Here is a 138,292-nt window from a genome sequence, read left to right on the forward strand (position 1 = left end):
GTGGCATTTCATTTGTGTGCTTCAACAAAATAACAGAATCAATAAACTGCCAGTGATAAATTCTCAACCTCAGTGGTCTCAATTCCCCAATAAAAAGACACAGACTAACAGATTGGATTAAAAACAGGGCCCATCCTTCTGCTACATACAAGAAACTCTAATTTCCATTAAAGAGACATGGGGGGGGGAAAGGATGGAGAAAGATAGTCCAAGCAAATGGACCTAACAAGCAGGTGTAGCTACTTTAATATCTAGCAAAATAGGCTTCAAACCAAAACTAATCAGAAGAAGATAGGGAAAGACACTACATACTCATCAAAGGGAAAATTGACCACATTGTAATTCTGAACATATGCACCAAACACAAAGGTACACAAGTCATAAAGCAAACACATTGACTATCATGCAGTGATAATGGGAAATTTCAATGCCCCGTTCTCTACAATAGACAGGTCATCCAGTAAAATCGAAACAGAGAAATGCTGTAGTTAAATGATACAAATCAAGTGGACCTAGCAGATATTTACAGAACATTCACCCAAACTTAAAAGAACATTTCTTCTCAGTGGTTTGTGGAACTTTTTCCAAAATTGACAACATATTTGGACACAGTCTCAACATAGAAGAAAATTCAAATGCATCCTATCTGACTCACAGATTAAAGCTGGATGTCAACAACAGGAAGCTTGCAAACTCATGGAAACTGAACAACACACTACTGAATGAAAAATCAGTCTAAACAGAAATAAAGAAATTAAAAACTTTTAGAATTGAAAGAAAATGAGAACAACATACCAAAATCTATGGGACACAATGAAATCAGTTCTAAAAGGCAAGTTACTATAGCACCAAGTTCTTACAGAAAAGAAACTGGAGCTGGGCGGTGGTGGCACATTCCTTTAATCCCAGGCAGAGGTAGGCAGATCTCTGAGTTCAAAACCAGCCTGGGCTACAGAGCAAGTTCCAGGATAGCTTATAAGGATGTACTTCAAAAATCTGTAGTTCACCAAATTGGAAAACCTGAAAGAAGTGGATAAATTTCTTAAGGCATATACTGGTATGGGAAGTCCTTCTCTATATGCGTTGCTTTTATTGGTTAATGAATAAAGAAGCTCTCTTGGGCCTTTGCATGGCAGAATAAAGATAGCCAGGGAAAACTAAACTGAATGTTGGGAGAAAGACGAAGGAGTCAGGGAGATGCCATGTAGCCACCACCACAGTAAGCCACAGCCATGTGGCGATACACAGATTAATAGAAATGGGTTAAATTAGATGCAAGAGCTAGCCAATAAGAAGCCAGAGCTAATAGGCCAAGTAGTGATTTAATTAATCCAGTTTCTGTGTGGTTATTTTGGGGCTGAGCAGCCAGGAACAAACAAGCAGCCTCTTACAACAATATACCACCTACCAATGTTAAATCAATATCAGGTAAACAATAAGTAGACCAATAACCTCTAGAGAAGTAGAAGCAGTAGTTAAGTCTCCCAACCAAAAAAGGTCCAGGTACAGATAAATTTAGCAAAGAATTATACCAGACATTTAAAGAAGTATTAATGCCAATAATACACAAATAATTCTGCAAAATAGAAACAGAAGCCAGGCATGGTAGCTCAAACCTTTAATCCCAGCACTTGGGAGGAAGAAGCAGGTGGACCTCTGAATTCAAAGCCAACCCGGTGTAGTCAGACTTTTTTGTCAGGACCATTGGCTCCCCAATAATGACATGGAGACTTGCTAATTATGAAAACTTGACCAATAGCTTAGGCTTGTTTCTTACTAGCTCTTATAAATTAACCCATATCTTTTAATCTGGTTCTTTTGTGTGGCCTGGTTACCTTTACTCATGCTGCCTCTTCCACATCTCCTGGTGTCTCCACCTTCTTTTCCGTGTCCTGTAGGCCTGAAAATTCTGCCTAGCTATTGGCAGTTCAGCTTTTTATTAAACCAATCCGAGTGACACATCTTCACAGTTTACAAAAAGATTGCTGCACAACAGCCTTGTCTACAGAGTGAGTTCCAGGACAGCCAGGGCTACATAGAGAAACCATGCCTCGAAAAGTAAAAACTACAAAAAAGAAGCAGAAGGAACATTGGCTAACTCATTTTATAAGGCCACAGTTACCCTGATACGTACCATACAAAGACCCAACCCCAACCCCCCAAAATACCTACTGGTTTTCTTTGTAAACATCCATGCAAAATTTCTCAATAAAATACTTTAAAGCTGAATACAAGAACACATCAAAAGCCGGATGGTGGCGGCACACACCTTTAATCTCAGCACTTGGGAGGCAGAGACAAACACATCTCTGAGTTCGAGACTGGCCTGGTCTACAAAGCTTGTTCCAGAATAGTCAGGGCTACACAAAGAAACCTTGTTGTGGGGTGGGGGGAATGATCCACCGTGATCAAATAGGCTTCATTCCAGAGTTGCAAGCTTGGTTCAGAATACATAAAATGGTAATTGTAATCTACCATGTAAATAGATTAAATGACAAAATCCACCTGATTATCCACTAGATTATTAGATGCAGAAGAGACTTTTGACAAAAATCCAACACCACTTCATGATAAAAGTTCTGGAGAGTCTGGGGATACAAGGGACATACCTCAACATAATAAAAGCAGTTTACAGCAAGCCCACAGGTAACATCAATCTGAATGATTAGAAAGTTAAAAATATATCCACTAAGGAATGTATTCTTTCCCCATGCATATTCAATATAATACTTGAAGTCTTAGCTAGAGCAATAAGATCAAAGGGGTAAGAAACTAGAAAGGAAGAAGTCAAAATATCCTTATTTGTGGATAATACAATTTTATACATAAATAACCCTAAAAACTCTACCAGTAAACTTCTACAGGAGATAAACACTTTCAGCAAGGATACAAAATCAACATAGAAAACCAGTAGTCTTCCTATATACAATGACAAATAGACTGAGAAATCAGAGAAATAATACCCTTTACAATCTCCTCAATATTGTACACACACACACACACACACACACACACACACACACATGGATAACTCTAACCAAGCAAAAGACTTGTATAATAAATCTTTAAGACACTGAAGAAAGAAATTTAAGAAGATATCAGAAGATAGAAAGATCTTCCATGCTCATGGATAGTAAAAATGACCATCCTGCCAAAAGCAATCTACAGATTCAGTGCAATTCCCATCAAAATTCCAACATGATTCACAAAAATTCAAAGGGCAATTTTCACCTTCATAAGGAAACACACACACACAGTGGATAGCTAAACTATCTTCAATAATAAAATTACTGCTGGAGGCATTGCCATCCTCAATCTCAAGTTGTACTATGGTTCTATAGTAATAAAAACAGCATAGTATTGATATAAAAACATACACATTGATCAGTGATATCTAATCAAAGCCACAGATAAAAATCCACACATCCATAGATACTTAAGTTTTGACAAAGAAGCCAGAAATACACACTAGGAAAAAGACAGTATCTTCAACAAATTGTGCTGGTCAAACTTGATGGCTACACGTAGAAGACAAATAGACCCATGATTATCATCCTACGTAAAACTCCACTTTGGATAGATGAAGGACTTCGACATAAGGGTAGATACCCAGACTCCGATAGAAGAGAAGTCGAGTTGATGCCTACCTAGATTCTTCACCCTTGCTGACTAGTGTTCATGGTACTGGAAGACACTTGGTATGTTATCAGAGAACAAAGGTAAATACCAACCCAGCTACAAACTCTTTGACCTACAGTGGTGACCTACCTGAATGATAAACTGGTGACATATTGGCACAAACATTGTGCAGTCAACTATCCACTGTCTGATTGGATTTGAGGCCCACTCCCTGAGATGGAACCTATGCCTGGCATGTTTGGCTGACGAAGAATCTGAGAACAGACAGCCTAGGGACCCAGGGGAAAGCCAAATATTACTGTTTTGCTAAAAGAACATAGCATGAAGTGACTTCTAATGATAGTCTGCTATACTCATAGATTTGTGTCTTACTCAGCCATCATCAGAGAAGCTTCTGCAGTAGAAGGGAGGAAATACAGAGACCAACAACTGGTTAGTGCACAGAGTGAGAGACCTTGGAACACTCTATTCTAACTGGGATGTCTCCATCAAATCTCTCTCTTCCCAGGGAATTCTATGGAAGAGGAAGCAGAAGAGCCAGTGGGGATGAAAGAAACGAAGGAAACAGGATAGATGCACATATAAACTCACAGAGAAGCTGGCATTGTGCACAGGGCCTGTACAGGTGTAACCCAGATGGGGTCCCAGTGCAGAGAGAGGAATTGGGCACAAACCCCCATCACTAACCCAGAGGCTATTTCCAGCTGACATCTGCTCACAAAGCAATCTTTAGTTTTCTCCAGCAGGATACCGCTGGGTACACAAACCACACTTTAAGGCAGTCCCCATGCTCAGCAGTAGGTGGCCAACACAAAATGAAGTCTGGTGCTTTGGGAGGGTGTTTATCTGTACAGTACTATAGGACAAAGGTGAACATAGTGCTTTGTCTGGACTTTCCTTTTTAATATTTTGCATATATATTATGATTTCTGATTTTGTGTTATGGGATTTCTGTGTGTGAGAGTGTGTGTCTCTATGTGTTTCTTGTGATTTTTTTTCTTTGGCTCTTTTTTTCTGTTTATTTTGTCTTATTCTGGGTTTGTTGTTGTTATCTGTTGTTTCCTGTTTTCAACTGAGAAAAACAAAAGGGTGTGGAGTTGGTGGGTGGGGAAGTGGGGGAGGAACTTGGAGGAGTTGGGGGAGGGGACTCTATGAGCAGAATACTTTGTCTAAAAAACTATTTTTAATAAAAATTAAAAGTATAAAAAATAAATATATAAAAATAATCACTGTCTTGAAACTTTGAGAACTTGCTGCTATGGCTCAAGTTAAAAATGCAGTGCTTGAGGGCTCTGTTTGACCCCCTGGGCGCCAGACGCCGCGCTCCTGCAGGCACAGCCGCAGCGGCGCGGACCTCCCAAGCTGACACTCCCCCTGCGCGCCCCTCCCCCGCCGCGGCGCAATCCCGCCGCTCCCGAGGCCGCTTTCCCCACCCCCAGTACCGGTGACTGCTTGGCCCTGGGAGCGCCGTGGTGCCTTAGGGTCCGAGCGAAGCCTGCGACGCTTCTGAGCCCGGCTCCCCATCGATTCACCAACGAGAGCCTCCTCCGCGAGCCGCGGCGGCGGGATGAGCGGTAGCAGCACGGCGCCAGCCCGGGCTGGGGGTCCTTCCCGGCCGCCTGTCGCTTCGCGCATGACTTTGTGCTGTGCGGGATCGATGCGGACAGCGGACTGGAACCTGATGAGCTGACGGTTTTGTACCAATGGCTAGAAGCAGATCGGCATGGCTAGAGCCAAGATACTACAAGTACGACTTCAGGTGAAAATTTTGACCAGAGTCCTTTGAGAAGAACGTTCAAATCGAAAGTTCTGGCCCACTATCCTCAGGGCATAGAATGGAACCCTTTTGATCAAGATGCAGTGAACATGTAGACAGGATTTCCCTGTAGCCCAGACAGCCTTGTGATTTTGGCCGTCTTTCTGCCTCAGCCTCTCAGGCGCTGTGACCGCCACACCTGGGCTGGAAAGGAGCTTAAATGCATCATTTAAACAGATTCAACGCAATGCCCATCAAAATCCCAGCAAAATTCTTCAAAGACCTCGAAAGAATGGTACTCAACTTCATATGGAAAAGCAAAAAACCCAGGATAGCCAAAACAATTCTGTAAAATAAAACCCTGACTTCAAACTCTACTACAGAGCTACAGTACTGAAAACAGCCTGGTATTGGCATAAGAACAGACAGGAGGACCAATGGAACCGAATAGAAGACCCGGATATTAATCCACACATCTTTGAGCACCTGATTTTTGATAAAGAAGCCAAAAATATCAAATGGGAAAAAAAAGCATATTTAACAAGTGGTGTTGGCATTACTGAATATCAACATGTAGAAGAATGAAATTAGACCCATATCTATCACCATACACAAAACTCAAGTCCAAATGGATCAAAGACCTCAACATAAAGCCAGCCACACTGAACCTTATAGAAGAGAAAGTGGGAAGTACACTTGAACGCATTGGCACAGGGAACCACTTCCTAAATATAACCCCAGCAGCACAGACATTGAGAGAAACAATTAATAAATGGCACTTCCTGAAACTGAAAAGCTTCTGTTAAAGCAAAGGGCATGGTCAACAAGACAAAACGACAGCATACAGAATGGGAAAAGATCTTCACTAACCCCACATCAGACAGAGGTCTGATCTCCAAAATATACAAACAACTCAAGAAATTGGACACCAAAAGAACACATAATCCAATATAAAAAAAAAAATGGAGTAAAGACCTAAACAGAGAACTCTCAACAGAGGAATCTCAAATGACTGAAAGATAATTAAGGAAATGTTCAGCATCCTTAGTCATCAGAGAAATGCAAATCAAAACAACTCTGAGATTCCATCTTACACCTGTAAGAATGGCCAAGAACAAAAACACTGATGGCAACTTATGCTGGAGATGATGTGGGGTAAAGGGAATGCTTCTGCATTGCTGGTGGGAATGCAAGCTGGTACAACCCCTTTGGATTTCAGTGTGGCTATTTCTCAGTAAATTAGGAAACAACCTTCCTCCCATGCTCAATCGTGCCACAAGGACATATGCTCAACTATATCCATAGCAGCTTTGTTTGTCATAGCCAGAACCTGGAAACAACCTAAATGCTCCTAGATCGAAGAATGGATAAGAAAAACGTGGTACATTTATACAATGGAGTACTACACAGCAGAAAAAATAACAACATCTTGAATTTTGTAGGAAAATAGATGGGGCTAGAAATCATTATTTTGAGTGAGGTAACCGAGACACAGACAGACAATTATCACATGTACTCACTCATAGGTGTTTTTTAAACATAAAGCAAAGAAATCCAGCCTACAAACCACAATCCCAGAGAATTTAGACAACAATGAGGACACTAAGAGAGACTTACATAGATATAATCTATATAGAAAGTAGAAAGTAGAAAAAGGCAAGATCTCCTGAGTAAATTGGGAACATGGGGACCTTGCAGGAGGTTTGAAAGGGGGAGGGGAGAGGCAGGGAGGGGAGCAGAGAAAAATGTAGAGCTTAATAAAATATCAATAAAAAAATTCAGTGCTTGATCTATCATGAGATCTGCTGCCCTCTTCTGGCATGCAGGCATGTATGCAGACAGAACACTGTATTTAAAAAAATAAATAAAATCTTTAAAAAAAAAAAATGCCGGGTGGTGGTGGCGCATGCCTTTAATCCCAACACTCGGGAGGCAGAGGCAGGTGAATCTCTGTGAGTTCGAGGCCAGCCTGGTCTACAAGAGCTAGTTCCAGGACAGGCTCCAAAGCCACAGAGAAACGATGTCTCTAAAAAAAAACAAAACAACCCAAACAATAACAACAACACAAATTCAGTGCTTGGGTAGATGTGGCAGTACCCTCTCCAGTCCCAGCTCTTGGGAGTCCAAGGCAAGGGTATCTCAAGTTACAGGTCAGCTTGGCTACTTAGGAGACCCCATTTCAAGGGACGAAAATCAAAATTGTACCATTTGTTTTTGCTGTGTACTGTTTTTACCCTTCGGGCCTTTTACTATTCTGGCTTGGGGCCACCCGGCTCTCAAACAAATCACACTTGGAGGCTTGTTCTTAGTTACAAATGCCCAGCCTCAGTTTAGCTTGTTTCTTGCCAGCTTTTCTTAAATTAAATTATCTCATCTTTGGCCTTGGGGCTTTTATCTTTCTCTATTCCTGTATACCTTTTCTTTCCTTCTTCGTGTCTGGTTGTGTAGCTGGGTGGCTTGGGTGGTGGCTGGCCCCCCGAAGTCCTCCTTTTGTTCCCCGTAGCTCTTTCTCTTCCTCCTTTCTCCTGTTTATTCTCTGTGCCTGCCAGCCCCGCCTGTCCTTGCTCCTGCCTTGCGATTGGCCAGCCAGCTCTTATCAGGACCATCAGGTGTTTTAGACAGGCAGTAACACAGCTTCACAGAGTTAAACAAATGCAGCATAAACAAAAATCACACCTTAAAATATTATTCCCCAACAGTTTTTCTTGGGGGGGGCGGGGAGTTTTGTTTGTTTGTTTTGGTTAGGTTTGGTTTTTCAAGACAGGGTTTCTCTGTGTAACCCTTGCTGTCCTGGAACTCATTGTGTAGATCAGGTTCGCCTTGAACTCACAGAAATATGGCTGTCTCTGCCTTTGCCTCCCGAGTGCCACCACGGCCGGGCTAATTTGTCACATTTCAAGCGCTCATTTTACAGATGGCCTGCGACTGCTGTGTTACATGGTGCAGATGTGGAACCTCTCTGTCACTACAAAGGCGCTGCTCACAGCACTGGTCTAGACCGAATCCACTGTTGCTAGGCACTGCGTTCATCCTCCAGCGGCAGAGGGTGCCGCTTCAAATGCCACTTGTTGCTACAGTTTATACCCACTTTCTTCTGAGTCGTTCTCTCCTCTCTTGGTTCGCCTCCTACCTCGCTCCTGCTTCATTCTATGGAAGAAAGTACTTCCCTGGCTCCTATATCTGTATCCTTCCCTTGCCAGTACAGGGGCAAACTTTTAGATGTGAGTGTGGCTTCTCCTAGTACTGCCCCTCACTAGCTGCTGAGGGACCCATTGGGCGTGTCCCACGTACCAGGCACCTCAGCAATACTCGTTGCCACTGACCTAGGTTTCCTGACTGGCAGCCCTCAGCTCACCTCCAACTCCCTGAACCCTTTCAGAAGGGCATATCACTAGGTATCACACACGCCAGGAACATGTACCGCTGAGCTAACCCATAATACTCTGCTCCATACACAGCCACTTCCAGGCACTGTATGTCATCACTATTATCACTGTTACCCTTTCCCTCTCTCCTCCCTGACTAAGGTCCCCTCTCTTCCTTTCTCATAGTACAGTCACAGCCTCTGAACGGTCTCAAGAGTCCTGAACCATCAGATAAGCTGTAAGGGGGGTGGGGGGGAATGCTGGTTGGTCAGGTATTTTACCCTTACAAAAATGTTGTTTATTTATTTTAGTTTTTTGAGTCAGAGTTTCTCTGTGTAACAGCTTTGACTGTCCTGGAACTCACTCTAGACCAGGCTGTCCTCGAACTCACAGGAATCCACCTGCCTCTGCTTCCCAAGTTCTGAGATTAAAGGTGTGCGCCATTACCGTCCGGCCCCCCTTTCAAAATAGAAGCCAAGAAGGAAAACTAAAGCAGAGAAGAGCGTTGGGTTCTAGAAAGCAAAATCCTAGACTGGGCAGGAGATACTTGTTGACAAAACAGCTACTGAGTGCTCTTTGTAAGCCCAGTCCAGTTTTTGTTGGTTAATAAAGTGGTTTCAGCTTCCCCCTCCCCCTTTTTTGGCATGCTTTTACATTTGAGTTGTTTGTTTTGTTTGCATGTTTGTTTTGATACAGTGTCCACTGTGTAGCCTTGGCTGGCTCAGAGCCAGGCTGGCCTTGAACTCATAGAGGTCGGCCCATCTCAACCCCTGAGTACTGGGATTAAAGGCATACAGCTCCATTCCTGGCTGAATTTGCTGTTTCCAAGGCAGTTCCTACCCTGTTTCTGAGTACAGTAGGCTGTCAGTGTACTGAAGACCCAGGCTCTCTCTGTCACCCATGATCTGTGATCTCTGCTCCTGTAGGTGTAGGTGAACCGAGGCCACTTTCCCAACCTCTAAACTTGAAGTTCTCGGTGGATCCTCTATACTGGGTTTGTAGATCCGGGAAAGGGGTGAAATGTTGAACAGAACATGTCTGGGCCAGACCCGGAGATCGTACGCAGCAACCTGTCGGGGTTCGGCTGACAACTCTGTGTAAACCCTGTGTGGTAAACCCTGTCCTGAGCACTTGGGGGCTGACCAATTGAAGTTTCTCAACTATTTTACAAGTGTGACTTAAGTGGCATAAAACTTGGTGAAGACGCCGTGTCAGGCTGCCCGTCCAGCAGATGGCAAAGCCTATGGAAGTCGTGCCTGAACAGCCTGACCCTGAAGTCCAACCTGCTCTTTATCTTGTGATGTCTGTCAGCCAGGGCTTGACTAGGTGTTATCTACAGTGTTGTCTGCTTCTACATACGACTGATGTTAGCATATATAACCTGCAAAGCCTGGGTTTTGCTGAGGTTGTGTAAGGTCAGATCTGTGCTGAAGTTACTTTCAGGTCCCAGGAAGGAGAATAGGAGCCCCCTTTTTCCATGGATTGTTTTCTGTACCCAGACTCTTCATCTGGCCTGGGCACAGCATCACCCTTGGTTCAGGTGATATCCCTTCCTCCCTCTCAGGTAGGTGACTCACCTTGGCAGAGCTTAGTCAGCTGCTGCCCAGATTGAGAACAGGGTCCCCACGGCTCTGTGACAGCATCTTCCTGAAGGGGAGCCCCACCACCCAGTCGAGACAGGCCTAGCTTCATCTAGGTAGACCTTTGGACACAAAATACTTGGGGTGAATGGTGTAGGAGGGTCTTCTTTCTATGTGTTGCTTTCATTGGTCAAATAAAGAAACTACCTTGGCCTTTTGATAGGGCAGAACTTAGATAGGCGGGGAAGACAGGACTGGATGCTGGGAAGAAGAAGGCAGTGTGGCAGACACCATGGCTCTCCTCTCCGAGATGGATGCTGGTTAGACTGATGCCAGTAAGCCACAGTCAAGTGGTGATATATATTAATGGAGATGGGTTAAACGAATATGTAAGAGTTAGCCAATAAGAGGTTAGAACTAATGGATCAGGCAGTGTTTAAATGAATACAATTTGTGTGTTGTTATTTCGGAGTGTAAGCTAGCCAGGTGGGATGGAACAAGGAGCCCCACGCTCAGTAATACAGTTGAATATACTGACTTTGTGTAGAACAGTTGGTTTCAAGGTTTGGGAACATGGATCTGGCCCATTTTTATGCCCTTGACAGAATCTAGCAAGCCACTCTCCCGGAGCCATTCGACCTCTGCTGAGAACTGTGTGCTTTGGACCCTCTCCCCTGCTCCCACTGGGCTTCCCTCCAGTCCTCAGGACCTTTAGCTGCCTAGCTTCTCGTTCTGCCACTTTCTTCTCTCCTAGTTTCCCAGTACTTGAACCCCCTAGTATGTCCCCTCCCTGAAAAATATTTATTGAAAAAAATTATTGAACATCTAATAAATGCCAGGCAACTGTTTGACACTGGAGACAAAACACCTCTGTGGCCATCCCTCCCAGCACGAGTGGAGAATGCAGGGCTGGGCCAGCCACGTACCATTTATACTGGCATTTGTATTTAGGCAAAGCAATGTTTGCCAGGCGGTGGCGTGCACTCCTTTAATCACAGCACTCGGGAGGGAGAGCAGGTGAATCAGAGTTTGAGGCCGGCCTAGTCTATAGAGCGAGTTCCAGGACAGCCAGGGCTATACAGAGAAACACTGTCCTGAGAGAGAGAGAACCAGTGATACCTTGGGAAGATATACACTATCCCCCTTCCTACATTCACATCCTACCCCGAGACCACCGCTCCTGAACTATGCTGTCCAAACAGGAAGTCACCATTGCTTTGCCCCTGAACTTGCCATAGGCTCCGTTGATCCTGTGTCTAGCACGTGGTAGTTCAGTCCATTTTCAGAATCTGATTCTAGACCAGAGGAGGGTTTCAGATATCCTGAAGCCAGAGTTAGGGGCAGTTGTGAGCTACTTAATATGGGTGCTGGGATTTGAACTCGGATCCTCTGGGTAAGTACTCGTAACTGCTGAGCCATCTCTCTGGCCCACAAGCCCCGGAATTCTCCAACAACAGAAGCACTGTGGGTAGGACTGACTGTGGTTGGGGAGGAAATTTTATTTTGAGCCCCGAGCTCATACAACTTGGTGCATAGCATGATGGAAAAGTCTTTTGTGTTTCTGGCTCCCTTTTCTCCAGAGAGAGTTTGGTATTCCAGTGAGACACCCTGAAGATTCTCACCACTGAGTCAGCGCACGCTGGCCGGCTTCACGGCATGTCCCCAAACTACACAACTGGACACTGAGTGTTGGTGTTGTCGTGGCAATGAGTGTGTGTGAGAGGGAAAGAGAGCACTGTCAATAAAGTTCACAAACCAAATACGGTCTGAGTTTATCCTTTCTTCAGTTAGGACTCCTCAGGTCTCCAACCCTTCTCCAGAAATGGCGTCTCTCCTCTGGAGACTTCACAATCAGAGGGGTCAGTCCCTTTTATTTGTTCTTGGAACCCATAAGAAGCACTGGGGCATGTTATACAAATGAAACTCAAACAGGAAATAGCTCCTCTTTGCGTGGGTGAGGATCAATTCAGGGGTCTCTGTCTACTTCTCTGCCTTTGTGGCCCCTCTATTGATCCTCTTCCTGCTTGGTGGGGGACATGGATTGGGGGCCTCTACAGTGAGAGACAGACTCCGCTGCCACCCTTGGTTGAGGCTGTATTCTTCCATATCTACTCTTATCTAATGTCATGGAAATGGGTCTTGGTTGACCAAGTCTGTAGGCAGAGAGGAAGGAGCGATCATCCCCAGGACGCTGTACCTTCGGGCACTGGAAGAGAGAGTCCGGACACAGCTACTCACAGGAGGAATTGTCTAATGGTGGCAGCCTGGGAGAGTCTGCTCTTCTGTGACTGAATTAGAACCTCACAAGCATGGCAGGCTCTGGGCTCCTCTATGTCTCCTCCTCACCGTTAGGAGTTCTATTTACTAGTGCTGGTTCTGGGCATCCTCTGCCCCAGCTGGAAGCAGCCATGAAGAGAGAACACTGAATTGGAGACAGAGGACCTGGATTTGAATCACAAAATTCCCACCTCGTGCAAGTGACTTCCCCTTGCTGAGTTAAATAGAAGTGCAACGCCCTTCCCCGTCCTCCAGGTAGAAGTAGCTTAGAAGTACATGTGGATGCCTCAGAGAGGGCATCTTGGTTTATTACAAGATTTTTGAGGAACGGCATGGGAGGTAGTCTGAGTTTTGTCCATTCTCGTTGCAGAATTCTAAAAAGAAAATAGTCCCATGGCTTGGGTAGCAATGATAGCTAAGAGTCCACCAAGGACCTGGTACAACTTGCTGGCAGCCACATGCTATGTGGAGATCCCTTTAAATGAGAACTTGTGGCCGCTACTTAGTCACTGAAGATGAGTAATAAAGACTTTTGTTTCTGGGGGCCTCCACGTCCCTGTTGCCTGCCGTCTCTGAAATATGGTGGCCCAGTGTACTAGGTGTGTCTCAGAGACTGAGTCCTGTGCTCAGCAGCCAGAACACTGTAACCCTTGGGCAAGGGAGGGAGGAAGCCTGCCACAGGTCAACACACTAGGGAGGGTTGTGCAGACATGTTTCCCATCAGCCATAACACTGTAACCCTGGGCAAAGGAGGGAGGAAGCCTGCCACAGGTCAACACACTAAGGAGGGTTGGGTTGCCATGTTTCCCATCAACCATAACACTGTAACCTTTGGGCAAAGGAGGGAGAAAGCCTGCCACAGGTCAACACACTAGGGAGGGTTGGGTCACCATGTTTCCCACCAGCCAGAACACTGTAACCCTGGGCAAAGGAGGGAGGAAGCCTGCCACAGATCAACCCACTAGGGAGGGTTGGGCGGACATGTTTCCCATTAGGGTGATAGGTTTACTACCTTAAAGAGTAGCCTTTAAATGTTGTATCTGATTTGAGAAGGTGCTGAGGAACATGTCTGTTCCATACAACTGGATAGAGGGTGCCCAGGTAGAACATGCAGGTTTATGACAGAGCCATCTTCGTATGTCACTTCTGTCCTTGGAGCCCAGTCATTGCCTTGGCCGCTGCATGAACATCTTCATTATACCAAAGCGTCTGACGAAACTCCGATGTCCTTTAGGAGTCCCCCATGACACCCCAGACTGCAAAAGATTCAGTTGAATGCTGGCACTATGTACTGGGCCACGACAAGATTGAGAACAGATCTTGGGCTCAAGGAGTTCTCATTGTAGTAGTGACAGGAGGAGGTTGTCACATGAAAGGATTGTCATGTACTCATGTAGAGCAGTACAGCGAGGGACAGGGATTCATGGACTACCAAGTCCTTCCACAGTAAAAAACCAAGCAACTTCTGACAAAGAAATCCAAAGAAAGGGAAACTTGATGCTATCCATCCTTTGAGCTGGCCACATTGTAAAAACCGGGGTGGACAGGCAAGGTTGACAGAGCCACGAGATCAGCCCTGAATGAGACCAGGGGTACTGTGGGAGACATGCAGTGTGGGGAGGTGGTGCTAAACATTGATGAATGCTCTACTTTCTTTCAGAAGTCTCTTCCTTGTTTTGTTTTTAGAAAGGGGGTTCAGTGTGTAGCTCATGGTAGTCTCCAGCTCACAGTCCTGCCTTGGTGAAATTGCCTGGCCCAAGTGCGAAGGAAGCATGAAACACACAACAAATCCACTTAGAAGTTTATTAGAGGAGACGTGTAAAGGCCTGGTGAAGTCAGTGTGCAGAAAGAGAGGGCTGAAGATGGCGCATTCAGCTTTTAAAGGCTGCCTAGCGCGTGTTCACAGGGGGATGACGTAGCTACATCATACACAGGTGACGGAGCTCACGCCAGGACTTACGTAGCTGCGTCATATGTAGGCGATGCAACCATGCTGCCTTTTAAGGTCCCCTGGGTGGTTAGGTGTTTTTGCCTGAGGGTCCGTACATGTGTGGCCCTGGAGCCCAGAAGTGCCAGCCGTGCTGGTTGGCTAAAATCATAACACTCAGTCTCCCAAGTGTGCCAGTTCAGCCGCTGAAGAGCTGTAGTCGTTTGAGAAACATTTCCGGGAAGGGAAGCAGGACTTGTTAGAGGGAAGGCAACTCAGTCCCTGAATCACAGTGTTAACTGTTTGTACAGTGTTTCCACCCCTCACTGCCTCAGCTCAGCTCCCAGTACACCAGCAAGCTGAACACTGTTTGACATCCAGGCAAGAACCTGGGGCCAGAACCCCCAGAAGTGGAGATGCCAGGGAAGTCCTGGGCGCCGGAAGCAATTGGGTTTGTCTTCAAGTCTACCCATCTAAAGAACTCCAGTTCCCTTCCACTTTGGCCTCTTGACCTTTTGAAAATTGTAGTAAAAAGCCTGCCATGGCAGCCCTGCCTGTAAACCCAGCACTTGGGAGGTAGAAGCAAACAGACAGGAGTTCAAGGCCAGCTTCAACTGTTTAGAGTTTGAGACCAGTCTAGACTACATACACTGTCTCGGGGTAGGGAAGGGGTGTTGGGGGGAGGGGGATGTAGCACAAACTGGACAGTGTGGCACACACGCTTGTAATTCCAGCACTTGTGTGGTGGAAATAGGGTTATCTTCCACTGTGCAGCAAATCTGAGGGCAGCCTGGGTTACCTGAGAGTCCTTCCCAAACAAAACAAAACAAAAAGACATTAATCAGAGAAGCTCCTCCTCCCAATCCCCCCTGCATGGGCAGCAGCTGAAGCGAAGGCTCCTGACTGGCCAGAGTGCTAAGAATAAGTGACTGGTGAGTGCCCAGCCCTAAATGTGACGTCTGTACCAGACCCTTACCCAGCAAGGCCCAGGGAACATCTTAGAAGAGAGGCTGGAAACGTTCCAGAAGCCAGAGTGCTGTGAACCGCTGTCTTCTAGACGTGCAAGGCTGTTGCAACCATGAACTCACTGCTGCTGTGGTTTCCTGGGCACAATCAAGCTGTTCCATCAGTGGCAGCTGATGGCTGCTGGGAAGGAGAATCATTTCGTTGGGGGTGTGATCACCGACAGGTTGCCTATGTTCCAGAGTCTGTCCCACACCCACACACATAGGAGCACCACTAGTTGGACCCAGTAGGTCAATCAAAACATCATCTTTAAAAGGACATGACATCGTTTGGGGGATGTGTTTGGGGATACCAGGAGGAGTTGGAAAGTGAGAACAGGGGTAGGTATGCTTTTAAAAAAAGGTATGCATGTATGACATCCTCAAGAAGAACGTAACAGTAACAATAGAAATAAAGCAAAACACTAGGCTTACCACAACATTTAGCATGCATAAATGTGTGATTCAGAGGCAGTGAGTGCATTTGTGTCATTGTGCGGCCACCCACCACTGCTCATCCCCAGAACTGTCCGTCTTCTCGGACTGAAGCCTGGAGTAAGAGGAACTCCCACTGTGCTAACCTTTTATCTGTGGATGCCCTGTCCTGTCCATGCGCCACTGCCAATAGTCTCTGGGCTAACAGAGCCTCCGTTTTTGCCAATTGGAGGGTGGCACTGTTCTGTTGCTGGGCTCTGGTGTGACAGCTCTGAGAGGGAGTCAGCTAACGCAAGTGGACATCTCCACCCCACGTGAAAAACTGAGGCAAGGGGACCCTGGAAGTCTACTTACAGCACAGTCAAAAACTAAACAAAGGCTCTGGAACTTTTGACATGAGCTCCTGGACAGTGAAGGACCCGTGCTGAGCAGAGAGCAGTGCTGATGGAGACAGGCAGGGGAGAGAACCCCTGTGCACCTGGGTGAAGAGCAAGCATAAAGGCCCAGCTTTAATTACATCCTGATGGAGCAGTTTGTCCCCAGAGGAGATGCTGCCATTCATAGTTACTGCTTCCGTCCTTCCGGCTAACACAGTCTGTTAACAGATCGTTTGGCCAGAGGCTGAGTGGAGCCTCCCCAAGATGGAGCTATATGGGACAGCAGCAGGGCTGGTGGCAACTTGTCCCCTCCTGGAGCCCTGCGGCCCTGCCAAGCGACACGGCTCCTGTGTGGGTAGTGTGACTGAGTGGATTGACTCTGCTGGTTTGCCTCCCATTACCAAGCGGCCTGAGAGCATAAAAGCCAGAGAGGACGGCAGTAAAGTGGCCTGATTCATGACTGGGGAGCAAAGGGAAGAGGAGGAGGCGTAGGACTGTAGACATGTTCTCCCTGTTCAGCGGCTTAGCTTTCCTGGCTGGTTCCTTCCTGGTCCTGAAGCTCGCCACCTTCTGCTGGAAAAGGAGCCACCTTCCTCCTGGCCCTTTCCCTCTCCCCCTCCTGGGGAATTTATGGCAGCTTCACTTTCAGCTGCATCCAGAGACGCTCTTCCAGGTATGGAGCAGGACCTCAAGCGTGAGGCCCTAAAGGGATAGACAGGAGACTTCTGTCTTCTCAGCCTAGGGACACAGGAGGTAGAAGCAAGAGTTAGGGCCAAATGTGAGAAAGAAGAGATCCTGGTCTTGTCACAGTCAGTGCTGAAGCCTTGAGCCTCTGTGTCCTCACCTGCCAAATGCAGGGGCATACCGAGCTCGTAAAAATAAAGACCATGCAGGAAGTGGGCTGGGAGAATGGGGAGCTCAGGCCCAGGAGAAGCCTATCCAAGATACTCTGGCTGTTTACGGCATGTACAATACTGGAACACACCCGTTCCCAGGACTGATGGGGTGTGAGTGCTGACCCCCGACTCCAGGGAGTCTGTCAGCCTGGGCTGGTTCCTGAGGAGTGGGTAAGTGCTCTGAGGAGGTATCCTGGAAGTTGAGTGCTGGGTGCAGGAAGGCAGGGATTGCTGCCAAGAGGGCGATCCCAGCAAGTGAGGCCTATGCTGCCTGGTCTCTCCACAGCTGGCTCAGACTCATGGCAGTGTGTTCACCGTGTGGTTGGGCTCCACACCCGTTGTGGTGCTGAGCGGCTTCCAGGCGGTGAAGGAAGCACTGGTCTCCAACTCAGAACAGTTCTCGGGGAGGCCTCTCACCCCATTCTTCCGAGACCTGTTTGGAGAAAAAGGTGAGTCTCCCTTCCGGGGAGGGAGAGAGGGGCACGGTGTATGGAAGGGCGCGTGACTGAAGCTGTACATCACTGCATTCAAGAAGGCAAGGATTGTTGAGAACTGTGAACAGACAGGGCTGTTACCAGGGAGACATACTCAAACCCTCCGTGTGAGGGGCGATGTTAAAAAGACCTGCATCCGCTCCCAGCTTAGCCCCTCCCTGGCTTCATGGCCTTGAGTACGTCAGCTCCGTGCTCTGCCCCTCGGTGTGCTTGATCATCATAGCTAGGAAACTGTTCTCCCTTCCCCGGGTATTGGAGAATACGCCATCCAGAATACCCGAGAGAGCCCATGACTGTGCTATCTCAGAGAGGGCCTTGTCCCTCCTGTCCTCCCCTTACACCTCTATGTCTCTTTCCTCCTTTATTTCCTTCTTCACTTCTGTGAGGACTTGGGCAGAACAGACTGGAGAGCTGGGGACAGGCATAGCGGAGCCCACCCTCAGAGTCCTAGACTCCCTCACTGGCCACCACCCCACAACCCCCCTCTTCTCTTGGTCAGAGCAGCAGCCCTGTGCAGTTTGAGAAGGTCATTTGAGGGTCTGCTCTCAAGGCCTGGTGGAGCTGCCTGAGGGTTGGGAGTGGGGCTGGTGACTGTTCTCTCTCCCTCCTGGTGCCCAGGAGTTATCTGCAGCAATGGGCAGACGTGGCGGCAACAGAGGCGCTTTTGTCTGAAGACTCTTCGAGAGCTGGGCCTCGGCAAGCAGGTGCTGGAGGTGCAGCTGCAGCGTGAGGCAGCAGAACTGGCTAAGGTGTTCGACCAGGAGCAGGGTATGAGGAAGTGGGCCTATCCCTGTGCGCCCCCACACTCATGCACACCCTTGCAGAGGCTTGTGTGTGTGTATGTGTGTGCATGGTGTATGTGCGGTGTGTGTGTATGCAAGCGTGTGGTGTGTGTGTGTGCCTGTTTGTATATGTGTATGTTGTATCCCTGAAGCCTAAGAACATTACTAGTGAATTTGACTGCGAGTTTCCCCAAAGTGAGTGGACACAGACCTAAGAATACTTAAGAAAGCCAGCGCTCAGGAGGCAGAGTCAGGTGGATCTCTGTGAATTCAAGGTCAGCCTGGTCCACAAAGCGAGTTTAAGGACAGCCAGGGTTGTAACACAGAGAAACCCTGTCTCGAAGAATGCTTAAGCAAGTGGAAAGGCAGGTGTGTTCTCCATCAACACCCAGGGCCATTCATCCTGGCAGCCTTGTGCACACGTTGATTTTCATAAGCCATAACCCTTTCTTGCCTGTGTGGAACCAATACTCACCCCGTCAGGCCTCAAAAGATTTAAGTTCTCCCTGAAATCTGGGTGGTGGTGCGTGCCTTTATCCCAGCACCCAGGAGGCAGAGGCAGGCGGACCTCTTGAGTTTGAGGCCAGTCTGGTCTACAGAGTGAGTTCCAGGACAGCCAGAGCAGCACAGAGAAACCCTGTCTTGGGGGGAGAAAAACTGTCCCTGAGTCCTAAGCACAGCTAGTTCCTAGCCCTCCTTCTTCCCAGCAGCGACAGGCCTGCCCCTTATGAAGTGTTTAATTAGCCTCTCACAGTGTCTTTCATAGAGCATGGCCCATAGAAGGTATTGGGGAGCACCTGACAGGCGCTTGAATGAGGAATGAGAATGAATTAAGTAAAGAAACAGAAGTGTTTGAGGCTGGATGAATGCTGAGGCGGAGCCCTCTGTGCCTCTCCCTCTCCTCACAGGTAGACCCTTTGACCCTCAGGTCCCTATTGTCCGATCTACAACGAGAGTCATTGGGGCCCTGGTGTTTGGCCATCACTTCCTCTCGGAGGAGCCCATCTTCCTGGAACTAATTCAAGCCATCAACCGTGGCCTAGCCTTCGCCAGCACTATTTGGCGCCGGGTATTTGGCTTTGGGGGAGGCTGGTATGCAGGCCATGGGAATGTCTGGATCCAAGTCAGGCAGGAGCCTCAGCCAGGGTCTGACTGGGAGGGTAAACATAGGCAGGAGGCGTGGCAGGCTCTCATTTCTGTCTAGACAATTTGGGGCTCTCCACATAAAAGGCAGCCCTGAGTTTTTAAGTCAGAAGCCTAGTCCACTTTGGAGTAGTCAGTACAGTGCTCAGCTGTCCTGACACGAGACTGGTGCCTGAGTAGGCCCTGAGTGGACTGTTCTCTCTGTAGCTATACGACATGTTTCCCTGGGCCCTCTGCTACCTCTCGGGGCCCCACCAGAAGATATTTCAGTACCGTGAGGCTGTGAGGGGCTTCATCCGCCATGAAATCATCAGGCACAAGCTCAGGGCCCCAGAGGCCCCCACGGACTTCCTCGGTTGCTACCTGTCACAGATCACCAAGGTTAGCCTGAAGACCAGGGCCTGAGGGGCTGGGCTCCTGGCTTGTCCCTCCTTTCTCAGCCATGAGCTCTGTTTCTCATGTTTGACTTGTGCAAACTTTTGGGGACCTTGAAACTTGGGTTAAGAAAGGGTCTTTCTAGACCAGAGCTGGCTTCTCTACAGATGAGATGCCATGAAGCAGAGGGTGTAGCTGGAGGGGGCAGAACTCCACAGCCGTCCTCTACTGATGCCAATCTAGTCCCAGGACTCAGGCCGTCCAAGTGGGGGTCATACCCTCAAGAAGCTCTGGTCCTATAAGTATTGGGACATGTTAGACCTTAGAAAGACGCCAGGGCTGCTCCTTCTCCAACCCCACCAGACCATGGATAACCCCGTCTCCACATTCAACGAGGAGAACCTGATCCAAGTGGTGATTGACCTGTTTCTGGGAGGCACCGACACCACGGCCACCACGCTGCACTGGGCACTCATATACCTGGTCCATCACAGAGCCATCCAGGGTAGGGTGCCCTCAGTTATGTCCTACCTAGCTTCCCTAGGCTATTAGTTCCAATGGGGACTTTTGACTTCAGGCACCATGCCCCCATCACTCTGTTCTGTGGCCATGGGGGAGGGTCCTGTTCTCATCCCCGTGGCACAGGGATCATTGACAGCTTTGAGTCAGACGTGAGGGATTTCAGTCGCCAGCCTGTGACTTGCTGCATGACTGAGGGGAGCTCATTCTGTCTCTCAGAACTGTTGTAACTGGGGAAGCATTGCTCCACTCATTCAGTAATGATTCAGCGCCCACTAAGTTCCAGGCTCTGGGTTAACGTTAAGATTACAGTTGTGAGGAAGGAACGTAGCTGGAGCTCTCCAAGGAACAAACCAAGCTGTAATCAGCTATGAGGGCAAAAGTACCCGCCCTGTGGAGCCTTGGTTTTGTCACATGTCAAACGAGGACAACGGTTCCTGGGCTGTGGGACTTACATCTGGGGCCTCTCCCACAGAACAGCTGGTGGTGGGGTGGGCGCATGACCTAGGGCTGTGGACTTGAGCAGCTCTCTCTGGGTGGAAAACCGGATCGAGGTGTGCAGTGGGATGGGGAGGGAGGCTGGGCTTCAGGCGTCTTCCCAAGGCCCTCACTGAGCCATCCACAGAGAGAGCGCAGCAGGAGCTGGACGAGGTGCTGGGCGCTTCGCAGGCCATCTGCTATGAGGATCGAGAGCGACTGCCCTACACCCGCGCTGTCCTCCACGAGGTGCAGCGACTTAGCAGCGTTGTGGCTGTGGGCGCTGTGCGCCAGTGTGTGACTTCCACCTGGATACAAGGCTACTATGTGCCCAAGGTAAGCATGGCTACTATGTGCCCAAGGTAAGTAGTCTGCAATGGGCCCATGCCAGACCCAGCACCTGCAGAAAGCACGCCTGCCCAGCACAGCCACTTGCTACAGCTCTGTCACCCTGACAACTGGCAGTCACTCAGTCACCGGTGGCATTTGGGATATAGCTATGATAGGATGCCGTCATTGATAATCTTGAAGGTCCCCGTGGTTCAGGGGTAATTTTTCTTTTCAGTGCTTGTGGTCCACACATATTTTATGTAGTTCTACCCTGTGCAGGGGCCTAGGTTTAATAACCAACCATGTCAAATAAACCAACTGATAAAAGTTAGTAGTACATACCTTTAATCCAGAATTCAAGAAACAGAGGCAGGAACATCAGGAGTTCAAGGTCATTTTCAGCTACATAGTCAAGGCCAGGCTAGATTACATGATATCCCGTATCAAAAACCAAAACTAGGGACTGGAGTGATGGCTCCGTGCATCTTGATCTTGCAGAGGACCCTGGCCTTCAGTGAGGGAAAGTCAAGGCATTGGGAACCTGAGAGAACTGGTACATTCTATCCAGTCAGGAGCAGAGGGTAATGAGCCAATGCAAGTTAGTGCCCAGGTTGCTTTTTCTACCCTTACACAGGCCTGGGTCCCTTGCCTAGGAAATGGTGCTACCTCACCCATGGTGAGTCGGTCTATAGCCACCTCAGTTAGCATAACCAGAATAATCCCCCACAGCCAAGCTTGAGGCCCAGCTACCAGACGATTCTAGATTTTGGTGAGTTGAGAGTTGCCACTACCAACACGCTGATTCAATAACTGAGGGACAGTAACAGCAACAGATCCACCACAGTGGACCTTTGAGGTGTCTCTGCTCAGACAGTCTGAGTGATGGTAAACTTCAAACTACCATTTACCGAGGACAGGCTAGAACAGTCCTCAGGAGGCAGATGGGTCTGTAACCTGGGGAAAAGCATGCTGGTCTTTTATGTGTGGATATGGGGTGTTCTGACCCAGCTCCACCAACCAAGATCAGTCCGTGCTTTGCGTGGCCCCACATGCAATTTGGGATGGGATCCATGAGAGACCATAGCCTCTTTGCAAATGTCTCCTTCACCCGAAGGTGGATCTTAGGAACCGTTGAGCTGGGCTAGAGAGATGACTCAGCTGTTAAAGGCTTAGGCTCACAACCCAAAGGACAAGGACTGATGACTTGGCTGGAGTGTGGCTTGGAGGTAGAGTACATGTGAATGAAACCTTAGGTGTATTTCCTGGCACCACAGGGGAGGGAGCGGGGGTCATAATGCATCTGGCTATTTAATTTCAGGCAGAGACCCGGGGACATTCCCAGCACTGTAATGGGGGAATGTGCAGCTCACCCCGGTACTGGTGGAAGCACGTGCCTCCCCAACACCGCCATGGAGAGCCACGGGGTGACCAGATCTGGGTGTCCTATTGGTCCAGATGCCCTCAGCCCAGGTAGTGCAGCCATCTCAGCAACAGCGCACACCTACTGGAAGTCTTCGGATCGCCCCCATTCTGTGTTCTGCATCAGTTTTTGCTTGGGATGCAGAGTTCAAATTCTTCAGAAGTTTTTGTTTTGCTTTGGTTTTAAACTTAGAGCTCTCTTTGTCAAAACCAAGAATCCTGATGTCAGTCTCTTGACGCCCATTGGATATTTGGCCTAGTTCTATGGAATTGATAAAGAACTCACAGGGTAGGAAGCCTTCACCTGAATCCTGAAGCTGAGTATCCGAAGACTTAGCGCCATAACTAACCCTCACTCTTCTTTGCTTGGACCTTTTCATGGCCTTCTTTCTCACTCCTCCCACCCTCCTTCCTTGCTGTGCCAGGACTCCAGGGTTAAACTCAGGCCCTTGTGCTAGGCAAGCGCTGGACCACTGAGCTATATCGCTAGCTGCTAATGGTGTTTCTCTTTAGCCCAGGGCCCGCCTGGAAAGGACTGGAGGTTCCTGGGGCTGAGGCCTTTGGCCCTTTCTGCTCCCACTTGCTTAGTGTGATTCTCTTTTCAGTCACACATTTATTTCACTCATGAGACAGAGTGGGCACTGGGGTTAGGGCTGCAGGGTAGGTAAGGCTTAGAAGTAGGGCTACGGCGAGTGTCAAGGTGAGGACATATTCGTGGTCTCCCCAGTCCCGTTTCCATCTCTGGCTCAATATTTTCTCTTTCCAACACTTGATCTTTCTCCCCCTCTCCCCCTACCTTTTCATTCTCTCCACTCTTCCCTTCCCCCATTGTGGGCTGCCATGAATCCAGAGGAGTGAGACTCAGCTCTGTATTGGCTGTGTGCCTGGAGAGAGGGCCACTGAGGGTCTGCCTGCTAGATCTCCCTGGGTCCTCGGCACCCTGGCCACCCCTACCCATACACTGGAGTTACCTTAGCCCCAGGCCAAAACTGGGACGTGGTCAGTCTGAGCGTCCATGAGCTACACCAATTCTTCTCTTCAGGGTACCATCATCTTGCCTAATTTGGCCTCTGTGCTGTGTGACCCCGAGTGCTGGGAGACCCCTCAGCAATTCAACCCTGGCCACTTCCTCGACAAGGATGGAAACTTTGTGACCAATGAGGCCTTCCTGCCCTTCTCTGCAGGTATTAAGCACAGAGCTGGGGCTTGGAGTGTTAGGTGGGAGCATAATTGGGCCAGAAACAGTCCCCTGCTGCCCTTTGACCTTTCCCTCTGCTTTCAGGGCATCGGGTGTGTCCCGGAGAGCAGCTTGCTCGAATGGAGCTCTTCCTGATGTTTGCCACCCTCCTCAGGACCTTCCAGTTTCAGCTACCAGAAGGGAGCCAGGGCCTCAGACTGGACTATGTCTTTGGGGGGACACTGCAGCCTCATCCCCAGAAGATTTGTGCAGTGCTTCGCCTGAGCAGCATCTCTAGGGAGGAGGGCCCTAATCACTAGGAGTAAGCAGACCTGCCACTCCACCCCCCAACAACGCTCTCAGCCCTGCAGAGTCAGACAACAGGAAGAAGTAGGTTTTCACCTAGCTCAGCTGCCCATAGTTCTCATACAAGCTCTAATCTGATGGTAATCCCAGAAAATGGATTTAGCAGGGATCTAGCACCAGTAACTAACTGGGTGTGGGGGGTTCAGTTCTTAGAGTAAGATAATTATGCTTTGGCAGAGGAGGATTTTGTAGCATTTGGTAAGGCTTGACACTGAATCAGTTCACGTAGATCATTTGGAGGAAGTCAAATGGCACAATGTAGCCAAGTAGATTCAAAAATATAAATAGTAGTGCAGGAAAATGCTGGGGAGTGGTAACTGGTGGGGGTGGGATGGGGCAGGGTGTGGGGGCACACAGTGTTTTTTTTTTTTATCTTCTTTCTGCTCTCTTTGGACTAGAGGGAAGAAGTACCTTCATTTGTTGTCTACATAACTGTTCCCATCAAATTGTCCATCAAGGACCCTGGATCTGCTTTCCTTGAAACAACCCCAGTGCTTTGAAATATTGTGTCTCCTAACAAATCTTATTAAAAGGAGAATTACTTGCATTAAATGAATATTAAAATAAAAATGAGAAACCCCACAACACACCTGCTAGAACTGCTAAAAACAAAACTCTGACAATCCTAGGAACTAGAATGCAAAGAACTAAAAGTATTGCTGGCAACTGCTGCAGCGCCCACACACACTGCTGGGGACTGCTGCAGCACCCACACACACTGCTGGGGACTGCTGCAGCGCCCACACACACTGCTGGCGACTGTTGCAGCGCCCACACACACTGCTGGGGACTGCTGCAGCGCCCACACACACTGCTGGGGACTGCTGCAGCGCCCACACACACTGCTGGGGACTGCTGCAGCGCCCACACACTGCTGGGGACTGCTGCAGCGCCCACACACACTGCTGGCGACTGCTGCAGCGCCCACACACTGCTGGCGACTGCTGCAGCGCCCACACACACTGCTGGCGACTGCTGCAGCGCCCACACACACTGCTGGCGACTGCTGCAGCGCCCACACACTGCTGGGGACTGCTGCAGCGCTCACACACTGCTGGCGACTGCTGCAGTGCTCACACACTGCTGGGGACTGCTGCAGTGCTCACACACTGCTGGTAAACTGTCAAAGGGCAAAATTGTGGAACAGAATTTGGCTGTTCTTTGAGGAAAAAAAAAAGCCTTACTCCACAATGCTAGCCACCCCAGGCCTTAGCATTTTTATCGAATGACACTAAAAATATGTTTGAATAAATGTGAGTTGTTTGACTCCTTTTTTAAAAAGTAAAACAGATAAATAATTTTAAAAAGGATAAGAGGTTGCCAAAGTGGTTTAGGAGTAGGGTTGACTATTAAACAATACATAAGTGGAAGCTGGAGAGATAGATTAGTGGTTAAGAGTACTGTATGACAGAGAAAGACAGTACTGAGGTTCCTTCGTCTTGTAATCTTGCTGAGACCATTTCAGGCTTAGCTCTAATTTGATCTCCTTGATAGAGAATGCCCTGGAAAATTATCAAACTCTATTCTGAGAACCTGAGTTAACTCGTTTGATAAACTGCCTGCTTCAGCAGAACCCCTTCCAGCTAACTGCTTATCTTAGCTTCTGTCAAACTACTTGCTTCTGCAAACTCCCCCTGAGGAGGTTTTTGCTTTCAACAACCAGTGCTCTGGACACTCAGAGCTACACCTGCGTCCCTGAATACCTGAGTGTAGTCCCAGCCAGCTGGATTAAAGACTTTCAGTTGTCTATAAACTGTGTCTGAGTGGTCTTCTCTGATGAACTCCTCATGTCAACTGATCTTCCCAGGGGACCCAGGCTTGATTCCCAGCACTCATTTGGTGGCTCACAAACACCTGTAACTCCAGTTCCAGGGACTTTGATATTCTTTTCTGACCTCCAGTATCAAGCATGCACATGGTGCACAGACATGCATGCAGGCAAACTTATACATAAAATAAATAAACATAAAATAGTTTTTTTAATGAGGGAATTTTCAGGATGATGGGAATGTACTGGCAAGACTCAGAAAACTGCACACTGGGGGTGTGGGAGGAACACACTGTTCTCTATTCTTTCCTGACCCCTTCTGACCAGAGGGCATATATCTTTTTATTTTTCTTTTTGTTTTTTTTCTTTTTCTTTCTTTTTTCCCTTCCTTCCTTCTTTCCTTCCTTCCTTCCTTCCTTCTTTCCTTCCTTCCTTCCTTCCTTCCTTCCTTCCTTCCTTCCTTCCTTCCTTCCTTCCTTTCTGAGAAAGAGATTTATTTGGGAGGGAGGAATCTAGGAGAGTGGCTGCCTTTGCCAGGGAGGGATTAAGGGCAGCTCCCTTTTTGGATTTTCAAGACAGGGTTTCCCAGTGTAGCCCTGGCTGTCCTGGAACTCTCTGGAGATCCGGCTGGCCTCAAACTCAGAGATCAGCTTACCTCTGCCTGCCAAGTGCTGGGATTAAAGATGTGTACCACAACATTCTATCCAGAGGGCATATATCTTAAAACAAACAAACAAACAAAAACCCCAAAAAACTTTGTGTGGGGCAGTATTTTACCTCTCTTTTCACATTCTTTAGAAGATGTGAGGGTCAGGGTGTAGCTCAGTGGTAGAATACTTGTCTGGCATGTGCTAGATTCTCATTTCTATTCTTAGCACTGCAATAAATAAAATATAAAAGATGCCGCTGTTGTAAGGTGCAACAGGTCAGAGGTCAGAACTAAATCTCTAGTATCTGTATGAGATCACCTGTGCCTACTTTCCAGAGTCCATCTGAGCACATGATTGACCAGAACTCAACTTTACATTGTAAACAACAGAGTAGTTAAAAAAAAAAAATCACGCCATGGTGGTGGTGGGGTTCATTGTGAGTAAGAGAAATAACACCCAGAGGCATCTGAAAGAATTCCGAGCAGGGAAAAAAACTACCAAAAAACAGCAGACTGGACATGGTAAGGACTGCTTGCAAAAGAACTGAAAACAGTGGGATGGGGGAAACCTTACTGTTACATGGAGAACAAACGGATGTTTAGGAGGAGGGAAGCCTGTGAACTGCCTTTACTTCTGACCCTTGGGAGGCAGAGGCAGGCAGATCTATGTAAGGAGGCTAGCCTGGTTTAAACAGTACCAGGCCAGCCAGGGCCACACAGTGAGACCCTGACTACAAAATAAGAACAACAAATTAATAAAATTGTAATGTCTTCTTGAAGAACTGCTCACTTCAACAGCATGGTTAACTTCTTATCTCTTCTGACCAATTTTGAAGTCTGGTTTTCAGCTCTTGGGGAAGGTGACACTTGCTTGTCTCCTACATCCATTAACTTGGACCCTTCCCATCTTTGACCTGAAGGCTGTGTCTATCTTTGATGGTGAAGTACATTTCCTGGAGGCAACACATGGATGGATCCTGGTTTGGTTTCACAATCTCAAAGGGTCTTTTGTTTGGGAATCTCAACCATTAATATTCAGTTGTGCACAGGGCAACAGCAGGATAGCCAAGAAGACTTCCTGGGAGGGCCCAGCATCGAGAGTGTGGACTAGACCAGAGGCCTCGAGCCAGACTAATGACTCATGGCAATGGACACTGGTAAGTACAGCTAGATGAACCAAAGCGTTTACTATGTGTCTCACCGTGTCACACTCCAGCTTCTGTGACTAGATTGATTTTTGCCTTCTTTTTTTTTTCTCTTAAATTTTATTTTATTTTATTTTATTGGGGGGAAGGTTGCAAGAGCAGAGGGGTGGGTGGACATGAAGGGATGGGGAAATGAATGGGATGGAGATACATGATGTGAAAGACACAAAGATAGTTAAAAAGAAGGAAAAAACATTCAGTTGTGATTGGCAGGTGCTGTCGTTTTGCTGCATTGATGTTTCCTCGGTCCTTCCACCCCCTATGGTTCTAACATGCTTTTCATCCTGCAGTCTCTGGGGTGTGTTTTTTTTTTTCTTGTTGGAGTTGGCTTCGTCATCATGAATTCCTTCAGCCTGTTTTTATGAGAAGTTTCTCCTTCCTTCCATCACAACAGACAGTTTTGGGTGTGGTTGTCTGAAATGGCAGATTTTCTTTAGGGAATGAAAACCATCATTCTGTGCCTTCTTGGCTAGTAAAGATTCTGCTGAGAAACCTGTGATTGTGAAGGGCCTGCCCTCGTGTGTGATGTGATGCTTCTTTTTCGCAGTTTTAAATATGCGCCCTCTGTTTTATACATTTAGAGTTTTAGCTAAAATGCGAGACGGGGAGAGTTTTTACGGTTTCGTGTTTCCTGTAAATGCCTCCTCCACACGGATGGTCATAACCTCCTGTAGATTCGGAAAGCTTTCTGCTATGATTTTAAAATGTTTTCTATTCGTTTTAGTATGAAGTTCTCCTGCTTCTGTATCCAGAGTTTGTAGGTTTTGCCCCTTTACAGAATCTCATATATCTCTGATCTTGTGTTCACATTCTTATCCACTTGTGACTGACTGCTCCCACCCCTTCCCTTGCCTTCAAACTCGGATACTCTGCCCTCCTCTTGGTACAGTCTATTGCTGGGGCTTTGTGCAGAGCTTTGTAACTTGACTTATTGAATTTTTCATTTCCAATATTTCAGTGAGGGTTTCTGTGGTATTCCCTCTCTTTAAAAATCCTTTATTCATTGACAATTTCATGTAGTGTATCTTCATTCTATCCAGTAGGCCCCTCCTCCCCTGCATAAGTTTTACCACTGATGCAGTAAGCCAGATAAAGCCAAATTGAAGAAGTATAACAACAGGTATAGTGAACAAAGCGACTCTTCGTCGGGTTCTCGAGTCCCAGAGATGGAGGCCAGAGAAGTAATGCGCACCTAGGCCAGGGTAGGGAAGTTTTATAGACTATAGGTGAGGGGTGATGGTGTGCCCACTGTCAGGAGTCTTTGCACCGCCAGCTCCCAAATGATATGGAGACATACAGATTATAAAAGTTCAGCCTTAGTTTAGGCTTCTCCCGCTAGCTGTTATAACTTTTTTTTTTTTTTTTTGGTTTTTCGAGACAGGGTTTCTCTGTAGCTTTGGTGCCTGTCCTGGAACTAAGCTCTTGTAGACCAGGCTGGCCTCGAACTCACAAAGATCCGCCCGCCTCTGCCTCCCGAGTGCTGGGATTAAAGGCGTGCGCCACCACCGCCCGGCTAGCTGTTATAACTTTAATTAACCCATTTATTTTAGTCTACATTCTGTTGTGTGGCTCGTTACCTCATCTCTCCATATGGTTCCTGCTGCTTCCTCCGAGTCTGGCTGGTGACTCCGCCTTCTTCTTCCCAGAGTTCTTTCTCTCTCTGCCCAGAAGTCCCACCTATACCTTCTGTCTAGCCGCTGGCCATTCAACTTTTATCATACCAATCATTTTCACACCGTGTACAAATATACAACAGCAGTTCACCACAAACTGATTTGTGCCCAAGTATAGTCTAAAGCTGAGCGATTAGGTGGGTACTTCGAAGCTGCAACAGCCACCAAGAGTGCGGAACTGGGCTTTTAGGCCATTTTCCCTTGGAGACTTTGAGTGATTGGGGTTTGGAGGGGGAGATAGGGCTTCCAGGTCCAGGGGCAAGCTGGAGTCTCCAACTGAACATTACCCATCCACAACTCCTCCCTCCCAGTCTCCCCAGAAGCTTCTAAGAACATCCCCTTACCTACCCATCTTTTTTTTTTTTTTTCTGGTAACCCAGTCTGGTAACTGAGTCTAGTTATTGCGCTTGCTGGAATATTGGCTGAGCTTGAGCTTGTTCATATGATCTGTGACAGTGGTCACAGCTGAGGTGAGTCTGAAAGACCCCCGATTTGGGGAGACTCTCACTCGAGCCTCGGGAAGACGCGAACCCCCCCCCCCCCCCCCAGTAACTCAGGAGAGACCGTCCTTGCTGCAATCACACGAGGTTTAATGACAAGACGACAAGACGGGGACCAGTGCACTGGGGCCGAGACTCATAACCCACGCAGGGGAAGAGTTCGACCCTGAGTGACCGGGAGAAGTAGTTTTTATAGGAAGAAACCACACAGCCCAGTAATCCGAAAGGGGGGGGGCAGGGAGGATGTCACAGAAGATTCCGAAAATTCCAGTGATGATTACAAGGGGGCAATTCCCTGCCTCTCAAGATCATTCTCAAAGGTTGTAATCAGCTAGTTCCTATTCTGGTGATAATTACTAGGGGGTGACAATTACTAGGGGAAATCTCTTTGTCTCTCAAGATTACTCTCAAGATTACAATCTATCTTTATCTTCAGCTAGTTCCTGGAACCCTGGAACTGGTTAACCTTAGATTTCTGATTCTTCTCTTCCTGCTAGATTTTTGGCTCTATTTTCCTGTTAGGGGGATCTGGATTTATCCAGGTCTTTCAAGTCCATGACCATCAGAGCTATGACATGTCCAATAGGTAGCATTTATGAGCACCCTTCTGCATCTTCCGGCTCTGCCATGCTCTGCCCCCCCCCCCACAGCAGTCACTAACCCTGGGGGCGTTGCTTGGCAGTGAGTCTCCATTAGCTGCTCCCACAAAGCTTCCCGGCCAAGCTGAGAATGGCTATCAACCTCATATTTGGAAGGCAGTTTGACAACATGTCTATTTAGCAAAATGGCAGAAGTAAGTTTCTATTAGGGCCTATGACAGCCATGGACATTTGATCATGTTTACGGTACAAGGCATGAATTTCCTCCAGTGGAGCAGGCTTCAAATCCAATCAGAAAGTCATTGGCTTCCCTCATAAACTTCATATCATAATTGCCCCAGTGGGTAGGTCAGCATTACATCACTCAACATTCATCCACCATTAATGGCTTTTCTCCCAAAGTGGCCTGCACAGCATTTTCTGGCTCGATGAAAGCTAGCCAGCAGGAAGGAAGTTTCCAGGTCACTTCCAGCTTGCTTTCTCTGTCGTTCAATCAGATCTGGCTGCGGCAATAGAATCTCATCATATAGTTACGGTGGGAAACTGAGAACAATGGTAATAGACTGTACTGTCTTCTTCTGGGGTTGGGGTAGGACTTTCTGAATAATAGCTTGAAGAGACCAGTTTTGGTAGGGGTTCGGGTCCCAAAGAGGATGCGTGGAGTTGGCAGAGAGAGAAGGCACTATTGGAGGGTGAATCAGAATGGCTGCCAGCACTGTTCATTGAAAAAAGGCTATACCTTTTAACTCAGTGATTCAGGGACTGAAAGTGACCATTAACTTGATTCTAATGTTTTTTCCAATACAAAAGCAGTGGTGGCACACACCTTTAATCCCAGCACTCAGGAGGCAGAGGCAGATGAATCTCTGTGAATTCGAGGCCAGCCTGGTCTAAAAGCAAGTTCCATGACTGGCTCCATAGCTACTGAGAAACCCTGTCTCAAAAAATAAAAAAGAAAAGAAAAACAGAAAAAAAGGAAAGAACAATATGGTCAACAAATATTTAAATGCTGTTTGTTCTCAAAGGTTCAGTAACTCTATCAGGAGCCCTCTTACATCAAGGGAAGGGCCACAGGATCACCTGCAGGAACTTTCCTCAAGGGGCGTGATGCAGCGTTTGTACTGAGCTGTTCCCTAACTGTGCTCTGTTGTGTCTTAGTGCTACTAGAATCCCTCATACACCCCCAAAAGGGGAGGTCCTGATGTCTTACTCTTTTTCATTATACCATACCATTTTGATTTCTATACTCATTAAGCCAACTCTTGTCCTTAATGGCCTCAGGTTCTGGATTTGAATTGGAAGCTTTTCGTCCTTGGGATCAGGTGTGTCTAGAGCATCTCTGACATTCCTGTTCTTGGTATAATCAAGAGAGGTCAACAGGGTGTCCTGTGTGTAGAGTCATCACAGTATATGGTTCTGAGGGGGCGGGGATTTTTTCCCCTCAAAATAATTATTTTGTTTAAAGAGGCTGCCATTTTATATAGTCTCATTCTTCAAAGTCCACACAAAACTTCTGAAAGGAAAAGGCATAAGGGAACTCTGATAACACATAGCGACAGCATTCAGGCGTTATGCTAGGCTGCCCCTTGGGGACCAGGCAGGACCTGACCTGCTCCGAGTCCTCACAACACTACTGCTGTACGCTATGACCCCTTATGAGAGGTGTCCTCACCCACCTCTGGTCTCTCCCTTCCCCAACCCACTTCTGCTCTTTTCTTCTCCTTTGCTGTTCCTATTCCAGAGACCTGGCTCTCTGTTTCCTCCTCCCTTTCCATTTCGTTCCCCCAATAAAAAAAACCCTCCATGTGACCATGATGATGCCTGTCTCTGGTACCATTTTAAAAATTATAACAGTGAGAACCATTAAAATTGAAAGTTAAAAGGTGCTGGAGAATTGTGGTCTGCAATGTCAAAATGCTAGAACTTTGTCAATACAGCAAACGGTCGCCATGTGGTTCACAACAGTATACCACACCTAGCCCTGAGATTTTCATTTAATAACATGTCTTTTGGGGGTACCTGTGTAATGGATTAAGTAAAATGCTGCGGATCTCTGAGTGGCTGTGGGCCATGAACCACGTTGCAGGTCCCTGAACGGCAGCAGGCAGCAGGCAGTGAGTCTGAGAGCAGCTAGTCCCAGGTAGTGATGGAGCAGTTCCCCAAGTGACTGCATGGACCATGAGGTTCAGGCAGGGAGGTGCATGGAGAGAAACACCTCAATGGCAAGGAGAGACAGACAGATGGGCATGCCACGAGACCATGCTGCAGGTCTCCTAAGGTGGCTGGTCCCGGGCAGGGAGCCATGCAGTGAGCAAGAGACAGAGACATGGATAAGCATGCCATGCAGAGTGAAGTTGAATATTTATTTAGTGGGTTATGGAAGGGAAGGGAAGAATGGGGAAGAGTAGAGAGAGGGAGAGAGAGGCAGAGAGAGAAAAACAGAGAAGGGGGAAGGGGAGAAGTGGGGAGAAGGGAGAGACAGAAGTTGCCTCTTTGAGAGGGAGTCAGAAAGGAAGGGACTCAGGCTGGAAGCTGAAAATCAGTTGCCTCGGCAGATGGGGGATGGAGTGGGCATAGCTTGTCTCTTAAAGGGACAGAGCAGACCATTACAATCTGTGTTCTAGTTCTTTTTAAAATCAGCTCCCAAAATAGTGAGTTTCCATACGGTTTTGTGGTTGCTGCTACTTCATGGTAGCTTTATGACAGAGTCTTATTATGCAGACCAGGCTAGCCTCAAAGTCACAGAGATCTGCCTGCCTCTACCTTCCAAGTTTAAAGGCATTTATTGCCGTGCTTGACTCCCCCCCCCTCCGTGTGTGTGTGTGTGTGTGTGTGTGTGTGTGTGTGTGTTTTAAATTAGCTATATTCTTTCTGTTGAAGTATTTGTAATGTCATTGTAGGACTTGAATGTGGTAGAATTGAGATCCAGTGGTTCAGAGACTAGTAACTTGGTCCAGAAACTCAGGGACCTCATCGTTCCTTGCTCCTACCATAGAATCTTAAGGAAAGCCCCTGGGCTAACAGTTTGGGGGTATGCCATTTTCTGGAGCCTAACCCTGCTTGGTAGGAGCTCTTCTTTCTTCCTTTAAGTTCCTGTATATGATCCTATAGAGAACACCTTCCTAAACTCACCCCTTATTGTCCATAAGTTTCATTCTTTGAGACTGTGAAACAAAAGCCATTATCCAGGGGTTGTTTTTTGTGGCCATTGGTTTGTCAAAGACCCTAGGACTCCAAGTTATGCTCACCCGAAGTATGAGGGAAAGCCTCTGTTACTTCCAAAGATCCCACTTTGCCCATAACATGGGGAGGGGAGGGAGGAGCTGGGAGTATATATGATCAAGATACATTTTATACATTTGTTAAATTGTCAAAATAAAATTTTAAAATGCTTTTAATTTTAAATACCCGTATGTGTGTGCATCTTCAGGGCCCAGAAGAGGATTATTTGGAGCTGGAGTTTCATGCAGTTGTAAGTCATCTGGCTTGAGTGCTGGGAAGTGAACTGAGGTCCTCTGGAAAAGCAGCAAGTACCCCTAACTTCTGAGACATCTCTCCAGCCTCCATTAAAAAAATAATCTAAACAAACAAACAAAAAAAGAAACACTGATAGCACTGTGTGAATGGGAAGAAAAAAGCAAAGTAAGTCAAGTGACTGGTATTAGGTTGGTACAGAAAAATTAGAGGAGGGAAAAGTCAATCGAGGGTAACAGTAGCGATAAATTGGGTGGAGATGAGACTATTTGACCATTTTGCCTAGGGCAGAAAGGAGAGATAAAGCAATACAACCAAATAACTTAAAATAAGCCAGGCTCTTGAGAGGCTGAGACACAGACCCTGTAAGTCAGGTCAGCCTGTGATGTCTGGGAAACCCACGAGAAGGAAAGTGAAAAAGGAAAGAATGGAGTGGGCGGGGGGGGGGGGGGGGAGGTAGAGAAGAGGCAAGAACAGAGCAGGTCAGAGTTGTTCTGCTAAAACAACAGCACATTAACTAAAGGAGTAGTAAGTGGGAAGGGGTGGGAATACACGGTATGAATGCAGCCTGGCCCACACTGGTTCTAGTCTGTTGGCTTAGTCCATTTAGCCTAGACTGACTGACTTTGGGGGCATGCACAATAAAATAAAATTGTGCATTTAATCTGTGAATGAAAATAGTCACACAAGCTGTGTCCCTTAGCAACCAAACTCCTCCTTCTCTGAACCCCACAAATAGAAGCTACAAACAATGATTGGGGTCCCCTAAGTATCTTCACTCTTGTGAAGTTCTACAGTGTGTTCTGACTTATTCTCTCGTTCTGCTTTGAATAAGGATTTTTTTCATGGTTTACATATTGTATAGGCTTTTAATTTTTTTCTTGACGCCTAGAAACACCCAGCCCAGATCTGTACCACCAATAAGAAAAGAGTTTCTGATGAATACCCCCATCATCTTTTTCCCTCTAGATAAATGAGATGCTAGAACCGTCCTGGGGGTGCTTCTGATAGATTACAATTTAACAGTGTAAACCATGATCATAAGGTTGCGGAGGGAGCTAAGAAAGGTCTTTTCCTATTAATGGGGTTTATTGTGGGAGTCCTAGAAAACTGTATATTTATATCTAGAAAAGGAAAAAGACCATGATTAGGCATTAAACATGATTCATTGTTATTGTTGAAACATCCTGACTACAAAGGAATATTATCTTCACAGCAAATGTTAATAGTGCTGGATGCTTGACTCTCGGCTGGCTAGAGACCAAGCCAACTCTTGTCAGATGGGAGAGAGAGAGAATGGGAAACTCTTCTCTCTTCCCACGCCTCCTTAATTTTCTCATAGTTTTTCTATCCTGGCTCGATGTTGTTATGCCCAGATCACAGAGTTCCCCCAAAACCAACTAGGAGACCAAGTCCTGTATGTAAAAGCAAAGAGCCTTTATTTGACACAAGTTAGCAAACTCGGAAACTCTGTGTGTCCAGTGTATTGGTGTGATGGGAGAGCCCTGAGCTTAGTTGGGGTTGGATTTTTATAGTTGCAAAGGTAGGGGCATGGGATTTCTATGGTTCAGGACCCCTGATTGGCTGACATTTGTCTAAGGGTGTCCTGGTGAAAAGCAACGGGTGTGTGCTGGCAGGTGACCCTATCAACGGGTGGTGGCTTATTGCTTTTTCTGGAACACCCCCCACCCTGTGCTGGCTGCTATGGCAGCTGTGCAGCCTGGGCCCCACATATTTGTGACCAGGCTGCCCTGAGCCCCACAGAAGCAACCAGCAGAAGTGAAGATAGAGCCACTTACGTCTCTTTGGCTATCAGACCATTGAAATAATGGACCCTAAGAAAATGGAACCACTCCAGAAATCTCATATTGGGAGGAAAAAAAAAAAGATTGCCGCTCTGGGGGCAGTTAGAAGAGGAACTTGTTTCCTCGGGAAGATTTACAGCTTGTCAAGGAGGCCATCCTGCAGAATGGAGTTGAGACAGTGGTGAGGGTGAGGGAACACAATTTCCTTACTGTATACCTCTTGCCTTCTATTGAAGATCTATCCTCATGTTAGACCTGGAAGATGAACTTGGGGAGTCACTGGACCTCTTTGTTTTCCTCAGTGTGGCCCCACTGAAAAAAATCTTTTCCCGCTTTTTCCTATCTGTTTGACTGTCTAATCAGCGTATTGGAGACCAGTGGCCAAGCCTCGCTTGTTAGGGTTGCCAGTGTACAGGATTAGACCCTAACAATTCTGGTATCAGTACCTTTGAAAAACGACCAATGGCCGGGCAGTGGTGGCGCAAGTCTTTAATCCCAGCACTTGGGAGGCAGAGGCAGGCGAATCTTTGTGAGTTCAAGGCCAGCCTGGCCTACAAGAGCTAGTTGCAGGATATGCTCCAAAGTTACAGAGAAACCCTGTCTCAAACAACAAAAACAAAAACAAAAAAAGAAAAATGACCAATGGCTGGGGATGGCTGCAACTAAGGCATGGGGGATGCAGAAACAGGAAATAGAGCTGATTGACAGACTAGAATCTAAATTTGGGTTAAACACACCCTTTCTTGTGTATGAGGGTATCAGAATAACAAGAAGTGGTAATGCAGGACAAGTGACAAGCTCTATACGCGCAAGTCATTTCACCGGTGCCTCGGAGCCTCGGGAGCAAACATTGCCTTGCGATTAACCTGAGGGTGTCTGACACAGTGTCACTCAGACGCTCCAATTTCTCCCAGCCACGCCCACCAGGGGCTTCGACTCTGGGGCTCGTCCGAGCGGCGGCCGGCCGGAACCGGTTCCGCCTCCAGGTGGCGCTCTAGGCAGTTCCTCTTCCTTCGCCCCGGAAGTGGTTCTGGGGCTGGGATTGGTAAGGTCGGGCCATGGTGGGGCAGAGGTTGGGAAGATGGCGTTGCGAGGTTGGGCACAGCGAGGCTGGGGCTGCGGTCAGGCGTGGGCACCTCCCGTGGGTGGCGGCTGCCCGGAGTTCTCTGTGGCCCAGGCCCCACGGCTGCTCGGACGCAGGTAATGACTGCCGCTTCCGGCTTCCCGATTTTCCCTTGGGCTGGGGTCGCGCGCATCCTCGGGAGACCGGCGGCGGCGGTGGCCGCGGTGGCCGCCTGGGGCCCTGGCTCTCCGTTGTCCACGAGTTCGTCCCTAGAGCTGCCTTCTCTCCGACACGCTTTTCCTTGGTCCTTCGTTCCCTTCTTACTTCTGAGGGTGTCGCCCCGGCCATGCGCGGTGGCCGGCTGAGTCAGGCCGAGTTCTCCAAGTCTTTCCCAGTCGTTGCGAGGGACGTGGTGGGAAGGGGAACTAACTTCTGGGGGTTAGTTGCGTGTCCGGTTCATATTCTTGAGAGGAAAAATACTGAACTGGCTTTTTAGTGAAGCAGTCACAGAGCTGGTAGGGTAGCTGAAGTCTGATTTCATTTCCTGTGACTGGTAATCGTAAAGCCCGTGCCCCACCCGTGTGCCTTCTTAGTGCACGGAGTCGGGGGAATGCCTTGCCCGAGAGAAGCTTTTTTCTTCCTTCCTTCCTTCCTTCCTTCCTTCCTTCCTTCCTTCCTTCCTTCCTTCCTTCCTTCCCTCCCTCCCTCCCTCCCTCCCTCCCTCCCTCCCTCCCTCCCTCCCTCCTTCCTTCCTTCCTTCCTTCCTTCCTTCGCCTTTCTTTTCTTTTCTTTCTTTTTTAAAGAGTTGAGACTCTGGTATTGATGGATAGCTTTGGAAAGAAAGTCATCTTAATACTGCCCAGGAAAGTCCATGGCCTTTCAGGTCGGCCAGTTTTGCATTAGGTGTAATAAAATTTTTTTTTCAACTGTTGAAGAACTAATTTTGACTTTGAAATTTCAACCAAAGATTTCAACTTTGTGATTTCTACCTGATTTGATGGGACGAGAACACCAAGGAACCTGAGGTCTTTGTTAACGTGTGGGCTAGTCAGTAGGAAATTAAGATACATACATAGCTAGCCTTGAATTTGCAGGGATCCTCTTCCTGAGTGCTGGAATCACTGTCATGAGCTATCATGCCTGGCTCCATATCAACCCTTGAAGGCCAAGATTATTTTCCTGAAACACATCTTGAGTTAACAGACAGTGAAAACAATAGGCCTGATTTACTACTTTGTGGAGTATCTTACCTAACTTTTTAAAAGACTGTCATTTAAACCTAACAAAACTGCACCCACAGAGGTGCCAATCAACCACTTGCTTCCCTTGGATTTTATTCATTTGGAAAATCATGCATGTTTCTATTTTCAAACTTAGGTGCCTATGATTTTTTTGTTTCCTGTGGAAGACTGAATAAGTATTTTAGTACTTGTGGACTACTGAAATCTTCTATCATAAAATCATGCAACTCCTATAAATATGGAAACGATTTTTGACAGGTGCCTTGGGACTTTGAATTTTTATAGGCCTCTAAATCACAACATGAAATGCTTGTAAAATGCAAATTCCTGGGCCCTTCTTAGAGCCACAAGGCCCAGATCATTCTGCATGCTAATTTTAGAACTACTTCCACTCAGAACAGACGAATGATCACCAAGAAAGAACTCCATTCACTAGTAAGCGTGTACTGTACTTCAGGAGACTGGAGCAAAGCCAGTATAAGTCTGTAATCTAGTACTCAGGAGTCTGAGACTCAGGGGTCAAGAATTAAAGAACCACCATCCTAAGCCACATGAGACCCTATCTTAAAAGGAGAAAGAATAGTTGATAAGTTTAAACTATTGAATTCATATTCTTCTTAATTCCTGTTCTGGTAAGAGAACTCAGCAGTATTGGACAGCACTTTAGGTCTGTACAATAAATACGTTCTGGTAATGATCCTTTGGTTTGGTCCGAAGTGACATTACATGTTTTGATTACTTATTGCTTTATTTATCAGATCTACTTTTGCTCTTTAAAATCATTGGGTTTTAGAGAGATAGCTCAGCAGTTAAGAGCATTCACTGCTTTTGCAAAGGGCCTGGGTTTGATTTCCAGCACCCACGAGACTGCTCACAACTGTCTGGAACTCTAGTTCCAGGGGATACAACACCCTCTCCAGGCCTCTGCTGGCATCAGGCATGCAGTAGTATGTAAACATACATACAGGCAAAAATCCATACACATAAAAATAAAGCTTTGGGGACGAGAAAGATGGCTTAGTGGGTAAGAGCCTTGGATACTCTTCTAGTGGACTCAGATTCAATTCTCAACTCCCACATGGTGGGTGGTTCACAATTACCTTTATGCCAGTCTTAGAATTCTGTTAGTCCTCTTCTGGCTTCCACAGGCACCAGGTACGCATGAGTTGCACAGACATACATGTAGACAAAGCACTCATCCATATAATTAAATTTAAAACAAAGCTTTAAAAAAGTCATTTAGGTGGGCATTTGACTGTAAAACTGATGATAGTTTAGATGAATGGTAGTCACTTATCTAAGGTGTTTTGAGGGAAATGGCTGCTGTCTTGACTATAGTTTGAAAATGGTAAGGTTTAAGTGTAAATTCCTTTGACCTTTCTCTTGGCTTTATGTATTCCTTATTCAAGCCAGTAGGAGAGAGGTGTGTGTGTGTGTGTGTGTGAGAGAGAGAGAGAGAGAGAGACAGAGGCAGAGGCAGAGACAGAGACAGTCAGAAACTAGGGATGTGTATTCAGGTTTCAGTTAGCCACATTCTGGATGATTTGACACATATAGCATACGGAAAACCGGAAAAATGAGGTTTTCTCATCAGACTGAAGTCATTGAAGAGAGTTGACAGCATTGAAGGGACTTTAGAGTTATTTAGAGCAGCCTTAGCATTGGTTGAATGAATGGATAATCCTCTGAAATCCAATTCTTAAATGTAATCCAGGCATGCAGGAGGGGACTAGACTAGGAACCAAAAGCTTTGTTTATTTATTTTGAGACACAGTCTTACATAGCTCAGAGTGACCTCAGACACTATATGTAGCAGTTCTGCTTCCCTCCATTTCTTGTTTGCTGGGATTACAGGTGTGTGCTACTATTCCTGGTTTGTACTATGTTGGGGGTTGAACCCAAGCCCGCATGCATGTTAGTCAAGTGGTCTACTGACTTATATCTCAGTCCCCCCACTTCCTTCTTTCCTCCCTTCCTCTCTCTTTTTTTCCTAACAAAACTAGGGCTTTCAGGTGTAGTCTGGGTTAGTCAGGAGCACACTATTCTTCCTTAGCCTCTTGTTTAGGGTGTGATGAGAATAAGAGCAAAAGAAAAGTGTACTTAAAGAATTCTCATGGGTTGAGTTTGCATAGATCAAGGAATTTAGAGCCTTTGAGTGCATGCATGTCTACTACTAAGGAGTTCAGGAATAGAACCATCAGCGTGAAAGATCAATTTGAAGAGTAGAGCACACAGACACACAGAAGCTGGGCCTGGGGGCTCTGGTTAGTAGTGTCAGATGCTTTGAGAAGACCGAGTTAAAAGGACTCAAAAGCAAGATTGGTTTTGAATGTGGTTGGTGTCCTTAAAACAGTGAAATAAGGGGAGAGGTGGGAGGAATCTATCACTTCCTAATGATCAGTACTCATCAAATGAAACAGTTATGGTTGCAAGGAATGTTTCTCTTGGAAACTGACCAAAATTGAAACAAGCAAAGTTATTTTATATGTATCGAAGCTGACAGTTTATGGTTCTACTAGGTAGGAGAGACCTCCAACCCTGTGGGGTAAGTATGAGGACATGCTCAAAAAGTAAAATAGAAACACAAAGAAATAGTTTACAACTTCTATAGTTTTTTTCTCAGACAGCAGAATCCATATGGAGACTAGAGGGATTCTTTTTCTGGTTTTATAAAGTAAAGCCCAGTGGTGCGCCCTCCGAGCTGCTCTAGTTTGTGTTGTGTTTTTCCCGGGAGGATTAGGGTGCCTCCTTGATGGAGCTCTTCACAGTTGATGGCTTCTGGCAGGGGTTGGGGTGGGGAAGGACTCTGCTTTCTTCAAGAGGCTGGCCACTGGCAGTTTGACCATACTCCAGTGGCTAGGTATATGGGCAACACACATTGGTCTTGACATTTTTTCTTTTTTTTCCTTTGGGGTAGGTGGCAAGGGAGGTGGGTGGGGTGGACATGGGAAAATGGGGAGGTGAATGTGATCGGGGGCATTATGTGAATTTCTCATAGTAAAAATATTATGTTGGGTAAAAAAAGACACCTTCTTGAGATTCTTTGCTATTGTTGGATTGCTGTGAAGATAAAGTGAGATGATGACGACCCAGGCCAAAGGAGGCTCCTAGGGATTGTTGTCTGTGAGCCGCACTGTTTCTAACCAGGTGCCTACCCATCCTACACAGGTATAACTTACTTCTTCAGCAAAAATGTGGATTTAGAAAAGCACCAAGAAAGGTTGAACCTCGAAGATCAGACCCGGGGTCAAGTGGGGAAGCATATAAGAGAAGTGCCTTGATCCCGCCTCTGAAAGAGACCGTCTTTTACCCTTCCCCCTACCCTATAAGGACTCTTGTGAAGCCCTTTTTCTTCACTGTTGGGGTAAGAGCTCATATTTTCCTAGCTTCCTGCTAGCTTTGTATTCAAGTACTGCCCTGGGCGGGTTTCTGTAAGAACTGATGGGTGGGGCTCAGTGGGACTTCAGATTAAAGAATCAATCCAATAATTGCTTTCAGAATTCAGACCTATTACATGAGCCTTGAGGAAGACATTTCTGAGCTTCCTGTTTCATTTAGCTTTTTAGATGGCACTAAGTTGGTATTTTATTTATCTGGAAAGCTGTGACTAGAAATAGGCCTGGGTGCCTGAAGTTAATAAAGGAGCATGGGGCCGGGTGGTGGTGGCGCACGCCCTTAATCCCAGCACTCAGCACTCAGGAGGCAGAGGCAGGTGGATCTCTGTGAGTTCGAGGCCCGCCTGGTCTATAAGAGCTAGTTCCAGGATAGGCACTAAAAACTACAGAGAAACCCTGTCTCGAAAATATAAATAAATAAATAAATAAATAAAATAAAGGAGCACGGTAGGCTACTGTGCTGGGTGGAATACTGTCTAGAAATGTATTTCCTTTTCAGAGTATTTAAATATTTTCTCTAGTTCACAGGTTGTGCATTTGGATCAGCTGCTATTTGGCAATATGAATCATTGAAATCCAGGGTCCAGAGTTATTTTGATGGTATAAAAGCTGACTGGTTGGATAGCATACGACCGCAGAAGGAAGGAGACCTCAGAAAGGAGGTGAGAATAAACCTTGCTTTCTTTATCCTAGCTAACCACAGTTTAAGAGTCTGATTATTTAGAAAGTATTCTTTTTCTGTTTAGTTTTTAAATGTTTATTGTTGTGTGTGTTGGAAAAAGGTGGGGGTGAGTGACATGGTATTAAAATGGTGGTCACAGAATGGTTTTTTGCTTTTTTGGGGAGGAGGGTTTGGTTTTTTTTAGATGCGAGGTCTCATTCTGTAGTCCTGCCTAGCCTGAAACTCGAGATCCACCCACCTCTGCCTCCCAAATGCTGTGAATAAAGACATGTGCTACCATGCCCAGCTTTTTATAATGGGTTCTGGGGCTGGAACTCAGGTTGACTGTCTTGTACCTACTGAGGCCTGGCTCTAGAAAGCATTCTGACTTAATGTCAGCTTTCCAGCCATAGCATTCTTCTTTTGTGTCCTTTAAGCACAGTAGGTATTTACTAATGCATGTCTGGCAATGTTGTAATTGACACAATCACAAGTTTGTCCTTCAGCCTGCATGTGTCAGAGTCACCACAGAGAGTTAAAAAAAGGTTTAGGGGCTCTTTTCTAGTCCTGCTGTAGTAGCCAGTGTTCGTTCTCTTTACCCTGCTAAATTAGTTTTAACAAGATCACAGAGATTGAAAACATATGAATGTATGTATATGTGCATACACACACAAACACACACACACACACACACACACACACGTGCCTGTTTGCCTTGTAGACAGCCATCAAGTAGATTTTAAAGCTGCTCTGGCATGCTGTTTATGGACTGGTAATTTCCCATTGCTTTATATTCTGACTGTGTTTGGGATGGGATGCCAGAAAGAGATGCAAATTTAGAGCTTGTAGAGTTGTGTTTACTTTGTATGAAGCTGATACCCTCTTTCCTCTTAACTGAATTCTCAAAGTTTCTAGATACAGTATTTTTACTTGTCAGTACATACTGGGTACTGAGGCCATTGATAGCATACTTAATTCCACATCCATTTTTTTTAAGATTTATTTTTTATGTACATTGGGGTTTTTGTCTGATGGATGTCTATTTGAGGATGCCAGATTCCTTGGAACCAGAGTCACGGACAGTTGTGAACTGCCATGTGGGTCCTGGGAATAGAACCCAGGTCCTTTGGAAGCCTAGCCAATCCCCAAGCCATTGTAACCACTGAGCCATCTGTCCAGCCCCTCCACATCCATTTGTTTTCAAGCTTCATACTCCCCACCTGCTTAGCCTTGAACTCAGGGCCTTGTACAGGCTCAGCAAAGCATCTAGTTTTTGTTTGTTTGTTGGGCTCTTAAATTCTTTTTTCCTTTTTTTTTTTAAAGTGTGTTTTGTTTTAGCTGCATGTGTTTCTGTGCAACATGTGCGTTCAGTGTCCTCAGAGCTCAGAAGAATGGTTCTGGATTCCCATGGAGCTAGAGTTAAAGATGGTTGTGACCCACCATGTGGGTCTAGGAATTGAACCATGGTCCTGGAAAAGCAGTGTTCTATCTACTGCACCATTTCTCCAATCCCCAAAAGATTTATTTTTGCTTATATGTGTGTATGCCACATATTTGCAGGTCCCCAAGGAAGCTAGAGGGGGGCATTAGATCCTTTGGAGCTGGAGTTTCAGAGGAGTGTGAACTGTGAGTGCTGTGAGTGCTGGGAACTGAACTCAAGGCCAGCAAGTCTGCTCAACTGCTGACCTCTCCATGATTCTTTAAATTCTTTCCTGAGAATTATAGGTGATACGTATATAAAACCTTAATCCAAAAGTAGCTCTCTTTTTAATAATAGTTAAACAAGTGGTAGGTAGATTATTGGATTTAAAATCTATGTTTATAAAAGAAAACTGAAACAATTATGGATACAAGAGAAAAGATGAAGTCCTAGCCTGGCGTGGTTGCATTGGCCTTTGTCCCTGCTACCTGGAGATTTCTGAGTCCGGGAGTTTGAGGAAAGCTTCAACAACAGAGCAATCTCTTAGTTAGAAAGCAGATTCTTAGAAACCCGCCTGCACCATTGTACATGCAGCTCTGGGGACTCACAGTTACAGTTACAGAAATGGATTCGCATGCACACTAGGGTGCCATTCCTTTTTAGTCTTGACTTTTCATATGAACGTCTGGTTCAGTTTCATAATTAGCATTGTTTTTGAAACAAGATGTCAAATATGAGCTCAGACTGGCCTTGAATATATTATGTGTGCAAGGATGATCTTGAATTTCTAATCCTCTTGCCTCCACTTCCCAAGAGCTGCACTGATACGTGTGAACTAGCAAATTGTTTTCTGTGTCCTGCTACGGAGCTCAGGACTGTGCATGCCAGGCACATCACAGCCCTAGAATAGTTCTTACTTAAACATTTTACACATGGAAGCATTTCAGATGGAGGAGTAGAGAGGCTGGTGTAATGCAGCCTGCTATTGTCAAACAGTAGTTCCCAGCACATCCTTTCCCTTCCCTTACTAGATCATTGGAAAGAAACCATCAGCGTATTTGGTCCCTAAATATTTCAAAGCATATTCTGAAAATGAAAATGAAAAAAATGAAAAAGATCTGTAAGATCTTTTTTGTCTTCTGAAGTGAGTGATATTACTGCATTAAAAATGTGGTCCCAGGTACGGTGGCAGAGGCAGGCGATCTCTGAGTGTCAGGACAGTCAGGCCTCAACAGTGAGACTGACTCTGTCAAAAAAAAAATGACAATTTTAGTGAAAATTACAGTTCAAATTTTATGTTTTGAAGATTTAGTTTATTTTATGTGTATGAATGCCTTGCTTGCGTTTATGTGTATGCACCATGTTCATGCCTGGTGCTCACAGAAGTCAGAAGAGGACACTGGATGCCCTGGAACCCGAGTTCCAGTGGTTACAAGCCACTCTGTGGGTGCTGGGAATTGAACACAGTTCCTTTTTAAGAGCAGCTGGTGCTCTTGTGCATTGAGCAGACCTCCAGCCCTTTCCTGCTGTTTTGAGATGGGTTTTGCCCTGATGTTCACGCTTACCACCAGCTCCTGGACTCAAGTGTTTCTTTTGCCTCAGCCTCTTGAATAACAGGACTTTAGGCACTTGACACCATTTCTTGTACCTAGTTGTAACTTTTTTCTTATTTTTTTTATTTTGTTTTATTTTAAGATATACATCTTGTGTGTATATGTACGTGTGTGCATGTGTGTGTGTGTGTGTGTGTGTGTGTGTGTGTGTGTGTGTGTGTGTGTTGGGGGAGGTGGCAGAGGCCAGCAGTGTATGTTGGATATTTTGAAACTTTTTACAAAGGTTTGGGATATAAACTTCAATCCTCATAGTTTTAAAGCAAGTGCTCTTGACCACTGAGCCTTTTCTCCAGTTTCTTAGTTAGATTTTTTGTTTTTTAAAAGTTAAGTTTATTGATTGATTGATTGATTGACTTATTTATTGATTTATTTATTTTGAGTTAGTGTCTCACTGTATAGTCCATAATCCTGAAACTCACTATGTAGACCAGGCTGATGTGAAATTCCCAGAGATCTACCTACCTCTGCTTCCCATGTGCTGGGATTAAAGCCTTTTGCCACCACTGCCAGCTCTTAGTTAGCAATTTTAAACTCGATAGGACCTTAGCTCCTACATCTTGTAGTGTGGCTCAGTGCTTGTCTCTCTCGGTAGGCCTCATGACAGTGTTGCTAGCTAGCCTTTATTACTGCATTCTGGCAGCACTTGGAGTTTAGAAATGGATGTCTGAGCAGTGATTCTGTAGAGAGTGTGTGAGTATAAAACATGCTGTCAAGAGGACACAGATACTGATGCAGGCTTAAACATTTCCCCACAGCACAGCACAGCACAGCTGTCGTCTTAAAACAGCAGATAGTATACGGTTGATTTGAATCTTTAATTTTTTGTAGTCTTATAAATGCCTTGCAACACATTCTTATTCTATCATTGAATTTTCAGTTTTATGTGTAATTGTATGTTTTGTTTTCTGTACTGCATACATTATTGTGTTTTTCACAGCATTTTTCAGTATTTAGCTCTTTTTTCCCTGTAGTTAATCATTTATATTTGTACCTATAATTAGGGAATTGTTAAAAGACTTTTTCAGTAGGAGGAATGTTAAAATAAATATGTGGGAACAACAAGGGATACTGAAATTGGATGAAATTAGTTACTTATCAAGGACAGTAAACTTTTTCTCTAAAAATTGTAAAAGATTGTGATGCTTAGGAGACATGAAATTAATACTGTTAAAAAAGTTTCTGGTCCTCCAAGTTAAAATTGAGAAACAATGTTGTGACCAAAGGCTTCATAGCGGTTGATAAATTTGGCTTGACAGGTTTCTTGGTCACAGCCACTATTATTTTAAAGAGTTCTGGAGTATGTAATACAAGAAAAACGTTTCATTTGATAGGGAATTCTTTTTCTTAAATAGTTTCAGTCCTAAGAAAAAGCACCCGCCTTTCCCCTTAGCCTGAAGTGTTCACATAGAGTTATATGCAATTTTCCTTCTGTTTTAGATTAACAAGTGGTGGAATAGCCTAAGTGATGGCCAGCGGACTGTGACAGGTTTGTGTTAGCTTACACGTTTTAGCCATTCAAAGGAAGAGAAATCAGAACGAAAGGTACAGTATGTCACAGGCAATGGCTTTCATACCGTGCTCACTGGTACCTTAGACGACAGGGAGTCTTTGTACCTACGTGCCTCTGTGATAGTGCAGAGTCGTGTGAGGTGGGCATGATGGCCCACGTCGGTAGTAGAAGGACAGAAAGATCATGATCAGTTTGTGTTATATAGCAAGGCGTTATCAAAGTCTGGACAATGTTTTCAAGATGTCCTGGATCACTTTTCTAGTTTGTATATAGCATGATATCAACCAGATAAACAGTACTGCTTGTAAATAGTTCACGGGTAATTGTAATTCCCCATTAAAGAAGATGGTAGAGTGCTTGCCTAGCAAGGCCCTGGTTCAACTGCACAGACTCAGGAAAATGGCACATGCTTGTAATCCTAGCATTTGGGAGGTGAAGGCAGGAGGATCATAAGTTTAAGAGAATATAACAGGCTTGAGGCCTGCACTGAATACAGAGAACAAGAAAGAAGCCAAAGGAGACATTGCTCAAATCCCAGGAGTCTCAACTTTCCGAGCTGCAATGAAGTTGTTTCTACTTTGTAGATGAGGAGACTGGCTTCTAGAGAACGAACTTTTCTCTCCTTTTTAATTGTTTGAGAATTTTATTCATGTATAAAATGTATGAAAAAGAACCTTTTGTAGTCAAGTGGCTAGTAAGATAGAAGTTAGTTTTAACCCAAGTCCACCTTCCTGCCTATTAACTCATGTTCAAAAGGTTCCCTTAAATGTGAGCATGCAGTCATGTAATTCATGTGACCATGGTGATTTTATTTTGTTCTTTTTCTTTTCACCCCTGATTTGAAGGGTGAAGAGACAGAATCTGTAGATCACACTGGCCTGGAACTCTGAAATCTGCCTGCCTCTCCTCTGCCTCTTGAAGTTTGGGGTTATAGGTGTGAACCACCAAACACTTGCTTTTCTACATTTTTATGGAAAGACACATCTGACTTTTCAATGTAGTAGTTTTATGATATTTTGTGGTCTTAAAAACTTAAAGAAATGGATTTGTAAGTTCTGTACAGTTACATAAGTAGTAAACATGATTTCTAGAGAGTAGTCGGATTCTAATTACTCTCAAACAGGGTTAGACTTATTGGTACTCTGTTTCTTTTAACTTCTTAGTAGATAAAAGTGTGTTTGCATTTCTTAATTTAGACTGTTTCTTCTATATGAGGTTAATTTTTCTTCTATAAGGTTAATTTTTCCTCACCTTATTGGAACCTGATGTGGTGTGATCGATATGCTTTCTTTAGAAAGCACTTTTGTTTTTCTGAATTCATGGTTTTTTTTCATAAATGACACCAGCTACCTTGAAGGTAAATGTAAGCACCTTAAGGACAACGGTGAGCTCAGCCTATACTGTGTACGTAGTGGCGGCAGACCCTGAGTCAGCCGAGTAAGGCTTTTCAAGTTGCTGTAGCCAAGGTTGTAGAACTGATTAGGCAGTGTGGTCTAATAAATATCATCACTTCAGAGGTAGCTCTGTAGAGAAGCATATCTGTTTCCACTGAGATTAATATGTTTTGTTTGCCTGTGTTCAAAAACCAACCAAAATTAACAGCATTTCTTTAGGGTAGCAAACCTGCAGTATTTTCCTGTCCTCCCCCCCCCCAAATTACTTCTATTTATTTGTGTGTGTGTGAGGTGTGCGTATAACACAGAATGCCTATGTCGAGGTCAGAGGACAACTATCAGGAGTTGTTAAACTGTGTGTGACCCAGGGATTGAACTCAGGCTACCAGGTTTAATATCAGAACAGCCATCTCAGCCCTCCTTCAGCATTTTTATTGCATTTCAAAGTCGCTATGTTCTGTGTTCGAGGACCATAGGTTTTCTCCCATTTAATATATGAAAAGGCCTGGGTTCAAACTTTAAAACTATTTCTCAGCTGGGCATGGTGGTCCACACCTTTTCAGGAAGATCTCTGAAAATTCAAGCTAGCCTGGTCTGTTTCAAAAACAAAATTTTTCCATATCAGTAAATAGTTAATTAAAAGAAGTTAGAGCTGTAGAGATGGTTCAGTAGTTAAGATTACTTACTGCTCTTCAGATAATATGAATTTGGTTCCCAACACCCACATCCAGTGGCTTACACCCACTTGTAATTCCAGTTCCACAGGGCTCCAGCTGCTCTGTGTGTGCACATACCCACATTCAGACACAGCACATACATGCAATTACATACATGTAATTAAAGATAATACAAATCTTTTAAAAATGTCAGGCACTGGAGATGTAGGTTAGTTGGTAGAATGCTCACCTAGCTTTCACAGAGCCCTGAGGCCAATTCTTAAACTGCAAATATTCATGAGTGGTAGTGTCTGCCTGTAAGCCTAGCACTGGGAAAGTGGAGGCAGAGGATCAAGGTCATGATTGACTACCTAGTGATGCAAGACTAGCCTGGACTACTTTACACACACACACACACACACACACACACACACACACACACACACACGGGGAGGGGCATGCATGCATGGTGAATTCGATTCAGCACTCTGGGAGTTAGGCTAAAGGATTGTGTTGAGTTTTAGCCTAGCCTGAGTTACATAATATAACCCCATATCTTAAAATCAGTTGAGTGCAATTAAAAATTAGAATTCTATCCTAGAATCCTTCTACTTTTTATGTTTTGTTAATTTTATTCATTTATTTTGTGTGGGTGAATGTGTGCATGTGTGGGTGAAGTTGGAGACTTATGCAGTGTTATCCTTGGTCGCTTTCTACCTAGTTTTTGAGACAAGGTCTTCCACTGAACTGGAAACTCATTGATTTGACTAGACTTACTGGCCACCAAGGTCCAGGATCTTCTGGCCTCCACATATATATTTATAGCTGTATATTATTTCCCTTCTTGGATCTTCGATGGGGTTGAAGACTAGATAATTGTAGTTACTTTCCTCTCCTGACTTGGCTAAATTATTTCTTATATAAGACTTAAGCTAGTTAGGATAGGATATTTGTTCTGATTGTATATAATTTTGTATTAGGCTTAGAACTCTCTTATTTAAACAAAAGGGGAAGGTGCTGTAGGAAGGCTCGCAGCTTGTGGTTACCCACCAACTGGGGCATGGCCTCTTATATATGTGGGTGGAGAGCCTGCGTCCGCTCCTTCTTCTTTCTTTGCCCTAGCTGCTCATTTGGATTGTTGGATTAGATCTCTGTCCACCATTCAAGCAGAGAATTCTGATTTGTGAGTTTACCCCTAAATAAATATCTATTTCTCAATTATGAGCTAGTGTGGGATTTCTTTTAAGCATCGATCATCACTGGTGTTTGCTTTGGAGTCCTTGTGTGACTGTTCTTGAAAAGTCACTTTTTAAAGGTAGGATAGAAAGCTCCTTTCAAATTGTTTTTTAATTTTATTATTTTTGGAATGTATCATTATTGTTGTGTTATTGTTATTATTTCAAAAAAGGGTCTTCCTGTATAGCCCAGACTTGCCTGGAACTTGCAGCTGTTCCCCGCCTCTGTCTTCTCCCAAGTGCTGGGATTATAGGTGTGGAATATCGTATCTGGCTTTGGAAGTTTTCTTGGTCTTAATCAGAAATATCTCCATAGTCTCCAAGTTGATTAGGGTAAAATGGTAGAGGTGTGCATGTGTGTGTTTGTATACAGCCATGAATATATATGTGGAGGTCAAAAGTTGATCATGCCTCTTCCTCAGTTGTTCTCCACCTTAGGACAGGGTCTTCACTCAACTGGAGCTTACCAGTTGACTAGCAAACCCCAAGATCCTCCTGTCTCCATCCATCCATGTGGGATTGATTAAAGGAGTGCATGACTGCACTCATCTTTGTTTAAATTTTTAAAAAATTTTTACATGGATATTAAGTATTTTACTCAGTTCCCCGTGCTTGCACAGCAAGCTTTACTGACTGAGCCAGTCCTCAGCTCAGAAAGAAGTTTATGTACTTACTCTGTTGGTGTCTGTGAGGTAAAGGAGAAATCTGAAGTAGCCTTTTTCAGAGTAGACTTGACACTGGTGCTTTTCCATTTTGACTACTTTCTTATTCTGCTTAGATTTTCAGCCTGACTTTGGGTGGGTGGGAGTGGGGGATTCCCTAAACAACCCTGTAGCAAGCTTTTTAAAATATAGTCAGAATTTCTTTTGTGGAACTGTCAGCTCCCCAATAATGACATGGAGACTTAATATTATGAAAGCTTGTCCTTAGCTTAGGCTTTTTCCAACTAGCTCTTATAACTAAAAGTCTCTGTTAATTTACATTCTGCTATGTGACTTGGTAATCTCTATTTTGTTCCATATGTCTGACTTAAAAGTCTCTGGCAATATCTGTGTGCCCAGGTTCCTCTTCCTCTCCCTGGAAATCCTGCCTATTCTCACTTGCCCAACTCTTGGTCATTCAACTCTTTATTAAACCAATCAGAAGGCTCCGAAGTGAAAGCACATCTTTACAGTATACACAAGTATTCTGCAGCATTTCCCCCCTTTTGTCTAAATAAAAAGGAAAGGGTTTAACTCTTAACACTGTAAAACTATATATAAGAACAATTATCAGATCTAAATAAAAAGTAAAGGTTTTAACTCTAACATAGTAAAACTATATACAATAAGGACAATTATCAGATAAGAATTACGTTTACAATGTATAGTCCATGTATATCTTCAAATTCAATGTTGACAGAGGTTTCTGTCCTGCCCGGTCCTGCAGCCATTCAGTCCCAAAGAAATACACAGAGGTCTACATTAATTATAAACTGATTGGCCAAGTATCTCAGGCTTTTTATTAACTTTTATAACTTATATTAGCCCATAATTCTTATCTGTGTTAGCCACATGGCTTGGTACCTTTTTTGGCAAGGAAGTCATATCTTACTTGTTCTGTGTCTGGCTTCTTCTCTGTCTGCAGACTGACTTTTTCTCTTCCCAGAATTCTTCCTGTTGTCATTGTCCCACCTATACTTCCTGCCTGGTCACCCCACCTATACTTTCTGCCTAGCTACTGCCCAATCAGCATTTTATTAAACAAGTATAAGAAACAAATCTTTACAGGGTAAAACCATTTTCCCACAGTGATTCGGAGAAAGTACTGTATTATTTATACTATTTTAATGAGTCCAAAGTTTTAACCTAAACCACTTTCTATCATGACTTGTATTACTATCCTAAAAATACCATTTTAGACCTTAAAGCATCTTCTTAGATCAACAGTTTATTTTTTTCTCTCAATCTTTATAAACTTTATATCTTTTTTGTAGGTTGTTTTTTGAACTGATAACAAACAAAAGGATATAACTATCTAGTCTTCAATCCCCATCAGAGACCCAAGAAGGATATAATATTACCTGAGTAAGCAGAAAGTGCAGAACAAACAATTTCTAAAACTATAAAGTAACAGGGACAGCTGGGTGCCTGGATGGTCACCTAAGGATTAATGTTGGGGCATTCATCTTTGACTTCTGTAGAATAATATCTAACAGACTTTTCTGTGAAGCAAGAATTTTGAAGGAGTATCCTACCTTGTCTTGGCAAAGTTTGGCAGTCACTTTCTTTTGTGTCTTCCTTGTTCAGTTTGGACAGTATATTATCAGCAGTCGAGGCAAGGAGAGTTTCTTGTTCAGTGACTAATCTTGCCACAAATAAAAGCAAATTGTGTTAGTTCTATGATTCCCATCATTCTGTTTAAAAGTAAATTGGTGCTGCCAGAAGCAGACATCTTTCACTGTCATGAAAAGTCTTATGTTATTAAAAACATTTTAAATGCCATATTCTGTAGGTTTATGATGTGTTTGAAGACCATCTTTCTATTTAAAATTTAGCTCTGTTTGACCTGGAATACGTACCTAACATGACTACTTGTTTGATTGTTATAGATAACTAACTACTAACTTGTGTGTCTTTATGATACTAAACAGCTTTCAAGAACTAAAATTTTACATTTTTAAATGAGCTGCATAGGTGTAACACCTTAAACAAGAACATAAAAATATATAAACTATAACAAAAGTAACCCTTAAATTTGTAATAAAATCCTTACCAATGTAAAATATTTCAGACTGGTAGTTGTTTTTTAGTTCAAAAGTAGACTCAACAATTCACCCTTCTAGCCCATCCTTTTTATACAGATCCCCCTATTTTTCCTTCAGAAAGAGATCCCTGAATCTAATCTCCTGACCATGACCAACAACAACTTATAATCAACCCCCTAAACGATGATAACCATCCATATTCCATTGAACAACCTAAAGCCACCCATCCCACCTCTTGGGAATGTGGGCATCGTGTTTTCTAGACTGCTTCCTGTTGTCTGGGGATGATGGCATCTCTAAGAGACCCTGAGAAAACTGGGAAGAGACATGGTAGATACTTAAAGTTGATAGGCTGGCCAGCCTGGAGTACACAACCCAACACTAGTTAGCAATAGAGACCCTGCAGCAACAAGGAAGGCAAGAATGATTTTGAAAGTTGTGTGTGTGGTTCTGCTATAAATAAATAACTGTCAAAATAAAAGCCAGTTCTTAGAGCATTTGCAGCTTTCCAGAAAAGCCTTGATTTACCACCATGTGACAGTTTTGACACTTTAAAGGCATTGACATAGTTTGTGCTTCTAAGCACACTCCCCCTTACCAAATACGTAGTGCACTCATGTAATTGTGGCAAGGGAATGCCAGGTGGGCTGGATCAGACTTTCTTGGCTTTTATTTAACGTTGTTCAATTCTATTTTGTAGGTATCATAGCTGCAAATGCTCTAGTATTCTGCCTATGGAGGGTCCCATCACTGCAACGAACCATGATTAGATATTTTACATCCAACCCAGCATCAAGTAAGTTTATCTTGTGTCAATTTATTTTGAGGTAGAAATAATATGGAAAATATGTTTTGTATTAATCAGAATGTTACAAGAATGAGTTATTTGTAGTAGTTAAGCACAAAGTACAAAGGCAAAGCCTATAAGCTCCTTGAGGAGAAGCACTTTGTCTCTCTTCTGCTGTCATCCCCAGAGGCCTGCAAGGTGCTTTACACATAGTAGGTGCCCGCCCTCTCTTCCTCCCTCCCTCCCTTCTTTCTTTTCTTAACAAATTATGGTCTGGGTCGGGCATGGTGGTACAACCTTTAATTTCAGCACTCGGAAAGCAGAGGCAGGAGGATCTCTGAGTTCGAGGCCAACCTTGGCTACCTAGAGAGTTCTGGAACTCATAGGGCTACATAGTGAAACCTTGTGCGCCCCCCCCCCCCCAAAAAATTAGATATATGGCTGGAGAGATGGGTTAACAGTGAAGAACACTGACTGCTTTTCCAGAGGACCCAGGGTTTATTTCATTCTCCCTCACGGTGACTCCTAACTGCCTGTAACCTCAGTTCCAGGATATCCATTGCCCTCTTCTGACCTTGTTGGGCACCAGGGACACCCAGACATACAAACAGACAAGCAAAGCACCCATACACTTAAATTAAAAGGAATTAAAATAAAAATTTTGAAGTTAAGATCTATAATCATTACAGGCTTATTTTTTTTTGAGGACAGTGTTATTATGTAATTTTGTGTCTGTAATTGAAGTAATTTCCTCATGCTACAGTGATAAGGACAAGTTTTTGAACTTCAGAATGTTCACTGGCTGCTTAAGTAGAGACATTAGGAAATGCTCTGTTAAACCATCTCATTTAAAGTTTTAATTGACTATTTTGGATTCTTATGCTTGATTTAATAACAACAAGGAGACAAGCTTAAAATGAGCAAAACTTATGGCCTACTATTGCATGTTTACCACATTTTTTCTTCTCTCGTAGAGGTTCTTTGTTCTCCAATGTTGCTGTCAACGTTCAGTCATTTCTCCTTATTCCACATGGCAGCAAATATGTATGTTTTATGGAGCTTCTCATCTAGCATCGTGAATATTCTGGGTCAAGAGCAGTTTGTGGCAGTGTACCTGTCTGCAGGTAATAGCTTTACTCTGGGAACATTGGAACTGTAAGACTCACTTCCCTACAGAAGGGACAGAGGAATGGTTACAGTGATACTCTGTACACAGCAAATGCTTGGGATGGATTTATTTATCAAACTGTGTGTAGAGAAGGGCATCACAGACAAATGGAATTGTTCCTTCCCTGCTTCTCTTCTGATAGATTTCATGTATGCTTGGTTTTCAGTGAATCAAGCCAACCTGGGCTTCAGAGTGACAGCCTGTCTCTACAAAACAGTAGTGAGTGTGCTCTGTTCTCTCTGTAGAATGGCATGTTGGCTGTCCTGGATGGCCTCTTCTCCACATCTCAACTGGGGAATTGTAGTATAGGATTCCAGGTTGCCACTACTGTAGAATGAACAGTTGATCAAATTTCACTTTTATTTTATGTATGGGTGTTCTGTGTAATAGTAGTAGTAGCAGTAGTAGTATGTTTTTACTCTTTTTGCTCTTTGTGGGGCCCGCCACTTGCCTCCCAGATAAATCATACAGAGACTTATTCTTAGTTATAAATGCTTGGTCTTAGCTTGGCTTGTTTCTTATCAGCATTCTTAACTTATATTATCCCTTTGCCTTTTGCCTCTAGACTTTTCCCATTCTCTTACTTCTGTAAATCTTACTCTTACTCTGTGGATTGCTGTGTAGCTGGATGGCTGGTCCTGGTGTCCTCCTCTGGCTACTTCTCCCCTCCCAGATTTCTACTTCTATTTATTCTCTGCCTGCCAGCCCAGACTATCCTTTCTCCTGCCTCTCTATTGGCCGTTCAGATCTTTATTAGACCATCAGGTGTTCCAGACAGGCAAAGTATTGCATCTTCAGAGAGTTAAACAAATGCAACATAAACAAAAGTAACAAACCTTAACATAATCCCTAGCAATTTTGCCTATGTGTGTGTTTGTGTAGCACATTCAGGGCTTGCTGAGTCCAGAAAAGGGTGGGTTTCCTAAGACTGGAGTTACATGGTTGTGAGTCATCATGTGGTGCAGGAAATTGAGCTGGGGTCCTCTGGAAGAGCAGCCCTTAATCCTAACCATTGGGCCATGTCTCCAGCCCCAGAAGTTGTTTTTAAAAATGACTTGGAGAGGCACACTTTTATCACAGCATGGGGGAGGCAGAAGCAGGTGAATCTCTAACTTCAAGCCAGCCTGGTTCACAGAGTGAGGTCTAGGACAGCCAGGGTACGCAGAGAAACTCTGTCTTGAATCCCCTCCCCACAAAAAAAAGACACTGAGAGTCAGGTGTGGTGGTACATGCCTTTAATCTCAGCGTTCAGGAGACAGAGGCAGGCGTTTGTTGTATGAGTTTGAGGCGAGTGTGATCTTTATAGTGAGTTCCAGGCCTGTCAGGACCCTGTCTCCAAAGAAAAGAAAAGAAAAATGATGTCGAGTTCTATGGCACTAAAGCCAGCAGGACCTAATAGACCCCTGGTCTCTGGAGGTGAGCCCAGGGATCTGAGATAGCTGGTAAGTTTGAGTACTGACCTTTGTTCATGTTGTAGATTAGGAAATGATACCTGAGAGGTAAAGTGGATACCCTGTGTCACTTGGTGAGTCATGTGTGGGGTCTAGGAAAGCACACATTATCCAGGACATTGCCCTATAAATTAGCTGAAATGATAGTAGAATGGGCTTCATAGTGGCCCCCTTAGAGTGATCTGAATAGAAACCTTACAGTATTGCTGAGCATAGCCTGTAAGGAGCTGTGGCAGGAGGATAGCAGGTTTGAGGTCAACCTGGGCTACAAAACAAAAGACACCACTAAAGAAGAAAAGCAAACCAGTGCTACAGCTGGAGTGGAGACTGAAATCCAGACACTAAGGGCTGGGGCGGAGGTCAGTGGTAGTGCTAGTCTGTGTGCTTAAGGCCTGGGCTCAATTAGCAGTACATCTAAAAGAAAAATAAAATAGTACTTTTTATAGGTGACTTGTTGAAATGTGGTTTATTTCATAGGTGTCATTTCCAATTTTGTCAGTTATGTGTGTAAAGTTGCCACAGGAAGATACGGACCTTCACTGGGTGCAGTAAGTATTTTTCATATCCCCTCCCTCCCTCCCTCCCTCCCTCCCTCCCTCCCTCCCTCCTTCCCTCCCTCCCTCCCTCCCTCCCTCTCCTTTTCTCTCTTTCTCTTGTTGTATATCTAATTAAATATTTTCTGATCTAATTTTAAATTTCATTGAGAAATGATTGTTTATAAGAAATCTGCAAATGAGTACAGCTTCCATATACTCTCATCCTGCTGTTACCTTATGTCTAACAGTAAATAATGAGTAAATTAACATGGCAACGATTTGTTTGACACATTTTTGTCAAACTTGGAATTTGTACATTTGTACAACTGAAGTGTTGAGACTGCAGCTTTTTTACTTCACCTTTGTTGGTTGTGTGTGCCACGTGTGGTTGCTCTGGGACTTGTGTTGAGGGGACAGAACATAGCTTGGTGGAACTAGTTCTTTCCTCTTTTTTTCTTAAATTTTGTTTTATTGTTTGTCCTTTTGAGACAGGGTCTGACTATATATTTCTGGCTGGCCTGGAATTCACAGAGATCCACTTGCCTTGGCCTCCTTAGCTGAATGCTGGGATTAAAGGTGTGCGCCACCATACCTGCCCTCTCTGTAGCTTTTAACTATTGTTTGTTTGTATGTATGTACTGGAATATAGTACGTTTTGGAAAAAGTGTGTCAGAATAATGAGAGCCCACTCTAAGATTAGATAATTAGATAACTGTCATTACATACTTAAATCTGCTACTGTGCTCTGAACACTACCTAAATACAGTACTGGACCATTCATGGTGGCATATGCCCTTCATACCAGCACTTGGCTAGCCTGGTCTACAAGGGCTATGCTGAGACCTTGTCTCTAGCAATGAAACAAACCAACAAGTGCTGTAGACACTTTGTGTATAGCCCCTGTGTGGACAGTGCTTTCGTTTCTCAGAGTCGAATGACCAGATCATAGGGTGCAGATGCTAATGCTTAAGAACCTACAGACTGGTAGCACATTGACCACCGTGTTCTATCCTTTCCTGCCAGCAGAGTGTGAGAGTCCCAGTCTCCGTGGCTTTACCCGCTCACAATGTGGCCTGGTAGCTATTTCCCCCAATAAAAGCTAATAATGATGTTGATGATTTTGTGTTTGTTCCTCAAGCATCATCTTTGAATTATCTTTTGCTTATTAATATTTTTAATTGAACTTGCTAAATATTCGCAATATGTTCTGGGAACAAGTGCTTTGTTAGGCTGTTGTTTGAGATGTGCTTGTGTAGCTAAGACTGACCTTGAGCTCCTCATTCTATTCCCTCTACCTTCCTGGCTTTTATCAGAATTTTAAACAGCAAACATTTTTTTTTAGCCTACCTTGTCTTATCTTGGAACAATTTCTTTCAGAGAGTATGCTGTTAATTTGCATGAAGCTTAATTTACTTATTAGAAGTCACTTTTGGTGTGCAGTGAGGAAAGTTTTCCCTGACCCAGTCACAAAGATTTTACTCCTATGTTTTGTTTTTTTTTAAAATTCTAGGTTTCATTTTAAATCAAAGTCTTAGCACAGATTCACTAGCTTTTAACACTTTGCCATGCATCATTTCCTCTCTAACCATACTTACTCTTTTCAGAACCATTTGAGCAGTTTTTTATCTTTGTCGTGTGTGTGTGTGTGTGTGTGTGTGTGTGTGTGTAAGACAGAGACAGACACAGTGCTCTTGGGCACACATGCTGTGGTGTGCATTTGAAGTTCAGAGGCCAGGTTTTGGGGTTGGCTCTTTTTCTGCATTTGGTTCTGGGTGCTAGATTCAGGCCATCAGGCTTTAGTGTCCAGTGCTGTCCATGTGTTGAGCTACCGTCCTTAAGAATAGCTTTCTTACATTGTGTCTCTTTGTTTCTGTATATTTCAGCATGTGCTTCCCAGAAACACAAATATTTTTCCATATTCCACAGCACCACTATTAAAGAGATAAACTTTATAATCCATATACCAACTATGGAAGTTGTTCTATACTTTTCCCCTTAAGCTCGTGTATTACATTTAGTTGTTATGTTTTTCTGGGCTTCTCAAAGCTGTCGCATTTCCACAGGTTGTCCTTGTTTTTCATGCTCCCAGTAGTTTAGAACAAACAGGGAGGCTATTGTGGATTCTTTTTCCTCAAGATTCAATCAGCTTGTCTGTCTTGGGCGGGGAATATTAGATAAATGGTATCCTCAGGACCATTTATGCTAGGACCAGGCACATGGTGTCTGTCTTTTTTTGTGGTGAATGTCTCAGATGTTGTCCAGCTTCTATACTACATTTTTCTTTTAAAATTAATATGTGTGAGGAGACGTTTTTAGATTATGTAAATACTTTGTTCATCAACTTCTCCCTGTCACATGCTCTACTGGTAATAGTATCTGTTGATTATTTTAGTTGGAACCTGTTTTCACTGTGATTCTTTTTGCAAAGGTGACTTGTGTATCCTCTTAGCTAGTGTCTTCTGTAACCACGTATCATTTCCCACAGCGAGAATCAGCACTGGCATAGCTCCTTTGGCTCTAGGCCATAGTTGATGTCTTCCATGCTGTCTTTTTTGTGTGCTGGGATGTTACGCCAAGACTCCTTTAGTCTGTCACAATTTGCCTTTCTGACCCAATACTTGAGAAGAATGACAGCAAAGCTGTTTGTAGAGAGTCTAACATGGAAATTTATTATTTTTGATAGATAAGTAGATTTGTTCTTAATACATTGTTCCTTTAATAGACATCTTTGTGTCTGCTGTGACCTGTGTTAGCCAAAAAAACTACCTTGAGTGCCTGCCACGCTGTATTTTTACCCTGTTCTCTGCACTTTGCACTCGGATCTTTGAAGTCCTCTGCCAGGCTGTGCAGCTCACTTGGTTCTGCTGTGTGCTCTCCAGCATGCTCTTCCTGTCTCCTCCTCTGCTGTGTGCTCTCCAGCACGCTCTTCCTGTCTCCTCCTCTGCTGTGTGCTCTCCAGCATGCTCTTCCTGTCTCCTCTGCTTGCTGGGATCTGACCTAAGCTCCACGCAGCTGATGGCCCTGAGCCTGGGTTTCCATGTGCTGCCTTGGCACACAGCACCTCTTCTTCTGATCTCAGAATTGCTTATTTTTCTTTAATGTCTTTCCTGCCATGCTGTAAGGTCCATAAAGTTGGAAACGTTTGTTCACCTTTGTGTCTCTAAGTATATAATATCATGCCTACTGTGTTAGGATTCAAATTGCTGAATGAATATGTATCATGAGAGCTAACTTAAACAAGGAATTATGATCAAGTTTTTTTTTTTATTAAATATTTCCACCTCCTCCCCTCCTTCTGATTCCCTCCCACTCCCTCCACTCCTTCTCCCTCTCCAGTCCTAAGAGCTGTCTGGGTTCCCTGCCCTGTGGGAAGTTCAAGGTCCTCCCCCCTCCATCCAGGTCTAGGAAGGTATGATTGAGTTTTTGAGATAGTCTACCATTCAGAATATTAGGATTATGATTAGCATTAATAGAGGTTTGTTAAATTTCTGTATTGCAGAAAAATATCTCAAAGCCATTATTAAATTTAAATTGTAAGAAAAAGCTGCCCCATAGCTCACTCCAACCAGTTAGAGAGCTGTTAGATATTCTTTCTTAAGTGTGTGGCATGTTTAATGCTATCCTTGGCACTCATTAAGCATTCATGTGGTCATTATGATATATTTAAGTTCTCCATAGTGAAAGTATAGTCTATTTCTAGGGATTATTTGCAGCGTTGTGTGGCAGCTTGGCTCCCTTTCCCTGATACTGTTCACATTCACAGTGAAAAGGTTTTAAGGTTTGTGTTCCCCCTGGATGTGGAGTGCATTGGCCTGCTCAGAGCCTAGGCCTCCCATGGTCACATGGTGTCTGCTGTCCTCACCACCGTGTTCTTTACCTTGCAGTCAGGAGCAATCATGACTGTGCTTGCAGCAGTCTGCACCAAGATCCCAGAAGGGAGGCTCGCCATCATCTTCCTCCCGGTCTTCACCTTCACAGCAGGCAATGTGAGTATCTGGTGAAGTTCTGGTCGTAGCCTTGGTCAGACAGCGTCTGAAATCTCGCCCTTAAATTGAAAGTAGAGGAGCAAAATTGTACCATTTCTCTTTTCTCTCCCTGGCTTCTAGGCCTTAAAAGCCATCATTGCCATGGATACAGCTGGGATGATCCTGGGATGGAAATTCTTTGATCATGCAGCACATCTTGGGGGAGCTCTCTTTGGAATGTAAGTTTGAGCAGAATCAAGTGCTGAGCTGTTTGCTTTTCCCACCCCTTGCTGGTCCCATCTTACTGGTGTACAGAGCTGGTGCAGCCATTTCTCTCCCTGCACTGCGTGTGTGGGAGAACGTGGTGTGTCTAGGTAGAGGCTGCTGTGGATCGTGTGCCAGTGTGGATGGTACCTGACGTCTGCTACATGCCAGTACCTAGCTAGTTACCTTAGGTTCCTGTTTAATGATAGAAACTGAGTCACAGGAATGGCAGGTGTTGAAGTAGAGAGTAGAAATTTAAATAGAAATTCACGGTCTTGTTTTGCAACACACCAGACTGAGCACACTGGGTGTGTGGTCACACACACAGTTGCACTTTAGGAAACTTGTGTTTGCCTGAATTTAAACAGAACAGAAGATCTTCCTAAGTGAAGCAGTGATGCCTTAGGTGGTGGAGCCGAGTGCTGCTGTGCCGTGTGTAATTTCCATGGTGACTAAAGAACGGCACATGCGTGTTCTAGCTCTTAGAGCGGCACATTATAAACAGTCTGAGACACAAAGACTTGAGAGGTAGCTATGCTTTGTGAAGTCTAAGTTTAGCTGTACTTTACATGTATTTTCATAGCATCTTTTCCCCTGGTGGGTTTTTATTATTCTAAACATTGCCTTTTCTTTTATTCTGAAGTTAATTGTATCAAATACACTTTAAAGTCCAGGATCTGAAAAGCAGAGGAGTCCTTTCTGGCTCTTCTGATTCCAACTCTTTTCATGTAGTGGATCTCAGTCATGTCCTAGACCCACCTTTTTTGTGTTTAGAAAGGAATCAGAAACTTGGGCTGTTGAGAGGGCTCAGTGAGTAAGGGTGCTTGCTGTCAAGCTTAATCCCAAGTGCAATCCCCAGGATACACGTGGTGGAAGGTGATAACTGGCTCCTGCAAGTTATCCTTTAATTGACATGCACTTACCCATGCACCCACACATGTATACATGTATCCTCACAGGTGCATACATACACATACACGCTCCCCACTTGTACACATATACATACCCATACATGTGTACATCCACATGCATGTATATCCATACACTGTACCGTGGATTACATGCCCCCCAAAAGGAGGAGTGGATAATTTGTCTACGGTCACACAGCCAGTGATTGCAGAATACTAGCTTGTTACACTGCTGCATCTGGAAAGTTTCTTCAACACTGGTGTAGCTTGGTGGTGATGCACAGCCTAACGTGTGGGGTCCTCAATTCAATCCCCTGAAGCAAAGCTGTGTTTTCCTAAGTTGGCATTAGCCATGTCGCCATTTAATCTATATTCATGAGTATAATCGAGTAGTTGCCTGCCAGACTGAAGTGTTTGGTTCTGCTTGTGTTAGTAGGCTCAAAAGATTTGGAAAGATCATGTTCATGGTGAGTTCCTGACAAGTGACTCACTTCTAAGGGTTTTACATTTGTTCTTGGGACAGTCCTTTTTCTCTTCTACATGCATGAGAAAATCTTACTTTAGCTCCAATTAATTGGTTTGTTTTGTTTGTTTGTTTTTAAGATGAGGTCTTTCTATGTAGCCCCTGTCTGACCTCTTATTCAATATACAACCCAGGCTGTCCTTGAACTTATGACAATTCTCATGCCTCAGTTTCCCTAGTGCTAGGATTACAGATGTGTGTTATTGTGTCCAGTTTTTATAAGCAGGAATTAAAATCCTGGTATAAGGCAAAACCTTTACAATAAAAAATGAATATTCAGATATTTTTGACATGTTAAAACGTTATGTTGCTGTTTTGGTGCTATGTAAATCAGATAGAGCATTGTTCAAAGTGTATTTATTCTTACGTGTATCAGTGTCTTACCTACATGTATGCTTGTTTTCCTTCATGACTGGTGCCCACAGAGGCCACAGGAGGGCAGTAGATCCCCTGAAACTGGAGTTTCATTCAAGGCAGTTGTGAGCCACCATGTTGATGCTGGGATTGGACCCGGGACTTAAAGAGCTCCAAGTGCTCTTAACCTCTGAACCATCTCTCCACCCCTTCAGTCTTTTATATATATATATATATATATATTTCTTTTTGAAACAGGCTCTCACTATATAAGCCTGGCTTCCCTGAGATCCCTCTACCTCTTACCTCTGCATCTCTGCCAGGATTAAGAGCATGGCCATCATGCCCATTCCCTTAAAAATTAAAACCAGGTTTCTAGGAAAAGATGAGGTCAATCAAGTCTGCTCTCTGCCTCTGAGAACACGAAGTCTGTTTGGAGAAATGAGTAAACGAGTCAAGGTTTCAAGAGTAGGTGCTTTCCTAGGCTGCCTTTCTCTGTCAGCTCACATCTTCCAGGAGCCATTGCCTTTTCCATGGAAGACTGAAGATGCCCTAAATTAACCCCACAACCTGTGTTTCATGTGGTTACAGCATGCCCATATGGTTAGCAATGTCACTCAGTGCCTGGGAGATGACCTCCATGCTGCTTTGTGAGCAGTAGTTGGAGCACAGGATCTCAGGTGTGGGTTCTGTTCGCTCTTACTTTGATGATTTGTGGTTGGAGGGCTGAACAGATTAAGGAATTACACCTTTCACCTTCACTGCTCATTGCCTGCAGGCAGGTTTTGTGTGTGCAGGCCTCCCTCTTTGTGTAGGCAGGTGGAAATGGCAGGAGGACATATATACCATTGTAGTCCTCATTAGTAAGTCCCATGCCTGACATTTCTTCTTTTTAATCATTGTTTTTTTTTAAAAAAAAAGAGTCAGTATGTAACATGAAGGCCAGCTTGTTGGGGTTTCTGTCCCGCCTGGTACCCCAACAAGCTGGCAAGCCCCAAAGAAAGTCACACAGAGGATTCCATAAAATTATAAACTGGTTGGTCCATTAGCTCAGTCTTCTTATTTGCTCTTGTAGCTTATATTAACCCATTATTCTTATCTGTGTTAGCCACATGACTCCATAGCTTTCACAGCTGGGCAAATTACATCCTGCCTCTTTGGTGGTCTGTGCAGGAGTGGGAGGAATGGGCTTCCTCCTTTCCAGCATTCTCCTATTCTTGTCGCCCCACCTCTACTTCCTGTCTGGGTGACCTGCCTATACTTCCTACCTGGCCAATCAGCGTTTTATTAAAATACATGATTGACAGAATACAGATAATTCTCCCGCACCACTAGTGTACCTTTGGTTAGACCTTGGGTGGTACACAAAGCTATTAGCATTTTGAGCAAATTATTTTCTTATATACTTCTTTTCGTTTAGTCTGTAAAGAGAAAAACAAAGGTAGATATGGTTGTTTATGCTTCTCTTTACAGCTTTTGGGAGGTAGAATTGTCATGAGTATCCAGAACATTGTGAGAACTTGTCTCGAAAATAAACAAGGAATCATGATGGTTAACTTTCTGAAGTGAATAAAAAAGTTATAATTTAGGGCCTTTAGATGGTTCTTTGGCTAAAGGCATTTTGCACAAAGCCTCACAGACTTAGTCCCATCGCTGGGACATACATGATGTTCTAAGACCTTTACACACAGACCATGGTATCCGTTCCTCCTCCCCCAAGATACAGAATGTCAAGAATAATGTTTAATAACTGTGTAAAGCTGTGACGTAGTTCCAGACAGCCACTCAGGCCCATCCTGCTTTTGTCCTTTATATATAAATATCAAAGCTTTATATCAAATTACCTATTGTATTCTGTTTATTGGAGTGACTATGACATTTAAAGTTTCAACTTGGGGCTACACAGACGGCTCAGCAGTTAAGAGCACTGGCTGTTCTTGCACAGACATACATGCAGGCAAAGCACCCACTCACAGAAAACAAATACTCTTTTTAATGAAAACAAAAAACAAAAAGCAAAGCAAAAACAAAGCAAAACAAAACAAAAAAAACCAAAACAAAAAACTTTGTGTCACTCGATGCTGTGATGATGTTTAGATTTGCATGTCACATAGTTTGAACATTGGACTCTTTGTCTTTCTCCAGATGGTATATCACTTATGGTCATGAACTCATTTGGAAGAACAGGGAGCCTCTAGTGAAAATCTGGCATGAGATAAGGACTAATGGCCCCAAAAAAGGAGGTGGCTCTAAGTGATGCAAAACTGGCCAGTATGGTACATCTGCTCCTTGCTGCCTGGAAGACTCAGCATCCGGCCACCCCAGTGTTTTAAATGTTCTCAGTACATGTCTCATTAGCAAATTATGGCAAAGTTATGAAATAAATGTTTATATCTCTAGTTTGTAAATGGTATTTGCTCCTTTGGAGTACTGGTGCTCTTGCTTGGTTTGTTAAATATGTCATTCTTCAAGCCTGGAACCTGGTGAGAGATCCTCAACAGATTTGATGGGACCTTGGAGGAGCCTTGGTTTTATGCCTGACCTAGCATCTACTTAGTATTGGTTCTGACTTCCTTTCGACAGTAGAAAGTTGAGGGCATTTTCTGTTTGACATAGTCTGGAATAACAACCACAACACTTCCAAACATTTCGCTAAATGACTTTTCTGGCAGTGAGCAACATATCTAGAAACTTGTTTTAGAATTTACTTTCTATATAAAAGATGCAGCTAAAATAAGAGGAGAAGAGGGGGTTGGGAAGATGGCTCAGGTAGAAGAGTTGCGTGCCATGAAAACATGAGGAGCTAAGGTTGGATCCTAACACCACAGAAAACTGTTGTGGTGGCACACACCTGTAATCCCAGTGTGGTGGCCAGGTGAGTCCCCGGGTTCATTGGCTAGATGGATTACCCAATTGATGAGCTTCAGGTTAAGTGAGACCTGTCTCAAAGGGATGGGCATTAAGTGATAGAGCCGAACTCTCGGTGTTTTTCTTTGCCCTCTGCACATGTGTAGAAATGCCTGCTCATGGGTGTGAACACACCACCACAGAAAATAAAATGGGGAGCAATTGGGGAAAATGCCTGGATTCTATCTCTGGTCTCCCAATATGTGCACACACGTGCATGACCATCATGAACTCACCAGCTCCATCCCACCTCCAAATGAAGGAAATAACGTGGGTAAATACGGAAAGGAAACCTTGTTTCAACCTTATGTTTAGAGATATGTGCTCTAATGGGATCAAACTGGCCCCCCTGAATGTGGTTGACAATTGGGGCAGACTGAGAAGCCAATGATAATGGCACTGGGATTTGTCTCTACTGCATGTACTGGCTTTTGGGGATCCTATTCTATTTGGATGCATACCTTCCTAAGACTGGATGTAGCAGGGAGGGCCTTGGACTTCCCATAGGGCAGAGTACCCTGCCCTCTCTTAGGACTGGAGGGAGAGAGGGGATAAGTGAGGGAGTGGGAGGGAAGTGGGAGGAGGGGAGGAAGTGGAAATTTTGATTGGTATTATTTATAAAGTAATAAAAGAAACTAAAAAAAGAGATATGTGCTCTAATTTGTAGTTGGAGGCTGCTCGTACATTTCCTGGCAGTCTACCACATGCTTTTCCAGACTCTAGCCCACTGAGTCTCTCTGACCCTCCCATCCATGCCTCTTCTACAACCTGCCCAAGCTAGCCAGGGTCCAGCATCACCTACCCAGCTTTCTCTGGTCTCCCCTGCCTGTGCTGCAACCAGTCTCAGCTTCTGTCATGACCCAGCCTGACTACCCACAGACCACACTCCCAAGCCACATCTAGCCTTTTTAGCCAGTGTAACACACCCCAAAAACCCAGACTCAGACCAGGAGGTACATGCTGTATGCCAGCTCAGTCCTCACTATCCACCTTCATTCCACCCAAGCTCTTTCCACCCTCTAGGCCCAACCCTTCCGTCCTCTCTTTTGCCTAACCTGCTCTGTTCACATCAGACTTAGAACTGACAAGTTGGCATGCCCGAATCTCATCCCCCAAATACAAACAACATGAAAGGTCAAGTCAGTATCTTCTTTCCAAGATCTACCAGTAGAAATGTTTGCCAAGAATTATTTAGATGAATCCCAAGACACAGATTTAAAAGAAAAACCATAAATCCATCAAAGAATTCAAGGAGTTTAAAGAAGACAATGAAAAAGCTCAATGAAATTCAAGTTAATGTAAAAGAGAACAAAGGCCAGAATGACACTCCAGAATACATAAGCAGGCCCCTGGGAATGGAGTACAATATCGACAATATTATTGAAAATTAATCCATGAATCTAATGTAAATGTCCATCAAATTTATGATGAAAATTTAGACTTTGAATAAAATAATTATTACCCTTACGAGAAAATGTAAACTTAAAATCCTATATAATTAAGGAACCCTTGAATCTATAATAATCTTTTAACTTAAAACTGTCTAGACTTATGTTTTAAATACATTGTTTTAAATCTGGCATAGTTGAGCTCCAATTCCTTAAACTTTCTGGCAATTCAGTGGGGGCTTCTTCCCGGCTACTGGCTTTCTCTATCCAGTCCCAGCTTGCCCCCAAGCACCCCTTTCCATCTGCAGGGTCCTAGGATCTCGCAACACAGCTTGCTTTGGGGCTGAGGGTCTGGGGACACAGTGGTGAGTGCTACTGCTGCAGGGGTTTCTTTGTTCCACATGACTCTGCACCTACCAAGCGTGCCCTTTTGTCTGCAAGGTCCTTGGCCAGCAAGAGGCCCTTCTCCTGGACCAGGAGATCCATCTGGAGGGGTAATTTGTGCCCGCCCGGCAAGCCAGATGCCCTGGGAATGGAGTACAGGCCCCCTCCAATTCCCTAAACATTCCTGGCCACTCAGCAGGGTTTCTCCCAAGCTACTGGCTTTCTCTATTTACCCCTTCCCATCTTGCCACCAAGCTCTCCTGTTCATCAGCGGGGTCCTTAGATCCACCACCACAGCCTACTTCAGGGTGGAGGGGATCTGAGAGCCAACTCCAGTGCTGAGGGGACTTAAGAGAGGGCAGACCAAGACCAATCCCCAAGTACACAGTTAGCCACAGCAAAGATTGGACCAAGATGCCAAAACTCCTGACCACATTTGAAGGAAGAGATGGGTAGGTGCCAATGTAAGAATTCCTCCAACAATCTGAAAAGCAACATAACACCAGAATCCAGCAAACATGCAACAGGAAGACTTGAATGCCCTAATCCAGAAGAAGTAGAAGAAATCTACTTTAAACATAACTTTATGAAAGTGATAGAGACCCTTAAACAGGATGTGAAAAACTCCCTTAAAGAAATGGATGAAAAGACTAACAAAAAGAAATGAATAAATCCCTCAAAGATACCCAAGAAAACCAAGAAAAAGCAATCAAGCAGGTAATGGAAACAGTTCAAGACTTGAAAACTGAAATGGAGGCGATGAAGAAAACACAAACCGAGGGAAGGCTGGATATGGAAAATCTGGGTAAACGAACAGAAACTATAGAGACAGGTATAACCAACAGAATACAAGAGCTAGAAGGAAGAGTCTCAGATGCTGAAGATACTGTAGAGGAAATAAACTCATTGATCAAAGAAAACAGCAAATCCAACAAATTCTTAAAACATCCAGGAAATCTGGGACACCATGAAAAGACCAAACCTAAGAATAATAGGGGTAGAAGAAGGAAAAGAATGACAGCTCAAAGGCCCAGAAAATGTATTCCACAAAATTATAGAAGAAAACTTTCCCAACCTAAAGAAGGATATTTCTATGAAGGTACAAGGAGAATACAGAACACCAAATAGACTGGATCCAAAAAAAAAAACCATCCAAACCAAACCAAACAAACAAAAATACCCCCCAAAACCATCCCCTCACCATATAATAATCAAAACAGAACATACACAACAAGAAAGAATATTAAGAGCTGCAAAGAAAAAAGGTCAAGTAACATATAAAGGTAAACCTATCAGAATTACACCTGACTTCTCTATGGAAACTATGAAAGCCAGGTGGTCTTGGATAGATGTACTACAGACACCTAGAGACCATGGATGCAAGCCAAGCTTTACCCAGCCAAGCTTTCTTTCACCATTGATGTAGAAAACAAGATATTCCAGTACAAAAACAAATTTAAACAATATGTAGCCACAAACCCAGCCTTACAGAAAGTACTAGAAGGAAAGCCACAACCCAAGGAAACCAACAACATCCATAATAACACAGACATCTAACAATCCTCCACCAGCACAACAACTCAAAGAAGGAAAACACACAAACACTACCATCAATAAATACATAAATAAATAAATAACCAGAGTTAACAACCACTGGTCATTAATATCACTTAATATCAATGGACTCAATTAACTTATAAAAAGGCACAGGTTAAGAGAATGGATATGAAAACAGGATCCAACATTCTGCTGTTTACAAGAAACACACTTCAACCACAAAGACAGACATTACTTCAGAGTAAAGGGTTGGGAAAAGGTTTTCCAATCAAACGGACCTAAGAAACAAGCAGGTGTGGCTATACTAATATCTAACAAAATTAAGTCAAGACCAGGTGAGCAGTTTAAATAGACCTGTAAGAGGCAAGGAAATAGAAGCTGTCATCAGAAACCCCCCTACAAAAAAAAAAGCACAAAAACAAAAAACAGAAAAAAATCCAGGATCAGATGGTTTTAATGCAGAATTTTACCAGAAATTCCAAGAAAAGTTGATATCCATGTTACACTCCTTTAGTCAATTTCCTTTCTGAGTCTCATAAGCAGGGAAAGCTATAGCTATCTAGTCTTCAACTACCCCAGAGACCCATGAAAGAAATATTAACTGAGTAAGCAGGAAATGCAATTAATCCTCTTCCTAAATGTGAGAAATGACAGAATCAACTGGCTGTCTGAACAGTCTCCCAAAGTTCCTCTGCAATGTTGGTGCATCCATCCTCAACCTAAAGGCCTGTAATATTTGACAGACTTGTCTGTGAAGCAAGATTTTTGAAGGACTGTCCATCCTTGTCTTGACAAGATTTGGCAATCACTTTCTTTTGTGTCCTGCTTGTCCAATTAGGACAGAATGCCAGCTGTTGAAGCAAGGGCATTTTCTTGCCCAGTGGCTTACTTTTGGCACAAAAAGTAAACTCCATGTGGAGTTTCTTCAATCCTATTATCTTCTCTGAAGTAGGTTGGTGCTGCTAGAAGCAGAATGTTTTATTGACATAAAAAAGAACCTATGTTATTAAAATATCTTAAATGCCATGTTCTGCACATCTCTGAAGTTTTTTTTAGATGACCCGTTTATTTAAAATATGTCTCTGACCTTGAAAACATAGGTAATATGACTACAAGTTTAATTGTAGTAGGTGACTAATTACTATCTTTCATTTCCTTATCATTCTAAACAATTGATAATAACTTTCAAGAACTCAAAATTTGCTTTAAATTGTTAAATGAGCTATATAGGTGCAATACCTTGAACAAGATTAAAAACGTGTATATAGTATGTTTTAAGAAAATTAAGCTCAAATTGGTATCAATATACAAAATTTGCATGCAATATACAAAAGTCCAATCCAATGTAAAATATTTAAAACTAGTAGTTGTTTATAAAAGTAGATTCAGAAGCTTGAGCCAGGACCTCTATGGGTCCAGGCCCTGGTCTGGTACATCAAAGGGAATAGGCAGGAACCAGAAACCTCTGTGGGTCTGAGCATGAGTCTAGGACCTCTGAGGGAGTAAGCCTGGGCCAGATCCTCTGCAGGTCTGGGTGAACCCGAGTCTGGGAACTCCAAGGAGTAGATCAGAACCAGAGACCTTTGCAGGACCAACTCCAAGCCAGGGATCTCTGCAGAAGTAGATCCAGACTAGGATTTATAGAAACAGGTCAAAGCCAGTAACCTAGTCCAAAGTAGATTGGAGGCAACAAACTGCACCTTGGACTGGAGCAAGCCTGAGGCAACAAATTCCACCGAAGTGGGACTGAATCAGCTACCTAGGCTGGAGTAGTCCTGAGGAAGCAAGCTCCATGGTTCATTGGCAGACCAGGACTGAGTCAGCGACCTGGGTCACAGCAGACCTGAGACAGGGAACTCCACAGGAACAGGACAGGGGAGCAACCGCTGAGTGAGTGAGCCAGAGCCAGAGACCGCTGAGGGTCCAGCTGTGAATCTGGGATCTTCAAGGGAGTAGACCTAAACCAGGATCCCTGTGGGTCTGGGAGTAAATCTAGGTCTTCTGAGGAACTAGGTCTGAGCCAGGTCCCCTGCGGGTCTGGGTGTGAATCTGGGACGTCTGAGGGAGTAGGCAGGAACCAGAGATCTCTGCAGGTCCAGGCATGAGCCTGGGACTTCAGAGGGAGTAGGTTTGAGCCAGGACCTCTTTGGTCCTGGGTATTGGTCTGGTACATCAAAGTGAATAGGCCGAACCAGAAACCTCTGCCGGTCCAAGTATGAGTCTGGGATCTCTCAGTAAGTCTGAGCCAGATCCTCTGTGGGTCTGGGTACACCTAAGCATGGGAACTCCAAGGGAGTAGACCAGAGCCAGAGACCTTTGCAGGACTAACTCCAAGCCAGGGACCTCTGCAGGAGTGAATCCAGACCAGGATTTACAGAAACAGGTCAAAGCTGACAACCTAGGCTAGAGTAGGCCTGAGACAGCAAACTCCAAGGGAGTGGAGCAAAATGGATGTATTAAATGTGTTCACATAAAACACACACATCAAAATTCATGTTGTTTTTGCACTTGGCCATAAACACGAGTTTCATTTATTCTCCTATTTATTTTATTTTTATGTTTTTCTTTTCTTCTTTTCTCCCCTGAGACAGGGTTTATCAGTGTAACAGCCCTGGCTTTCCTGGAACTATGTAGACCAGGCTGGCCCTGAACACATAGAGATCTGTCTGCCTCTGTCTCCCAAGTACTGGGATTAAAGGGATGCACCACCGTGCCTGACATTTGATGGATTTTCATTCACATGTAATTGAGCATGAGAATATAAGATCATTGCCTCTACAGGGAATAATGTAACATGTTAGCTGTATGTGCTTCTGCAAGAGGAGATGAAAGAATGGGAAATTGATACACAGAGTAATCAGGGACCTGACAGTGATGCTTATCCAGATATTAAATATGTATGGACCATAAAAGAAAAGTTGATTAGTCAAGCAAGAAGAATTTTTGAGTCACTCACAGGTATTCCCATCAATGGTCGTATCTTCTTAATTATATCATTCGCTGTGTCCAAATGTGTTGCTGCTATAGTGAAAGACTATATAAAACCAAGAAAAAGTATTACTAATTAACAATGTGAAATCCATTGATTTAATAGTCATTCACCCACATATTACAATACCATGAGACCAAAGCTTACTGAAAATCATGACAAAGACAATCATATAGAAGCATGAGAATCCATTTTCCTTTCCTTCATATAGCCAGAGGCCAGTAAGAAATTTTTCAGTATAATGAGTATTACTCAAAAGACTTGTCACATTTGAAATATAATGGGATGGGAACGATGCCTCAGTGGGAAAAGAGCTTTTGTAAAGCTTGGTGAACCTAGTTAAATTCTTGTGAACCACATGGTAGAAAAAGTCAAATATGATTGTCTCTTACACACACACACACACAGAGAGAGAGAGAGAGAGAGAGAGAGAGAGAGAGAGAGAGAGAGAAAGAGAGAGAGAGATAGGGACCATACCAGGAGCTCTAGAGAGGACAACAAAAGGGTACCAGTGATGTGAAGTGGGAAATGGGGAAAAAAGAGCAGGGACCACTTCATTTGTGGGGGAAGATACAGAAGCAGAGGGAGAGAGGGGGGATAAATAATCTATGGGTGCTTGGAACGTCTAGCATTACATAGATTACATACATGTAAGTGAATATGTATTACATATAAATACATATGTATTATGTATTACCTATATATACACATTTATATATAACAAGTTAAACCACTTGGGGTAATAATGCTTCCACCTAAGATCTGTAAACCAACAAAACCCCCTGTATCAGAAAGGAGAATCTTCATTTGAGCTGTTGGTTAGGAATGTCTAAGAGACTCACAACACAATATAAGGTATAGCTTTTGCCATTGGTGGTCTCCAATGCTCTTGGTATGTGAGCATGCACTTTGCAGATGGACTGAGAGGATCTGAGGTGGAGCTGACTGGAAAGCTTCTTCCCTGAGGACTCACTTTCATTAAAACCCCTAAGCAGGGGAAGCAAACAATAGGCCTACAACGTGAGAAGACTATGAGTTAGGCAGTGTGCAGCATGAAAAGGTGTCTCTAAAGCTGTGATGGTTGCACTCACATCCTGGCAGTTACCAACAACTGTCTGGTTGGACTCCAGACTTAACAGGGAACTCATAATAAGTACAGTAACCCTAGTCAATTACATGTGGGTCCTGAGGTCATGGAACTTAGAGGAGAACCACTCTCCTAAACCAGCCTAATTCCTAACTGTACTCTAAATATTTAACCTTATGCTACAGGTTAGTAGAGATCTTCCACAGAAATGATAATGATTACATATAAATTATTTAAAAATAGCAACAACTAGTCCATGTATACTTAAAAATTAGAAAAATTAGCAATTCCAGTGATAAATGCTGTCCCGGGAAAATGATTTTAGAAGAAAACCAATAACCCTCAGTTTATTGTCATTAGACATGAAGTATTTTAGTATGTCTCCCTATTCTAGCTAGCACTGCTTGCTCATAATTCATCTTAATTAGAACTTGTTTTAAATAGACGAAGATGCATTGTGTACAAGAAAATACTTTTCTCCTGGTAGCACTGACTAAACATTTAGCATCCTTTCATTTCATCTCTAAATCTCCCTCTTGTCATCCCACTTGTCCCCATTCTTTCACCAACTTCCCTTCCCTGCCCCTTCTCCTTTCCTCATCAGTCACAGTACAATGTCACTTTTAGTCTAATGTATGCATACAGTGTTTGAGCCCAGAATGTCCTCTGTGAATTTCTCCAGTGCAGTACAAATCCCATGGTATTTCTCCTTTGTTTGATTAGTGGATCTGGTCAAATTTGATAAGAAGACGAAAAATATGAAATAAAGTTGTACTTGCTTGTTTTCATATTAATGAAGTTTGTCAATGTTTATAAATTTTTAATGCAAATACATGATCTCAACAAAAGTGGCAGACCAAAAAAATGGTTTGGGAAAATGGTAAATTCTGAAGACATAGAGTTGTCTTGTGTTGTGACATTTTGGAAGCAGTGCCAGATCTCAACATTCTTTCTTGTATTAATGAGAATGAGTCTTTATACAGTCCATGAGCAAGAAATAGCAGTTGCTTTGAGTGACATTTCTTGAGAGTACTATGAATCTAGAATAATCTTTACTTAACATAAAGAGGGGAGAAGAGGAAATTATGAGAATGGCAGCTATTACTTCTCAAACATCAAGAAGTGAGAAGTTACAAGAGTAGCCAGGGACCATCTAACCAAGAGGAAGACTCAGGATTGTCTAACAAGCTCTCCATAGAACAAGGGGACCATACTCGGGTGTTGCACAGACTCTTATTCATTCATCTCTATTTAAAGAATTAAAAAATGCACAACAAGAAATACCTTTGAAGGAAACAACACCACTCTCTCTTTTGGTCCAAAGAATTGTAATATAAAGGTGGAGAAAAATTAAATCATATAAAACATTTATGTTTGTATTTGAAGAGTATCTTTTGTGATCAGAATATTAGAAGCCTGTGATGTATGGTTACCAATGTGAATGTCTTCCTGGGCATCTGACAGTCCTGCCCTTTTACAAGGAAACTGTTAGTGATAGAAAGTGGACTGTATTGTGGAACTTGGTTGACTACAACTGTATGATCCAAGTTAACTGTCACCTAGCAGGTGAGGCAACTGCTCTGAGCTCCATTTTCACAGCAGATAAAGGGATGATTGAGCCTTATGTACACTTACTGATTGAGATTTCAAAAAGAGAAAATTTGTTTGTAATAAATCACCCTAGACATATACAAAATTGGAGACTTGGCTGAGAATATTTCATTTCTGATATCAATTTATTGGTTGAATATTTAGTTTCTTATGCTATTGGTAGTTATGCCCCATGTTACTAAAGACATTTACGCATAGACTTTTATGTGGTTGCGTGTTGACATTTTCCATGAGTCTACAGATTGGTCTGGAATGACATGGAATGGATGTTGAGCTTCCCAAGAAACCATACAACTTAACTTTTTCCTAGGAGAGAGCACATTTCTTGTTTTCCCACTAACTGCACTCTACTTCCCATCTGTACTATTCTGGGGATGCAATCACCAGAAAGGTCAACCATCCATCCATATGAACTCAAATGATTTGTCTTCCAGGTCTGATTCCTCACACCAAGTTATTTAAGGAAAATAACGACAAAGATGAAATGCAGCAGCACTGTGCACGGTTACAAATGGCTGCTATGCTGTTACAAGTCTTTACAACCAACCTAGCATATAAACAAAATATCTACAGTTAAATCATTCAACATAGGGGTATTTCTGGAAATTTCTCATCAAACACTTCAAACTTCTCCATTTAAACTGCTTTATCTCATGTGCAAGCATGATGTATGATCAGCATAAAATGTAATAATAAGAGAAATAGAAATAAAATAGAAAAGATTGAGAGAAAAACCAAACATGGAATTCTTCCTAAAAATCTCTGGAAATGTTTCCCTTAAGTCAACAGCTGAGGTAACATTTAGCATGGTTGGAGAACATGAAGGTGAAGCCAGCAACCTTTGCCAGAGCAGGCCCAAGCAAGCAATTTTTGCTGGAGCAGGCCTGAACCAGTGATCTCCAAGAGAACTGGCCTGGACCATTGAACCTCCGTGTGATCAGGAGGATATTAATGGCCCTTAAAGAGGAAATGAAAAATTCTGTCAAAGAAATTAAGGAAAAGACAAACAAAAATGGAAGCCATCAACAAATCCCTTAAAGAAAAACAAGAAAAAGCAATCAAACAAATGAAAGAAACAATTCAAGACTCAATAACAGAAATAGAGACAATAACAAAAACACAAACCAAAGGAATTCTCGAAACAGAAAAATTGGGAAAATGATTATGAACCACAAATGCAAGCATAAACAGCAGACTACAAGACATGGAAGAGAATCACAAGCAATGAAGATACAACAGACAAAATAGACTCATCAGTCAACGAAAATGCCTAATCTAACAAAAACTTAACACAAAATATCCAGGAAATATGGGACAACAGGAAAAGATCAAACCTAGGAATAATAAAGATAGAAGAAGGAGAAGCCCAACTCAAAAGCACAGAAAATATATTCAACAAAATCATAGAAGAAAATGTTCCCAACCAAAAGAAAGATATGCATATGACGATACAAGAAGCTTATATTCACTAAACAGACTAGACTAAAAAAATGTCCTCTTGCCACATACTAATAAAAACAGTTGGATAAAGAAAGAAAATTAAAAACTGCAAAGAAAAAAGGTCAGTAACATATAAAGCAGACCTATCAGAATTATACCCGACTTTTCAAGGGAAACAATGAAAGTCAGAAGGTCCTGGACAAGTGTGATGCAAACGTGAAGAGACCACGGATGCAAGCCAGACTACTACATCCAACTAACCTCAACAGATGTAAAAGCTTTGGAATAACCCTATTTATCTTATTGGATAACCAGGGCTTAAAATTAGAATTCAACAACAACACTAATTTGAGAAAGCCTACAAACACATCGAAATTAAGCAATGCTCACCTGACTCACAAATCAGTCAAGGAAGAAATAAAAAAGGAACTAAAGACTTCCTAAAATTCAATGAAAATGACCATACAACACATCCAAACTTATGAGACACAATGAAAATAGTGTTAAGAGGACAGTTCATAACACTAAATGTTTACATAAAGAAGCTGGAAAAATCCCAAACTAATGAATTAACAGAACATTTCAATCTAGAACAAAAAGAAGCACACTCACCCAGGAGGATTAGAAGGCAGGAAATAAAGAAATGAGAGCTGAAATCAACAAAATAGAAACATAGAAAACAATACAAAGAATCAATGGGACAATGAGTTGATTCTTCAAGAAAATCAACAAAATAGCTCTCTCCTCCTAAGCTATCCCGGCTTTCTGCCTGGAACTGCTACCCTTCCTCTCTCCCTTTTTCGGGGCTTAAATTCCCCCAACTCAGCCTGGGTGGGCTCCGTGGCCCGGACGGGTGGTGAGTGCAAACGGAAGGGAGTCCCTTTGTTCTAAAAACCTGCCTGCAGCAAGGTAAGACTGCAGGCAGGGAGACCTCTGACCAGTGAGTGGCTCTGATCCTGTAGCAGAAGATACAATGGAGGGGTAAGTGTGTTCCTGACCGCCACACAAGTCCGGTAAGGGAACACACAATCTTCCCGCCATCCTTATCTCCCTGACTACTCCAAAGGGGTGGCTTCCCCCAGTTAAACCCTCTCTCCTCCTATGCCATCCCGGCTTTCTGCCTGGAACCCCTACCCTTCCTCTCTCCCTTTTTCGGGGCTTAAATTCCTCCAACTCAGCCTGGGTGGGCGCTGCAGCCGGGATGGGCAGTGAGTGCAAACGGGAGGGAGTTCCTTTGTTTTAATAGCCTGCCTGCAGCAAGGTAGGACTGCAGGCAAAGTGATTCCTGGATAGCAAGGGGCACTAATCCGGTAGCAGAAGACCCAGCGGAGGGAAGAGCCATTGGAGAGCATCTGAAGGAAGAGATGGGCAGGCGCCAAGGCAAAAATTCCTCCAACAATCTGAAAAACAACATGAAAACACCAGATCCCAGCGATCTTACAACAGAAGGACTTGAACACCCTATTCCAGAAGAAGTGGAAAACAGTGTCATTATAAAAGCAATAGAGTCTCTTAAACAGGGTATGAATAACTCACTTAAAGAAATAGAAGAGAAATATAACAAAAAGATGGAAGAAATGAGTAAAGAGATGGAAGAGAAATATAACAAAAAGTTTGAAGAAATGAGTAAATTCGTAAATGATACCCTGGGAAACCAAGAAAAAAACAATCAAACAGGTAATGGAATCAGTTCAAGAATTGAAAACTGAAATGGAGGCAGTGAAGAAAACACAAACCGAGGGCCGGCTGAATATGGAAAATCTAGGTAAACAAACAGAGACTTCAGGAACAAGCATAACCAATAGAATACAAGAGATAGAAGAACGAATCTCAGATTATGAAGACACCATAGAGAAAATAAACGTTCTGACCAAAGAAAACAGCAAATCCAACAAATTCTCACCACAAAACATTCAGGAAATATGGGACATAATAAAAAAAAACCAAATCTAAGAATAATAGGAGTTAAAGAAGGAGAAGAATTGCAGATCAAAGGTCCAGAATATATATTCAACAAAATTATAGAAGAAAACTTTCCCATCCTAAAGAACGATATTCCTATGAAGGTTCAAGAAACATACAGAACACCGAATAGACTGGATCAGAAAAAAAATCCCTTCGCCATATAATAATCAAAACACAAAGCATTCAGATTAAAGAAAGGATATTAAGAGCTGGGAAGGAAAAAGGTCAAATAACTTATAAAGGTAAACCTATCAGACTTACACCAGACTTCTCTATGGAAACCATGAAAGCCAGAAGGTCCTGGATAGAGGTACTGCAAAAACTAAGAGACCATGGATGCAAGCCCAGACTACTATACCCAGCCAAGCTATTGTTCACTATCAACGGAGAAAACAAAATATTCCAGGATAAAAACAAATTTAAACAATACATAGCTACTAATCCAGCCTTACAGAGAATATTAGAAGGAAAATCACAACCCAAGGAATCCAACATTCCCAACACTGCCTACAATAACTCAGACATCTAGCGACCCTTCACAAGCACAACTCAAAGAAGGAAAACACATACACTCTACTACCCCCAAAAAATGACCGGAGTCAACAACCACTGGTCATTAATATCACTTAATATTAATGGACTCAATTCACCTATAAAAAGGCACAGACTAAGAGACTGGATACGAAAACAGGTGGCGTTCATTCCTGCTGGCCAGGATGCGCGCCGCAACATCTCCCTCTTCTCTTGTTAATAAGAGCAATAAGGCAAAACTATTTTCCAATCTGGTCCCCACCTCACTTGGGCTAGCAGGTAGCACACCAATCAAAGACATACAGCACTTCCACCTAGACGCAGCATGCCAAGAATATCTCTGCTCCCACCCATTCCTAAGGAAGGAAAAGGCAAAGTAGAGTCAGTCAGAAAATTGTTAAGAGATAAGAGGTTGCACAGGGTGTTGCTCAAGTCGATGGTGTGAAACAGCTGCTCTTGGCACCGCTCAGAAGGTCATCACTGCTGCCTCTGCACGAATCTTCCACAGCAGTATCCTTCATTTCTCTGGTCGGTCTTGCTGGCACCCAGATGTATGTCAGCATTCCTAGAAAAACATAAACAAAACTCTCCTCCCAAATTGACATTTAAGAGTATTAAAAACTCTCAGTGTAAAAATTCAGCACAATCAGTACTGGAAGTAGGCTGGTTTTGAACTTAGAGACTTGCATGTCTCCGTTTCAAAGAGCAAATTTTGTTTGCCTGTACCAGCAAAATTTTGAATTAAAAATTAAGTGTAAAGAATGCAAGAGAAATCAAATCCTTTCTCTGGGGGAAGCTGTCACTGGTAGTCCCCCTCTATTGTTTAACCCCAAAACAGTTGTCACTGGGAATTGAACTCATGACCTTTGGAAGAGCAGGCAGTGCTCTTAACCTCTGAGCCATCTCTCCAGCTCCCGCATTCAAATGAAAAAACCTCTAGGTAGCATTGTTTTATTCCACCCGTTGCCAGAGGCAATAGGTAATGGTAACCAGGTTGACGCGCCTTTATTATGATAATCACGACCAGTTCTGCCTGAAGTTTATGAGGGAAAATGGACGTCGGCATTCGATCTGACTACTTCCTGCTGACAAAGGGACGTTGTGAATTTTGGGGGATAAATGTTTTTATCTGACTGAATTTTTGGCGACAAATGTTTTTATCTGACTAAATTTTTGGCGACCTTGGCTGTGAGCGGCGGCAGCAGCAGCGGATGGCGACAGCTCCACCTCTGAGGCCCATTGTGGCGCGCTCCGCATGGCCCCGCCCCGGGCCGTGCGCGGGCTCGCCGTTTCACCTCAGGCAATGAACTCGTACCGCCGGCTGTGAGTCTTTTTCAAGCTCCGGCGAGGGGGGCATCCGCCGCGGGGGGGGGCCCAGTCTCAGACCTTCCCAGGGGCCGGGGAGTGATGAGCACTTAGTACGTGGCCCCACCGATGAGCTTCCTCCGCCTGCCCATGTTGCTATGGAAACGCGGTTTTTCCGCAGAGCCGATTCAGCTCCTCACTGCCTTCTACGGCGCCGCTGCTCACCACGCAGCTTCCGCCTCAGTCAGGCGAGTCCGCTCAGGTGCTGAAAAAGTCCTCCAAAAACCATAGCCCCGCCAGAAGGCCGGGACACATAGCCTCTGATGTCACAGGGACTTTAGCCCGCCCAAGTCGCCATGGCGACCTGACTTTTCGTAGGCCTCCAGCAAACTCCCCGCCAGCAACTGGTTAGCATGGCCACGCCTCCCGAACGAGCTAGCACTCTCCGGTGCAATTTTGCGTCTCCCTCCTGAGTAGCTGGGATTACAGGTGTGCACCACCGTGCCTGGCCCACTTCCGTGTTTCTAATCAGGCATTACCGCTCAAAGGCGGGCCGGCTGCCGCCAGCACTCTCAGCACGATCAAGCAGCTTGTCTTTCTCAGTCAAAAATTAAAGTTTTTTGTACGTGAGAGCCAGAGACTGAGCTCTCTTATCAAAATTAGGCGAAAATCACCTCCAAAACTCTGTGGCTCTTTAAGAACAGGAAAGGCAGTCTTCACACACGATCAAACTCGCCTCCCTACGAGACTGTTGCCCCGGTCTCTAACAGCGAGTACGGAGGTGGACAGAAAGGGAGCGGAAGCCGCGGTCTCCCGTACCCCATCGTCCTCATAGTCCCGCCTTAGTTACCTCACCTTTTTTGCTGCTGTTCACACTCCTCCTGCACTGAACTTAAGGAATTTTTCTTCCCCGTTGCTTTCTGTACCTTCTTTCAGATACCTTAACTTTGATTTTTTTTGTATTTTCTTTTCTTTTTAGGCCTATACTTTGAAATTCTTTTTCCTCCCCTTTCTGGAGGATTCAACTGACGTCACTCACCGCTCCACGTGTTCAGAGTTCTGAAATTCACGGCTCTCTGTGTCCTGGTGTCTGATCTCGGCTTTTTCTCCCGGGCTTTCAGCACGTTGCTGGGCACTTCCTTCTCAGGGTCCCCCGGCGTAGTTGTCAGGGTCCCTCAGTGTCCCGGGGTTTCGAGCACCAGTTGCAGCGCGCATCCTGGCCAGCAGGAATGAACGCCACCAAAAACGAGAATTCCTTCTCTGGTCACATCTTTATTTGGAGCCCTTTGATTGAGGAAAATTGGGGGAAGGGAAGATAGAGCAGGGACAGAGCAGGGACGAGAGAAAGCTTAGAGAGAGAGTGTTGGGCCCCGAGGCAGCTGCTTTTAAACGGTGGAGAGGCTTGAACGCTGTCCTGATTGGTTAATGCCATTCTGCTGTTCTGAGCATGTGCAAGCAAGGGTGCAGGCAAGGGTGCTCAGCCCCACGTGGCTACCTCCAAACTGCAGGACCACCTGTGCCTCCAGGTGGCTCCCAACATAACAAAATCGACTTCAAACTAAAATCAATCAGAAGAGATGGAGATGGACATTTCATACTCATAACAGGAACAATTCATCAGGAAGAAGTCTCAATCCTGAATATCTATGCCCCTAATACAAAGGCACCCACATATGTAAAAGAAACTCTTCTAGAACTCAAGGCAGTCATCAAACCACACACACTAATAGTAGGAGACTTCAACACTCCTCTCTCACCAATGGGCAGGTCAATCAGACAGAAACCAAACAGAGAAATAAAAGATTTATTGGAGGTATTGAATCAAATGGACTTGACAGACATCTATAGAACACTCCACCCAAATAGGAAAGAATATACCTTCTTCTCTGCAGCTCATGGAACCTTCTCGAAAATTGACCACATACTCGGTAACAAAGCAAACTTCCACAGATACAAAAAAATATTAGTAACCACCTGTGTCTTGTCAGATCACCATGGATTAAAATTAGAATTCAACAACAATGCTACCCCCAGGAAGCCAACAAACTCATGGAAGTTGAACAGTCAACTACTAAATCACCCCTGGGTCAAGGAAGAAATAAAGAAAGAAATTAAAGTCTTCCTTGAATTAATGAAAACAAAGACACAACATACTCAAACCTATGGGACACTATGAAAGCAGTGCTACGAGGAAAGTTCATAGCACTAAGTGCCCAATTAAAGAAGACGGAGAAAGCACACATTGGAGACTTAACAGGACACTTGATAGCTCTAGAAAAAAAAGAAGCTGATTCACCCAGGAGGTCTAGAAGACTGGAAATAATCAAACTGAGGGCTGAAATCAACAAAATAGAAACACAGAAAACAATCCAAAGAATCAATGAAACAAAAAGCTGGTTCTTGGAGAAAATCAACAAGATTGACAAACCCCTATCCAAACTAATCAAACGGCAGAGAGAGAACATGCAAATTAATAAGATCAGAAAAGAAAAGGGGGACATAACCACAGACACAGAGGAAATTCAGAGAATCATTAGATCTTACTACGAAAGTTTATATGCCACAAAGTTGGAAAATGTAAAAGAAATGGACATTTTTTTAGATAAGTACCATATACCAAAGTTGAACCAAGAACAGGTGAACAATCTAAATAGACTAGCTAGTCGCAAAAAATTAGAAGCTGTTATCAAAAAAAGCCCAGGACCAGATGGTTTCAATGCAGAATTCCTACCAGAACTTCGAGGAAGAGCTAATACCTATACTCCTTAATGTATTCCACAATATAGAAACAGAAGAGTCATTGCCAAACTCCTTTTATGAAGCTACAATTACCCTAATACCAAAACCACACAAAGACACAACCAAGAAAGAGAATTACAGGCCAATCTCACTCATGAACATCGACGCGAAAATTCTCAATAAAATACTGGCAAACTGAATCCAAGAACACATTAGAAAAATTATCCATTATGATCAAGTAGGCTTCATCCCAGAGATGCAGGGCTGGTTCAACATATGCAAATCTATCAATGTAATCCATCATATAAATAAACTGAAAGAAAAAAACCATATGATCATTTCATTGGATGCTGAAAAAGCATTTGACAAAATTCAACACCCATTTATGATAAAGGTTTTGGAGAGACTGGGGATACAAGGATCATACCTAAATATAATAAAAGCAATATACAGCAAGCTGACAGCTAACATCAAATTGAATGGAGAGAAACTCAAAGCCTTTCCACTAAAATCAGGAACACGACAAGGCTGTCCACTCTCTCCATACCTCTTCAATATAGTGCTTGAAGTTCTAGCAATAGCAATAAGACAACATAAGGAGATCAAGGGGATTCGAATTGGAAAGGATGAAGTTAAACTTTCGTTATTTGCTGACGATATGATAGTATACATAAGTGACCCCAAAAACTCTACCAAAGAACTCCTACAGCTGATAAACACCTTTAGTAATGTGGCAGGATACAAGATCAACTCCAAAAAATCAGTGGCCCTCCTATACACAAAGGATAAAGAAGCAGAGAGGGAAATCAGAGAAACATCACCTTTCACGATAGCCACAAATAGCATAAAATATCTTGGGGTTACTCTAACCAAGGAAGTGAAAGACCTATTTGACAAGAACTTTAAGTCTTTGAAGAAAGAAATTGAGGAGGATACCAGAAAATGGAAAGACCTCCCCTGCTCTCGGATTGGGAGAATCAACATAGTAAAAATGACAATTCTACCAAAAGCAATCTATAGATTCAATGCAATCCCCATCAAAATCCCATCAAACTTCTTCACAGACCTTGAGAGAACAATAATCAAGTTTATATGGCAAAACAAAAAACCCAGGATAGCCAAAACAATCTTATACAATAAAGGAACTTCTGGAGGCATTACCATTCCTGACTTCAAACTCTATTACAGAGCTACAGTATTGAAAACAGCTTGGTATTGGAATAAGAACAGAGAAGTCGACCTATGGAATCGAATAGAAGACCCGGATATTAACCCACAAACCTATGAACACCTAATTTTCGACAAGGGAGCTAAAGGTATGCAATGGAAGAAGGAAAGCATCTTTAACAAATGGTCCTGGCATAACTGGATGTCAACCTGTAGAAGAATGAAAGTAGATCCATATCTATCATCATGCACAAAACTCAAGTCCAAATGGATTAAAGACATCAACATTAATCTGTCCACTTTGAACCTGATAGAAGAGAAAGTGGGAAGTAGTCTACAAGATATAGGCACAGGAGGCCACTTCTTAAGTAGGACCCCAGTAGCACAGACAATAAGAGAAACAATGAATAAATGGGACCTCCTGAAAGTGAGAAGCTTCTGTAAAGCAAAGGACACCGTCAGTAAGGCAAAAAGGCCGCCTTCTGACTGGGAGAAGATCTTCACCAACCCCTCATCAGACAAAGGTCTGATCTCCAAAATATACAAAGAACTCAAGAAACTAGACACTAAAACTCCAATTAACCCAATTAAAAAATGGGGTACTGAACTGAACAGAGAATTCACAACAGATGAACTTCGAATGGCCAGAAGACACTTAAGGTCATGCTCAACCTCCTTAGCGATCAGGGAAATGCAAATCAAAACCACTTTGAGATACCATCTTACACCTGTCAGAATAGCTAAAGTAAAAAAACACCAATGATAGCCTATGCTGGAGATGATGTGGAGTGAGGGGAACACTCATCCATTGTTGGTGGGAATGCAAACTTGTGCAGCCACTGTGGAAATCAGTGTGGCGTTTTCTCAGGAAACTGGGAGTCAACCTCCCTCAGGACCCAGCAATTCCACTCTTGGGAATATACCCAAGAGATGCCCTATCATACTACAAAAGTATTTGTTCAACTATGTTCATAGCTGCACTATTTGTAATAGCCAGAACATGGAAACAACCTAGGTGCCCCTCAATAGAAGAATGGTTAAAGAAGGTGTGGAACATATATACAGTAGAGTTTTACTCAGCGGTAAAAAACAATGACATCTTGAATTTTGCATACAAATGGATGGAAATAGAAAACGCTTTACTGAGTGAGGTAACCCAGACCCAAAAAGAGGAATATGGTATGTACTCACTCATAAGTGGATTTTAGCAATAGTTAAAGGTCTTTGAGTCTATAATTTGTGATCCTAGAGAAGCTAAATAAGAAGGTGAACCTGAAGAAAATCATATAATTATCCTCCTGGATAGTGGAACTAGGCAAGATTGCCAGACAAACTCGGGTGCATGGGGGGTGGGGGGGTGGAAGTAAGGGAAGATGGTCAAGGAGAGGGGAGAGGGGGAGGATTGGGGATGGCTTGGGGGAATGGGAGGGGGGAGGGAGGAAGGATGGTTGTGGGAGCAGGGAGGTTTATATCTCAGCTAAGGGAGCCATTTTAGGATTTGCAAGAGACTTGATTCTGGAGGGGTTCCCAGTAAAAATTAAATAAAAAAAATATAAAAAAATTTTAAAAATTAAAAAGAATAATAAATAAAAGAAAAGAAAACGCTTTACTGAGTCAGGTAAACCAGACCCAAAAAGAGGAATATGGTATGTATTCACTCATAAGTGGATTCCAGCCATAATTAAAGGTCTTTGAGCCTATTATTCGTGATCCTAGAGAAGCTGGATAGGAGGGTGAACCTGAAGAAAATTCAGGTAGTTTTCCTCCTGGAGATTGGAAATAGACAAGAGTCCCAGGTAACCTCGGGTGCATGAGGGGCTGGGAGGGTTGTTGGAAGGGGAGAGGGTTAGAGAGAAGGGAGCAGGGGAGGAATGGGTGTAGTGAGGGGCTGCAGGGCAGGCCTGCTTTTTGTCCCACACGGCTCCTGCATGGCTAGCTTAGCCCCAGAAATAATAACACACAAGTTATATTCATTTAAACACTGCCTGGCCCATTATCTCTAGAGAGTTAGTTACTGACTAACTCTCATATCTTGATATTAACCCATTTCTAATAATCTCGTGGTAGCACCACGAGGTCGTGGCTTACCGGGAGAGATTTAGCATGTCTGACCTGGTGGCTGGCTCCATGGCGTCTGCCTCATTGCCCTCTTCCCAGCATTCTGTTCTGTTTACTCCACCTACCTAATTTTCTGTCTTATCAAGGGGCCAAGGCAGTCTCTTTATTGACCAATGAAAATAACACAATAGACAGATAACCCTTCTCCATCATTTCCCCTTTTTCTGTTTAAACAAAAAAGAAAGGCTTTCATTTTAACATAGTAAAATTACATATAACAAAACAGTTATCAAGCAAGAATTACAGTCACAATATTTATAACTATATCTTTATCATAATAATGGAAAACTATAACTATGACTATCCATTCTTCAACTCCATCAAAGACTCCAGAAGGATATAATATTACCTAAGTAAACAAGAAGTAAGCAACTTCCAAAACTCTAGAAATGACAGAGATATCTTGCTGCCTGGACAGTCACCCAAAGTTCCTCTGTATCGTTGGGGCACCCATCTTCGGCCTTCAGGCCCATAATATCCAGAGACATTTCCATGAAGCAGGAAATTTCAAAGGCAGTTCAGTCACTATCTGCTATGTCCTGCAGAATGTCTCGCAGACTCTTTCATGAATCAAGAACCTCGAAAGATCATCTCACCTTTAGGCAAGTTCAGCAGTCCTCTCTCTGCGGGTTCTCTGTGTCCAGTTTATACAACAGTCCAGGCAAGAGCAGTTTCTTGCCCAAATGGCTAACAAACTCCATAAGGAGCCTCTTCGATGCCCATCTTCCTCTTGAAGTAGATTGGTGCTGCCAGGAGCAGACGTGTCTCATTGTCATGAAAAGTCCTAAGTTATTAAAACATTAAATGCCATGTTCTGTAGTCTTTGAAAGATATGAAGAATGCCTATCTGAAATATATCTATGCACATCTAGAAAATCAAACTAACATTACTACAAGCTTAACTATTATCAATGATTATCCATTAACAACCTATATTTTTAATTATACATTACATTTTTAAATGAACTACACAATCACAATACCTCAATCAAGAACAGAAATATATATACATATAACAAAATTGACCTTAAAATCCATACCAATGAAATTATTCATATCTATATCATATCCCCCTTTAAATGTAAAAGAACATTTATAAACAATATTTGGGAATATGGACGTAGTTATTTCTCTCCAAACTTCTTCCTGCTGTATAGGGGCACTGTTAATCATGTCTTTCATGGTAAAACCTATCTGCCAGGTTCATCTCAGTTGGCAGTTGAGTGAAGTAATTTCTTGAGGGTATTCACAGCAACCTTTCAGGAGGACGTGGTCTATCATACCATATTGGGATAGAAGCAATCCACAGGGTCTCATCCTCTGTGAAAACAAAAGAAGAACCTCCTTTCCAAAGTATCATATCCTTAGATCCAAATTCTGAAGTCAAGGTATTTTCAAAATATCTATCTTGGATTAGTTCAGCAGCATTTATAAACAAATATCTTTTAACAGCTGTTGCTCCTTCCTCAGCATTCAAACAATTCAAAGAGAGCATAATAACATAAACTGATTGGCCAGGCAGGCAGTATAGGCGGGAAAGCCAGACAGGAAGTAGGGGTGGAGCAAAGAGACTGGGAGTATTCTGGAAGCAGAGCTCCCTCAGCACTCCTGCGCAAACCACCGAAGAGGCAACATGTAAGCTGTCACATTGAGAAAGGTACTGAGCCCGTGTGGCTAACATAGATCAGAATAATGGGTTAAGATAAGTCATAAGAACTAATAAGTAGCCTGACCTAATGAGCCAATCAGTTTATAACCTTATGGAGTCCTGTGTGTAATTTCTCTTGGGGATTTGCTGGCTGTTGGGGTACCAGGTGGGACGGAAACCCCAACAAGCCGACCCTCATACTACAAATGGGGAATGCTCGGGGATCTGGGAGCGGGGGAGGGAAGAAGGATAGATATGGGATCAGGGAAAAATATATCTCAACTAAGGGAGACAGTTTAGGGTTTACTAGAGACCTGATTATAAATGGGATCCCAGGTCCAAGGAGAGATCCCCAGATTGTTCTCTGGACAGAGGAGAGGGTGCCTGAACTGGCCTTGGCCCATAACCATACTGATGAATATTTTGCTTATCACCATAGATCCTTCATCTGGCGAAGGACGGCGATACAGTCGGAGACCCACATTGGAGCACTGGACTTAACTCCCTAGGTCCAAATGAGAAGCAGAAGGAAAGAGAACGTGAGCAAGGAAGGCAAGATCAGAGGAAACCTTCATCCAACGATGGATGGCGATACAGACGGAGACCCACATTGGAGCACCAGACTGAGTCCCCAAAGGTCCAAATGAGGAGCAGAAGGAGGAAGAACATGAAAAAGAAAATCAGGACCGCGAGGGGTGCGATCACCCACTGATACAAGGGGACTGATCTAATGAGAGTTCACCAAGGCCAGTTGTCTGGGACTGAGCGAGCACGTGATCCAGCCAGATTCTCTGAATGAGGCCGGATTCTCTGAATGTGGCTGGCCCGGAGTCTTTCTGAAAAACCATTGACAATGACACTGGGACTTGTTTCCTCTGCATATATTGGATATTTGGGATCCAGTCTGTTTGAATGCTCACCTTCCTGGACCTGGAGGGAGGGGGGAAGAGCTTGAACTTCCTACAGGGCAGGAGACCCTGACTGCTCTTGGGGATGGAGAGGGAGGAGGGGAGGGAGTTGGGGGAGTGGGAGGCTGTTGGGAGGAGGGGCGGAAATGGAGACTTTTGTATTTTAATAAACTTTGAGAAATAAATAAATAAACTAAAAAAAAGAAAATCAACAAAATAGACAAACCTTTATCCAAACTAACCAAAAAGCAGAGAGAGAATACCCAAATCAACAAAATCAGAAATGAAGCAAACAAAAAAAGAAAGAAAGAAAGAAAAAGATGAAAAAAAAAGAAACAAATGAAAAGGGGGACATAACAACAGACATGGAGGAAATCCAGACAATCATCAGGTCATACTTTGAAAATCTGTTCTCCACAAAATTTGAAAACTTAAAAGAAACAGACAACTTTCTGGATAAAAATCACTTACCAAAATTAAGTCAAGACCAGATAAGCAAATTAAATAGGCCTATAACTGCTAAAGAAATAGAAATAGTCATCAAAAGTCTCTCAAATGAAGAAAGCCCAGGACCAGATGGTTTCAGCGCAGAATTATACAAATTTTTTAAAGTATTAATACCAAAAGTCCTCAATTTTTTCATACAATAGAAACAGAAGAATCATTGCTAAACTCTTTTTATGAGGTTACAATATATACTGATACCCAAAAATCTCTCAATGTAATCCACCATATAAAGAAACTGAAAACAAAACAAAACAAAAAACCCACATTCTCATTTGCTTTGATGCTGAAAAAAACCTTAGACAAAATAAAACATCCCTTCATGATAAAGGTCCTGGAAAGAGCAGGAATACAATGAACATACCTAAACATAACAAAGGTAATATACAACAAGCCAACAGCCAACATCAAACTAGACGGGGAAAATTCAAAGTGCTCAAACTGAAATCAGGAACAAGGCAAGGTTATCCACTTTTTCCATGTTTTTTCAATATAGTACTTGAGGTTCTAGCTAGAGAAGTGAGACTGCAAAAGGAGATCAAGGGAGATACAATTTGGAAAGGAAGAAGTCAAACTTTCACTATTTGCTGATGATATGATAGTGTAGAAAGAGTGGCGGACTGTGTTTCTTCCTGGCTCCCACATGGCTAGCTTTACACCCAGAAATAACAGCACACAAACAGTATTCATTTAAACACTGCTTGGCCCATTAGTTTCAGACTCTTATTGGCTAATTCTCACATCTTGTTTTAACCCATATTTAGCAACCTGTGTAGCACCACAAGGTGGTAGCTTACCGGGAAAGATCCTAACCTGCGTCTTTCTTGGAGAGGAAAGTCATGGCAACTGCCTCACTGCCTTCTTCCTTCCAGCATTCTGTTCTGTTTACTCCGCCTACCTAATTTTCTGTCCTATCAAAGGGCCAAGGCAGTTTCTTTATTAACCAATGAAAGTAACACATAGACAGATGATCCTCCTCCATCATGATAGTTTACATAAATGACCACAAAAATTCGGCCAAGGAACTTCTACAACTCATAAACATCTTTAATAAGTAGCAGGATAAGATTAACATGAAAAACCAGTTGCCCTCCTTTATATGGATGATAAATGCGTGGAAAAAGAAATCAGAGAAGCATAACCCTTCACAATAGAGTCATAAATAACATAAAATATCTTGGAGTAACTCTAATCAAAGAAGTGCAAGACTTGTATGACAAGAACTTTAGATCGCTGAAGCAAGAAATTAAAGAAGACACCAGAAAATGGAAAGATCTGCCATGCTCTCTTGGGTAGGTAGAATTAATATAGAAAAAATGGCAATCTTACCAAACGCAATCTACAGATTCAATACAATGTCCATCAAAACCCCAGGAAAGTTCTTCACATACCTCAAAAGAACAATACTCAAATTCATATGAAAAAACAAAACAACAACAACAACAAAACCCCCCAGGATAACCAAAACAACCCAGTACAATAAAGGAACTTCTGAAATCATCACAATCCCTGAATTCAAACTCTACTACAGAGTTACAGTACTGAAAACAGTCCAGTATGGCCATAAAAACAGACAGAAGGACCAATGAAACTGAACTGAAGACCCAGATATTAATTCGTACACCTACAAACACTTAATTTTTGACAAAAAAAGAAAAATATATAAAATGGAAAAAAGAGAGTGTACTCCATAAATGGTGCTGGCATAATGACATCAACATGTAGAACAATGAAAATAGATCCATATCTATTGCCATGCACAAAACTGAACTCAAAATGGTTAAAAGACCTCAACATAAAGCCAAATGCACTGAACCTCATAGAAGAGAAAGTGGAAAGTATATTTGAATGCATTGGCACAGGAGACCACTTCTAATTGTAACCCCTGTAGCACAGACACTGAGAGCCACAGTAAATAAATGGGCCTCCTGAAACTGAGAAGCTTCTGTAAAGCAAAGGACATGGTCAACAAGACAAAGTGGCAGCCTACAGAATGGGAAAAGATCTTCACCAACCCCACATCAGACGGAGAGCGATCTCCAAAATATAATAAGAACACAAGAAATTGGTCATCAGAACCAGTAATTCAATAATAAATGGGGGTATAGACCTAAACAGAAAGACACACTTAAGGAAATGTTCAACATCCTTAGCCATCAGAGAACTGCAAATCAAAACAACTCTGAGATTTTGTCTTACATGGGTAAGAACGGTCAAGATCGAAAACACTGATGACAGCTTATGCTGAGAGGATGTGGGGTAAAGGGAACATTTCTTCATTGCTGGTATGGTGCAAACTGGTGCAGCAGCTTTGGAAATCAGTATAGTGATTTCTCAGAAACTTAGGAAACAATCTACCTCAAGACACAACAATACCACTTTTTGGTATATACCCAAAGGATGCTCAATCATACCACAATGAAATGTGCTCAACTATGTTCATAGCAGCAACATTTGTCATAGTCAGAAACTGGAAACAACCTAATTGCCCCTCGACTGAAAAATGGATAAAGAAGATGTGGTACATTTACACAGTGAAGTACTACACAGCAGAAAAAATAATGACATCTTGAAATTTGTGGGGAAATGGATACAACTAGAAAACATCATATTGACTGAGGTAACTGAGACCCAGAAAGACAAATATAATATGTACTCACTCATGATTGGCTTTTAGACATGAAGCAAAGAAAAACCAGTCTGCAATTCACAATCCCAGGAACCTAGACAACAAAGAGTACCCTTAGAGACACTTACATGGGTCTAATCTACATGCGAAGTTTAAAAAGACAAGGTCTGCTGAGTAAATTGGCAACATGGGAATCATGGAGAGGGTAGAAGGGGCGAGCGGAGGAAGTGAGGGGAGCAGATAAAAATATGTAGCTCAATAAAAACAATAAAAAAGTGTAGAAAAAAATCTAAAGACATGTGTTAGCTGAGGGAACTCTGGAATGAGGCTTGGGCTGATGCAGCATTTAGTAAAGTTACAAAACATGAAGTCCTGTGTGATAGATGAGGGAACTCTGCAAGGAGACTTGAGGTCTGGGGAAGAATGAAGGGAGGGAAGTACAAGGTGGAGCCCATGGATAAACCCTTGGTGTAATAACTAGTGTACGTGCTGCTGTATGGCTCTCGAGAGCAACAGGGTGGCCACAGGATCTGAGTCTGTGACCATTCAGTTCCCAATCCAGAGGGATGATGTATTTTATCTTAACGGTTGTCTTATACTAAAAAAAAATTAAAGAAGATTTTTGTTAGTTTGTTCTTAAACAAATCAATGAGACCATCTTGGGTGGAGGGAGGGAATTTAGTCCATCAGTGTGTTATAGACTTTTCTTTTTGGAGAGCAGAAATATATAAATAAGAATGAAATAAAACATGGAGGAAACCATCCAGATGCTGGGTTTGGGAGGGGATAAGGTAAATAAAGGAGCAGCGGGAGAAATGAATTACCAACCAGAAGGAGTTGGACTATATTTTTGAAAGGCTGGGCGAGTGGAGCACACACCTTTGGAAGGAAAGTGTGGAAGACAAGAAAAAAGCAAGTGGGACCTGGAGTTAGCCATTGAAGTGGGCGACAAAGCCAAGGAGCCAGTGGCTCCCAAAGCTGGCAGCACCCAGCTGTTGTGCAGGGGCGAGGCAGGAATGGGGCGCGGGGGAGGGCAGTAAGACAAGCGGCTCTGGAGTTGCGTGCTGAACCTGGGGTTGCCAGAGCAGCACTGGGCTGATAGAGATCCTTGGGCCTTGTGCACCCTTGCCTGGTTGTGAGCCAGCCTCCTTGACCACCAGGGAGTCCTGTAGTCTCCGTTCTTCTCTGCTGCCACCTCCTGGTGGTGCTGGGAAGCCCTGTGCGTCCTCAGGCGGCAGTAGCAGCCCACGGCAATGGCCTCAGGGGAGCCAAGCCAAATTAGCCCAGCAATGTATTTCAGCGGAAGAGGCGAACAGCTCCACCTCCAGGCCTACCTGGAACTGCCCGGCAAAGCCTTCACCCTACAAGTGTGGCTGTGAGCTGAGGTGCACTGAGGTCTCCAACAGGGTCACAGGTAAGGCAAAGTGGGTCCCTCACACTCCTGCAGATCACCCCGCTTCTCTTCCTGGGCCCTTGCTTGGGGATGTCTGGAGTGGAGATGCTAGGTGGGTCTCAGTGAGCCGCCCCTGGAGCAGAGTAGGGAGGCAAGTTTGGTGTGCAGACAGACTCTATTTCTGTACGGGAGAAAGGGGAACATGACCCAGTTTGGTTGCATTTGTGAGGTAACAAGCCACAAGTCTCGTGGTAAAATAAGACTTGTAGGATTGTGTTAATTTATATGTCGAGCTAGCCAGTAGGAAGCCTGAGCCATCAGCGAAACAGTCTGTAATTAATATTTAAAAAAAAGAAAGAAAAGAAAAATAAGAAGAGGTGAGGGGACCATTAATTTCTCTTTACTTTTTTCATGGAGATAATTTGTCATTACCCTCCTACTCTGCAAGTCGGCAGGGACCACGATATTGTGATTGCTAGATTAAGAACTCCTACAAGTACCCCAAAGTTGCTCTCTGACTGATACTTGCCTTGGGGATACACATCCCATCACCATAGTCATCACACTGCCGTTCTTGGTTCTTGGTCTCAAAGCTGGTTGCCTGTCATTTGTGCCTGTGACTGATCCTCTTAGTGCATATTCTGGCAGCCTTCCCCAGACTCAGCTGAGTTTTGGAGCGCTTTTCTCTTTGGAGATTTTGATGAGCTCATAATGAATTTAAGTTCTCCTTCTTCACCCTCTCTCTCTCCCCTTCCCTGATCCACAGCAAGGCTCATAGTGAAACCGGACACTCTGCAAGCCAGTGCTGTGAACTTTGCAGATGCTTGAGAATCTATTTTCCTTTCTAAATAAATCTGTGGAGATCCCTTCAATAAAGCCAGGGTGGTGGATGGAGCGACCCTGGAGGAGAGAAGCAACATTTTGACTTTTCTGTCTCTGGGAGATCCCCTCACGGCATTAACAAACTTGCCTGTCCGAGGACCTCTTAAAGCTAGAGAAGGGGATGCCCATTCCCTGGAGATGGGAAGCAGAAGAGGCTTTCTCGATCTCCTCCTATCCCTTACACACCTCTCTCAGGTACTCTGTTGCTGTTGTTTGTTTGGTTTTTGGCTTTTGTTTTTCCTTGGCTTCCACCATTCTTATCACTGTGCTGAGTTTCCTACTTACATGTCGTTCCCTTCTGGGGACCCAAACTCTGCTATCATGCCAATAAAATGTGTCCTCAAAGCTCCCACTTTCCATAAACTAACGGAGAGCAAGAACGACCACACACACACACACACACACACACACACACACTCACTCACTCACACCAGAAGTCATTGCTAACTCTGCCATTCCTCCCGTGGCCCTTATCCCCACCCTCTCCTGAAATTTTTAATTTGGGTCTGGATGGATGGGAAAGGAATGAGCGTTCTCCACCTACACAGCTTGTGAGGCATTCTAATAAATCCACTTTCTACATAAATGGAGAGATTCATTCTGCAAGTCCTGTTCAGGTAGATAACCTTGAATAATGCAACTGTGTCCTTTTTTTTTTATCCAACCCAGGGAGGAAGAAGTGCTGGATAACAGTGGTGCTCAGAAGACACTCCTCCCAGCCCCAACATGCTCACAGGACTCAACATTTCGTGAAGACTGCTCTTTTATTATTGTCCATTTGCCAACAATTTGCTCTGAATTTCAGGAATACATCTCTTACAGCAATTGGACCATCTCCCACCTCTCTGATGGGAGAAAGACTTTTTTGTGTGTGATCTAGTTCCTGCTTTTCTTTCCTGGTTGTTTGATGTCCCCATGAAAACCAGGTAAAAAGTACCTCCAGTTCACCTGACTCAGTGTGAAGACACGTAAGTAGCATGTCCTTTGTGTCCTTAAATCTCTCTGTAGTTGTTCATATCCTGGTACCCTTCCACCTGTGTTGCTGGGTCCAGGTATTGTGCAAAGACAGGGGACAGACCACCAAAGTCCATTAGTCCAGAAGCAAACTTTATTGCAGAAAAAGAAAAAAATTCTCAATGGGGTACACAAATCTTATCAGCTCTGGCTGTGACCACAGCCAGAGATCAGGCTTCTGCAGCTGTGGCCGTGGGACTGACTTTGGGCCTCCTCCTCCAGTAACAGTAAAAACTGGGAGTGGAGTGGATCCAAGAGCCTGTACAACCTTGAGGTCAGGCTTAAAGTCACATTGCATTTTAAGGTTTACATCTTTTGGTCATAGAAGTTAACTTATGATGTTTGTGAAAGCCTGTGGCTGACACGGCTGTTTTTCCTTGTCCCTGAAAGAATGCAAGGCAGAGAGTAGAGTCACAGAGGGGGACAGTTAAAAATGAAGGGAATACAAGCAGAGGGTCCTATAGAGGCAATAGTCAAAAGCTAACCATTGTCCCCAGTACCTGCCTTGCTGGAAAGCTGAGAGACAGGAGACAATAGTTTCAAGTTTGCCTCTGTATACAGAGGATGTCAAGATGTCTGCTCTTGAGGCAGAAAGTGTTTGTTAAAGGTCAGCCGTGGTTGAGGCTATTTATTTACTTATTTAGTTTCGCCAAAATATGTTTGGGCTTGCAACTTTATATTTTTCTATACCTTGACTGGACCCTTTATTTCTGTAATTTATTCCTGAAGTCTTCAGTGTGACAGGGAATCACTCCACCCCACATAGTACAGTGGGCTGTACAAGCTAGCTGTCACAAGCTTCCTGCCTATGGAGTGAAGGAAGAGAGCAGGGTCTGCTATCAGAGCCAAGAGCAAGTGCTACTGAAACTTGCATATCTTTGCGGATCCAGAAAAGGTCTGTGTCTGCGGTGGGGGGCATGGCCAGGAACCACAGTGATGCCTCTTTAACCGTACTGTAACCTAAGGGGAGGTGTTCTAGTCTAACTTGCCTCACTAGCCAATCAGACCCTCCAGGCGACCTGCCACTCAGAAGTGTTGAAGGGCCCTTTAGGGTCTCAGGCCTCAGGCTTCAGACTTTGAAGAGGAGACAGCATCATTGGTTTTGTGTGCTGTGCTGCCTTTGCTGCTGCAGGGAGCTGAGCGGAGAGCATTCACCAGCTGGGAAACCACAACATGGTGAGTGAGGGCCTGCTATCCCCAGATGGGGTGGAGCAGATGGGGAGGTTGTGGAGCTAGTTTGGTGGGTCTTCCCCGGATCTGGGTGGAAACCTGCAGTCAGATTCCCTGTCCTGTGAAGCACCATGTGGTCCTTGCAACTTCCTGGACCCAGCCAGGGTCAGGCCTCTGAATAACTTTGTTCTTTGAGCTGAATGTGCTCAGAGCATGGGGATCTGGGAGCTGTGTGTAGAAACTTCTTTGTAGTCAACTTCAACATGCTTTTGGTGTCTCCATGGATAGCTGGATGGCAAACTCCGAGACGCCTACTTTCTCCAGTACCTTCTAGAGGTTCAGCCCTTTGCATTACCCTTTCAGTATAAGATCCATTTATGTTAAATTTTGTGCAGGTTGCAAAAGGTTAACTCTGCACAGAACACACAAATGTTATGCACGACCTGGCCACCCCAGCTTTATCTTTTCTACCTTCTCTGTTCTGTCTTTCTCATCCCTTGTGACCTTCACCTTACGATGTTCTGTTTCAAGTCACTGACTTATTTTAGAAATTATTCTGGGACTATCTTTGCTGTGTAACTCTTCTATCTGCCTAAGTGTGTAGACCGGCCAGTTGCCTGTCTCTGTTGAAATTGTTCAAAGTGTAACATGGAGCCTGAAACCTAAAAGACACTTAAGGATATAGAATGCAGAACCTGTCTAAGGCGGCTCCTCTAGCCAGATTAGCCAGAGATGGATGCGTACCATCCTTAAAGAGAGTTTCTTATTAATCTACTAAGTGTGTGAAGTGATTTCTCAGTGGGAAGGCAAATTAGTTCTGAGCAGCTACATTTTTTTAAAGGGTTGTTTTTTTTTTTAATTTATTATGTATACAGTATTCTTAGTATTCTGTCTGCATGTATACCTGTAGGCCAGAAGAGGGCACCAGATCTCTTTATAGATGGTTATGAGCCACCATGTGGTTGCTGGGAATTGAACTCAGGACCTTTGGAAGAGCAGGCAGTGCTCTTAACCACTGAGCCATCTCTCCAGCCCCGAGCAGCTACATTTTGATTCTGGTAGAAAAATATTCCTGAGACAAGCTCTCTTCTGCTGGCTCTGGTGGCCTTGGTTTCAGTTTGTTGCTCTCCAGGGCAATGGCCTTGCTGTCCTCTATACTATATTAATGTTTAAAACTCTTATATAAATGACTGTACCACCTCAGAGTATGAAAATCATCCATTTGAGTCATGTCATTGATTATCCAGTGCAGTCACAGGAAAAGGGTTTGCATGTGGAGCACTGCTTCTGTCCTCAGACAAAATGGAAGGAATAGTTTACTGTGTGCATTGCAGGGGACACGGGGTAGGCAATCAGCAGCTGGAGTCAACATTGTGACAAAGAACCTGGTTGTGGTAGGGGTGGTGATTTTGTAATTTCTCTGCATGTTTTAATTCATGTCAAGTGATTGAACACGGACAGATTGTGTGAGTGAACGTTTCCGGAATGTTATCTTCAGCCAGTGAGTTTTGAATTTGCAGTTAGGCTACTATCCTATGCGTTCACGTTAATTCTGCTCAACACTGTTATGTCAGCTCCAGAGATTTGTGTAACAGGCCACTGACTGTGACTCTCTGTGTCAGGCTACAGATCTCAGTAGCCAACATATGCGTATGGACAACATCACAATCTAGCTCTTATTAATGACATTTCATCTACTAGGGAAGAACCTATTCTTTTTCAAAATCAATATGGCTAAGGTTTTTTGAATCTTAATATATGTATATTCATCATTTTAAGAATCACATATTGGTATCATTTTTAAATAAGTTCTTTAAGAGCATTACCGCTTATATCTTTATATTTCTGTTTTCCAATGTTTTCAGGTCATTAATATAGTTTTGTTCCTTTCTCCCAAATGATGCTGATTATTGATTTCTGAGGAGAGCACCATCTCCTATATCATAGGGTTGTCTTATGCTATGTAATTGAGAATTGCTATGAACAGCTAATCCTGTCTCTGGTGTCCAGTGCTGGGAAACTCATTTCAGGCTGGGCCTTGACTAGTCAGTAAGAAGGAAAAATGAGCTAATTAATGAGTGACCTCCAATCTCTCTGGCTTTTATTGGACATTTATAGATGAAGAGACACCTGTGCAAGAATTGAGTTCATTGACCAACTTTGAAGCTGGTGAAGTCACAGTCCAGAAAGGGAGAGGCAGGACGGAGGGTGAGAGCTTTCCTCCTTCAACAGTAGTTGAGATTAGAAATGTGGAATTAGGTAATCAATTTTAGGTGCTCCATGAATGTCCTGTTTGGCCATTTCTTGTGATCCACTGACCAGGGCAATCAAGAACCTGAGCAAAGACTGACCTTCTTGTGAAACCAAACCAATTTACTATAGTTACAATAGTTCAACCAAAATAGAAGATCTGGGTAGAATGTTGTGCCCCTGCCTAACAGGACTGTTATTTTTCTGTTTTAACATGTTCAACCTTAGAGAGAGATTATGAGAAACTTTGATGTGCCCTAATACAAATCCCCAGTCTCTGGAGCACATGACCATAAAGCCTGTTTCAACTTTTCAAAATAACTTTTGAGATTATAACAAGATAATCACATTTTCTTTCTGGCCTCCATGCCCTCGGTGACCCCTTATTGTTTTCTAATTCATGGTCTGTAATTCTTTAACAACAGCTACACAGTAACAACAGTTTCTGAGTGAATGTGACCTGAGTTTGTCTGCAGGATTTCCCAGCTCTGAGGCAAAGGGTGGGCTGCACTGGACATTGAGTGTGTAATGGAAGGTGCACACAAAGGGCCCAGTACTTTGCATAAGGAACAGAGTGTGCTCTAGGAGAGAGCAAGAATGTCTACTAACATACACACTTTCTAGACTAGGGTGCTGTCTTCTGGGCTGGAAGGGCAGAGCTAGAAGCATTGTGCTGTCTGAGTCATTTGATCTGATCACCCAGTATGGGAGCTGCTAATATACTGAGATGCAGCTGGGTGGCTTAGCCAATGAAGGATTCTGGGAAGGCTTAACAATCAGGAATACTAGTGGCAGAAAGCTGGTGGGTTCTTTCTGGGATTGTCCTCTGCCTCTGTTGTAGGGAGTTGTGAGGAAGACCACAGCCTTGCTGTGGTGGGTGTAGGGTCTGCTGAGCTGTCATTTCTGCTGAGACTTGGATGGACTTGTTTTCAAAAGTACTTGTGGCTTATAAAGCAATTACAGTAAAATATGTTCCTTTAGGTAAACACTGATTTTTTTTTTAAAAAAAATTCTGTCTTCTTGTAATTTGTTTTAAAAAGTTTTGATTTTCTTACTCTAATACAATCTTAAAGGCAAGCATCAGTCATGGGAAACAAAATGGTGTCTAATTGATCCTAACAGACAGCCCCCTTTTTTGTCATAAGAGAATGAGATCCTTTTATTAGTCAAAACTATTTTCTGCTAAGTTACAATATCAGAAGGCTTCAAGTGAGTCTCTTGAGGTTTGGTGGAACTGCCCTCCTGACCCACCCCATTTTCTGTTATTGATAAAGGAGAAAACTGGAACGTAGAGAATGAGTGCTGGTCAGTGACTTCTTAGAGTTTGATTTTGATTAGAATCTTGTAGTTCCTGTTTAAGAGAACATTATATATATTTATAGGTCTGTGTTTGTGCATTGTTTTAGCTTTCTCTTCTTGATCTTAGTTGCTTGCCTTTTCCCATTTCCTGGCATCCCTGTGCTTTCCAGGCTTTCCAGTTGTTGCCATGTTTGTGTCTTTGTTGCTTAAGTTGATTAATACAGTGGCTTTGGAGCCATCTGAAGGCAAGTCAGTTGAGGATGTGCTTAGATCAGAATGTCTGGTTTCTGAGTCTGAAAGAGATTGTGTTGATTGATGACTGATGTGGGAAGACTCTTCCACTGTGTTAGTAATGTCTCTAAGCGAGTAGGCCTGGGCTGGAAAAGAGAGCTAGCTGAGGACAAGACAATAACAGAGCAAAAGAGAAAACCAGGAAACAATCATTTCATGTGTTTTTTCTTCAGGGATTAATTTGAATTTCTGTCCTAAGCTCCCACAATGATGAACTGTGACTTAGGGGTGACAACCAAAGAAACCTAAGAAACTCATTATCTGAGTTACTTTTGGTAGATAGTCACAGCAAGAGAGAAGAAGGTGCAACAGAAAATGGTACCTCAAAAGGAATTTTGTGCTGCAAAGAACTTGAGAATGTTGACTTTTGGAAGAATGTTGGGTGTATCAGGATTTAAGATGGCAAAATCCATAGAAATCTCTACACAGAACTTAATTGAAAACGAAACAAGCAGAAAGAAATGAAAAGTCTCTGTTTTGTTGAGAAAAACAGCACTAGGTAGTTTCAGATGGCAGTCCAGTGGTGCAAGCGAGGCAGAGATTTTCTAGGATTTTAGCAACATTAAAGGGAAGGTTCTTGCTCTGCATCTAAAGCCAAGTATGTAAGAGTCTATCCAGCTAAACCCTTAGTTTATGGGACGGGTATGCAAAGTAATTCCTTGTTCCAGGAGCAATATCATACAGAACCTGCAACAAATTTGGTCCAAGGTTGGTAGGGTTTATTAAATCTTGGCAGGATCACCTATTCTGGAAACAAGGAAGATGCAAAACATAAAGGTCCTGGATTCTTCTCCTGTGCTCTGTTCATCACTATGTACACTAATTACAATCAGTGATTATTAATATTTTTTTGTATCTGTGAAAGTTAGCTTTGTTACCGAGTATGTGATCAATTTTCGAGAAGGTTCCATGAGATGCTGAGAAGAAGGTATATTCTTTCCTATTTGGGCGGAATGTTCTATAGATGTCTGTTAAGTCCATTTGATTCATTACCTCCATTAATTCTCTTATTTCTCTGTTAGGTTTCTGTCTGATTGACCTGTCCATTGGTGAGAGAAGAATGTTGAAGTCTCCTACTATTAGTGTGTGTAGTTTGATGTGTGCCTTGAGTTCTAGAAGTGTTTCTTTTACATAAGTGGGTGCTTTTATATTAGAGGCATAGATATTCAGTATTGAGACTTCATTCTGATGAATTGTTCCTGTTATGAGTATGAAATGTCCATCTCCATCTCTTCTGATTGATTTTAGTTTGAAGTCAATTTTGTTAGAAATTAGTATGACCACACCCATTTGTTTTTTAGGTCCATTTGATTGAAAAACCTTTTCCCAACCCTTTACTCTGAGTAGATGTCTGTCTTTGTGGTTGAAGTGTGTTTCTTGTAAACAGCAGAATGTTGGATCCTGTTTTCGCATCCAATCTCTTAGCCTGTGCCTTTTTGTAGGTAAATTGAATCCATTGATATTAAGTTAAATTAATGACCAGTGGTTGTTAACTCCAGCTATTTTTTCTTCTATTTTGGTGGTTGAGTTTGTGTGTTTTCCTTCTTTGAGTTGTGCTGGTGAAGGGTTGCTAGATGTCTGAGTTATTGTGGGCATTGTTGGATTCCTTGGGTTGTGATTTTCCTTCTATTACTTTCTGTAAGTCTGGATTTGTGGCTACATATTGTTTAAATTTGTTTTTATCCTGGAATATTTTTTTTCTCCATTGATAGTGAACGAAAGCTTGGCTGGGTATAGTAATCTGGGCTTGCATCCATGGTCTTTTAGTTTCTGCAGCACATCTACCCAAGACCTTTTGGCTTTCATGGTTTCCATAGAGAAGTCAGGTGTAAGTCTGATAGGTTTACCTTTATAAGTTACTTTGCCTTTTTCCTTTGCAGCTCTTAGTATTCTTTCTTTATTCTGTATGTTTTGTGTTTTGATTATTATATGGCGAGGGGATTTTTTTTTGATCCAGTCTATTCAGTGCTCTGTATACTTCTTGAACCTTCATAGGAATATCTTTCTTTAGGTTGGGAAAGTTTTCTTCTATAATTTTTGTTGAATATATTTTCTGGGCCTTTGAGCTGTCATTCTTTTCCTTCTTCTACCCCTATTATTCTTAGGTTTGGTCTTTTCATGGTGTCCCAGATTTCATGGATGTTTTATGTTAAGAATTTGTTGGATTTGCTGTTTTCTTTGATCAATGAGTTTATTTCCTCTATAGTATCTTCAGCGTCTGAGATTCTTTCTTCTATCTCTTGTATTCTGTTGGTTATACTTGTCTCTGTAGTTTCTGTTCGTTTACCTAGATTTTCCATATCCAGCCGGCCCTCGGTTTGTGTTTTCTTCATTGCCTTCATTTCAGTTTTCAATTCTTGAACGATTTCCATTACCTGTTTGATTGCTTTGATAGAGAAAATAAATGCACTGATCAAAGAAAACAGCAAATCCAACAAATTCTCATCACAAAACATCCAGGAAATCTGGGACACATTACATGTTTTTAAATGCTATTGACAAGGAAACAACAGGTCCCTAGATATTAGATAATAAAAATAACCCTGCTAAATTAAATCAACCTGTACCCTTTAAAGATATGTTCACCCCAGAATATAAACCATGATCCATGTTACATTTGGTAAGAGGTTTTGCTTTTGTTTCCAGAGGGGATAAACTATAGATACTGTCAAAATTGATAAAGGTTAGATTCTAGCAAAACAGATTTCTTTATTCAAAGAGAATAGTTCATCAAATAGCCTGACTGTTCCATCTAATCTAGCTTATAAAAGTAACAATTGTTTTTCATTTGTTAAAACATACTTGCCAAAAATAATACTTGCCAAAGGTAGGACTGAGGTAGGGTTTTCCTTTGTTTTTACAAAAAAAATAGAGACATTCATCCAGCTAAGGAATCTAAAGCCCACTGGACAAATGAGACATGTAAAAAAGTAATAAAGCATCGAAAAATGTCCTCCCCAGTAAGAAATTGATCTATTGTTGTATCACATTTCCAACAGTATAACCTTACTGAAGTCTTCCCTATTATTTGTTTCTGCTGTTCTCTTCAGACACATTAGACAAATATTGTTTTTAGAGTCTCAGTTAAATTAAAAAATTAGAGCTAGCATTTTAATTGGAACCTGGTTCTTGCCTCTAAAGTGAAACATGCTTGTTAAAGGAATTGAGCCATGTGGTGGTGGTTCATGCCTTTAATCCCAGCCCTTGGGTGGCACAGGTAGGTGGATCTCTGTGAATTTGAAACCAGCCTGGTCTACTGAGTTAGTTTCAGGATAGGCTGTTACATTGAGAAACCCTGTCTTGGAAAACCAAAAGGAAAAAGAAAATTGAAAATCTCTCTGTCTCATGTCAAAAAAGCCATCTTACATGGAGCAGAAGAAAAACCAAAAGTAAGAGACTATCCTGTTGCCACTAATCTGATAATACTTTGGTTTAATTTTAACTCTTCAAAACTTTTCTTAAGGTATGAATATTTTCCAAAATTTATTAAATTTATGCATATATAAATATACATATTAAAGTTTCTGTCATGATATTAATGGTTATAGAGAGTACTAACTAATTCTAAAAATAGGCTTCTTCTAACTACCTGTCCATGATTTCAGGTTTAAGTTTTATCAGGTAACTAAAAATTAAGATTATGTACTCTGGATGTAGATAACAAATTATGGCTCTTTAACATCTTTGAGGTTTACTACATATAACATTTAAATCTCTATCTTTTGTACAGTTAACTGTGATCATTCTCAACAGTGAGCTTTAAAGGTTCCAAAAGGATAATAGGAGCCCACAACAATGATTTCATCTGGATTGTGTTAATGCCACTAAACTAACAACACCACCCAAAGATCATCGTTTGACTATAAACTACTCATGACAATTTCAGGCACCTACCTAAGATGATCGGCATATGCTACTCTAGCTAGGACTTGAGATAAGTCCTATACTTTCTCATTACACAAAGACTGGACAACAAATAATACAGCTAACTCTCCCATGACTTGATAAATATCCCAGTTTTTTCAGGGTCTCCTAAAGATGTCATTTTCCACAGAGTACAAACACGATGTCCACATTCCAAGAGCTGAGGTGAGCAGGTTTTGCTCATTCAGTAGGTTTGTCTTTATTTGTCATGTCTGTCATTGATTAGGGGGCTTGGTTTTTTGACAATGGTCAAAAAAATCTAAACAAAGGAGATTACATTCAGGGATCTTGTTCTGTAAAGGAAAAGGGGAGATATAGAAATGATAGGAAAAAATATAGGTTATTAAATCTACTTTTCTACCAAAGGTATACCAACTACTAATTTTAAATATTTTACATTGTATTGATTTTTGTACATTAATATGAATTTGAGGTTATTTTTGTTATTCTATATATATGTTTCTACTCCTCTTGTTTAAGGTATTGTACTTATACAACTCATTTAACAATGTAATATAAACTTCTAGTCCTAAAAGTTATTATTCAAAACATTAAAAATAATAAAAAATATACAGGTTAGTAGTTAGTCATTTATTATAATCAAACTCATAGATATTTACAAGGTGAAACCAAAATATGTTTTATGTTTATTCTTAATACCTTTTGTGTTTTTGAGACAAAGTTACTCTCTGTAGCTCTGTCCTGGAATTGACTTTGTAGACCAGACTGGCTTTGAAGTCATTTAGAGCCTCCTGCTACTGCCTGGGATTAAAGATGATCCTGGCCAAAAATACATTTTAAATAGATAGAATGTCTCACCACTTCAGAGATCTATAAAATATAGCATTTTAGATGTTTTAATAATATAAGGCTTTTCATGATAATGAGACATGCCTGCTCCTAACAACATCAATTTCCTTAAGAAAAGATGATGATCATCAAAGTAACTCCATATAGAGCTTAATTTCTTGTTGACAAAGTTGGCCACTGGGCAAGAAACTGCCTTTGCCTAATTACTGAGAGAATGCTGTCCAAATTAGATAAACAGGACACAAATGAAAGTGACTACCAAACTTTCCAAGACAAGTTAGGACAGTCTTTTAAAATTCCTGCTTCACAGGAAAGTCTTATTTTATCTTGTTCTACCTTCTTCTTCCTGTTACAAACATTCCCAGGTATATATATCCTTAAAATCAGGAATTCCCCAGCCTTAGCAGGATCCAGTATCAGGATTCTGTTGCCCCATAACAAATCAGATAAGAATTTTCACACACACACACACACGGGGTGGGGGGGGGAGAAAGAGTGCTGGGGGACTAGCTAGTACATGTGTGGTAAGCTCCTTAATGGAGAAAGTTAATAAATTAATTAAATCACTAGGGAATTTTAGAGGGGCAGGTTAATGTGCTTCGTTAAATTTTTAGGTAGGAGAAAAACCTAGAAGTTTATTTTCAGTAAAATTATGAATAGGGCGTGGATTGTTTAAATCAGCACACCACTTTTTTTCTCCCACCATACATAGAATGGGTAAACAAGAAACCTAAGTAAATGTTCATGAGGAAGCTAATAGCTCTTGAATCTGATACCACATACACCAGATGCTGTAATTTGTACAGTCTGAGGTTTGGAGTTAGTCTTACTGCTCTAAGCAAAGAAGAGACTCAGACCTCTATCGTTAACTCTGGGCTAGGCTGTTATCAGCCGGTCTGATCGTGGGTGTTGGGGATCTTTCTCTGATTTTCAGTTAATTATCTCTTCTGCTGTCCTTGAGAGTAAGACAGAAGCTTTAAATTTCCTGAACTAATGTCATCAGTAAACTGAGGTAAGGTGACCATAAGGAGTCAGGTCCTTTTGAGGGAGGTAAAGCCAGGGCATTCTTATTCTTCTATCTGTCTGAGCCGCTATGATTCAGCCACTTTAGTTATGCAGTAATTCTGTGTCCTTGGATATCTGTTAATATCTTAAATGCTGTGCTCTTGTCTTTACCCTAAGTACTGATCGAATAATTAGCTGCCTGTTGACAAAGATAATTTCAGGAAGGCAGATCTGAGTTTACTTAGTAAACTGAGCATGCATGTCTACATCTTAGAATGCAGTGACCTATGATGATGTGCACATCAACTTCCCTTGGGAAGAGTGGGCTTTGCTGGATCCTTCTCAGAAAGAACTCTACAAAGATGTGATGCTGGAGACCTACAGGAACCTAAATAGTATAGGTAAGACTCAATTTTCCTTTAGGTTTTAAAATAAGGGAACAACTATTTCTTTATTGATGCTCTTTTGTAATTTGATTGAGAGAGAGAAGGATGAGGTAAATGATGAGGTATAGTTTTAAGGTTTATTGAGGATAGCAACTTAAATTTTAGACAATTTTTGTAGTATAACATACATTTTCTGATATTATGTTTTAGGATATGACACGGAAGATCATAATGTTGAAGAAAATTATCAAATTTCTAGAAGACAAGCGAGGTAATTTTCATGTGCAAGCAGATACAAATGTGGCTCTGAAGAGATTGTAATGTGTCCTGGAAGTTTTCAGCTAAAGCAACAGTGTAAATAACCACAGCTTAAAGTTCATTGACGATTAATAAACTCTCGCAAAACCATATACCTCCATTTAGGTAGGAGAATTGAATCTGAGAGGCATTTTTTAAGAAAGAAGACAGAGGATAGCGCCTTAATAGATGTCACCATTTAAATCATAGTACCATGAGAGCTGTGCTGTAGAACTGCCCATTGCATCTGTTTCAGGCTACTCATGTTACAAAGGATAACACATTGAAGCAGAGACAGATATATCTCCAACCCGTCTAATAAGGAAATGTTTCACAGTCAAGCTAGTGTTACTCTTATAGTTGTGACTGTGCTATGATAATGAAATGGTCAGTTAGAATCAAGAGTCAAGGTGCAGCTGTTGCAGAGAAACCTTAATCACTACACTATGAGTCTCTGAGGAACAGAAAGTCAAACTGTGTAAATTCAATCTGTAAACCTTTTACTTTTTTATCTTTTCTTTACCAGTTATATCATATGTTACTCTGAATACATGTCATATGAGCACAGGGATATGCAAAGATGTAAAAGACCTGTAGTAGGAGGACTCTTACCTGTAGTAGGAGGCTGCTTATTCTTTCCCAGCTCCCCATATCACAAAATAACTCAGAAGCAATATGACTTAATTCACTGCTTTGCCAATAACTTAACCATATTACTAGCCACCTCTTACATCTAGGACTAGCCCATTTCCATTATTTTATATTTTATTGTTACAGTGAGGCCTACAAGCAAGGTCCAGTAGGCAGCTTACATCTTTTCTGTAACATGAGGGCTGGCTTGTTGGGGTTTCTGTCCCGCCGGTTCCCCACAGCCGGCAAGCACCAAAGAAAATCACACACAGAGGACTCCATAAGATTATAAACTGATTGGCCCTTAGTTCTGGCTATTTATCAGCTCTTATAACACATATACCCCATTATCCTTATCTACGTTAGCCACATGGCTCAGTATCTTTTCTAGCTGGGCAGCTCACATGTTGCTTCTTCGGTAGTCTGGGCTGGACTGCAGAGGGAGCTTCCTGCTTCCCAGAATACTCCCAGTCTCTTTGCTCCACCTCTACTTCCTGTCTGGCTTTCCCACCTATACTTCCTGCCTGGCCAATCAGCGTTTTATTAAAATGTGACTGACAGAATACAGACAATTCTCCCACATCACTTTTCTCTCTGGGATCTCCATGGTACCTTCCTGACTCTTCCTGCTTTCTCCAAGTATTCAATTTAGTTTCCCTACCTAACTTTACTCTGCCCTATCACAGGCAAAGGCAGATTCCTTATTCATTAATCAATAAAAGCAACAAATATACAGAAGGACCTCCCATACCACATTCTTCTCTCACAGAACAATTGGAAGATAAGTAGCAAGCAGTCCTCACGTTGAGCATACGTTCAGTATTTCATTCAAGTATACAGGTGATTGGTTTTCCAGCTTCATTTTTAATCCATCAACAAGCTCATATTGAATAACAGGCATATGAGTTCTATGACTGTGTAAATACCCCTGGTTGTCCCAGCTTACTTAACAAGTGTAGTATGACTCAGAGTATAAGAAAATTTGTGGATACCATAAGTGTGGAAAAGCACTGAGATTTTCCAATTCTGTTCACATGTATGATAGACCTTACGTAGAGAAAAGTTTCTCTAAAGGTGAACCATGTAATAAAGGTATCCTCAAAGATGCAAATCATCTTTTAATGAAGGGAAAGAACATGAGTTTAAAGAGTGATAAATTCTTAAAGTCTAATTCTTCTTAAGAATTGGACCAAATTGTGAAATTAGTTCATACACATATAAAGATTCAACATTTGTATGGAATGTGGTAAAGCTTTTACATGTGCCAATTATTCTTATAGGAACTATAGAAACCAAACTGGAGAGAAACCTACTGAATATACTCAATGTGTTGAAGCCTTTGCATATGGCTTTCATCTTCAAAGGCATGAAAAACCACATACTAGAGAGAAACCTTATGAATGTAATCAGTGTGGTAAAGCCTTTTCTTTTCAAAAATATCTTCAAAGGCATAAAAGAACACATACTGGAAAGAAACCTTATGAATGTAATCAGTGTGATAAAGCCTTTGCACGTCACAGTTCTCTTAAAAGTCATAAAAGAACACATACTGGAGAAAAACCCTATAAATGTAATCTGTGTTGTAAAGCATTTGCAGTTCAACATACACTTAAAATCCATAAAAGAACACACACTGGAGAAAAACCCTATGAATGTAATCTGTGTGGTAAAATGTTTCATTATCACTGCCGTCTTCAAATGCATCAAAGAACCCATACTGTAGAGAAACCTTATGAATGTAATCTGTGTGGTAAAGACTTTTCTTTTCAAAAATATCTTCAAAAGCATAAAAGAACACATACTGTAAAGAAACCCTATGAATGTCATTTGTGTGGTAAAGCCTTTGCCCAGCAGAGTCATCTTCAAAATCATAAAAGAACACATACTGGAGAGAAGCCCCATGAATGTAATCAGTGTGGTAAAGCCTTTGCACATCAGGCTTCTCTTAAAAATCATGAAAGAACACATACTGGTGAGAAACCCTATGAATGTCATCTGTGTGGTAAAGCCTTTGCCCAGCAGAGTCATCTTCAGAGTCATGTAAGAACACATACTGGAGAGAAACCCTATGAATGTAATCAGTGTGGTAAAGCCTTTTCACATCACACTTCTCTGAAAAGTCATGTAAGAACACATACTGGAGAGAAACCCTATGAATGAAATCAGTGTGGTAAAGCCTTTGTATATCACAGTTATCTTCAAAAATCATGAGCAAATGCAAACTGGAGAGAAACCCCTTGAATACAATCCATGTGGTAAAGTCTTTGCATGTCAAAGTGTTCTTGGAATGCATAAAAAACCACAGAGTGGAACCAAAGCCTATGAATGTAATGTGTGTGTTACAGTCTTTGCAAATAACAGTCATCCTCAATGACATAAAAGAACAAATACTGAAGAGAAACCCTCCAAATGTAATCAGTGTGGTAAAGCCTTTGCCCATTACACTCTTCTTCAAATGAATAAAAGACTCATACTTAAGCGAAACTCTGAGTGCAGTCAGTGTGGTGAAGCCTTTGCTTATCACAGTCATATTCAAAGGCATAAAAGAACGCAATCTGAAGAAAAACTTTATTTAATCAATGTGGTTAATCCTTTTTCTCATAATAGTCATCTTCAAATGCATAAAAGAACACATACTTGAGAGAAATCTTATGTATTTCATCAGTGTAGTCTTCAAAATCATGAGAAAAAGTCATCTAATTTTGAAGCTTCATAAATGTACTCAGTTTAGAAAAAAGGTTTTCAGGGGTAAAATTTTTGTGTACATTCAATTTGATAAAGACTTTGCATATTACGATAGTCATTGTTACCTAGAAAGGATACTGATGGTTTCTTATCGTAAAGTATTTGGTAAGATCTTTTGCCAATATTCTTACTGTGCTGATATTTTGTTTGTGCTTTAACATGTAAAGCTTACCTGAAGGTCAGAGTGCTGTGATAGACTTTAGTTAGTCACAGAGCACAGGCAGTGGTGACACACACCTTTAATCCCAGCAGTCAAGAGGCAAGGGCAGGTGGTTCTCTGTGATTTCAAGGCCACCTTGGGCTATGCTAGATTGACCAGTCTAAAAGAAAAGCAGCAGGCAGTCATGGCTCACATATTTAATATTGAAATTTGTAAACCACGTGCCATTAATTCTAGCACGAGGGAGGTGGAACCAGGATGATAAATGACTTGGTAGAGAGAAGAGCATAAGGCAGGAGGAGAAAGGAGATCAGCCCATTAAGACTGAGGATTTGTAGAGACAGGGTCTTCCCCACTTTGTTTTGAGGATTCGGTAAAGGTAAATGGCATCTCTGATGGCTTGCCCCTTTATTTCTGTGATCTTTCAGCCTTTACCCTGATATCTGAGTCCAGGTTTATATTACTAAGACTAATTAGAAATTGTGCTACGACTTACAATGAGTTAAGTAACAGAATTTTTCTGTAGAAAAAAATTGACAGTGTCAACAATCTCTTCAGGGATTATGATGTCCGTTTTTATATTGTGTTCACTGTGAAGCTCATAGGAAAAATGAATTTATGAATTTTGATACCTTAGGTGTAGGCAAATAGCTAGCCATAGGAATACATTCTGATCTTGAAACCAGGGCCAAGGAAACACTCTTTGCCCCTGAATTCCGTGCCAGTAAGAGAATCACACTCTACCTTTGACCAACTGAAAACAAAATCAATCACTCTCTATGCTTGAAACCAACCAATCCCTGAACATGAAATCCAGCCAATCTCTGAATTTGTTCTAGTTGAGCAATTTCTGTCTGACCAATCCCCACCCTGATAATATTATCCCTGGAAAATCTCTGCCCTAAGCAACTCTATATAAGCCCTGTGATTGCTGAGTTGGCAGCTGCCCCTTTCTACACTGGCAGAGGCAGTCACTTTCCTGGATTCCTCCCTCCCAGATAAATCTTTTGAGTGAGTTTTAGGTAAAGATCTTTTGTATATGGAGTGGATCAGAACCTCCCTAGTGGAATGGAGTAAAGAAACAATGGCAGCTCTGCTGGGAAACTCCCCTAGTGGAGCAGAGCATAAGTAACAACTTTCTGCCACAGCCGGAAGAGAGTGCTAGGTTTCCCCAGTGTTTCCCTCTTCATTGAGTGAAGTAGAGGTGTAACAGTTTGGGATGGAGCTGAGAAGAAATGGACTTATCTGCTTGGGAGCAGAGCAGCAGTAGACATCACTGCTGAGAAACTCAGCAGAGTGGAGCAGAGGCCAGCTGTAATGACTTTCTCATAGATGTACCAGATTGCTTCGTCCTACAGGGAGATTATTCCCCACTGGAACACAACTTCAGTATAACTGGTCTTCTTCACAGTCAGGATTCCTTTCTCCTTACAGATGTAGATATCCAGGAAACCTTCCCTTCACAGCCATAAGTCTATTCTGATTTTTATCTGGCATGGACCCTTTCTTTTCAGAGCTGTAAGTATTCATGATACCTTGCCTGCCACAGACCGGCTCCATGGAGCCACTCAGACCGTGGGAGAAGCAGGGTCTTGGTACTCAGGAAGGCACGAGGTCAGCGATGACAGACAGACACAACACACAAGGGAGTGGTTTGGATCTCCTGCGATTTTACTGAGTTCATGTTTTCATTATATAGTATTCAAACAAGGAACAAATCAGAAGGCCGTGTATCATTAGTTGGCACAGTATGAAAGCTTCTTTTAGTGACATCAGCGATTTTTAAGAAAAACATATTATCAGGAACAGGTGTTAGACATAAAACATCCATTGAAGAGGAACTCTTGTCCCTGGGATCATAAATCTCAGACAAGTGGTTTCATCTTATCTAAGAATAGAAAGTTTCTATCTCATTATTGCTTTCATGGCAAAGCTCCTCTTTCTAACCCTTTCTTTATCTCATCTAGTGACCAAAGATGCCTGACAGCTCTCTGTACCTGCTGAAATATAGTTTTTTGTACCTTCTTATGCAGCAGACACCATGGGGGTCGGTATCTAGCAAGCCTATCCAGAAAATTCAAAATATAATATAACACTCTTTGTCCATAAACATTAACCCATCTATTCCTTGCTTATCATAACTCCTGTGTTTGACAAGGGTTCTGCTGTAGTCTTATACATTCCCATACTGTGCTTCCCTATCCCAGTACTGTTCCTAAAGAGATAATCCTTGTCTTGTAGATATTAAGAATATCATTATTATATAAAAGAGATTGTGCAAAGCCCATATCCCGCATAGCCAGCTAATCGAGAAACACATCTATGCTTCAACAGTGGCCAATACCAGGCCATCTGCCATTGACCTCCAGGAAGCCTAGTCCCATAGGGCACGTAGCTCCCATCCGGCATAATGACGTAAGTCATGTCACACAGACGACACTGGAGTTGGTGTGGCACTTTTCCCCACAGCTTCAGGTATAGCCTGATTTCCTATAGCCAGGAAAACTTTCTCCTCACATCTGTAGGTATCCAGGATATCTACCCTGCACAGTTATAGGTATAGCCTGACTTCCAACAGTCAGGGCACCCTTCCTTCCAGAGCTGTCACACCTATGCTATGAATTTAAGTGACAATGTAACCCTGTTAGAATTTATACTTCCATTGCTGCTGAGAATGCAAACTTGTGCAACCACTTTGGAAATCAGTGTGGTGGTTTCTCAAAAAATTGGGAATCAACCTACCTCAGGATTCAGCAATACAACTCTTGGAAATCTACCCAAGAGATACTCAATCATATTACAAAAGCATTTGTTCAACTATGTTCATAGCAGCATTATTTGTAATAGCCAGAACCTGGAAACAACCTAGATGCCCCTCAGTGGAAGAATGATAAAGAAAGTGTGGCAATCTACACATTAGAGTACTACTCAGCATTAAAAAGAAAAAACAGTGACATCTTGAATTTTGCATGCAAATGGATGGAAATAGAAAACACTATCTTGAGTGAGATAACCCAGACCCAAAAAGATGAATATGGTATGTACTCACTTATTAGTGGATTCTAGCCATAAACAAAGAACATTGAGCCTACAGTTCACGATCCTAGAGAAGCTAAGTAGTAAGGTGAACCCAAAGAAAAAATATATAGATCCTCCTGGAAATTGGAAGCAGACAAAATCTCTAGGCAAAAGTTGGGAGACTGGGGGTGGGAATGGGGTGAGGGGAAAGGAGGAGGGGGAGAGAGAATGGAGAAGGGGAGGGTTGGGGAGAGCTTGGAGTAGTGGGATGGTTGAGATGAAGGAAGGATGGATATGGAAGCAGGGAAGACGATATCTTAATTAAGGGAGCCATTTTGGAGTTGTCAAGAGGCTTAGCTCTAGTGGGGTTCCCAGCTGTCCATGAACATGTCCCCAGCTAGGACCCTGGACAGTGGAGGAGAGGATGCCTGAACTGGCCTTGTTCTGTAGTCAGACTGAAGACTATCTTGAATATCACCATAGAACCTTTGTCTGGCGATGGATGGAGATAGAGACAGAGACCCACATCAAAGCACTGGACTGAGCTCCCAAGGTCCAGTTGAAGAGCAGGAGGGAGAATATGAGGAAGGAAGGCAGGACCACAAGGGGTTGGTCCACCCACTGAGACAGTGTGCCTGAGCTAATGGGAGCTCACCAAATCCAGTGGACTGGGACTGAATGAGCATTGGATCAAACTGGACCCTCTGAATGGGGCTGACAACTGGGGCAGACTGAGAAGCCAATGATAAAGGCACTGGGATTTTTCTCTACTGCATGTACTGGCTTTTGGGGATCCTATTCTATTTGGATGCACACCTTCCTAAGCCTGGATGGAGGGGGGGAGGGCCTTGGACTTCCCACAGGGCAGGGTACCCTGTCCTCTCATAGGACTGGAGGAGGAGGGGAGAGGGTGAATGGGGAAGTGGGAGGAGGGAGGAAGTGGAAAATTTTGAATGCTATTATTTATAAAGTAATAAAAATATTAGAAAAAACAAAACAAACAAAAAAGAATTTATATGTCTCTTCATGTGAATGAATTAGCTATTTCAGGTGTAAAACTATGGGTTCATATTATTTTCTTTTCCCTTATTGTGATATAACACATGTCAACATGTAAAAGTTTAATTTGGTCCTAGGTTCCAGAGAAATACAAGATCATGATGACAATGTCATGGCTGCAAGTTTCAGACATGGCAACGAAAGCTGGAGGCTAAGAACTCACATCCTTAACCTGAAGCATGAAGCAGAGTGGGAACTGGAAATTCTGTGTGGATGTAAATTCTCAGAGCTTATCCCCAGGATATATTTCTTTTAGCAAGGCAGATTTCAGGCAAATGATGGTTAAAGACTCTAGACATCAAAAATTTCTTTAGTTTAAGAAAAAAATAACTTGATTAATCTTATTTTCTTCATAGCCTTGAAGGAAGTAGATTACCATCTTCATTGAAGCCCACTGGTAGAAATAAATATGTTGTGGCTTCTATTTTGCAACATTTGAGGTAGATAGTAAAGTATGCCATATGTGGCAAATCCACTAGAGTATATTTTATGGGCCATATATTCCTTCTGTGGCATTGTTCATCTTCCATTGTGTTTTTCCTTAGTGATAGGTATTTTTCCTTTGCAATGTATAGAAAGAGATGCCCACCATCTAAGTGGTGCATTGTTTATTTAATTATCAGGCAGTGTGCGATCACATTTTTCAAGCAAGTGTATCTGTGATATGATGGTAGATTGTTATTTCTGGTTTTGTTTCCCGTAGTTTTATGAATTTCCTTGAGATGTTGTTTGTTATATGTTGCCTGACTTGGATGTCAGTAATTAGTGAGGGAGACCTTTGAACTCATGGTAGATGGTGTGTCCCTTTTGCATGCGGTTTTCTCATCATGTTTCAACAATGTTAATATTAAAATGCTTGGTAGAAGAGAATAGAAGAAAAAGCAAATACCTCATCTGTGTATTCAAAGCAATATTTTCATCTCTGGTAGAGATGTAATATAAAAGGACAATCAGTAATCAACTGTATATTTCATAACTTTACTTGAAGCTCTATGGTTATCTATATGCTATTTGATGTAGACTGTGCCTTCATTTCCATGTTAGTTATCCATTTGACAGTTCTTGAAGTACTGCATTCTAAGGGGTTTATCCAGAGGTGCCAAATAATAGCTATTTTTGAAAAATTTTTGTGTTTCTCTTCTCTCTTTGTCTCTCTTCTCCTCTCCTCTCCTCTCCTCTCCTCTCCTCTCCTCTCCTCTCCTCTCCTCTCCTCTCCTCTCCTCTCCTCTCCTCTCCTCTCCTCTTCTCTCTCTCTCTCTCTCTCTCTCTCTCTCTCTCTCTCTCTCTCTCTCTCGGTGTAAAATTTTTTAGGCCATGGCTGATACGTGGAGACTAAAAGACAACATTCTGGAATCTACTTTCTTCTTTTTTTATATGTTTATCAAGATGATGTTAGCACCCTCACACACCACAGACATTCCCCAATGAACCATCTCACAGATGCTCAGATATGATTAGTCGAAACTTTGCAACACTAAAATACTGTCTTCTTTTCAGATTGTAAGCATATTTTTCTCCAAAAAATATGACAATTTGTATATAGATCCAATTCGCCCATGAAAATTATGTACTGCTATCACTCTTCAGGAATTTGTTCTTTTATCCTGAGAAATGAACATTTTTTTTTCTTGACATTTTCTCAGAACTATAAATGAATGCCAGAGACGCGTCTCAGTCAGTCAGTTGGTTGGTGCTAAGCCTGATGACCTGAGTTCAATCCCTGGTAGACCCATATTACTCCTAAGAATTTTCTCTTATTTTTGCACCTGGGCTGTTCCATACGCACACTCCCACACCAGCACATACGTAAGTAGTTGTTTAACCCAAATAAGTGTCAGCCAGTCAGCTTCCTGCATTTCGTCTCTAGCACTCATATAGGAGAAGTAGATAATAGACACCTCTCACTGTGGTCCCCTCATTGCCACATTCACATCATGGCCCAGGTAAAAATACATAAATGTAGTTAAAACCTTTTTACATGGGTGAAATTAACAAAGCAAGAAAATAACCCAATTATTGAGGACATACAAAATGATTTCCTAGTTTAAATTATTGCTGATGAATTTCAATATGTCTTACTGTTCATCAAAATATTGGTTCCTTCTAAAATCTTATTTTTCTTTTAATTCTCTGATTCCAGTATAGGTTATTGTGAAAACATATCACAATTTGGCTTAGAAGTGCATGCCTGTAACCCCAGCACTTGTGAGACAATGTTGAATTGATCTCCCTGAGTTTAAGGTCAGTTTAGTTCACATAGTGCAGTGCAAGAAAACCAAGACTATGTAGAGCTACCATATCTCAAAAAAAAAATTCCAAATCTCAAGTTAAGGAAATTTTCCTAATATTTTACTCGACTCGGACAGTTTCAGCAAAACCTTTTGCTATCTTGAGTCACATTGAGGGAACTGTGTTAAAAATGAGAATAAGAAGCAATGTGGAGAGTCTTCACAGAAGTATAGAAAGCCACTGAATATGTTAACAATGATCTAGCAGTTACTTTAATCAGCTTCAGGTGATAGAAGACAGAAGGAATAGTGGGACATTTTCATCCTCTGAATCATAATGACATTTGGGAGATGGAGAATTTGCTCAGTGGTGCTGCTTCTGTTGGGTACCCAACACACATGCCAGGTAGCTCAAAAATGCCTGTGATTCCATTTCTAGGAAATCTCATATACCTTCTGGCCTCCTAGAGCACCTGATATCCAAATGATGAAAAGACATGTGTTAGTAATTCCAGATTGTTAAAAACGTTTACAGTATGTGTGTTCTTGAAAAATAAGAATTAACATGGATTTATACTCTACATATTGCCTCTGTGTATAACAAATGAATGTCTGATAGGAGGGGAGACAAGAAGATGGTGTTAGATGCTCAATGACTAACATTACAGAGAATTGTGAGCTATCTTTTGGGTGCTTGGAATGACAGCCAGGTCCTATGGATGGGTTTCCATTACTTTTAGATGCTGAATGGTCAATTCAGTCCCCGTGAACATGGCATTAATAGCAATGAAGTGTGATGGCTGATCCAAAGTTTATCTATACCTCAGCGCTGATGACCCACAAGAAATATTAGATTGATAGCACCAGAAACTAATTTAGATTTGGTGGTTGAAGATGTTTCTGAGCACAGATTTCCAGAAAATAGGAGAAGAGTACAAAAACATTGATCAGGAGTAAAACTGCATGGTTTCAATGTGACTGACCACTTGACCAAAGCCACAGACTGAATTTACCTTTCGGGGCATGTTTACTCTGACAAACATTGCTTCATGGTATTGTCTAAGCCAATCAGGCTTAAGCACCCAAGACAAGACTTTTATCCTTCTGCCAGATCTGATCCTTGTATTCTATTCTAATTCTTTTGTCCTGTTTACAATTTCTTAATTCTATTTCTCTGTCTCTATCCTAATTTCAGTGCCAATTTTGTGCTATACTCTTCTTCTTCTTTTTCATTTTCCTATCTCTGCTAATTTCTGGAACACTTTTGCTTCTGTTCAAACTTCTATCTATTCCCGCTTCTCCTTTTATCTTTGTTTTTACCCAGTAATACAGACCTACAAAGGCTTGTAGGCATAGGCAACCAGGCAACCTATGTAAACATCCAAGGGTAGTTTGTGCCCTGTGGTCTATTAGCATTTTTGTCAAACATTAACAAGCTTCAATATTAGCAAGCCCTTAAGCTTGATGAATATCAAATCAGAGGTGCCAGTGAAGGTTTGTCTTCCTTAGGGCTGTGGGTAAATGGTTTCCAAAATGATTAACATTTTTGCTGAGAGTAAGGGAAGGCAGTAAATCTCCTGAATTAAAGTCATCAGTAAACTATGGTGAAGGTGAAGTGAGGAGTTAGAAATTTTTTTTAATAAAGTCATCACTTTTTTGATCTGTAAGTGAGGTAAAATCAAGTCATGCTTCTTTTTTCTGTGTGAGCAGTTATGAATGAATAACTTTTACAAGTAGTAATTCTATGTCCCTGGATACTTGTGAATATCTTAAATAGAATGTTTTTTCCTGGACCCTAAATGCTGACCAAATATCTGTCACTAGAGATAATTGTACGACAGCAGATCTGTGTTTACATAGGAGAGAGGAGCAAAGACCTGGTAGTGAGAAGCAAACTAAATGACTGTCTTCACACATAGCTCAAATAGTGCTGAACTGTGGGAATCAATCCCAAGATTGTACAGAAACAGAATAGCTACATTGAGAAATCTTACAGCAAGGAACAGCCACTCTGTTCATTCATAAGACAATAATGACAACATGCCTTGCATCTTGGTTTATTCTTCCAAAACAGAGTCCATGGTTCTGATAGTTTGATTTCAGGAACAAAATGGCTTACAGCATAATGTTTTGTTTTTTAACACTACCTTTTTATCTTGCCATATCTGTATCCTACTGTTTTTTTCAAAGTAGATTAAATAATTTACCCTTTTATAGTATCATATCTTATTCTCCTTTTTTCTTTTCAAAACAAGAACTCTGAATCTAATCAACTTTGTTTAATTTTCCTCCTGATTGTAACCAATAACAACTCCCCCCCAAAATGACAATTATCTATAACTCATTGTAAGTGCAGATTGTTCTTTTGTTTCTATTCCCAGAATTTCTGACTCAAATAATCATACAGAAACTATATTAAGTATAACACTGCTTGGTCCAGTAGCTCAGGCTTCTTGTTAACTCTTACATCTTAAATACAACCACTTTTATTCTGTGTATTGCCAGGAGGCTGTGGCTTACTGGGTAAGTTTCTGGCATCGGGCTCCTTTGGCAGTTACAGTCTCCCTGACTCCACCTACTTTCTCTATATGTCTGGTTTTGCTTTGCTAATCCATTGGCCTAATCAGCTTTATTCATCAACCAATAAAAGAGACACATATACAGAAGGACTTCCAACATCATCTACCATTTTCTGTCTAAAGAAAAAGGGAAGTTTCAACTTTAACATGATAAAATTACATATGCAAAACAGTTGTCAAGCAAGAATTGTAGTTCAATATTTAGTCCACTTCCATTTGGCAAATTAAGTCATATTCTATCATCTGTCTAGTCTTTGTGAATCTAATGTTTTATATCTAATTTATCTTTTATCTTAACTAAGGAAAGCTAACTATCTGTCTTGAACTCTTCAAAGATCCCAGAAGGATATAATATTACCTAAGTAAATAGGAAGGGTGTTGTAAGCAGCTTCTAAAACTCTAGAATTGACAGAGTCACCTCATTGCCTGGACAGTCACCCAAAGCTCTTCTGTGCAAAGCTCTTCTTCAAACATTTTTTTCTAAATTATCTATGTTTGAATCCACTAATAAGCTGGTGTTCATGTAATAGTAAGCTATAGATAGGGGAAACTGTTTACATACCATTTCCATTGTCTGACATACAAAGTATTAGTATAGTGTTGGGCTATTTAACATTCCCCGTGGGAGAATTTTTCATTGATAACTCATAAGCACCGAGAATTATTATAAGTATGCACTGTGAAGGCAAATTTTTCTGTGTCTTTTCCTTGTAAAGGTTTAGTGAAATAACTTTTTAAATCAATAACTATAAGAGGCCATCTTTTAGGTAATAGAGAACACAAAAGAATGAGAGAATGTAGTGAACACTTTGGCTGAGCCACCTTATTAACAGCTCTTACATTTATTACCATTCTCCATTTTCTAGATTTCTTTTTAATAGCAAATACAGGAGAATTTCAAGGGCTGGATGATGCTTCGATATGGTGAGCCTTTAGTTGCTCCTGTACTAGTTGTTCTAAAGCCTGCAGTTTGTCTCTTTTAAAGATCATTGCACAACCCATATGGGTTTGTCTGCCAATTGTTTTCAAGGTAGCACTGCAAATGTCTTTGGAAAAATCAGCAATTGTTGTGCCCTGTTATTGTACAACCTAAAAATGGTCAGTGACTGTTTTTGTAATATCTTGTAACAGCTTTCTGAGAAACATACCTTAATTTATTGTTTGTTTCTAAGACAGGGTGAATGTTAATCTGAGTGTTCCATTTCTGTAACAAATCACATCCCCACAAATTCATTGCTATGTTAATCTAGTTTTAATAGTCCTCTCTGTCCTTCTGGCCCTACACAGTCAACCCATCTTAGTTTATAGCTTCAATGAAAAGATGATTTCTATAAGAAATACTACAGGAAATTTAGATTTAGAACACCCTTCTAAATATCATCAAATTGCTTAGTACTGACTAGCTCAAGCAAGGCCCCCAGAATTAGTATCATGATTATGTATTTTAGTAACTGCTCATTCATAATAGTAATTTGAGATGATGGTATGTAAGGGTAAAAGAAGAGAGAAAATGAGCAAAACAAGACTGCATCTACTATTAATATGATATGGACACATAAATCCAATGTGTAACTTGGAGTTGTCATGATTTTTCCCCATTGGTGGTCCCAGTGTTTAGAGGGAGAGACATTGTAGCCATGGTGTCATATGAGAGTATTGGAGGCATCATTTGTAATTTTTCATCATGTAACTTAACACAAATGCTCTCAGAGCATAGGTCTCCTCTGTGGATTATGAGAGAAATGGTTCTGGATTCCACTGACGAGACAGGAAGTAATTTTTTCACTTGAGGCAAAAAATTATTCTAAAGGTAATTACCATTGAGCCACTGCATATAAACATCTGAGTGGACATCTCAGTGGATGTTCAGCGTGCTGTCGACTGAATATACATTTGTGTGCTATGCAAATTCTTTAGCATTTGGCATGCTGTTATGAAGGCCTTGGTGAGATATGTTAGTAGAAGTAGGGTGTTCCAGCACCCCATCCCATCAATTGAACCCTGTGAGCTACAAGTCCCACTCCGCCCCAACCCTCCTATTCCCTGTGACCTCAGACGAGCTCTGAAACACAGGCTGAAACTACACAGAGAAGAACAAGAGGTGAGTGACCATGCACCAAGCAGGACACCCCACTCTCTAGGCCCTTCATACCAGAATAAAACTCCAGATTCCTCCCATGCCTGCTTCAGTTTCTCTAGCCAGTCAGCATGCAGGTTTCCTGCAGGTGCTGCTTCAAACCCCCCACCCTATTGATTGGACCCTGCAGTGTACAGGTCCTCCACTACCCCCAAACCATTCTATCCACCCACAACCTCAGAGGAACTCTGAAACACAGGCTGCATCTACACAGAGAGGACCAAGAGGTAGGCTCCCAACACTCTCAGCCCATTGATCAGAGCCTGTAAGCTACAAGTCCCACTCTGCTCCCAAATCCCCCTGTCCTCTGCAACCTCGGAGAAATCCTGAAGCATAGGCTGTGACTACACAGAGAGGACCAAGAGAGGAAATCTGAAGCACAGGGTGTGACTGCATAGAGTGAATGAAGACAGCAAACCAAGAGAACAGACCAAGAGAGTGGGCCAGGAGAGCAGGCCAAGGGAGATCTCAGTGGCTCCCTGAGACACAGACAGTGACAGTACAGGGTAGACCAAGAACAGTTTCCCAGTACACATGCACTCACTGCAATGATTAGATCAAGAAGCAAAGGCACTGACAGCACCAACTGGAAGAAGAGATGGGTAGGTCCCAATGCAAGAATTCATTCAACAACCTAAAATGAAACATATTAACACCCGAACTCAGTGGTCATACACTAGGAAGACTTGATCATCCTAATCCAGAAGAAGCAGAAGAAAGTGATTTTAAACTTTATTTTATGAGGATGATGGAGACCTTTAAAGAGGAAATTTAAAAATTACCTTAAAGAAATGGAGGAAAAGGAGACAAATAAATCAATAAATCTCTCAAAGAAACCAAGAAGAACCAAATCAAACAGGTGAAGTAAATACTTCAAACAGTTCAAGACTAGAAGATTGAAATAGAGGCAGTAAAGAAAACACAAACCCTCTAACTACTAATGTAGTATAAGTACTAATCAACAACCCCTAAACAGTGTTCCAAGCCTATGGACAAATGTTTTTGGGATAGGGGGTGTTGTCGTCTAGAATTGATTCCTACTGTCATGGGGGCGATGTTCTCTTAATGAGATCCTGCAAAAGTAAAGTGATGGTTAAGTTTCAAAATTACTGTCTAGTATAGTTGCAAACAATTTGCAAACAGTTGATAGGGTTTTTTTTGTTGTTTGTTTTTTCAAAGTTCTTATTAGGTTTTCTGGCCAGATTATCATGAGAAGGTACACCATTTCATCTGCTGGTACCCCCCCCAAAGCAGTCTTATAGTAGTGCTATCTGTATCACAATGTCATCTTAACTAGTTGGAGTTGTTGCTGTGGGGCCACAGCATCTTCTTCCTGGAAACTTCAAAGATTACTGCAAGAAAAGGATCTAGAGGAAATCTACTGTTCATCGTGGGAAAACTTAAACATCATTTATATAAACATGCAGTCAATGAAGAATATGATATAGACATAATAGGCTTGGAGAAAAAATTTTTTCCTGAAGTCTTACTTCTGTACCATACAAGATGACTCCCAAAATGAGACAGAAACTCTGAAAGTTCCTTTTACCAACACACTTGGATTTAGAGAAGTACAGAGCCATTGTTCAACTCCAAAACCAGCTGAATGTATATATATATATATATATATATATATATATATATATATATATATATATATATATATGTGTGTGTGTGTGTGTGTGTGTATGTGTGTGTGTGTGTGTGTGTATGTGTGTGTGAATGTAGGTGTTACAAGTATCTTTATACATAATCCATATTGCATTTTCTAGATGGACCTTAGTGGATAATTATTTTTCCTTCTGTCAGCATTCAAACATCCAAGGTCTCTTAAATTTTTGATGATGTGTATTTATTAATTTTGATGGTATCCATAATTTTTCTACTCCTGTGGAAACAAGAGAAAAACCCTTTCTACAACATAGCACATATCCTGGTTTCCATTGTGAGGCCAACATATCCTTGAAATATACTGGTTGATTCAATTCAGAACTCTTTTCCATTATCCAATGCCTCTCTGCTGCTGTTGTTCCTTTCTCATTAGCATTAAGAAAGTTCAAGGTAAATAAAGCATTATGCAATCTATTTCTGGGGGTATTTTCTATTTCTTTCTGTTTGTTCAGCATATCCTTTATAGTACAATTTGACCTTTCTATAGCTGCCTGACATGTAGGATTATTTGGTATACCTGTAATGTACTTTATATTATAATAAGCAAAAAATTTCATTTTCTTAGATACATATGCTGGATCATTATCTTTATTTGTGCAGGTGTACCCATGATGGCCGTAACTTCCAATCAAATGTGATTATGGAATCAGCCTTTTCTGAGCTCAAGGAAGTTGTCCATTGAAAACCCGAATATATGTCTGTGATGTGGTGTACATATTTTAATTTACCAAATTCCATAAAGTGGAACACATCCATCTGCCAGATCTCATTCCTCTGAGCACCCTTTGGGTTATTCCCTGCAGGCAACGGTGTTTGATTATAGGAAGAGCAAGCAGGACAGCTCTTTATAATCTCCTTAGGTTTTTGCCATGTAATGGAAACCCTTTCTTTAAACCTTTGCTATTGATATGATGGTTTTTATGAACTTCAAAGAACTGTAGCATACTTCCAATCATTAATTGATAAATTTTTACATTACCTTGTGCTAGAGAAACTGGCAGACCTGTATGGGATTGAATGTGTGTTATGTATATAGGACAAAGCCTATGCATTGTACCTGGATGAATAATGAAGTCCTTTCCATATTATCTCGTATAAATTCAGCAGTTTCAATATGAAAGATAACTCTTCTGCAATTTTGAATCAGTAACTATGTTGAGAGGCTCTTTAAAATTCCTTAGTACCATAAGAAGAGTATATAATTCTGCCTTCTGGACAAAATTATAAGGGCTTTGTTCCACTTACTTAATTATTCTGATTTGTAACCTGCCTTCCCTGATTTATTTGCATCAGTATAAAATGTATGGGCTCCAGTTATTGGTGCATCACATACAGTTTGGGGAAGAATCCAAGAAGTTCTCTTTATAAGGTTAAAATTTAAAATTCAGAGACATTTTTTCAAATAAGTTTTTAATTTTTTACTTGGTTTATGTGGTAAAAAGTTGCATTCTAATATAATATTGTCCCTGTGCATTAAAATTCCTGTAGGAGAGATTCTGAAATGCAATATGAATAGAGTACAATTAAGATGTGGAGTCACACTATCCACATGTATCTCCTTTAATTTCTCCTCAACAATCATCAATTCCTTTTCCACTTCAGCTGTTAATTCTCTGGGACTATTCAAGTCTTTACCACTATCAAAGGTTTTGTTTAAATAAATTATTAAATCAGGTGTTATCCCAACAGCTGGTCATAGACTAGAAAAGTCTCCTAATAATCTTTGAAAGTCATTAAGAGTCCACAACCAGTCTCTCCTAATTTGTGCCTTTTGTGTTGTAATTTTCTGTAAACCTACTCTGTAACCTGGGTAATTAATAGAATCTCCTCTTTGAATCTTTTGAGGAGCAATTTGTTATCCCCATTTAGTCAAGACTTTCTTTACTTCTTCAAACATCCTTTCTAAAGGATCTGCATTTGAATCAGATAACACAGTGTCATCCATGTAATGGTAGATTATAGACTTAGGAAATTGCTTATGTATTATTTCCAATGACTGGCTGACAAAGTATTGGCACAGGGTGGGGCTATTTAGCATTCCTTGTTGGAGGATGGTCCACTGATATCTCCCAGTAGGCTGAGAATTATTATAAGTAGGCTCTGTAAAGGCAAACTTTTTTCTATCCTGTTCTTATAAAGGTATAGTGAAGAAACAATCCTTTAAATCAGTAGCTATAAGAGGCCATCCTCTTGGTAACAGAGAAGACAGAGGAATTCCAGATTGAAGAGGGCCCATAGGTTGAATAACCTTGTTGATAGCTGTACGATCTGTCACCATTCTCCATTTTCCAGATTTCTTTTCAACAACAAATACAGGAGAATTCCAAGAGCTGGTAGATTCTTCTATATGGTGAGCATCTAGTTTCTCTTGTAGCAGCTGTTCTAAAGCCTGCAACTTTTTTTCAGCTAGAGGCCACTGCTTAACCCATATTGGTTTTTTCAGCTAACCATTTTAAAGGTAAGGCTGTTGGTATCTCTAAAGGTTTACCAATCACTTTGTGTTCTTGTACAGCATGAGTGGCTGGTGTCTGTCATCTATAATATCTTCTAATATTTTCCTTGGAAATATAAATTTTGGGGGCTGCAGGAATATTAATCTTGGTATTCCATTGCTGCAATATGTCACAACCCCACAAATTTACTGCAAAAATTAACCTGTATTCCTTAAATATACATTACATTTTAAAATGAGTTAAACAATCACAATACCTGAATCAAGATCAGAAATACATACACATATACATATAACAAAATTGACCTTAAATGTGTTTCACTAAGGGAAGATTCATACCAATGCAAATCTCTATAGCACATCTCCTTCTAAATGAAAACAAATATTTGTTGACAATATTTGGGAATATGGGCATAGTTCTGTCCATACTGCTTTCAGCTGTATGGGGGGCGCTGTTAATCAGGTCTTTTATGGTGTATCCTGTGTGCTAGGTTCATTTTTGTCAGAAGTTGAGCGAAGAAAGTTCATGAGGGTATTCACAGAAACCTTTCAGGAGGCCTTGCTCCATGAAACCATATTTGCCTGGAGGCAATCCACAGGTTCTCATCTTCTGTGAAAACAAAAGAATTACCTCTTTTCCTAAGCAACATGTCCTTAGACCCAAATTCTGAAGTCATGATACCTTTACAATATACATGCTGGTTTAGCTTAGCAGCCCATACAATGAAATGTCTTTCTGTACTTAGCTCCTTCACAGTCAAAAAATTCAAAGAAAACAGAATAATACACATAATCCAGACTCTCTGTGAATTTTCCATTTTTATGAGGCTTATTTTTCTCTACTACTTTTAATCTATCACTATCTGTACTGCCTGTCTCTTTAAAGACTTTACCCTTTTTTAAAGCATTAACTTTATTTTATGATCTCTATATTTGTTTTCTTCTCTCTCCCAAGCCTATGTACATTTATCCAACACTGTGACCCATTTAGAGTTCATTTATGTCTGAATCTGTCCTATTGTGAATCTGTAATTCTTTACTGTCCAGGAAAACTTTTTCTTTGTGCTTTTAAAATGCTAAGCACTTTTAAGAATCTAAGCTGTGACATTCCTAGGTCAAATACAGGCACTGCAGGCTTGCCCTGCCCAGTCCAGCATGGTGGAGCCACTCACGCCTCTGAGAGCCAAGCACACAGACCCACTTCCAGGTACAAAGCTAGCCTATGTTGCCATCAAGCAAGCTGCAGCAATCTGCTCACAAACCCCATATATATACATAATATATACATATATATATATATATAAAATTTGTTTTTTATGCCCTCTCAGGTTTTATGTGGAGGTAGTAAATTCCATGGAGCACCAATTGTTGTAGGGGATCCACATGGTGAAAAAGAAAACAGACTTCCATAATGTGACTTCTGATTAACACACACACACACACACACACACACACACACACACACACACGTGTATGTGATAAAACACCATGACCATAGCAAAGCTACCTAATCTCCCCTCTCTTAATTAATTTGTATTCAAAGTCTTAGGCATATCACTGAGTAAGAGAAAGACATAAATGCCGTAAAAGAGAAAGAAATCAAATTATCCTTATTTGTAGACATTATTCTTTTTTCGCTAAAATGTTTTTAACTTAACTGTCATTATAATTCTCTTCCCTCAGGTCCCTCATTTCTCTCCTTCCCAGTTGTCCTCACACTCCTCCCACGACCTCCCCAGTCTCCTGTTTGTAGCCTCTTTTTGTATTAATTGTCCTGTCTGTGTCTCCTTCTGTGTTAGGGGTTATGTGAGTCTGTGTATGAAATCTGCTGAGTCTGCTTTGGTTGGTGCTGTTTTATGGTTTTAAAGATGACTAATCTGTGCTGAGCACAAATAAGGGTACCCATCCCTGTTAGAGGTTAACTCTCCTTCTCCCAGCAGGATTAGTTACCTATGATACTTTTCTAGGAGCAGGAGCTTGTGAAATTTTCCCTTTTCTTGTTCACATGTACACCTATGTTGTCATTCTTCCAGTCTTGTTTATGCAGCTGTTTCTAGGAGAGACTGCAGATTTCCCAATATTCTGACTCTTTCAATCTTTCCACCTCCTTGTGTGTTAAGTTTTGTGATTTAGAATAAAACCTAAAAACCAATTTCATTAAAATTTGGAGTGAGACAGGACTACTCAGTAGGCCTATTCCCTTTCACTATAGTGCTGCAAACACTGATGTAGTAAGGAAAGAGAAGGAGATTGAAGAGATAAAACTGGAAAAGAGACAAACTTACAAATAAGATAAAAGATGTGATAAGAGACCCCCAAAACTCCACCAAAAAACACCGAAAAACAATCAACAATTTCAAATGACCATGGAACTGAAAACAGCTTACAGATTCAATATACTTACAATCAAAATGCCCATCTCATCACAAAAATTGCTTAAAAACTCCCAAATTTCAAGTAGAACAAGACAAGCCTATGTATCCAACACAACTCTTAGCTAAATGGAGAATACTAGAGTGGATGCTATTGAAGGCTTCAAAATAGATTAGCAGGTTAGTAAAAAAAAAAAACAAAAACAAAAAAAAACGTGGCACAGGAACCTAAACAGACGCGTAGAACAATCAAACAAAACAGAAGACCCAAATATGTGTACTTGACAAGGTCTTAAGAGGAAAATATATGCTGAAGAAAATACAGCATATTTAATAAATGGTACTGGGAAAAAAGGATGCCTACCTGCAGGAGAATAAAATTATAGCATTGTCACTGAATTTACATAATGATTTCACATGCAAGGCATTGTTTTACCTGAGCAGGGTGATGAGGGACCTCTCCATCTGTATCACCTGCTTCCTGAGTGGGCTACAGGCCACCATCATCAGCCCAAGCACTGCCTGGGTGGTTAAAACCAAACACACACTTACAAATTACATCAAGTATATTTTCTTGTTTTTCTGGTTCCTCAATTTGTCTTTCAGTAGTAATGTCACCTTGTTCACTGTAGCTTATTCCAACACAAGCCAGACAAATCCACTTGTGGTCAGTGAATACTGCTCAATATCTCCAACTACACCCATCAGGAGAGGACTGTTTTTTATTTTGACATTTTCCAGGGATGTCTTCTTTGTGGGACTCATGATGTTTTCTAGTGAATACAAGGTGTTTCTGTTGTTCTGGCATCATAGGCGATCATTGCATCTCCACAGAAGCAGCCTCTCTGCAAGACACTCCCCAGAGCAAAGAACCACCTGGACCATCCTGGCTCTGGTGAGTGTCTTTGTGGTCACATACTGGGTGAACCGTATCATTTTATCCTGCTCAACATTGCTCTGGAGGTATGACCCCGTCCTTCTGAGTCTTCAGAAACTTGTACTCAATGCCTATGCTAGGGTGTGTTCAGTGATCCAAATGACTTTCCAGAAGAGAACACCAATATAGTGAGATTTGTGTACTGGGAATATTGTTATTTTATAACAAAATAATGCTGGGCTTTTTTTCCTTGAAAAGAGATTATCTAACAATCAAGTAACTAATCAAAAAATACAACATTCTTTTTTCTGGTTTAAATAAATGTATGTAAGTCATTTTAATAGACATAATTCTTAAGATGTTACCATCAACTACTACTTCAGTGCTCACCATAATTGATTTTTCTTTTTTCTTGTTTTTTTATTTTAAAATTTTTATTCACGTCACATAACAACCATAGTTCCCCCTTCCTCTCCTCCTCCCAATACCCTCACCTCCCCCCACCCCACCACCATCCACTCCTCAGAAAGAAGAAAGTCTTCCATGAGGAGTCAACAATGTCTGACATATCAAGTGGAGACGGGACAAAAACCCTCACCCTTGCATCAAGTCAGAGCAAGGCATCCCACCATAGAGAATTAGCTCCAAAGTGCCAGCTCATACACCAGGGACAGATTCCTATTCCACTGCCAGGGGCCCCTCAAACAAACAAAGACAGACAACTGTTGCCCACATAAAGAGGGCCTAGTTTCATCCTATGTAGGCTCCCCAGCTGTCAGTCTAGAGTCTGTGAGCTCTCATGAGCTCAGGTCAGCAGTCTCTATGATCTTTACCCCACCTTGTTCATATAATCCCTCCTCCCTCTCTTTGACTGGACTGCCAGTGCTTGGCTGTGGATCTCTGCATTTACTTCCATCAGTTACTCGATGAGGGTCCTATGATGACAGTTAAGGTATTCACCAATCTGATTACAGGGGAAGGCCAGTTCTCCCTCTCCACTACTGCTTGGAGTCTTAGCTAGGGTCATCCTTGTGGATTCCTTGGAATTTCCCTAGTGCCAGATTTTTTCCTAACTCCATAATGTCTCACTCTATCAAGGCATCTTTCCTTGTTCTCCCACTTCATCCCTTCCCCCACTCAACTACCCCTTTACGTCATGTTCTCATCCCCTAGCACCTCCCTTCTACTGCCTCCACCTCTAGTGTACCAGGAGATGTCATCTATTTCCCTTTTTCAGTGTGATCCATGCATCTCTCTTAGGGTCCTGCTTGGTACCTAGCTTCTCTTGAGCTATGAATTGTTGTCTTTTTACTGATTGCTTTACATGTAGCACATGTAGTGAGCTCATATTGTATTTGCCTTTCTGGGTCTGGGTTACCTTACACAGGATGATTTTTTTTCTACTTCTGTCCATTTGCCTGCAAATTTCAAGATGTCATTGTTTTTTTTTTTTTTTACAGTTGAATAGCTCTCCATTGTTAAATGTACCACATTTTTCTTTATATATTGCTTGATTGAGGGGCATCTAGTTTATTTCCAGGTTCTGGCTATTATGAATAATATTGCTATGAACATAGTTGAGCAAGTGTCCATGTAGCATAATTGATCATCCTTTGGGTTTATGCCCAAGAGTGGTAATGGTAATGCTGGGTCTTGAGGTAGGCTGATTCCCAATTTTCTGAGAAATGATAAGTCTTGTACCCACTGCCAGGGGTCCCAAACAGGTCAAACCATATAAGTGTCACCCACTTTCAGAGGGCATAGCTTCATCCCATAAAGGCTCCCCCAGCTGTCAATCCAGTGTCCGTGATCTCCCACTAGCTTGGGTCAACTGTCTCTGCGGTTTTCCCAATCATGATCTTGATCCCCCCTTGCTCATATGATCCCTCTTCCCTCTCTTCAGCTAAGCCCCAAGAGCTCAGCACAGTGCTTGGCTCTGGATCACTGCATCTGTTTCCATCAGTTACTGGATATAGGTCCTATGATGACAATTAGGGTAGTCACTACTCTGATTATAGGGGAAGGCCAGTTCAGGCACCCTCTCCACTATTTCTAGGAGTCTTAGCTGGAGTCCTTGTAGATTCTTGGGAATTTTCCTAGCACCTGGTTTCTCCCTAACCCCGTAATGTCCTCTTCTATCAATATATCTCTTTAATTGCTCTCCTCTCTGTCTCTTCCCCAACTTGGCCGTCTGGAGCCCTCATGTTCCCATCCCCCTTCTACTCCTTTCCTCAGTTTACCCTGAAGATCTTAACTATTTCCCTTCATGTATGTTCCTATTAAGATCCTCCTCTTTACCTAGCTTCGCTGGGGTTGTGGATTGTAAACTGACTGTCCTGTGCTCTACATCTATATCCACTTATATGTGAGGACATACTGTGTTTGTGTGGGTTTTGTTGTTGTTGTTGTTGTTGTTGTTTGAGACAGGGTTTCTCTGTAGTTTTGGAGCCCATCCTGCAACTAACTCTTGTAGACCAGGCTAGCATCAAACTCACAGAGATTCGTCTGCTTCTGCCTTCTGAGTATTGGGATTAAAGGCGTGCGCCACCCCCGCCTGGCCAGGCTACATGCTTCTAAGGATGCTAAGGATGAAGGAGTGAGGGCAGAAGATGACAGAGGAGAAACAAATGAGAAAGCAGGGTGTGCCTGGCCTGGGCCCCAGTTTCTCTACCGGGAAATCATCAGTCGATGGTTCAAGTTCTCTTTTTCATTTCTCAGATTGGGAAACAGAGGCCTTGACAGAGCCATGAGACTTGAACCTGGCTCTAGAGGCTTGGCCTTGACTCTGAAATAAGAGAGAAGTGCTTGGTCATGGTGGTTTCATCAGGTTCCACTTGTAGAAAGGCCATGGGAAGGGAAGGCCCCTTGTGTGGCTCCAGCTCTTGGGCCACAGGGATGTACAGGTGGTTTTGTTTCTTCTCTGCTAATGTCATGCCACTGGCGAGAGCAAGTCTTCCATGTGGGCCTTCTGCATCCCCCTGTCCTGGATTCGGGTCACACATCATCCTAGGGACATCCACTCTGAGCCTGGGCTCCTTTGGTCCTGCAGGCAGGTGTCAACTGTAACACGAGGGGGCCTGTTTGTTATTTGGGTTTTCTGTCCTGCCCGGCCCCCAGTTATTTAGTCCCAGAGAAAAATCAATCACACAGATCTCTAGAAGTTATAAAGCTGATTGGCCCATTAGGTCAGGCTTCTTACTGGCTAACTCTCACATCTTGACTAACCCATTTTTCTGATCTATTTTAGCCATGTGGCTCAGTACCTTTTTCAGTGGGGCAGTTCACATCCTGCGGCTTCGGTGATCTGGGCAGGAGTGGGAGGAATCAACTTCCTCCTCCCCAGAATTCTCCTGCTCTCCTTGCATCATTTCCACTTCCTGTCTGGTTTCCCCACCTACACCTCCTGCCTGACCAATCAGTGTTTATTTAAAACATGATTGACAGAATACAGACAATTCTCCCGCACCACTTCCTGTCCCGCGCTACCGTCTTGCCAGCAAGAACCACGCGGGACACATAGGATACTTCTGCAGAAAGGCTTTAATCCTCTTGGGAGCTAGAGCATAAGCCACATGGCGGAGACCCAGATATGATGGAACCCATCCCTTATATAGGAAACAGACCCTGCTTCGGATGTGTCACTCTTGGATTGGTCCGCTGCTCCCAGTCCCAGGTGATGCCTCGGGAGTAGGCGGGGACACAGTGGAAAAATACCAACACGTGTGCGTTCACCTGGCGGTGAAGCCGGATGTCAGCGCCATCTTATGATGGAGAATGTGGCTGTGGCCTTCTACAACTTCCCCCTCTTTTTTAAAAAAAAAAACAAAGGAAAATATCCATAGTCCATTTTTTGGGAATGTGGGCGTAGTATTTCAGGCTACTTCCAGCTTGTTGGGGGCACTGATAATCTTATGGGGACCTAAAGAAAATTTAGAGTTATGATCAAGTCCTGACTGAAGTATCCTGTGAGTCTTGATCATCTCAGGCAGCAATCTTGAATCTGTTCTGGATGAAGAACTCAGACATCTGCGCCATCTGTTCCTACCAGAGATTGTTCAGGTGGTCTCCCTTGGTCAAAGATGATTTTTCTTAACTCTGAATAAATCCAGAGCCTCTCTTTTTCTGTGGAAACAAAAGCAAAATCTCTTCTCCAAAGTAATATACCTTTTGATTTCAATTTTGAAGCCAAGGTATTTTCAAAATACCTATCTTGGATTAATTCTGCAGCATTTATAAGCAAATATCTTTTAGCAGCTGTTGCTCCTTCCTCAGCATTTAAACAATTCAAAGAGAGCATAATAGCAAACAGTATCAAGATTCTCTGTATATTTTTCATCTTTATGTGGCTTTATTTTAACCTCTATTTCTTTTATTGTTACTTTTAACTTTTGGCTTTTTGAGACAGGTTCTCTGCATATCTTTGTCCTGGAATTCCCTCTGTAAACCAGGCTATCCTTGAACTCCCAGAGATCCATCTATCTCTGCCTCCCCAGTGATGGGATTAAAGGTGTGTATCACCACACCCAACTATTCTCTTTCTTTCTTTTTTATTTTAAGGCTTTATACCTTTTTTTTTGTTTAAACCCGAGTATATTTTTAACATACTGTAAACCATTTAGAGGTTTTCTTATTGTTTGAATCTCTCTTTACTGTATATCTCTCTTTTTCTGACCATGTGGGTCTTTAATTTGCTAAGGAATATGGAGAAAACAACAGTCAAAAGCTCTTAAGGCATTTCAAGGTCCTTGCCAGGAAGCAATCTGCAACAATGTTTCCATAGTCGGGACTGCCTGCTTGAAAGAGTCAGAGTTTTCCCTGGCAGGACCGCCCAGAAAGCCAGCGTTTTAAAACAGCGTAGCTTTTTTCCTGCCATGGCTAAAAACTGAAATGCTTTACTCTAATCTTTCCCAAGCATTCTCAGGCTTTTTGTGGGTGAAGTTATCCACGTGGACGCCATTCTGTAACATGTAGGGCCCTGCTTGTTTGTGTTTTCTGTCCCCGCCTGGTACCCCACAACCAGCAGGCGCCAGAGAAAATCAACCATACTGAAATCTCTGTAAGTTATAAAGCTGATTGGCCTTTTAGGTCAGGCTTTTTATTAACTAACTCTCACATCTTGATTAACCCATTATTCTGATCTATTTTAGCCATGTGGCTCAGTACCTTTTTCAGTGGGGCAGCTCACATCCTGCAGCTTCGGTGATCTGGGCAGGAGTGGGAGGAATCGACTTCCTCCTTCCCAGAATTCTCCTGCTCTCCTTGCATCAGTCAACCCCAGCGCACCACAGCATCATTCTGGCTCCTGTAACCACCAAATGTCTGCCACTGTGTGGAAGTCTGTGGTCTTGCACGCTGAGGTGGAGTCAGTGGTTGTCACTGGACTGGTCACATTCTACCACAAGCTCTCCTTCCTTGCTGGCAGGGCTCTGTTGAATAGGCATCCCTTCATCTGGGATGAGCACACCCAGGCCCTCAGGTGAGTCAGAGACAGGGCTGGAGCAGAATATAGCAGGTGAGCCCTCCCACCCTGGGTTTGCGGAGGGATGCAGAGAGAAGCATAGAGGGATTGCTGTGAAGCTCAGACTCTGAGGCTCCTCCCCCCAGATGAACTTCTTCCTGGAATGCATGCTGGGTGTTGCCTGAGTGACAGGGCTAGGCTGGCCACATGCTGACCTTCCACTATTAAACAAGGCATCCTAACTCGTGGCTCTTAAGAGGGCCAGGCTGATACTGTAGTGAAGGAACGGGGTTTGTGCAGTCAGAGGGAGCAAGCGGGAGGTCCAGTCTGCTCTGCTTTTCCAAATACAGTTTTCCAGAGAGTTCCCCATTTGTAGGGTTCCGACAGTCATTTTCTCCTGAACTGACGGACCAGTGATGTGTGATCTCCACATGCTCTCTGCCACTCCGAGAGGTCACATCTTCTATCCGGGCCCAGACTGGTAGCAGCAGCATGGGAAATCTAGACCCACGCAGGTTAGAGTTCTGCCTGTGTGTCACCCTCCTGGCTCGCCAGCTGTCATGTCATAGGGACTCTGGGAGTTGACTGGAGGCCAGCATAGCATATGCAAATTTGATCCGGTTGCCTTTTGAATGAGTTAACTGTCATGAATAACAGAGCAAAGGGCACCATAAAGTTCTTCATTCAACTTTATTATTTGTAATAAGGGAAATTAACTGTAATGTGTTTCAAGTCTATTCTTAATATGATTCTTGTAAAGAGGGAAGGTCATGCATGTTTCTTATATTTGGATAATACCTTAAGTATTTTGTAATGTTTGCTTTGACTATTCTAGTTGTCTGTTGTGACTTACCCTGTTACTGAGTATAATCTCAGGTTTCCTTGTGCAAAAAGTTGGCAGACTTTCATCACTCTCTGCTAGTTCACTTTAAAAATGGTGTTTTAAAACTTCTGTTTGTTTCCAGAAACCTTTTTACTAGGCAAAAAGCTATCTTTTTCTTTTTTTAAACTGTGTACTACTTCCATTAATGAGTTGCAAAAGGCAATTTTGTAAGCAAATTCATTTAAAATATAATATCGTAAAACAAATAAAATGATTTGTGTTGATTTGATAATGTTTCATTAACACTTATATTTTTCATTTCAAGCTGTGGCACTAGTTGTTAAGTTAGAGAATCAATAGAATAGGCAATTTCCACCTTACTATTTAAAGATACCTGGTTTTAGAAAAAATTATTTTAAAAATAAAATAGCTCTGAAATGTTTTTGACCAAAAACTTTGCACTTTAAAGAGATCCTCAAACAATAACTCACTACTTTTTGATTGTTTCAACCTCTGGGAACAGTCTCAAGAATATCTTTGTAATAAGGCTTTATGCACCTTATTTTTCGAGACCCTTCTAGAATTTGTCTGTTCCTTTTGTTTTTGTTGCTTTGCTTTTTTAGACACAGAAACATACCTCATCACCTCACTTCTTAGAACTGATTAGAAATAGTAAATTGGAAAGCAAGGAGGTCACAAAAAGAGTCAAAGACAAACTGCAGGAAACCACAGAAAATGGCTGATTGCAAGAGGGCCAGTATAGTATAGACTATGATTTATAGAAAACAGGAAAGGGAGCCAGAGGACAGGATGGAAAGCTTTTTAATGAAATAATAAATAGACATATATTTTGAGGCTCACTAATAATAATTTATATTCCTAATGATTCTTAGCGATTGAGGAAAAAGTAATTTCCTTTCTTGAAAAAATGCTGGCATACTAATAGCATTTAGTAAAACCAAACAAAACAACAACAACAACAACAAAAGACCAAACACTTTATCTTGGTGCCTCAGAGGCACAGAGCCACATTAAGGGGTTGTGTAGCTTCTTTGGTGCTTTTTTCTTTTTTGAGGGATTTTGTTTATGTGGGGCTAAGATTGAGGTGTCCACAGGTGTGTTATGTAAGTGGCAGCTATAGATTGATTCCGTTTCTGTTGAAGTAGACAGTGCCCTCAAGTGGAGTTAAAGACACATTACAAAAGGAAGCAGAAAGAGGAGCCGTTCAAGCTGCCATGGGCTTCATCCATTTTCACCAAACATTGCACAGATGCTTTAAGTGATGGTGGACTGGAGGAGCGCTGACTTTAGCCTGTCTTGGGCAATTTGTGTCTCTTCTTTGGACTTAAGGAGGAAGAGACTTGTGAAAATGTTACTATGATGGGACACTTTATCACCTAAAAGTGTTTTCTAAGAGAACTGTTACTCTGTGTGTTGAATTGCCTGGTTGCTTAATCATTGAGTCAGATAATACAGTTTGATGCTTTAGTTTTAAGTTTATTTGATTTGAATTACAAGAATAAAATGTTTACATAGTATAATTGTTATTAATTGCTGCCTTCAACCACAGGGCTGGAGAAGGATATCTCTGTCTCAAAGAAGTGTGAAACAAACAAGCACTGTATTTGGGAATCAAGTAGCTACATTCTTATGACAGAGATACATGGAAACCATTCTTTTCATGGAGATAGTTAAATAAGTCCTTAATTTTAAGGAATGAAATTGAGTTTTTAAAATTTTTCTTCGGCAGTTAGCCGCTATGCCCTGGGTTTCTGAACTGGTTTATTCCTGGCATGGATTCCCTCTACCAGAGCAGGCCTCAAATTCAATAGAGCATGGTTGACTGAGTCTGTCACAGTCTTTCCTGCTTGGTTAGTATTGTAGTCCATAGGATTCACAGCTGGGCCAGACCACTGACGTCCTACTCTGCCTACCCAGCCCGCGTAGCACCTTTCAGCACTGTGAAAGCTAGTCAGAGGACGATGTGTCCATCCCAACTCTAGCTTCATGTCTTGGTTTCTCTGTATCTTACAGCTAAGGAATGTGGTGTCTTAAGTAATAGAATCTCATCATCTAGTTCTGGTGGGCAACCAAGAGGACTGGCAAGAGTCTGGACTGTCTTGGAAGCATATGGAAGCTCCCTGCCTAACAATTCTTAAGGAGGTATTCCTACATCTGGCACTGGGATTTTTGTTTAATAAGCATGACTTTCAGGGGTAGCATTATTTAGTCAAGCAGGATATCTCCCTTATAAAGCTAATTTTCTTTTAACTTATATTTCTAAATTGGCTTATGAAATAGTATATGTTTGACTGGAAAAATGGCTTAGCAGATAAAGGTGCTTGCTGCCGAGCCTGATGACCTGAATTTGATTCCTGGAGCCTACATGGTGGACAGAGAGAACCAATTCCTGTGTTGTCCTTGTCCCTTTACATGTGCACTGTGGTATTTGTGTGTAACAAGAGTGGACAACTTTGCCTTGCTCCTGATTCTACCGGGATGGCTTCAAACTTTTCTTCATTTAGCCTGGCGTTGACAATGGGCATGTCATTTACAGCATTTGAAGTTATGTTGTTTTAAGTCATTAGTTAAAGTTGTCTTTAAAAATGAGGCTACAAATTGTAAAATTATTTTTGTAACAGTTTTAAATGCAAGTTAAATCTGGAAAGTAATCATTTGTATATTCTTTCCTTTTTACATAGTTACAATTGTGGTATAAAGCCCACAATTTATAGATGTAAGCATCTATAATTCAGTATAATTTATAGACATTAACATCAAAATCAGATGGGCTAAAAATCTTAGAACAATGTAATATAGTCATATATCATTATTGCATTGTCCAAATTTTGATGCTACAAATAATTTCCTAATATATATGCATATATATATTCAAGATTATAATATTTAATGCTTGTGATTTTAAGAAATTAAATAGTAGTTATAATTAGTATAGTTAATATCTCCTTGTCTAAGCACAAAAGGTATATGAAAATGAAATTGAGGGGCTAAAGAGATTAGTCAGGAGTTACTGCTCTTCCAGAGGACCTGAATTCAGTTCTCTTCACCCACAGTGGGTGGCTCACAACTGCCTGTAACACCAGCTGCTGAGGATCTAACTGCCCCCTTTCAGCCTCTTGGAGTACACACATGTGCCATACAATCACAGAGATACAACATATATATGTAAATAAAAATAAAATATATAAAAAAATAAAATTGAGTGAGATAATGTTCCGTTACCAAAATGAAGCTTATAGATAAATGAATTTTGGATAAAATTTCAGAATGTAATATTGTCATATTTTTAATTGATTAAAAGATGTTTGATACTGTAATATGTTACTTTCTAAGTTACACGTTTAGAAATAGCCTTTTTAATTTATAAGATTATGTGTGTTTTCTCAAATATTGTATCTTATTCATTCAAGTTAGACAGAAATGCTACTTTGTAAAGTTTAGAAAAAGTCTCAGGGTTTGTATATTAGGATAATCTTAAAGTTTTTGTTAGATTCTAATTTTAGAATTTTGGAAAAGTCGTTATTGTTTCTATGGATGCTTTGTTGCTGGAGTTCTTTAAAAAT

General features: G+C 42.3%; 4 protein-coding genes and 1 pseudogene across 5 annotated transcripts; 4 read left to right on the forward strand and 1 right to left on the reverse strand.

Moving 5' to 3' along the window:
- Positions 1–16,624: 16,624 nt before the first annotated feature.
- On the forward strand, positions 16,625–19,736 carry LOC148123017 (cytochrome P450 2E1-like). Its single transcript, XM_087897846.1, has 5 exons — positions 16,625–16,799; positions 16,888–17,033; positions 17,543–17,705; positions 18,369–18,518; positions 19,441–19,736. Exons 1-5 carry the CDS (start codon positions 16,625–16,627, stop codon positions 19,734–19,736), a joined length of 930 nt encoding a protein of 309 aa, XP_087753972.1.
- Positions 19,737–19,882: 146 nt separating this feature from the next.
- LOC125413188 (cytochrome P450 2J2-like) lies at positions 19,883–25,073 on the forward strand. The gene is made up of 5 exons (XM_087897364.1): positions 19,883–20,056; positions 20,414–20,555; positions 21,195–21,382; positions 23,838–23,979; positions 24,078–25,073. The coding sequence occupies exons 1-5, from the start codon at positions 19,892–19,894 to the stop codon at positions 24,290–24,292; spliced, it is 852 nt and encodes a 283-aa protein (XP_087753490.1). The 5' UTR covers positions 19,883–19,891; the 3' UTR covers positions 24,293–25,073.
- Positions 25,074–37,047: 11,974 nt separating this feature from the next.
- Positions 37,048–65,309, forward strand: Parl (presenilin associated rhomboid like). Of its 2 annotated transcripts, XM_048453751.3 has the most exons (10): positions 37,048–37,211; positions 41,484–41,679; positions 42,232–42,372; positions 46,842–46,890; positions 53,646–53,741; positions 54,707–54,856; positions 56,829–56,899; positions 60,772–60,873; positions 60,994–61,091; positions 65,047–65,309. In XM_048453751.3, exons 1-10 carry the CDS (start codon positions 37,093–37,095, stop codon positions 65,156–65,158), a joined length of 1,134 nt encoding a protein of 377 aa, XP_048309708.1. In that variant the 5' UTR covers positions 37,048–37,092; the 3' UTR covers positions 65,159–65,309. The 2 variants fall into 2 exon arrangements, with proteins under 2 accessions (XP_048309708.1, XP_085541445.1); XM_085685319.2 differs by lacking the exons at positions 37,048–37,211; positions 41,484–41,679; positions 42,232–42,372; positions 46,842–46,890 and adding an exon at positions 46,906–46,946.
- A 14,725-nt stretch (positions 65,310–80,034) lies between these two features.
- On the reverse strand, positions 80,035–80,210 carry LOC148123018 (Nuclear RNase P; annotated as a pseudogene).
- A 26,265-nt stretch (positions 80,211–106,475) lies between these two features.
- LOC148123019 (uncharacterized) lies at positions 106,476–109,613 on the forward strand. Its single transcript, XM_087902298.1, has one exon. It carries the CDS (start codon positions 108,366–108,368, stop codon positions 109,287–109,289), a length of 924 nt encoding a protein of 307 aa, XP_087758424.1. The 5' UTR covers positions 106,476–108,365; the 3' UTR covers positions 109,290–109,613.
- The last annotated feature ends 28,679 nt before the right edge of the window (positions 109,614–138,292 follow it).

The sequence above is a fragment of the Myodes glareolus genome, chromosome 2, assembly GCF_982192425.1.
Source record: "Myodes glareolus chromosome 2, mMyoGla1.1, whole genome shotgun sequence".
Classification (NCBI taxonomy): Eukaryota; Metazoa; Chordata; class Mammalia; order Rodentia; family Cricetidae; genus Myodes; species Myodes glareolus.

Bases quoted from the DNA above. Each gene is read 5' to 3' on its own strand.
- LOC148123017 (XM_087897846.1), top strand. From the start codon at position 16,625: ATGGAGCTATATGGGACAGCAGCAGGGCTGGTGGCAACTTGTCCCCTC. The intron at 17,034-17,542 runs GTATGGAGCAGG...GTCTCTCCACAG, and splicing joins ATCCAGAGACGCTCTTCCAG to CTGGCTCAGACTCATGGCAG. The intron at 18,519-19,440 runs GTATGAGGAAGT...CTCTCCTCACAG, and splicing joins GGTGTTCGACCAGGAGCAGG to GTAGACCCTTTGACCCTCAG.
- Parl (XM_048453751.3), top strand. From the start codon at position 37,093: ATGGCGTTGCGAGGTTGGGCACAGCGAGGCTGGGGCTGCGGTCAGGCG. The intron at 42,373-46,841 runs GTGAGAATAAAC...CTTCTGTTTTAG, and splicing joins AAGGAGACCTCAGAAAGGAG to ATTAACAAGTGGTGGAATAG. The intron at 53,742-54,706 runs GTAAGTTTATCT...CTTCTCTCGTAG, and splicing joins TACATCCAACCCAGCATCAA to AGGTTCTTTGTTCTCCAATG.
- LOC125413188 (XM_087897364.1), top strand. From the start codon at position 19,892: ATGTTTCCCTGGGCCCTCTGCTACCTCTCGGGGCCCCACCAGAAGATA. The intron at 21,383-23,837 runs GTAAGCATGGCT...TCTTCTCTTCAG, and splicing joins AAGGCTACTATGTGCCCAAG to GGTACCATCATCTTGCCTAA. The intron at 23,980-24,077 runs GTATTAAGCACA...CTCTGCTTTCAG, and splicing joins CTTCCTGCCCTTCTCTGCAG to GGCATCGGGTGTGTCCCGGA.
- LOC148123019 (XM_087902298.1), top strand. From the start codon at position 108,366: ATGGAATGTGGTAAAGCTTTTACATGTGCCAATTATTCTTATAGGAAC.